Source organism: Symphalangus syndactylus, chromosome 14 (genome assembly GCF_028878055.3).
Source record: "Symphalangus syndactylus isolate Jambi chromosome 14, NHGRI_mSymSyn1-v2.1_pri, whole genome shotgun sequence".
Classification (NCBI taxonomy): Eukaryota; Metazoa; Chordata; class Mammalia; order Primates; family Hylobatidae; genus Symphalangus; species Symphalangus syndactylus.
Genome location: NC_072436.2, coordinates 71,604,068 through 71,748,246, shown reverse-complemented (window position 1 = coordinate 71,748,246; position 144,179 = coordinate 71,604,068). Strand labels below are relative to the sequence as shown.

At 42.6% G+C, this 144,179-nt stretch overlaps 1 protein-coding gene across 5 annotated transcripts; it reads left to right on the top strand.

Moving 5' to 3' along the window:
- The first annotated feature begins 38,570 nt into the window (after nt 1-38,570).
- ARHGAP25 (Rho GTPase activating protein 25) lies at nt 38,571-129,912 on the top strand. 5 transcript variants are annotated; one of them, XM_055241205.2, is made up of 12 exons: nt 38,622-39,069; nt 77,983-78,182; nt 84,994-85,081; nt 90,631-90,747; nt 104,435-104,437; nt 110,038-110,242; nt 116,065-116,197; nt 119,062-119,135; nt 120,634-120,755; nt 122,188-122,384; nt 125,397-125,932; nt 129,071-129,912. In XM_055241205.2, the coding sequence occupies exons 1-12, from the start codon at nt 39,009-39,011 to the stop codon at nt 129,276-129,278; spliced, it is 1,944 nt and encodes a 647-aa protein (XP_055097180.1). In that variant the 5' UTR covers nt 38,622-39,008; the 3' UTR covers nt 129,279-129,912. The 5 variants fall into 5 exon arrangements, with proteins under 5 accessions (XP_055097179.1, XP_055097182.1, XP_055097180.1 ...); XM_055241204.2 differs by lacking the exon at nt 104,435-104,437 and having other exon boundaries at nt 38,571-39,069; XM_055241208.2 differs by lacking the exon at nt 90,631-90,747.
- Nucleotides 129,913-144,179: the final 14,267 nt, after the last annotated feature.

Below are 144,179 nucleotides of genomic sequence, written 5' to 3'. Positions count from 1 at the left end.
TTCAGACATATTTGGTTAATTGGTGAACAGATTTGACAGATGGCTATTTGCATTGGGAACAAAGGAGTCTTCTAATTTGTGCTGTGTGTCCCTGTGTGGTATTCAAGCTGTGCACACTGCTGGAGTACAGACATAACTTGATATTTCTGGTGGGCTGATGGGATGGCCTGCTTCACTCTGCTGTGTGAAGTCGTAGCCTGAGGCAAGAAGGAGCCAAGCATGAAGAGTTTGAACCAGTGAAAAGATGTATTTCCCAGGGGGATTAGGGATTCAGAGAACATAATGACTATTCCTTAAATCTTCCCTTAGCTTAGATCCCCACATGTCCATGGGGGGATAAGATTGAAGGGAAAACTGGAAGTTCTGTAATGCACCAGGATCCAGCAATCCTGCTTTGGGATTCCTCATTCAGCACATAACACAAAATGGAGTGAATCATTCTCAGTCATTCCTCTTCAGAACATTGCACAGATGGGTGCTCTGTGGCTCGCTCACTGTTTGCAGCAGGATAGCCCAGGGCAGCAGAGATGGTCAACCCGGATGAGCTGTGCCGGAGCAGAGGCAGGATCTTCTTGGCAGTGTGATGGTGACCACAAGTCAGGAAACTGCTGTTGAAATTGCCTTTGCAAACATTGTATCAGTGAGAAAACTATGACAGTGAAATAGATCTGATCTAACCAACCCCCATCTTGCCCTTAACTTCCAAATTTCCCTTGGTAATTCCTGGCCTTGGGCTAACTTTGGGAGAAATTTAGTTTATAGTTCAAATGATAATAGCCCTTCCCCAAAACTAAACCACCATAGCAAAACTAATTAAAGACCACCAGGTTAGGAGGATGAGATGAGGCTGAATTCTGCTAAGATGTAGGCATAAATGATTACCAGCCATTATTCCACAAGTCACAAGATTTGCAGCATCCCTAATTACTCCTGCAGATAACGTCATTGTTATAGAACCTACTGGCTTTTGAGACGTCTCTTCAAGGTTTTGCATTTCTGATGACCAGATGGCCCCATCCAAACCAGATACTCTCGACTCAACTGGCCCTGTGGCCCCACCCAGCACCTCACTCAGTGCACAGGGACTGTTTTCCACACCCCTAGGATTGCATCCTCAACCAATCAGCAGCACCCATTTCCCTGCCCACCAAACTATCCTTGAGAAACCCTAGCCTCAGAATTTTCAGAGACACTGATTTGAGTAACAAAACTCCAGTCTCCTGTTCAGAAATTAAACTCTTTCTCTTCTGCAATTCCCTCCCCCATCTTGATAACTTGGCTGCATTTGGACAGCGGGCAATGAGAACCCACTGGGCAGTTACACTGTGTGCAGTGGAGATTTGAAGGAAGACACAGCCAATGGCAGTGTCTATGGAACTATGCAGATACCATGAGAGTGAACCTTCCCTATATACACAGCCCATGAATACTACCTGCTCTTACCTGCTCACACTGTTACTCCAGAAATACCTAGACTAGAGTAACAGTGTAGGCAGGTAAGAGCCAGGTTATTTGTTTTTTATATACAATTTAACTGAAATTAATATTAGGATAGCTTAAAGTTAAAATGTGAAGATAGAGGATATTAGAAGTATGAATAAATTTAGAATATGGGTTACTGAGTTTTATTTTTAGGTAGCAGGTCAGCATTCCCCCTTGGGGAATTCAGAATCCAATAACAGTAAAACATCAACGTAAAAGTTTTGCTTCTGTTTAGAATATAGAAAACAGAAAGGGAATGTCACTCTACTAACAGGAGAAAAAGCCAGATGATCTATGGAATTCTTGAGTCCATCAAGAGCTAAGGTTGTAAAATGATTAGGTGACATAAATTTGAAAGGGTTACAGGCCCCATTGAGGAGAGACAAGACATACAAATTGGGCTTTAGCATGGGGAGAACGTGGAAGGAAGTGGTAGGAACCTTGAAGGCAAATAAAAAGAAAACTAAAATTTTAAGGAATTCTTAAAGGCCAAAGGGTTCCTACCACTTCCTTCCACCCAGCATGAATGAATACATACTCTTTTGTGCCTGGGCTCCCAGAATACTAAACTGTCATGCTGGGAGTCATGCAGCTAGAGGCCACAAGATTCTGAACCTCCCCAGTTGCTCCTAAGGATAATATAACTATTGTAAAACCTAACATTGGTGTTTGAGATATTTTTCAGACCCCTCATTCTGATGCAATAGCTGATTCCACCCAGACTGGTTATCTGGCTCAGTCAGTTCTGTGATACTACTTAGGAACAGAAGACAGGCAGAAGAACCCACTTTGACCCCCTACAATTTAATCTTTGAGCTGGCTAATCAGCTCTCTCCATTCCCTGGTCCCCTAAACACCAAATTATTATTACAAAAATTCCAGTCACCAAGTTTTTGAGGAGACTGATTTGAGTAACAAAACTCTGGTCTCTCATTCTGCTGGCTCTGCATGAATTAAACTCTTTTGCTATTGCAATTCTCCTGTCTTGTTAAGTTGGCTGTATCTGGGCAGTAGGCAAGGAGAACCATTTTGAGGCTACAGAAAGAATGGGGGCTTAGATTCTGCTAAAACAGGTTATGAGAGTGGGGAAGAGGCTTGGCTATCAAAGGTGGCCTTGTTATGTAGATGAAGGCTGTCTCAGAGAGAATAGCTGGTAAATGGTGTCAGACTCTCAATCTCTGCTGGATATGGGGAAAGAAATAGAAAGGGGAGGGGCGTGGCTGCATTAACAGAGATTCTTTACAGATGTAAAACTTCCCCACTTGAGACAGCTTTGCAAGGCCACTTCTGTCAGGATGGCCAAGTGGCAGCCATTTCAAAATAAGTCAAAGAAATATATTTTGGGGTAAAATATTTAATTTCCTTCAATATACATGCACATATAGAGACAATTCTCATTATTCTTAGTAATTATGCTCTATAAAGTCACTCTAAACACTGAATTAGTGAATTAAAGAACCATTGGTCCTAGAGAAAATATAGAGTTAGGTTCCTATGAGTCTTTGGCTATAACACATTTGTCAACTGATCAATATATAACCTTATTTTATATATATTTCTATTTAAAGACATCTTATTTAATATATATTGTTGATTTTAACATTAAATTCATGGTCAACAGCACTGTAACTCATGCTCAAACAAAGCTTATTTAACATATATTTTCTCCACAAGGCACATTACCATAACCACCCAGTGGGTCCTTGCCTGCTGCCTAGACAGAGCTGATTTATCAATATAGGTGAATTGCAATAGAGAAAGCACTTAATTCACACAGAGTCGGCTGTACGGAAAACTGGAGTTTTTTTTTTTTTTTTTTTTTTTTTTTTTTTTTTTTTTTGAGACGGAGTCTTGCTCTGTCGCCCAGGCTGGAGTGCAGTGGCCCAATCTCGGCTCACTGCAAGCTCCGCCTCCCGGGTTCACGCCATTCTCCTGCCTCAGCCTCTCCGAGTGCTGGGACTACAGGCGCCTGCCACCATGCCCGGCTAATTTTTTTTTTTTGTATTTTTAGTAGAGACGGGGTTTCACCGTGGTCTCGATCTCCTGACCTCGTGATCCGCCCGCCTCGGCCTCCCAAAGTGCTGGGATTACAAGCGTGAGCCACCGCGCCCGGCCTTGGAGTTTTATTATTACTCAAACAAGTCTCCCTGAAAACTTGGGAATAGGGGTTTTTAAGAATAATTTGGTGGGTAGGGGGTCAGAAAGGGGAGAGTGCTGATTGGTTGGGTCAGAGATGAAACCATATAGAGTTGAAGCTGTCCTCTTGCACTGAATCAGTTCCCGGGTGGGGCAACAAGACCAGGTGAACCAGCTTATGGATCTGGGTGGTGCTAAGCTGAACCATGGAGTATGACTCCATAAAATCTCTCAAGCACTGATCTTAGGTTTAACAATAGTGACGTTTTCCCCAGGAGCAATATGGGGAGATTCAGGATCTTGGAGCCACCTGCTGTATGACTACTAAACCATAATTTCTAATCTTGTGGCTAATTTGTCAGTCCCCACAAAGGCAGTCTGGTCCCCTAGCAAGAAAGGGGTTTGTTTTGGGAAAGGGCTATTATCATCTTTGATTCAAAGTTAAACTATAAACTAAGTTTCTCCTAAATTAGTTCAGCATATGCTCAGGAATGAACAAGGACATCTGGGAGGTTCAAAGCAAGATGGAATCAGATATGTCAGAGCTCTTTCACTGTCAAAATTTTCTGTTATAATTTTTGCCAAGGTGGTTTCATTACTGTGAGAAACACGCTCACCTGTCCAAACTCAAAGAATGGACCCAGAGGCATGAAGAACAGCAAAAGTGAGCCTTTTAATGGTGGTCTTGCAAGATGGGATGTCTGGTAGGCAGACACACTGGGGGCAGCTACAGCAGGTAGTTTATCTCCTAGCACACAAGTCCCTCCCCCAGTTCCTCACTGTTTGAGTATTATGGGGTTACAAACTTCCTGGATGCCGCCTAAGTTTTATGATTCCCCTTATAAGATTATACCCCAGTCCCCTTCCCCACTTGAGTTTCAACTTCCCAATAATGAACCTTTCTTCCCTTTTATGGGCTGACCCCTCCTCTACATTCTGTTCGCTTATTTTGACTTTCTAGGAGCATGAGCCATGCCGTTTGTTACATCCACAGGCTGGCTGCCAGTCCTTAGATTTATCATGCCTTGAAAATGGACCATTCAAAATATTTTCTCACAATTACAGCCTTCTTGTGCTTAGGAACGACAGGTAGCATTTCAGAACTACACTTGGGGATCATTTAAAAAATGATACCACCAATAAAAATGCAAAAACATAGCATTAAACAGATCGTGGAAAGGACATGAGAGCTGAGAAAAGAAGGCAGAGCATTGCTTTATTTAACCTTAGTGAGACAGCCTATTTTAATGGTGCAGGTGTGGAGAGTTTGCCAAGGCTTGAGGGTAAGGCAAGAGTACCTAGTAAAAAGGTTATTTAATCTCTTAGCTCTGTATGAATACAAGGTAGTAATTATCTGCCACTCAGAGAGTCAAGATAACCTGTATGCTTTCACAATAAGAAACAAAACCCATCTGCTTCTGGGAATAGGGAGGGAAATAAAACTGCCTACATCCTGGACTTCACTTTATTTTATGTGAGGTGAAGTCATCTGCTGCCAGAGTTGCATCTCCCCCATCCCTATTACTCCCACCTACTTTCCTCTTCCCACATTCCCTGGCTTCCCTGGCTGGCTATCTCATCCCAGGCCTAAGTTGGCTGTTGCTGAAGAGGGTAAAAAAAACTCCTGCTCTTCCACCTTGCCTGGACACTAGGAAAAAAATCTTTTCTCCTCCTGGGGAAGGAACAGAAAATTTGCTTGGAGTGACATCATTCACTGATACAAAAACTGAAGTATGCTGCCACTGAAGGAGAGGCAAGAAACTGGTTTGCCCAACACCTCCCTGCCAATACAAGCCAGAGTTTTGTTGCTATAAGGAGGAGTAGCAGGAAACCTACCTGTGTGTTAGGCCCTGCACTTCATAGAAGACAAAGGTTATCTGGCACTAGAGGAGGACAGAAACAACGAGAAAGCTATATTCTGTGATTCAGGAAGGCAGAGACTGCCTAAAACTGCGGCTGAAATAGAGCAGAGAAACATCCCCTGCGGCCGCCATGAGCCTCAACTGAAGAACCAGCAACTACCACTGAGTGAAAGTGAGTACAGAGACCACCTCTGCGACACAAGAGGCCAGACCTAGCTGGAAACTGAAGGCGGGGTGGCATTATTAACAAAAGCAATCTGGAACTCAAGACTGCTTACCACAAGGTGGCAACGATCTACCACTGAAGGAATAGGAAGCCAGTGCAGTGGTACCCTAAAATTATGGCACCCAAAAGAAAAAGAGAATCCAAACTAAGCTCAATTATTGGCTAGATCAACTCACTCCTTTACACACACATCTACATGCACACAAACACACACTTGGTCTGAAAAAATAAGTGTGTCAATTTTCCAACATAAACATTAATTTACTCTCTACTGTTCTTTTACATTCATTGTTTGGCATTCAATTAAATATTGTAAGACAGAGAAAAAAAAAGAAAAAACATATTATCAAGAGATAAAGAGAATAGAACAAGACTCACAAATGGCCAAGATGTTGAAGCTATCAGCCAAAGGATTTAAAATAACTATGATTAATATAATACAGAATACAGTAAAAAAAGGTGGTCAGCTTGTATAAGCAGATGAGAAATTTCAGCAGAAAAAAATGAAACTGTAAAAAAGTGTCAGCTGGATACAGTGGCTCATGCCTGTAATTCCAGCACTCTGGGAGGATGAGGCAGGAGGATCACTTGAGCCTTGGAGTTTGAGAGAAGCCTGAGTGACATGGCAAAACCCCATTTTTACAAAAATATTTTTTAAAAAATTAGCCGGGCATAGTGGTTGTGCCTATAGTCCCAGCTAATCAGGAAGCTGAGGCAGGAGGACTGATTGAGCCCATGAGATTGAGGCTGCAGTGAGCTGTGCTCACACCACTGCACTCCAGCCTGGGTGACAGAGCAAGACCCTGTCTCAAAAAAAAGGTGTCACATCAAATGTTATAGATTTTAAAATCCATGATGCTAAAGAAATATAATTCTTTTGGTTAGACTATCATAGATAAGCAGGAGAGAAAATAACCAGTAAATTTGAAGATATGTCATTAGAAATTACTCAAACTAAAACACAAAGAAAATAAAGCAAAGGAAAATAAACAATTAAAGAACTCAAGATTTCTGAACAATATCAAACATCTAACAAAGGCAGTCTGCTAAGGAGAAGAGAAAGACAATATAGCAGAAAAACTATTGGAAGAGATAGTGGTCAAAATTTTTTCAAAATTAATAAAATGTAACAAACCACAGATCCAAATAGCTCAAAGAACAATACAATGAAAAAAGCCAAACTGTTGAAAACTAAATATAAAGAGAAAGTCTTGAAGAGAAGATAGAAGGAGGGGGAAAACCCATCATATACAGAAAAACAAATACAAGAATAACAGCCAACTCCTCATTGGGATTGATGCAAGCCAGAAGACAATGGACACTGTCTTAAAGATAAAAAAAAAAACCTGTCTTCCTAGAATTGTATACCTAGTGAAAATATATTTCAACAATAAAGGTGAAATGAATATTTTTTAGGTGAACAAATCCTGAGAAAACTCATTGCCAACACATCAGCACTATGAGAGAGGTTAAAAAAAAATTTTGGGGGGTAGCAGAATATAATACTAGATGGAAATAAAATTTAGATATACACAGAGGATTGAAGGGTGATAGAAATGGCAAAAATGGTAGGAAATTTTAAATGACTTTTATTCTTCTAAATTTCTTGAAAAGATAATAGACTGCTTAAAGCAAAAATTAAACTTTTTGTTGTGTTTATAATATATATAAATTAAAATGTATGTATGACAGTGATAGCACAGTGACAGAGCAAGGGAAAATAAGAATATACTGTTGAAAGGAGTTTATGCTACATGTAAAGCGGCATAATATTACTTGAAGGTAGACAGTGATAAGTTTAAGAACAAGTACTGTAGTACTATAACAACTACTAACCAATACATAAATAAATAAACAAAAGAGTTATAGCTAATAATCCAATAAATAAAATAAAATAGATTTATAAAAATAGCAACTTAATTTAAAAAATGCAGGAAAAAAAGAAACAAAGACCCTAATAACAGAATTTCAAAATATAATTTTTAAAAACCCAACCTGATAAAACAGAAAACAGACAAAGGCAAATTCAAAATTACAGCTAAAGGTTTTAATACTTTACCCTTAGAAATAAATAAAATGAGTAGAGTAAAAGTAAGTAAGGATATGGAAATCTGAACAAAGCCATCAACCAGTTTTATCTAATTTACAATTATAGAAAAAACTTACAACAGTAGAATACATATTCTTTTCCAGTGCACACATATCATTTATCAAGATAGGCAATATTTACAATAATTTTTAAATGATTCAAATTATATAACGTATACTCCTTGAACATACGCATCCATTAAAGTTTTAATATCCAGAATTTATAAGGAACTTAAACAATTAAACAAGTAAAAGACAACCCTATTTAAAAATGGGCAACAGATATAAACAGACATTTCTCCAAAGAAGACAGACAAGCAGCCAATAAACATGACAAAATGCTCAACATCACTAATCATCAAAGAAATGCAAACCAAAACCACAGTGAGATACCATCTCACACAAATCACAATGGCTATTATTTAAAAGTCAAAAAACAATAGATGCTGGTGAGGCTGCGGAGAAAACGGAACATTTATACACTGTTTGTGGAAATGTAAATTTAGCTCAGCCACTATGGAAAGCAGTTTGGAGATTTCTCAAATAACTTAAAACAGAACTATCATTCAACCCAGCAATCCCATTACTGAGTATATATCCAAAAGAAAATAAATTGTTGTACCAAAAAGACACACATACTTCTATGTTCATTGCAGCACTATTCACAATGGCAAAGATATGGAATCAACCTAGCTATCCATCAATAGTGAATTGGATAAAGCAAATGTGGTACATATATACCATAGAATACTGCCCAGCTGTGAAAAAGAATGAAATCATGTCTTCTGCAGCAGTATGGATGCAGCTGGAGGCCATGATCCTAAATGAATTAACGCAGGAACAGAAAATCAAATACTGCATGTTTGTACTTATAAGTGGGAGCTAAACATTGAGTATTCATGGGCATTAAGATGGCAGCAACAGACCCTGGGGACTACTAGAAGGGGCAGGGAGGCGGTGGGGCAAGGGGTGAAAAACTAAGTGTTGGATACTATGCTTACTATCTGGATGAAGGGATTATTCGTATCCCAAACCTCAGCATCATGCACTATACTCATGTAACAAGTGTGCACATGTATCCACTAAATCTACAAGTTGAAATGTCTTAGCCTGGTTTCCCTAAAGGGGAGCCTTTGGCAAAGGCTTGTGTGTCAATATTTCACTAGGGATTCCAGTTCCAGGGAATACGAGTGAAGTTAGTGAGACAGGAAAGGAGAGTCAAAATGAGGGTGCATTACCTGGGTAGCCATTACTTGCAGTCAAGCTGACTGATCGCTTGATAACATGAAACTCTCTTTGAAGAAGCCATATACATGACTATTTCTCAGAACTTTCCAATTGAGGTAGAAAGGGAGAATTTGTTAGCTGATTTCTGTCTCCCTCCACTCAAATTTCTGCCCCACAGGGTATTAATTCACCCATCTGTCTGAGTTGCACACGCATAAATACGAGAGCAGTCACACTGTCTCGCTTGACTTATTGCCAACAGGCAAGCTCTGGGACACCTGAAGAAATCTGTGGTCATGAGGCAAGATGGTTTTGAGTTGTGCCTCCATGGAGTTGTTTTGGCTCCACGCTGAGTTGGCCGACCATCTTTTCACTCTGCTTTCCTCGTTCTCATTGTGTCAGATTTTATCTCAGACCAGACCCTTCATGCTTGCAAGAGGCTGCAGCAGTTCCAAGGATTGTATCTAGAAGGTTTCTTTCTGCATTGTCTTCCTTATTGAGGAAATGCTTTCAAAATATTTTCAGAAGGCTTCTAATTGGGTACCCTTGGCCAGAATTGAGTCCCATGCCCATCTCTAAACCAACAACAAGTAAGAGAAATGAGATTACTGTAACTGAATGACTAGAACCAGGGCATATTCCCTGAGGCTTGTGGTAGGAGCAGTTTTCCCTGAAATGCATGATAGATTGTAGAAGGGATGGTAAACTGCATATAATTAGGGTTCTGTTAGGAAGGAAGAAAGGAGGATTAAGAGGTTAGATAGACAACACACAGCATCTGCCACAGATTTAAAGGCAAAGATTGAAGATCACATGGATTATGCCTGTATTCTATTTTCAATAGAAAACCAGGAACATTTTTCTTCTTAAAAAGTCTTCCTGACTTCAATATAAACCATCCATCCATCCATCCATCCATCCATCCATCCATCCATCCATCCATTTATTCATCCACCTATTTATCCATTTTTTCCACTTGTATTATTGTTTACACATATTAATTGCCTTGATGCTGTGAATAGGCACATAATCACCTAGACTCTGATTTATGTGTATCTATTGTAAGTAGACTTTCATAGACGTTTCATTTTGTTACTAATCTTCTTTCAGATTCTGTGCCTAAGGAATCTCTCACACCAAGTGCAACTAATTTAGTTGTTAGAAGGCTATTCCTTTTCTCTGTGTGCCAATCAGTTTAGTATCAGCATCCCTGCATGATACTGGCCAAGCAAAGTCAGACACTGGCGAAGCTTGGCCTCTTTATCAACCTGAAGGATAGTCCTGAATGCTCATGTTAAGTAGGTCGCTTTAGAAGTTACCAAACATCCAAACTTAACGACTTCCTTTTAAAGAAATGACATGTAAAATTTGCTCATTTGATATTCCATCAATGACCTTATGGACTTTTCAAACTGAAAAGTTTCAAACTGAAAAGTCCAGGATGCAACTCTGGACCTCCACCCCTTCCCCACAAATGTGTTCCTCTTCCCAGTCTTCATCCTCTCAGTCAATGGCATTAAACACTTATTGCCCACTGTAAGAAAGGGGCAAGCATCTTATTCTCCTTCTTCCTCATCTTTCTCTTTTAGTCCAACAGCAAGACCTAGGACTCCTATTTCCAAAAATAGATCTGGAATCTGTCCCTCCATTCCTATTGTGGCCACTGTGGTCCTCCTCCAGGATCTCTCCCCTGAGCTACTGCAGTAGCTTCCTCAGTGGACTTTTTATACCCCTTCTTCTCTTCTTCCAGTGTATTCCCTTCACAGCAATCAGGGTAATCTTTTGAACATACAAATCAGGTAATGCTACTCTCTGCTTAAATCCCCTCATGGCTATACAATACACTTTAAATAAACTTCAAACTCCTAATTACATAGGAAGCCCTAAATGATCTGACATTTGCCTATCCCTACAAATCCATCTCAACCTGTATTCCCTCTAGCCACTGGAGTCTAGCATTGCTTGCCTTCTGTATTAGTCCATTTTCACACTGCTATAAGTGTACATAATTTATTAAAGAAAAGAGGTTTAATTGACTCACAGTTCTGCATGGCTGGGGAGGCCTCAGGAAACTTACAATCATAGTGGATGGCAAAGGAGAAGCAAGCACCTTCTTCACAAGGTGGCAGGAGAGACAGAGAGAGTGAAGAAAGCCAAAAGCTTTTAAACCATCAGATCTTGAGAAAACTCACTCACTCTCATGAGAACAGCAAGGGGGAAATCCAGTCCCATGATCCAATCGGCTCCCACCACGTCCCTACCCTGACACATGGGGATTACAATTCGACATGAGATTTGGGTGGGGACACTGAGTCAAACCATATCACCTTCTTCCCTCTTCCTGGAGCACATCAACTGATCTTCCAAGGACTCTGAGAACACCCTTCTCTTTGCCATTTTAATGAAGTCAGCTCCATTCCCACCCTCAGATCTCTCCGTTGGACTCTTCCCCCCAGAGTTTATAAGTGCATGACAGTGGGAGTTCATGCCCATGTTGTCTACCATTATATATCTAGTTCTAATACAATGCCTGAAACCTAGAAGGCATTCAATAATGACCTCAAGGCCTTCATATCTGTGTTTTCTGTTCTGAAGTACCCTTCCTCCACATCTTCACACCACTTGCTCCTTCATATCAGTTCCCTGAGCTCCTCTCCCCTGTCACCTCTTCCAAGAGACCTTCCCATCACACTCACCCATAGCTCTCTTTACCTTTAGGTAAGCCTTCATTATGTGACCTATTTTATATATTCCCTTAAGGAACATGAGCTCCATGAAGGCAGTGGCTTTGTTCATTGCTTTATGTCCAACACTGAAAGTAGCACTTAGAACATAGTGATACTTCATAGACATTTGTTGAATGAATGAATGTAGAAAGCCGGGGAAGGTAACATTAAAATCCAAAGTGAAATTGCGGTGAAGAAGACTAGAAAATAAGTTTGCATTAACTGCCAATTATTAGCAGGGTGAGAACAAACTAATACAGATGCAAATTCATTTTTCAAAAAGCTCCCTGATTTAAAAATTACAGGTATATGTATAAATATATGTGTATGTGTCCATATGTAGACACAGACACATAGTAACAAATTATAACAAACCAGTGTAACAAAACAGTATGGTTTTGTAGTGTGACAGTTGATTGTAAAACAGTATTAACATGCTTTGTAAAGAACGAAGGGTTGTAGGAAGGTATTATATTATGTGTTTATAATATTTTCCTAGGTAGAAAAAACTATATAAATCTTTTGTTCCCTTGTCCTATGTGTGCTTTGACTGACCCATGACTACTTGGACAAATTTTGGACTGCTTCCCTTGGTAGAAAATAACCAAGACCATATATTTGTAAGGCAACTATCTGGCCAAGGTCATGGACTTAGCCTAGAGCCTTGAAATCATTTTTCTTGGGGAGCTCTAACTAGGGTAAATGGAATTTGGGTGTAAATAGTTCTCTGGCCAATGACAACCAACATTTTAGTTTCTGAATCGACATGACAAAATCTCTTCTTTTGCCAGGGGTAGATTTGATCCATAGACCTTAGGACTATGGGCTCAGTGTGCTCTGTGTGTCATTCAGCACTGTGCCCTGGCTTCCCTGCCATCATGCACAATGAATGGCTGTGAACAGGTTGGGAGTTGTTAGGACAGGTTGGGAGTTATTGGGAAAGGCTAAGACCTGTCTTCCCAGTTGATGTGGACCAGACTTTCCTACCAGCTCACATTTGGCAAGAAGATGGCCCTCGATGTGTACAAAGCTCAGATGCAATTTTATCACAGGGTGGTTGGGTAGCTGGCTGCTCACTAGCTTCAGAAAGAATGCAGTGGAACTAGGAAAATCTTTAGGGACAAAAAATAAGAAAGCTCAAGATGAGAAAGCAGCAAGGTCTTTGGAAATTTGGGTATATTGCTGAAAATCTCTCAGAATTGCTGTTATTGGTTGCTGAAAATCTTTCAGGAGAATAGGAACCATGAAGAAAAGATAACATAATTAATAACATTTTTGTTGTTGTTTGAGGAAGCAAAGCTATAGGTCCCATTTAAATAACCAAGCATATTGAGTCAGGTGGATCAACTGCTCTCCATTTCTTTCCCTACTAAGCCTGAATAAGTGATATAGGTTTAAACTGTGGCAGTCAGAGTTTGCATTAAACGTAACACATAGCTTCGGGACCAGAGTAAACATGCCTCAGTCTTATTTCTTTGTGGGGTGGGCTGGAGAATCTGTGTTTGAATTTGGACTTGCCACGGGGAGGCCCCTCTTCCGTTCTCATCTTTTGGATCACCAGGTTCCTTGAGAAGCCAAGACCTGTTCCTAGATGATGTGGACCGGACTTTCCTACCAGCTCACATTTGGCAGGAAGCTGGCCCTCCATGTGTACAAAGCTCAGGATGGGATCCTGAGGGGACAGGTGGTTTTCTGAAAGGCCAGCAGAGGGAGCTAAGAAACAAGAGTTTTTTCCTTTTGTCAACTATTCCCAGTGGTTACCGACGTGGAAAAACAGACTTTTCTCTACCAGGTTATGATCTGGAACATATTAAACCAAGATCCAAACACCCCGTAATTTGGCAAGTGAGTGTGCCTTGTGTATCAGTCACTCTGTGCCTCCCTGAGCCAGCCATGTGGTCTTTGTCTCTGAGTGCTAGGAGGACAAATGCAACACAGGCCAGCCTATGTGGATGTCTGCACTGCTTTATGATCCTCTTGGGGTGGAGGCAAAGAGAGCAGAGCCCAGTCGCATTTTGGATTATGAGACTGTTTTGCCAATACATTTCTCCTCAATTCTTTTATTCTAATAAATTAAAGAATGGCTTTCCTTAAGGTAATAGTGTTAACCCTTCTGAGGTGCTTTATAAAAGAGTCTGATGACAAGCTCTTCATAAAGGAAGCAGCCAATTACCCAGGGCAGATAGCGTGGGGTTGATTTTATATTAGGTCAGTCAGCAAATGGACCAATTAGGTAATTTACAAATTAAAAAGAATAGCCATAAGAAGGAAGGAAAAAAATAATAATTCAACCCAGAATTTCAATTGTAAAGAGAAAAAGAAATGCTTTTTAAAAGGTAAATAAATTTGAATTCTCAAAGAAATTCATCTATGAACAGAATCCATTAAATCTCCAAGCAAATGGACTAACAATAATTTTGCACTAACGGAAGACCTCCAGATTATTTCCTGGGCATTAGTGGGGAATGATGACTAGAACCAAATGGAACATAAGTATTATTTGAATCAGTCTTTATTCTTCAGATGTGAATGAAATAATGATTATGGACTGAATCGGGCTAACAATAACTACAGAGCTTTTATTTATTTACTTACAGAGTCTCCTGCAATGATTCAGACTTGGCTTTTCTGGCTTCTTCCATAGATAAGTACCAGCCTAGGAGCTCTCAAAGTTGTTCCAGCTAAAGGACACACTCAGCTTTTGGTCTACAATGACTTCCAGCCTAAGTGGCTCTGGACACTACTGGAACCCCCCCGCTCCATCTCCCTCCATAAATATGTCTCTGCAGCAGGTGAGTGACAGCTCCTTCTCAGAAGGTCAGAGTCCTCAGTTATCTGGTGATTTCACAAGGCTCAAATATTTGATCCCTGACATAAACTTGGTGGCTTTTTCTAGTTCTTATATAACTGAGAGTTAGCTAGAGGGCTGCCTGCCACTTGAGATGGAGGTAAAATTGGCTTCAACTCTCTAATAAATGGGGCTATGGAAAGTGAAAACCAAGATCTCTGCTACATCTCTCTACTGTGGACTCACCTTATATGGTTCTCAGAGTCTTTTCTGCCTCCTTGGACTTCCACTTCCTCCCTGGTTGTCTAGGTCATCCTATGTCAAACTTGAACTTGGCCTTTTTAGTTTTCACCACAACAAAATCATTCATATGGAATGCAGCCCCCTCCTTCTCAATGGCACCCATTTAACTTGCCTTCTTTTCTCTGCTGGATTTGCCGAGGAAATCCAATGTCTTCTCCTTTTATGTGTAGTGCATTCAGTTCCTTTCTCTTCAGCCTTGGTGCTGACCTTCATGAACATCCATGGTGCTGGTTGTGGTGGATGGGGGAGGAATGGAGGTGAACTTTCCCCTAAGTCCTTCTCAAAGTATTTCCAAAGGGGAAGAGTGACTTTGCTAAGATAAATTTTGGTGCAAGCCACAGGTTGATATTTTGCCAACCTCATTATGATGATTTTAACTCAATTATTAGTATTTGTTTTCATTTTGAGATGGAGTCTTGCTCTGTCACCCAGGCTGGAGTTCAATAATGTGAATTATTAGTATTCTTGAAAGAATAGCTACTCCCACCTCCATTAAGCTCCATTCACAACCTCCATCTTTTTTTTTGTTTTTTTTTTTAATATACTTTAAGTTCTGGGATACATATGCAGAACATGTAGGTTTGTTACATAGGTATACACGTGCCATGGTGGTTTGCTGCACCCTTCAACCTGTCATCTACATTAGGTATTTCTCCTAATGCTATCCCTCCCCCAGCCACCCACACCCGACAGGCCCCAGTGTGTGATGTTCCCCTCCCTGTGTCCATATGTTCTCATTGTTCAACTCCCACTTATGAGCAAGAACATGTGGTGTTTGGTTTTCTGTTACTGTGTTAGTTTGCTTAGAATGATGGTTTCCAGCTTTATCCATGTCCCTGCAAAGGACATGAACTCATCCTTTTTTACAGATGAATGGTTTTCCATGGTATATATGTGCCACATTTCTTTATCCAGTCTATCACTGTGCATTTGGGTTGGTTCCAAGTCTTTGGTATTGTGAATAGTGCTGCAATAAACATACATTAGTATGTGTCTTTATAGTAGAATGATTTATAATCCTTTGGTTATATACCCAGTAATGGGATTGCTGGGTCAAATGGTATTTCTGGTTCTAGATCCTTGAGGAATCTCCACATTGTCTTCCACAATGGTTGAACTAATTTACACTCCCACCGACAGTGTAAAAGCATTCTTATTTCTCCACATCCTCTCCAGCATCTGTTGTTTCCTGACTTTTTAATAATCGCCATTCTAACTGGCGTGAGATGGTATCTCATTGTGGTTTTGATTTGCATTTCTCTAACAGCCAGTGATGATGAGCTTCTTTTCATATGTTTCTTGGCTGCATAAATGTCTTCTTTTGATAAGTGTCTGTTCATATCCTTCACCCACTTTTTGACGGGTTTCTTTCCTTGTAAATTTGTTTAAGTTTCTTGTAGATTTTGGATATTAGCCCTTTGTCAGATGGATAGATTGCAAAAATTTTCTCCCATTTTGTAGGTTGCCTGTTCACTCTGATGATAGTTTCTTTTTCTGTACAGAAGCTCTTTAGTTTTATTAGATCCCATCTGTCTATTTTGGCTTTTGTTGCCATTGCTTTTTGTATTTTAGTCATGAAGTTTTTGCCCATGCCTATGTCCTGAATGGTATTGCCTAGGTTTTCTTCTAGGGTTTTTATGGTTTTAGGTCTTATGCTTAAGTTTTTAATCCATCTTGAGTTAATTTTTGTATAAAGTGTAAGGAAGGGGTCCAGTTTCAGGTTTCTGCATATAGCTAGCCAGTTTTCCCAGCACCATTTATTAAATAGGGAATTCTTTCCCCATTGCTCATTTTTGTCAGGTTTGTCAAAGATCAGATAGTTGTAGATGTGTGGCATTGTTCCTGAGGCCTCTATTCTGTTCCATTGGTCTATATCTCTGTTTTGGTACCAGTACCATGTTGTTTTGGTTCCTGTAGCCTTGTAGTATAGGTTGAAGTCAGGTAGCATGATGTCTCCAGCTTTGTTCTTTTGGCTTAGGATTGTCTGGGCTATACAGGCTCTTTTTTGGTTCCATATGAAATTTAAAGTAGTTTTTTCTAATTCTGTGAAGAAAGGCAATGGTAGCTTGATGGGGATGGCATTGAATCTATAAATTACTTTGGGCAGTATGGTCGTTTTCACAATATTGATTCTTCCTATCCACGAGCACAGAATGTTCTTCCATTTGTTTGTGTCCTCTTTTATTTCCTTGAGCAGTGGTTTGTAGTTCTCCTTGAAGAGGTCCTTCGCATCCCTTGTAAGTTGTATTCCTAGGTGTTTTATTCTCTGCGGTAATTGTGAATGGGAGTTAACTCATGATTTTGTCCTCTGTTATTGGTGTATAGGAATGCTTGTGATTTTTGCACATTGATTTTATATCCTGAGACTTTGCTGAAGTTGTTTATCAGCTTAAGGAGATTTGGGGCTGAGACGATGGGGTTTTCTAAATATACAATCATGTCATTTGCAAACAGAGACAATTTGACTTCCTCTCTTCCTATTTGAATATTTCTTTCTCTTGCCTGATTGCCCTGGCCAGAACTTCCAATACTATGTTGAATCAGAGTGGTGAGAGAGGATGTCCTTGTTTTGTGCTGGTTTTCAAAGGGAATGCTTCTAGCTTTTGCCCATTCAGTAAGATATTGCCTGTGGATTTGTCATAAATAGCTCTTATTATTTTGAGATACATTCCATCAGTGCTTAGTTTATTGAGAGTTTTTAGCATGAAATGCTGTTGAATTTTATCGAAGGCCTTTTCTGCATCTATTGAGATAATCATGTGGTTTCTGTCATTGGTTCTGTTCAAGTGATGGATCACATTTATTGATTTGTTTATGTTGAACCAGCCTTGCATCCCAGGGATGAAGCCAACTTGATCGTGGTAGATAAGTTTTTTGATGTGCTGCTGGATTCAGTTTGCTAGTATTTTATTGAGGATTTTTGCATTGATGTTCATCAGGGATATTGGCCTGAAATTTTCTTTTTTTGTTGTGTCTCTGCCAGGTTTTGGTATGAGGATGATGCTAGTCTCATCAAATGAGTTAGGGAGGATTCCCTCTTTTTGTACTGTTTGAAATAGTTTCAGAAGGAATGGGACCAGCTCTTCTTTGTACCTCTGGTAGAGTTAGGCTGTGAATCCGTCTGGTCCTTGGCTTTTTTTTGATAGGTAGGCTATTAATTACTGCCTCAGTTTCAGAACTTACTGGTCTATTCAGGGATTTGACTTCTGCCTGGTTTAGTCTTGGGAGGGTGTATGTGTCCAGGAATTTATCCATTTCTTCTAGATTTTCTAGTTTATTTGCGTAGAGGTGTTTATAGTATTCTCTGATGGTAGTTTGTATTTCTGTGGGATCGGTGGTGATATCCCCTTTATCATTTTTTATTGCATCTATTTGATTCTTCTCTCTTTTCTTCTTTATTAGTCTGGTTAGTGGTCTATCTATTTTGTTAATCTTTTCAAAAAAACAGCTCCTGGGTTCACCGATTCATTGAAGGGTTTTTCGTGTATCTATCTCTTTCTTCTGCTCTGATCTTAGTTATTTCTTGTCTTCTGCTAGCTTTTGAATGCGTTTGCTCTTGCTTCTCTAGTTCTTTTAATTGTGATGTTTAGGGTGTCAATTTTAGATCTTTCCTGCTTTCTCCTTTGGGCATTTAGTGCTATACATTTCCCTCTAAACACTACTTTATCCATGTCCCAGAGATTCTGGTATGTTGTGTCTTTGTTCTCTTTGGTTTCAAATAACTTATTTATTTCTGCCTTAATTTCGTTATTTACCCAGTAGTCATTCAGGAGCAGGCACAACCTTCATCCTGATACACAGAAATACCTGGTTGGAGAAGGGCAAAAAGTTGAAAATATTCTTTAGTAGAAAAAAAGTGCACTAAAAAGTATTTTTTATTAAAATACAGAAAAAAAAATACAGTGGGTTCAAATGGGCATATGACAATAATAAAATGTCTCACTTCCCTTCCTCTCCTTCTTCTCTCCCAGCACTCCCCTGAGGTTGCCACTTTTGGACATTTCTGCTTTTAGCTTTTCTGGTGGTTAGAATCATGACTTCCCTGACTGAGAGGCATGACTAGCCCTGAGCATGAGGGTGGGGCTTGTGCCCTGGAAGGCTTAACTTGAACCTTGTGAGCAGGAAGTCAGGCTAGAACCACTCCTAAAGTGCCTGGGGAGGATGGGACTTTTCACTGTTGGTTGCTTCCTCAAATCCAGTGGTTCTCGAAATGGAACCCTCAGCACTGCCTGAAAAGTTAGTTGGTAGAAATGCAAATTCTTGGGCCCTACCCTAGACTTATGGAATCAGAACCTTTGGAGGTGGCGCCCGGCAACCCATGTGCTATTTTAACAAATTCTCCAGGCCATTCTGATGCCTGCTCAAGTTTGAGAAGCTCCGTTCTAAGACAGCCAATCAAATAACCAAACACCACCACCACCAACAACAAAGAGACAAAACTCATTTCTTTTTCCAGTGATTGGTTTGGAGTGGGCACATGACCCTGCTCTGGCTAATGCAGTGTAATGGGAGGCTTGTTTAGGGCCTTCCAGGAGGAGGTCGTGCTCTTGAAAAAGGTGCTTGGGAAGAATAAGAAGCATTGCACCGGGTGCTTTCCCGTGGAGGTGAGAGGCATGGGGCTGCTACTGCCATGTTGTGGACACACTGAGTGGAGGAGGTGAACCGAGGGAAGAACCTGGATGCCTGATGAATGAATGCCAGAGCCCCAAGGGTAACCATCTGGGAACCATCCTACTGTGGACTTCTTGTATGATATGTATTATTTTTTAAAGTTAAGAACATGTTGAGTTTGGTTTAGCAGTGAGGCACCCGGACACAGTTCCATTCTGGAACTGTATCTCCTCCCAGACATATAGATAAGTGGCTGCCAAGAACAGCTCTCTGGGTAGGCTGGGCCATAAAAGCCACTATTACATGAACAGGTGAGGGGGGATGGGAGGAGAAATGAACCTACTTCACTCTTTATTCCATAGGTATTTTCAGTCGTTTTCACACCTCCCATTTCTGAGTCCGGGGCCCTTCTGGCGCCCTGCCCTCTTTCATCCTTCTCTGGGCCACGTTCTGAGCTGTTGTTCCTTCTGCTAATGTTACTTCCTGAGTGTAATTCCATCCACTGACAGGCTTCCAGAAGTTAATGAAAATCCTTGGCCTGCCCATCCTTTCCTGTGCCTGCCATTCTTCCTATCTTCCTTACTGCCATCTAGGTGGGATTTGGGGAGAACAGAGAGATAAAGGAGTGTTTGGCTTGCCAACTTGAATGGGAAGGCCCAGATTGTTTCATTGTTTGCTTTTACTGAGACTTAGTTATCATTGTCCCTTTTCAAAACAAGAAAGAAAGATGAAATAGTGGAGGAGGAGAGCTGCCCAGCAAGGTTCCCTCTGGGATATCCATGTAACCCTCTTGGAACATACGCTAATGCTATAGAAATGATTCTTAACTCTTCATTTTGTGGCTCCTTCCAAAATGCAGACCATTCAAGGTAGATGGGGACACTGCAGTGAGTCAACTTGATGGAGAGGGGCTCTCAGAGCTCCTGAGTTTGCCCTAGATTACGTCTATCCTTCCCCGGAGCTTGAGTGGACATCTTTCTCTCTTAAGAAGCTGAAGAATATGGGTCCCTTTGCCTTCATAAGTTTGTGAAACTGAAATTTCAGTTGTCCAGCACAAGCAGATTGAGAATGTATATACATAGTTTTATTCAAACCTTCAACCACATGATGTTATCTTGAGGTAGCACTTACACTGGTGAGAAACCACCGTGGGATCTTAGGGTCATCTCAGATAGGCGTCCTTATTCTACCGTATAAGTTTTCTGAACCAAACTTCCTTCATTGTGACATGGTTTTGCCACAGCTGGTCTTTCTCTTTACTCTTTGATCCTGGTTGAACGATTCATGTAGATTCTATCTCTCTTTAAATGTTAGAATGTGACATTCACTACTTTTGGCAGTATTTGTTTTATGCGTATTCCTTAATGTTTCTGTTTTAGTTAAATACAGTCACACATCATTTAACAATGGAGATATGTTCTGAGAAATAGGTTGTTAGGTGATTTCAGGTGATTTCATCGTTGTGCAAATGTCATAGAATATACTTACACAAAACTAAGTGGTACACACCTAGGCCATATGGTACAGGCTATTGCTCCTAGACTACAAATCTGTATAGCGTGTTACTGTACTGTAGGCAATTGTAACACAATGGTAAGTATTTGTGCATCTAAGCATAGAAAAGGCACAGTAAAATACAATATTATTATCTTATGAAACCACTATTGTATATGGGATCTGTCATCAACAGAAATGTCATTATGTGGCACATGACTGAATACATCAAACCTTAGGTTCATTGCTGTGTGAACCTCTATATTAAAAGGCACAGTATGGCAGAAGCATTGTGATCTGGCCCAGGATCAGGATGTTGAGGCTTTTACTGACTCTAGAACTGAGTCAATTCAATGTTTTCTTTTTAAGCTTTAGACACTTCCTCTGCAAAAGACGATAACTTAATCACAGCCTCTGACAGATTCGTGGAGTTGAGGCTTGACAAGGGTGTTAGGTAAAAACTGCAGTCTTGCATATGTGAAGCCAAAGGTCTGAGCTGTGAGCAAATCTATCATCACTGCTATTGAGTGACAGCAGTCACTCGGCCTTTCACATTCCAACTTAAAAAGTAGATGCATATTCCTATGGCTTTTCTTTGTATAAACACTATCCATAAAGCAGTGGCAGAAAAGTTCTAGTTTCTTTAAAGTGGGAGTGAAAACTAAGACATATTTTAAGGTGTTCCAAGTGTAGAGGTTTTTATGAGTCCCCCTTCCACTTACCACATGTGAATTGACATATTTTTGCCAATATAAATTTATTCTTCCTTTCCAAAGCCATTAACTTAATATTCATAAAAAGAGCTCTGTTTTTTCTTTTGCACTCATATTTCATTGGTTTAAGTAACCCACTTTATCATATAATTAGAATAGTAAGTACAGTTTATATCATCTTGGAATGCATTAGCTGGGCAACAGATAATTCACTTGGTGGGAGTAGAAGTAAATGGTGTACTACCAGCTGTGAATACTCAGCAGCTAATATGCACTCATCAAAGAGTGTTATGAAGGGTTACAGAGAATTGGAAACTTAGTTAAGGGCAGATTTGTTATAAAAAAAAAAAGTATCTTCTTTGCCAATCAAATGTGTCCCCTTAAAGTGGACCTCTAGAGCCTGGCTACTCGAAGTCTGATCCAGAGACCAGCAGCATCACAACACATTTCCTTTTTCTGGAGGATCTAAGGGGCGAATCATTTTCTCACCTTTCCCAGCTTCTAGAGGCTTCCAGCATTGTCTGATGGCCCCTTTCTTCCATCTTTCTGACCCTTGTTTTGTACTCACATTTTCTACTTCTACAGTCAAATCTCTTCTTACCTCCTTCTTAAAAGGGCGCACTTGGATAATCCAGCATGGCATCCCCATCTCAATATCCTTGACTTAATCGCATCTGCAAAGTACTTTTACCATGTTGTGAAATAATAATATATAAGTGTGTGTGTGTGTGTATGTATAGATAGATAGATAAACAGATAGATACCTAGACAGATAGATAGGTACATAGATACATAGATAGAGATATTTGTCTCTGACCCTGGTTCCTGACATAGAGCTCCTAAACTTTTCCAGTTCCCTAAGTGGTACGGGTACTAGCAGCATCATTTGTTCTAACATTTGGTCTTTGAGTCCAGTTCCTGACACAGAGCTCCTAAATTTCTTGGTATTTTCTGGGTGATAAGAGTGTCTTTTATTCAAATGAAACAACTCTTGATGAGGCCTTGGATAGCTTTAGGATAGGGCCTTGTCATCAGAAAGACAAAGCCATGATTAGAAGCTTAGCACTTTTAATTCCCAATCTTCATTCTCTGGGGAGGGCAGAGGAGCTAGAGATTGAGTTAGTAATAGATCAAGCCTACATGATGAAGCCTCCAAGAAAAAAAATTCCCTGAAGTGTGGGATTTGGAGAGCTCTGGGGTTGGTAAACACATCCATGTACCAGAAGTGTGGTGCACCCCAGCTCCACAGGGATAGAAGCTCCCGCACTCAGAGCCCTTCCAGACCTCATCCTATATACCTCTTTATGTCCTTTATTATAAAAGAAAATGGCAAACACAATAAGTGTCTCCCTGAGTTTTTTAAACTATTCTAGAAAATTATCAACCCCAAGGAGAGGGTCATGGGAGTCCCAGTTTATGGCCAGTCTGTTAGAAGCACAAGTGACAACCCTGGACTTTTGACTGGTGTCTGAAGTGGGGGCAGTTTTGAAAGACTGAGCCCTTCGCCTGTGGGACCGGATGCTAACTCCAGGTAGATAGTGTCAGAACCGAATTGAATTGTAGGACACCCAGCCGGTATCAGGGAACTAGTCGATATGGCAAAAAAAAAAAACCCACAAAACAAACAAACAAATAAGAACAACGCCCACATTTTGGTGACCAGATGCAAAGTGTTGAAAATGTAGAGGAAAAAAATAGCTTTTTTTTTTTTTCTATATACATGTAAAGGAACACATTCTTATGTTCTAGGGATTAGGATGTGGATATCCTCGGGGGCCGTTATTCAGCCTACCACAACTTTGCCGCCAGATACCGTTTTAAGGTAACCTAATGATTATTAACACTACTGTTTAACAAGTGCCTGCTATGTCCCAGGCACTTTACGTATACATGAAACCTACTTCTTATAAGAATACCCCACAGTAGATATTATCACCCTATCCATGTAGATGAGAAGTCTGGGGTTCAGAAATCCCAGTGAGTAATGATAGAGCAGGGGTTGGCACCCAGACCCCCATGGGTCCCAGCCTCTGACCTTCTCTTGGTACCTGGCTCATGCCACCATCAAAATCACCTGCTTTATTCCCAAACTCAGAATAAGGTAGGTCTATGTCCAGGTTTGTCCAGTGACCTGTCGTGTTCACTGATCTAAAGTCTATGCTTAAAGATTTCCTTTTGAAAAGGAATCTTTAATGTTACATAAAGACCAAATTGATAGTTTCGGTAAAAAGCCAGAGCAACTTCCTGTGCACTATCAGCTGACTGATCAGGGTTCTTTTCTAGAAATCACACACCCAGTCAGGGAAGGTCTCCATCTTTAAAATTACAGGAGTTAGACAGAAATGCTGTCCCTTGGCAGGAAGTGGCTTGAGAGATGCCACTCTAATGGGCTTCCATGATAAACTGTGCCTTAAGGGTTTAGTGGAGCCAAGGGATGAAACTGGGAAAAAGCAGGAATCGCAGACATAGAAACATTTCAGTCAAAAAAAAGAAAAAGAAAAAAAGCTCCTATACTTGCTCTGGAAACTTTACTCTGTACAAAGATTAACTTCCTCTTAATTATGTAGCCATTATGTAGCCATAATCACTTTGTTGTTGGTATCATCCAAAAGGACAAGTTCTGGATGCATAATGGCCACAGTCTGTTTTTTTGCCTTGTCTTCACCTTCCTGATTCCCAAAGTCCTACAGCAAGGTGGGCAAAAATCTATGTAGTTTTAAAATTTGTAGTCTATTTTCTAATAGACTTTCTCTACCCTAGATGTTTTGGGGCATTTGAAGGTGATCCCAGTAGATTCCACTGCTTGACCAAAATTCTCTTTCAAAACTGAAATAGATATTTATCTGGATATCAGGATTATAACTCTCCCCTTTCCTACCTACCCCTTCCCACGACATAACTTCCTTTCACCTGGTGTGTCTAAGCTGATCAAACTGGGTGTGCCATTGTTTGCACACGTACTGGGCCACTGGGCAGGCAAGGAGGGGCTCCTTAAACCACATCAGAGGTTTTTGGTCCGGAACTGGTCACCACTCTCAGCATGTCACCATGCAGTGCTTTGTGGACTGAAATCCATCTGTACTCACAGATGTGGCCGAACGCAGAAACACTCAAGGCACCCCCAGACTCCAAAGCCTTACTGTGGCATGATATCCTCATTGCTTTTTCCCTCCTTATGTCCCTGGAGCTACACATGAAACTTCTTGGGGGCAACTTCAACTAATGCCAACTTGATTAACACTGGAAATAGTTATGTTTCAAATAAAAATGTACACAAGTTTTTAATTGCACAGGCTACTTCAAATTTTCTAAACAAAGCTTTTTTGCCTAAGAGATAAAGGTTGGTGATGCCTTTTATGAAATTGGTCCAAACTCATCAGAACTAGCAATCAAAAATTAATTCCTTGTTTTATTTTTAATTTTATACTTTATTGTGATGATCGTATTGTATATTTCTGAGCATTAAGGTTTGCAACAACTCATGGATAAAGTATGGATTTCTGACCTGACCTCTAAGCAAATTACTCCTCCATTCCACACCTCTTTTCTGTAAAACGAGATGACTTAATCTCTGCCCTATTTACATACAAAGTCATGATGACAGTCATGAGAAGGAAGTGGATTTGAAATGGCAATGAAAGTCAAAATGTTATCTTTGCCAGTGTGTGGACTCAGTTTACATTAAAGTTACAGATTCCCACCAGCTCCTCCTCTCCCCAGAAGGTCTGGGTGTTCTATGTGTAATCACTCAAGGTGAACCATGACTTTCATATCAGCAGTGAAATCAGCTGCTTTAGTCATTTCCTGTTCTGGCAGCACCCTGCTGAGCATCTCGTGATTTCAGGAGAGTAGAAGCTGGGTGGTGGAGCAGTCCAGGTTTGGCTTAAAAATACAGTTCTCCAGCTGGCGTATCGGATTTCCTCTCATTGAAACCTAAGGTCGATAGAGGATTACAAATTTGCCTTTCCATAACTTGGATCCCCTGCTCTTCTCTAGGTGTAGGGATTATAACTCTCTCCTTTCCTACCTACCCCTTCCCACGACACCACTTCCTCTCACCCAGTGTGTCCAAGCTGATCAAACTGGGTGTGTCATTGTTCGCACACTTGCTGGGCCATGGGGCAGGCAAGGAAAGGCTCCTTAAACCACACGAAAGGTTTGTGGTCCAGAATTGGTCACCACCCTCAGCATCTCAGCATGCAGTGCTTTGTGGACAGACAGTGTCCTTTCCCACTCCTTTGAGTGACCCTCCCCAGCTGGCTCAAGTTGGCCTTGCAGCCTGACAGGCCTTTTAAACAAGGAAGGGAAGGTCTCTCAGCACACTTTAACTTATTAGTTATTCAGCTTATTTTCTTAATAAGTCACATGGAATCGAGCGCTAAGGGCTCTTCAGAACTCCTAACTTCAAAAATGGAAATTATTTTCTTCTCTTTGTTAAGAATTTGCAGCCAGGCGCGGTGGCTCACGACTGTAATCCCAGCACTTTGGGAGGCCAAGGCGGGTGGATCACTTGAGGTCAGGGGCTCAAGACCAGCCTGGCCAACATGTTAAAACCCTGACTCTACTAAAAATGCAAAAATTAGCCAGGTGTGGTGGCACATACCTGTAATCTCAGCTATTCGGGAGGCTGAGGCAGGAGAATCGCTTGAACCAGGGAGGTGGAGGCTGCAGTGAGCAGAGATTGCACCACTGCACTCCAGCTTGGATGACAGAGTGAGACCCTGTCTGAAAAAAAAAAAAAAAGAATTTGCTACATGCCAGGCACTATATTGAGTACTTTTTATATACAAGAAGTAAAGCTTAAAGAAGTTAAGCAACATGCCCAGGGTCACCAAGGCAGTGAGCTGAGGAGGTAGGATTTGAACCCAGTCTGGCTCTAGGGCGCACGTCTCACCCTAGCTCAGGCTCCTGAACCTCCCAATCTTTCCCCATCAAGCATGGGCACGTGAGCCCTCAAGGACAGCTTTGCAAAGCACCGTGCAAAGTGCTTGAGGCAAATACGAGTGTCACTTGGTGCAGACAGCCTCAGGCCAAGGTCAACAGCCACATAGGCTCCCCACTCTCCAAATAGGGGAGAGGCGCTCTAGGTCTGGAGTTCAGCTGGAAACACATGGGTCTGTGCTCCAGCAGAGGGCTCCCACCACCTCTCTGCTCTCTTTTTTTACGAGGCAAGGGTGACTGCGCCTCTGTTTTACTTCTTGAACCGGCCATTCCAGTGCTCATTTAGATGCACCGGTGATGGTTCATAGGAGTGTGGAATATCCAGCAAATTCCATGATGCCAGGCGTGGTCATGGGAGGCAGTGGTCATAAATGAAGTTCTTGCTGTGGGATTTTCAGGGAATCCAGCATGACAAATGGAGTCATCCATGATCATAGTAGTCTGTGATCATTCCCTTGGAAGAGACAGACAACTTCATGCCCTGAGAACGTGTTCAAGAAAGTGAAGTCCCCTAATCGGGGGCAGGGAGCCTGTAAAGTTAGCCTTCTAGTTGTGGGCCATGCTACATCCTGGTGGGATGGAGCCCAGCTCATTCAAACCACACGCTGCTTAGCTGGTAAGCAGTCCATCTCTGTGTCACATAGATTCCCTGTTGGGCTTCCCAGTCCTTGGTGGCTGTTTCATGACTGTGCTGAGTCCTGCAGGCCTCTGTGGTCTGTTGTAGGTATAATATTATGGCTCCTGCATCCAGAGGCTTCTTGGGCTTCTTCATTCCAAATGCTTTTCTCAGAAGCGGTTTTTTCTGTGCAGCACAGTCCCACACTGCTAGCTGAGAGGATGGGGACTGCGGGCACCTGCTAACTCTTCTATCCCTGGTCCCAGCCTGTGGAAGTGATGGCCCTGGTGCTTTCTGTGGCAGAGTATACCAACGTGGAATGAATGATGCCTGACTAGGCCTGCAGAAGGGCTCAACCAGGCCCTTCAGGATGGTTTATTTCATTTTGGAATGAGGAAGAGAGACCTTAATTGTTCAGGTGTAGACACATCTGATACTGGGAAATGCGTGGTGTGGGAGTAAATCTCTCTCTCTCGGTGGGGCAGGCTCTCACTCGGTTGCCTTGCTGGGGTGCAGTGGCACCATCTCAGCTCACTGCAGCCTGGACCTTCAGGCTTAAGTGATCCTCCCACCTCAGCTACCTGAGTAGCTGGGACTACAGGTGTGCCACGACGCCCAGCTAATTTTTGTCGAATCGCTCTCTTCTTTGAGGTCTGAGTATGACAGGGCAATGACCTCCATTGATGAGCCACTGGGGCCAGAGAGCAGAACCATGCAGCTGAGAAGGACCGTCAGATGAGTGACCTCTGGAGCTCTCTGGACAGCCTGGAAGGGTGGCTTCTTTCTTCCAGAGAGAAAGCCTCAGTCTCTCCTGGACTGGGCCCCAAACTCTCCGCACTTCACACTGGACTGGGCCCGAACTCTCCAGGTGTTAGGGAGCTGACATTTTCCCCCAACTCTCTAAACATCTGGTCTCTAAGCTTAGACTACCTGACACCTAAATCTATAATGTGTATTTCTCCTGAGCAAAACCTCTGTCCTACTAGCCCCTCTGCAACAGCAGGCAGCTGCCTCACTGGGGAAGCTCCACAGTGCATGACTTCTGTGGGATGCTAAGAGGATGGAACTACAGCCACCTGCTGACCCTCAGGCCATTACCAATTGCATTTGCTGATGTTCTTCCTGAGCCACTCTGAGTGACAAAAAATATTTAAGGTCGAGGAAAGAAGCGTTTGACATTATTTAACTATGCTCCAATGGGCCTCTGCCCTAAACACCAGACTCAGACCCAGCTGCCTACTGGGTGGCAGTAGGATCTCCATTTGGAGATGTTTACTGGGCATCTTTGGCCTAATGTGGGCCTATCTCCAGCCTCTGTCCAGCCTGCTCCTTCCCTGTCTTTCCCGTCTCACCAAACGGGACCTTCTCCCTTCCATTTTCTCAGGCCATGCTCGACCTTGTCGTTTTCCTTGACTTCTCTCATTCTGTCACGCCTGTCATCCAACCCTTTGGGAGAGCAGATAAGGTCGATCCAGGATATATATGAAGTATTGGCCACTTCTCACCACCTCCCTGGCTACCAGCAGAGCCTTTGCTGGTCTATATTGTGTTGCTTTTGTACAATTTAGAAAAACATCACCCTCATGACTGAATGGGTGGCAGAGCCTTTGAGTAGAGAACGATACTCCTTCCTTGGATGGCTGAAGCTCCACAGTTAGACTCTGGGCTGATGCTCAGTGCCCTGACTAGACTCCAGGCCCACCTACCCACGAGGCTGGTGCCCTGCTCCCTGCATCACCTGCACAACCACGTTCAGTGAGCTGAGCAGGCCACGCTGGTGCAGACCTGCTGTCTCACTCACCTAGACCATTGCAGTCAGCTCTAAGGTCTCTGCTTTTACCCTTGCCCTACCACCTTTCAGTCTATTCTCAATGCAGAGGCCACAGTGATCTTTTATTATTTTATAATAATAAGAACAATTATTATTATTGAAACAGAGTCTCTCTCTGAAACCCAGGCGGGAGTGCAGTGGTGTGATTGTGGCTCACTGTAGCCTCAAATTCTTGGGCTCACACATTCCTCCCACCTCAGCCTCCTGAGTAGCTGCGATTACAGGTGTGTGCCATCCTATCTGGCCAATTTTTTTTCTTTTCTTTTCTTTTAGAGATGGGGCCTCAACTGTGTTGACCAAGCTGTTTAGAATTCCTGGGCTCAAGTCATCCTCCTGCCTCAGCCTCCCAAAGTGCTGGGATTACAGGCATGAGCCACCATGCCCAGCCTGATTATTTAAAAGTATACATCAAGTCAAGGCACTCCTCTGCTATAAACCTCACGCTAAGCAAAAGCCAAAGTCCCAGCAAAGTCCTATGAAGCCCCATACAATTCATCCCCTATTACCCTGTTGACCTGTCTCTTGTTTTCTTCCCCTTCCTCCCTTTGCTATGAACACAAGACCTCCCTGGGATCTCTTGAAGTCCTAGGTTTGCTCTCACCTCTGGCAGAGCTCTTGCACTCACACCTCCCTCCCCTGGAAGGTTCTCTCACATAGGTTTACCTGGCTCATTCTCAACCTGGCTCAGGTCTTTACTCAAATGTCACCTATTCTGTGAAATGTTACCTTCGCTGTCCAACTATTTAAAAATGCAATCTCCCTCCCCTCTGCCCTCAATCTGACATTTCTTTAACCCTTTCCCATAGCACTTTTTCTTTTTCTCCACAGGACTTACCACCATCTAACACATTACATTTATTTCACTTATTTATTTTCTTGTCTCTTTCCTCATTAGAACAAGCTCCACAAAAGCAGGCATTTTCATCTGTCTTGTTGTTGGCTGTGTTCTCAGCACCTAGAACACTGCCTGATCCCTACTAGGTGAACGGTTCCTTTTATATTTGTGAATGAATGAGTGGCAGGAGGCAGAGTGGGCATATTATGTGGAAATATATGAAATTGTTCTTGCCAGTCAAAAGCTGTCAAATATTGGCAGCTTCACGTGGTTCAAACTAATGTAACGTAATACAGAACAATGGCCAAAAGGAGGTGTTACGTGAGGGATACTTGCTTCTGATTTGCTCAGTGTGCTCCTTTCTATTGGAAAACATGAGGTTCTTTTATAATCCCTTGGGAACGAATTTCCCATATAAATAGACATTTCCTTTCCTGACCCCATCATTCACAGAGCAGCCTTCTTTCAGGTAGAGCCCCAGCAGTAATAATGCCAGTCTTGGCCTTCAGTCCTCCAGATATAAATTCTTTGGCTCTGAGACAATTTTTTTTGGCTATGGGACACTTAGAACAAATAAAGATCAATAGACTATCAAACTGTGGCCAGACATCAGATCCAATGCCAGGGGCCTTGGCAAAGGTGACATCAGTAACGAGGGGAGGTGCCTCCAACTCACTGCTCAGGGCTGGGGGGAACAAGGCTCTGTGGTCTGAGCCCAGGAGCCTGCACCCCATCCACTGGGCTCACACAGAGTGTTCAGAGCACAGAAATCTCTTCCTCTGCCGGGTCTGCCTCTGCTGAGCTTGCGACAAGGCATACTCCTATCGCACAAATCTTTTTTTTTCTTTTTCTTTCTGTTTTTTTCCATATGCCCAAGGGAATAGGAATAAAACCTTGATTTTGTGCCTTGTAAATTCAGCTTTTAAAAAGATATAGACTATTAAAATCCAAATGAAAAAGATCTTTACATTTGGTGTCTCCAAATGCTACATTCCAGGACGTACATGCTGAGGCATCCGTCAGTCAAGACCACAAGATGCAGCCATCTGGCCTATGCACTTAGTATTTGCTAAAAGCGTGGTTACTGGTTGAGCGTGTCTGCAACACGGGGGCCCACATTCAAATGCCTGCACGAGCCAGGTGGGAAATACAAGCGAGTGAAACTGGCTGACTCACGGCCACAAAGAAATGTGTTTCCTCCCAATCTGCTTGACCTCAGGCCATCTTTTTTTCCCCTGACTTTTGGATAAGATGTGGGTACAAAAAGTATTATGCTTTTCTTCTTAAATCTATTAGAAGGAAAATATCAATACAAGTGTGACTACAATAGCACCTGGCACAGTCTCCCAGGAATGTAAAGGTTTGTGCCAATTTCGGGCACTTGATCTGCCTCAGAGGGTCTGCCTCTGCGGAGCTTCCATCTGCTGATTAACAGCGCATCGCCCTACTTCACAAAGGCCTGTGTTCAGAAAAACCTCCCCCAGCTTTGTGTCATGGCCAGGGACCTCCTGACAAAGGTGGACCCTCACATTCTGACTCTCCTGGAGTCTGTTCTTCACTCTGACCCAAACTGTGTCAAGTTCAGAAAACTGATCTCTGCTTCTCCCTCCATCCATTTCTCTGATGCTCATCTGTGAGGCAGCTGGAATAGGATTGCTCTATCGCCTGCCCAGGCATCGTTTTAAACCCCTGCAGAAAACAACAGCTACAACCATCATGGTGATGAGGGATGACGGTGACAACCACAGCCTGGAGAGCTCGCTGGAGAAGGAGACGGAGAGATCTGGTGACAAGTGACTCTCTTCAGCAGATCTAATCACTCCCAGAAAGATGTGACTGCCTTTTCCTGCACAGCATCACTTAAAAGTTCTGGAGAACTGGGCAAGGGGTAGGGGAAATGCAGCTGAAGTACATAGAAAAAAGTCTGCTGGAAATTTGAAATGATACTGAGTACAGTGTACATCAGAAGGATTAGATGGAAATAAGGCAAAAGTAGGAAAGTTTCAGTCGAAGTTGAAGGCTTGAGTTTTAGGTGGATGTGGCCTTGAGGAAATGCAGGTTCAGTGGGACTACATCATCGGATGTTTCACGAAGCAGGAATTCTGCTTTGGAAAATCAAACCGGCCAATAAGCAAATGAAAAGATGCTTAACATCATTAGTCATCAGGGAAATGCAAATCAAAACCCCAGTGAGATAATAACATTTCATCCTAACCATCCACTAGAGTGGCTAAAATAAAAAAAGACTGATGATAACAAGTGTTGGGGAATACGTGGAAAAAAATGAAACCCTCATACATTTCTGGTGGAAATGTAAACTGGCGCAGCTACTTTGTAAAACATTTTGGCAGTTCCTCAAAAGTTTAAACATAAAGTCACCATATAACCCAGAAATTCCACTGCTATGTCCATACCCAAGAGAGATGATGTTTTAATAAAAAAAAATTTGCTTATTCAATTGAAAATAATTTTTAATAAAAGCCATGATAATGCCATTTTGTCAGGGGAAGATAATAGTTTATAAAACTTGTGCACAAGGCCCGGCATGGTGGCTCACACCTGTAATTCCAGCACTTTGAGAGGCTGAGGCAGGAGAATCACTTGAGCCCTGAAGTTTGAGATCAGCCTGGGCAACATAGCGAGACCCCAATCTTTATAAACATGTAAATAAATAAATAAATAAATAAAATTTAAAAAAACGTGTGCACAAATGTTCATAGCATCATTTTTCATAATAGCCAAATGGTGGAAACAATCCAAATGTCCATCAGCTAAATGAACAGATAAACAAAATTTGATCTATCCACACAATGGAATATTATTTGGCCATGAAAAGAAATAAAGTTCTGATACATGCTGCAATATGAATGAAACTTCAAAACATGCAAAGGGAAAGAAGCCCGTCACAAAAGACCACATATTACAGTATATGACTTCATTATGTGAAATGTCCAGAACAGACACCTTTGTCTATACACAAATCTATAAAGACATAAAGTGGTTGCCTAGCGCTGGGGAAAATCAGGAGGGTCTGCTAATGGGTATGGAGTTTCTTTTGTGGAAGATGAAAGTGTTCTACAGTTGATTGTGGCAATGGTTGCACAACTCTGAATATACTAAATCACTTAATTGTACACTTCGATGGGTGAATTGCATGATATGTGAATTATGTATCAATACAGCTCATAAAAAACAAGCAGTCAGGTGAAGAACAAACATGAGAAACTATCTTCAAATGCAGATAACAGTAACAGAGATGACAAAATGAAAGACAAGGAATTGACAGAGTGGAGAGCTAACATGCAGATAACTGACACTCCTGAAGAAGATCCTAGAGCCAGTGGGCTGAAAATCAGAAATAAAGATATAAGAAACTGCCCCTGCACTGATTCCTTGCAAAATCACTCAGACACATCGACACCTAGACACATCCAACCCTTACAAATGCCCAATAAGCACATTAAAAAATAATTTTAGTTTCACTATTTAATAAAAAAATATTTGCTTATTCAACTGAAAATGATTTATAATAAAAGCAATGATAAAGACAACTGTTAGTGAGGCTCTGAGGGAACTGGGCTCTACATGTACTGTTAATGGAAACATAAATCGTAGAACTTTCTCATGTTTGTTCTTCACCTGACTGTTTTTTCACGAGCTTTATTGATACATAATTCACATACCATGCAATTCACCCATGGAAGTGTACAATTCAGTGATTTAGCAATTTGAGAGCACATAGCAAACCTTAGTATATTCTTATTCCCAGCATTTGTATCTCTAAGAATTCCCCCTGAGGGGGGAAAAGGACTAGATTTATTCAGATATTTAGATATAAGAATATTATGAAAATTTATACATATCTCCAATGCTGAATGACACAGGGATTTGTTAAATGAATTTTGCTCTCATCATATAAGTAAAAATCATGAGGCCACTGATGATGTTTTGGAAAAATGCTTAATGACAGATACTTTTTCATGATTTTTTTTGTCAAAGGAAGATAACAGTTTATAAGACAGCATATGCACCATTTAAAAAATTTACAATACATGCATACATACATTACACGTACACATGAGTAGAAAGTGAGGGAGAAGTCGGAAACCAAGAATGGGAGAAGTTCTTATTACACATTAAGTGGTAACAATGATTTTTATTTTCTTTTTGCTTTTAAAACACTTGTATGGTGATTATGCATGGACTTCTGTAATGGTAAAAATAATAATGAAAGATGTTTTAAGAGTTCTCCAGGCTGGACACAGTGGCTCATGTCTGTAGTCTCAGCACTTTGGAGGCCAAGGCAGAAGGATCACTTGAACCCAGGAGCTTGAGACCAGCCTGGGCAACACAGTGAGAGCCCCATCTCTACAAAACGAGTTTTTAAAAAATTAGCCAGGCATAGTAGTGCGCGCTTGCAGTCCCACCTGCTCCATAGGCCAAGGCGGGAGGATTGCTTAAGCCCAGGAGGTTGAGGCTACAGTGAGCCATGATTGTGTCACTGCACTCCAGCCTGGTTGACAGAGTGAGACCCTGTCTCAGAAAAAATAAAAATAAAAAAAAGAGTCCTCCTCAGGCTAGAGTCCAACCCTTCGGCAAGTGCATCAGACCCTGGCCCCAGCAGCCCCTGCAACTTCTACTAGTGGGTATGGGGCATCTTTGGGGTCCATACATCATTTCTGATACTTCCCTAAATGGGGGCCGTATTTGTGTTTTCACAGCGATCTGCCGTTTCATTTGCCTGGAGCGTTCTCCTCTCACTCCTCGACCTAGCTTCCTGACTATTCTGTCATGGGTCCCCTTTCCTGGGATGCCGCCCGAGCAGAGGGAACCATTTCCTGCTCCCACTTTACCCTGTGCATGCACTATTTTTGTATCTTGCACGGCATTGCTATTATGTTTACACTTCTCTCTTATGACTCATTTGAGGATTAGGCCGGGTTCTTGATCATCCTTCTTGTTTAATCAGCATCCAACGCAGGCCTGTACAAATGTTTATGGAGTAAATGAGTGAATGAATGAATGAGTCTGTTTGAGCTCTAGGCTCACTTGAGCCTTGAGCGCAGAAGATCTGCACTCAGGTGCCCCTTGGGTCCCTAAATCAACACGCCCCAAACTAAGCCCACCATTTTCTCCTTGTTCCTCATTACCAATCCTCACTGTTTTTGTGCGTGCCCCTTCTCTGTGATTGGAACTACACCCTTCCAGTGACGAGCCGGGATCTTGGGTGTCTCTTTTTTCTGCTGTAATAATTCTCCTGGGGCTGTCAATTCTGTCACTCACACGACTCCTGTGTTGTTTTCCCTTCTTTCCATGCCCATGCTGCCGATTTCTCTCCCTCACTCTTCCTCTGTCTTAGATATCTGCCACAGCCTCCTCACTCCCATCCTGTTGAAAACTCCCCAGTGACCTCCATTTTCCCCAGGAAAAAGTCAGAACTCTTTGTCAAGGTTTACCTGCCCTGTGTGATCCAGTCCTGCTCAGCCCTGACTATCTCTCCAGCTTCATTTCTCCTCAACCCCACCCCTTTCATCCTTCTTAGGAGCGACCTGAAGAGCTTTCTTCTCTCTGTGCCTCATTCATATTGTTAGTTTTGTCTGGAATCCTTTTTCCAACCCTCTTGCCTCCCTAACTCATTTGTCAAGCCTTACTTTAAAAGACATTTCTTCCAGGAACCCTTCCTTCACTCCCCAAGTCCAGTTAGGCCCCTCGCATATACACCCCCCTAGCTCCCTACACTTTCCCCAACATAGCTCTCTCACACTGTATTTAATTGTTCACTTAATTGTTCTTCTCCCCCAACAGACTGTAAAAGACAACAGCCAGTGTCAGGGTGGTGAGGTGGGGAAGCAGAAACCAGGTCTGCTTGTTCACGAACCTTCCTCCAATGTCCAGCAAAAATTTGGTCCTTAATAAATCCGCTCATCATTCAACAAGCCAATAGATGGAAGAATGTTTGCTTGCGCTACTGCAGATGCTAATTCAAATTTTGGGACCAGGCAAAGCATTTGGCTCTTCATTTTATGAAGATCAGAGAGAGGGAGCGCAGTACCCAGCTGACTGACCGGAGAGAGCTCTGTGATGGGGGAAGGCTGCTGTGATGGGGGAAGGCTGCTGTGTTGGGCCCTTGCGGGGAGTGTGCTTTTCATCTGATTGCCTTTCCGCATATGCACAACTAACTTCCCCCATGGGTCACGAGTTTTTCCAAGACTGACAGGAACCTACCCTGAAAAGTAAAGGAAGTTCCCTGCGTGTTTCTTAATGCCACCTTCAAAATATTTTCAACATTCCTGAGTTTAAAGGTCCCAGGACTGAAATTTTAGATGGTGTCTAATTCCCCCGTGGAGATGCTGCTGGGCCGGGCAAGATATCTACCCCTCCCACACCAGCTTCATGAAGTCGGGATACGAAAAAGATCAGTGGTGTTTGGGTCAGGCAGGCAGTAGTGCAATGTCTCCAAGTGGGCTGAGTCAAGTTCAGCGGAATCCAGCTCCCCGGGGAGGCTGGAGGGTAGCTGGATAGACTGGGTGAGTGTGGTGGATTGGAGTCTTGATCAGCAAGTGCTTCGGCCCTTCTTCCACCCCTCAGGCCCTTCTCCGTCCCCACTGCTGCTGAGGACTGGGTGTACTTCCGGCCTCACTGACTTCGAGCTTGGCCATGTGACCTGTGTTGGCCAATGGAATGCGAGCAGACAGGGTGTGTGTAGAGGCGTTAAATGCGCTTGCAAGGTTCTTCTCTCTTATGCGCCTTTCATTCCTGAAGAGAGGAGTATACACCAGGTCACCACTTTTCCTTCAGCCTCGTTCTCTGGATATACAGTTTGGACACATTTAGTTTGAGATGGCTACTATAGATCTAAGCAGAGATCCATGTGATTTGGAGTTCAGGGGGTCTGGGCTGGAAATACACATTGGAATCATCTGCAAATATGTGACATTTAAAGCCTTGAGACAGATGAGCTCACCAAGGTGTGAGTGTGGATGGAAAAGGAGTCCAGTCGAGTCTTCGTTTCCTTCAATATTTAGAGGTCAGAGAGATGAGAACCAATCAGCAGGAAAACAGACACGGAAAAGCCAGACAGGCAGGCAGACAGCCAGGCCAACCATAGGCCGTGGGAGCCCCATGGAGAGAGGGCTCAGAGTTGGAGAGAGCTATCAAATGTGTCCGACACTGCTGATGGGCCCGTGAGATGAAGATGAAGCAGTGACCTGTGAGTTTAGTGACAGGGAAGTCGTAGGTATCCTTGATGAGAATATATTTTGTGGAGTCATAGGGGCAAAAACATCAACTAAGGGATTCGGGAGAGAATAAGAGGAGAGAAATTTGCAAGTTAGACAATTCTTACTAAAGCTTGGTTCAGAAATGAAGGAGAGAAATGGGACTCTAGCCCAAGGGGGTGGTGGCATCCAGAGAGATTTTTTATGGGATAAAAAATAGTAAGTTTGAACGCTGACAGGAAGGATCAAAGAGAAAGAAGAAATTGATGATGCAATAGGGATGGGAGAGTGGTAACAGCCAGTTCACCCATTGTACCAAGAATAAGGTCAGGGGTACAGCTTGCGTGCAGGTAGGTGAGCAGATAGAGTGAGGGAAGCTTGTGGACATTCTCTTGCAGTTACATTGACTTTCTCAATGAAATGGGAACCCAGGTCGTCTGTAAGAGTAAGCAAGTGGCAGGTGAAGAAGAAAGTATGACACAGTCATCTAGGAGAGTTGGAGAATGAATGGAGCAAGGTGTGCAGCTTAGATGCTGGCCAGAAGTGACTGTTCTGAGCACTTTGTACTGGCTTTTCTACTAAAGCCTCACAACAGCCTATGAAGTAAGCCCTATTATTTGCCCCATCTAGGATAAGAATTGAAGCACAAAGTGGTCAAGAAACTTGTCCTCAGTCCCACAGCAAGAAAGCCAGGATTTGACTACCATTGATCTGTTTCCAGGGCCCAAATGCTTAATCACTAGGTTAGGCTGACCCAGTTAAACATGAAAGATTGTCACGGAACTGAACTAAATAGAATAGAGTAAAGGTTGAATTAATGTTTGTGGTGCAACCACTCTGTGTCAAACTCTGCACTAGATTCCTTTGCAAAAACCCCTTGAGTTGTGGTTATTATCAACCCCATTTTACTGATGAGGACATTAAGGTCTGGAAAGATTCAGTTGCTTGTTAAAAAGTTGAAGAGCTAGCAAATGGAAGCCCACACCATGTATGACAGCCCACATACCCCGATTCTAAAGCCCACACCCTGTGTACAATGCGAAAGAACCCTTAGGATATGTGAGTGGGTCGACCTAGCTTAAGTTGATTCATTAAGCCAAATACATCAAAACCCTCCCTACATCAGGCTGAGATCACTTGCAAATTTTATCCTGAGCAGCTGGAGAGCTTGCGACATGGTCCTTACAGCAGGAAGAATTTAAAAGAAGATAACTTTGGGGGAATGATTGTTGTTTCTCTGACCATTTTTGGATGCTTGATCCGTTAGGTGAGGAAGAGGAGAGCTTAGAGTTGAAGTAGTTGATGGGAGTTTGGACATTTTCTTTTAATTAAAACTGTAGCCTTTTATAACAGAAGCAACCATTCTGGTTTTTCAAGCATTTCCAAAAACCATTTTCTCAAGAAAGAGTGCTCATAATGTATCATCTTCACTGAACAGCCACCCACTTCCTCAAATGCAAGGAAGCAGACAGTTAAAACACACACACACACACACACACACACACACACAACCGAGAGACAGCAGTTGTTTATCACGACCTCAACTCAGTGAGGCCTGAGATTCTTTCGAAAAGGAGCTTTGCTTCCCATGACGCAGAGGGAAGTGTCAACTGGGATATTTCTGGTAAAACTGAAAGCAAGAAAAGCAGGGTGCTAGCCCCTGTGGGACTGAGGGTGGAGGCTGGGGGAGTTTGGGTGCCATCCTCCAGTGACAGATGGATGGACCTTTCATCTAAGAGAAAGGAGGAGACACGTTGGCAAATCAACCTCAAGCCTAAGATTGCCTGTGAAGCAATCATCAGGAGGAACAAAAAGAGACACAAAAACAGAGAGAAAGAGCCAAAGGACAAGAAGGGCGCAAACTGTGACAGACTCACCGCTTCACTAACTACTCACTTAAACTGGAAGCAAAATGTCCCTAAAATTGCCAAGGAACTGGGATTTCAACCTGAAAGTGGAGGCTGCGAAAATAGGTATGGTTGGTGTCTTTTCGTTGCCTCTGTGATTCCTACGTATACTCGAGCACCATTTGCATGTTGGTCTGCAGGGAGCATAGTCTACTTAAAAATGGATCTCACAGCAAATCCGAGTTTGAGGGACCATTTGCATTTAAATTGGCATTCCAGGTCCAAATTCTAAAATGCTGGGAGGGGGTTCTCTTTCATTTGGACAAAACAGTGGGATGGAACTCCTTGGTGTGCAGGATCTGGGGTACTTCGGATGATTTAAGGCTACAGATTACACAGAAAACTGTGAGTTTTTAGCATATTCCATTTCCTTCCTGTTTGGAAACTCATCCATATTTTGAATGGTTCTGAACAGGAGCACAAAGACTAGAGTCTTTTGAGGTGCTCAATCTGTAAGTAAATTCAATGGGTGTTCTGTTTTGTGAGCCCAGGAGTCAAGGTGTATTAAAAGGTAGTAGCAAAAGGTAGACAACAAAAACAAGACAGGAACATAAAAAAGTACTAAAGTATAATAAAGACCTTACATAATAAAGATATAATTAAAGGAACAGAATGGGAGGGAATTCTTAGATGAGTTGGAAAAGAGCTGTATTTTTTATTATTTTAAGGGAGACTGGCATATTTTCTGAGATAGTCTGGCCTTTAACCCATACTCTGTCCTTCTAATGATGATAGTGATACATTAAGTTTAATCTATATATTCATTAGGAAGTTCTTTATATAGATTTCTTCTATTGCTAAATTGGTCACAGTAATTCACGTCAGAGCAATCGGGCTGAAAACTATTGCCTACATTTATGTATCTCGCCCATACATGAGATAACTTCCTTGATATTAGATATAGATAAGTATTAAGGTGTTTCTAACAGCTTGGAGGAATTTTGCTTAGAACAAGGTTTAGATTTGAACCTCTAATGGGGTTAAGTGTGCTACTAAAATAAGTGCTCCATTGAAAAGTCACAAGCGGAGCATTAATGATGTAGGTCTGAGAAAGGATTTGAAAGAAAACAGAGTAATCAGAGAAGCCATTTATCTTGATAACCAGCAGAGATTAGCGTTCCCTAATCAAGCTATGAATGATTGTATGCTGAGGTCAGTTCAGAGAAAAGATAGTGTTCATACCTCTTACATAAGCAAGAGATTTTCCTCCTAATTATCATTGATACAAATGTACTTGGCTAATGCTCAATCTATGTCATACAAATTGTATGGTTCTGTTCCTTTGAAAGTGTCCTGCTTCTACATAAATAAGGTCATTCTGCCTTCTCTCCACCTATGTTTGAACACAGGTTATTAGGGTCTTACTCTCTTTTGGTTTAAAAAACAAGAAAGTTGAGACAATTAATAGTTAAATGATTTTTTTCACAGATATAGGAAATTACCACACTAGAGCTCAAGACTGCATATACTCAGGTCTGGGATTTGATTGAGTGAATTTCATGATTTTTACCAATGTTTCTTAAAGCCTGGTCCCATAGATAACCTATATCAGACTCACATCAAGTGCTGGCTAAAAATGCAGATTTCTGGGCACCATCCTTACAAAATCAGAATCTCTGGAGGAAGGCCCAGGATCCTGCATTTCAACAAGCACCCCGCACTTTCATCCTCACCCGAGGAAGAACTCCTGCTGTAGGTACTGTGGTCTATGTTCACTAGCCCCAGCAGACAGTTATCACCCATTTAGTATAGAGCACAGTGCTTGTTCTTAACTGGGCACACAATAAATATTTGTTGGCTGAATGAATGCTTCAGCCAACAAAAACAAGCAGATGATGTTATTTAGTATTACTTAATGAAAAAATAATAATAAGGACATAATGAAATACAGAGGAGCCCTTGTCATTATCCATGCTATCTACAAGTTTGTCACCCTGAAGGACTGGACGACAGTAGGATGCATTTATAAGTGTCACATGAACTAGAATTCAGATCATAAGCTGAGTCCTCTGATGGGGGAGAGCCCTTGACTCAGTCACAGGACTTCCAGTCCCCTCTCCAGCATCCTGTGTCCAGGTGTAACTGTAGGAACTGGCTTACTAATATATTAAAGAAATTTACCTCTATTAGGAAGACCTGTGGAACTGGGAGTTATGTCAGGAAAGCTGACAATCTGTGGTTTTAACGTTTTCTCAACTTAGATACCATTGACATTTTGGGTTGGATAGTTTTTTGTTGTGGGGCCTGTCCTGCGGATTATAGGATGTTTAGCAGAATCCTTGGCCTCTACCGACTAGGTGATGGTAACACCCCCCAACCACTACCAGTTGTGACAAATAAAACTGTCTTTACATATAGCCAAGTGTTCCTTGGGGATGGGGGTGAGGATAATATCTTCTCTAATTGAGAACTCCTGGAGTAGATGATCCCCAAAAGGGTGGAATATAAGGTCACTTGGGACTAGAACGCAAATATTAACTCACTATTCACTCTGTAGCTCAATTTTTTGGAGGCTGTTATTGAGATCTGTCCTCAGGGAGCCAGGCCATAGGTTAGGAAGGACACTAGAATGGGCACTTGGTGAAATAGCAAGACACTGACCCAGAATGTGACCCAGGAAAGTGGCCCTAGCTTTTTTTAACAAGCTATGGTTCCAGTTTCCCCAGAATCTTGTGAGCTGGAGTGAAAGTGAAAGTCTCTGAGAGCGAGGGGAGGGACTCTCCACTGTACTTCCATCTCAGAGCTGAAGAGGGTCTTGCTGGATGGCAGACTCACCTGAGTCCACTACCATGAGTCTGACAGATTTTCATGAAGTGATGAAAAAAGTCACAGACCTTCCTGCATCTGACCTATTGATCCTGGTGGGAATAGGGGTTGGAAGAAAAAGGAAAATGCAGAGCAAACAGTCTTGACTTCAGGTGGAGCCAAGAGCACACACTTCTTCCTTTGATCCTTTATCATTTTCAATTTTAGAATCATGACAGCCTTTCACTGCCTTCACGCAGTTACTCAAATATTTTGCTTGTTAATTTATGTGCCTTTTTAACTGAATTGTCATCACTGGAGGACAGGTCCAGACTTTTTGGACCTCTAGTCCCAGGTTACAGGGCTTTCTTGAAAGAGTTACATGGCTTCCCCATGACCAGGCCATTCTACTTGAGCACATTTTGTGCCTTATTTGAACACTGAAATGCTGGTTCCCCAGGTTGGAGAATCCTGAAACTATATAGCCCATGGTGAACTGATTTGTGTTTGTTTGATGTTCAGCTTTCTGAACATCAGAAAGTGGTGAGAGCTTTCTTTACAATTCATTACCAAACTTACTATATGCTAACCAGACCAGCTTGGGTTATGGACTGAATGTGGCCTGTTTGCTGTGCCCGAAGTCTTTGCTTTCCATGAGTAGCCCCCGGTCCCTGGTAGATAAAGGTCCCCACATGCAAGTAGAGTCACTGCTAAAAACACAAAAAATTAGCTGGGCATGGTGGTGGGCACCTGTAATCCCAGCTACTTGGGAGGCTGAGGCAGAAGAATTGCTTGAATCCGGGAGGCGGAGGTTGTAGTGAGCCACGATCATGCCACTGTACTTCAGCTTGGGTGACAGAGCAAGACTCAAGAAAAAAAAAAAAAAAAAAAGCATATGAACATGGCCTTCCTTAGACAGTGAACAGCTACACAAGGGAGCTGTTCCTTCTAGGGCCCACTCTATTTTTATGCAGAGGTTACATTGCTATTGGTTGTTTAAGTAAAAATGTCTGTCCATATGTTGCTGTTGACTTAACATTTAGGCATAAATTAAATCCTCTCCACGAAGTGCATGCTTCCTGCTGCCCAGGCCAACAGCCTTCTGGCCATTTGAGGAAAAAGGACTGATGTCACCTCTGGGCCTTCTGCAGCAACAGCAGAGTGGGGACCAATCTTAGTGGTGATGGGAAAACAGGACCTGGTTTTATATCCACTCATGCACAAAATTCCCCCTGTACGTGCCAGATGAGGTCAACTTAGATTCTGTACTTTGTCTGAGACTGTGCTCTTGGATGGGCAGAGGCTAGCTCGATGGTTCTTGGTGCCTATGTGTCTGAAACTAGGCCAGGGTTAAGATGCCCAATGGCCCTGCCATGGGTATACATCACTATAAGTCACTTCATTAATGGTAGTGCTGCCATCTCCCTGTCTCACACCTCACAGTTATGAAGTATCTTCATGTAGCATCCAATGGGAGAACTCTATGGAGACTCCACCAGCTGGAATGTGGTCCTTTTGAGTAAGGCCCACTATGGGGGTGTTGGAAAGATGCTGGGACCAATTGAGAGAAGTAAGTTGATGAAAACGGTCCTATCACACACAAGGCAGCTTGAGGAAAGAATCCTGCATGAAGGTGCACCCCAGTCGAGTGGTCTGAACTTGTGTTAAGATACAAGAGACGGGAGGGAGTAAAGAGCAGACGCAAAGTCCCACTGGTGGCCACAGCAATTGAGACCAACTAGTACCTGGAAGAGCATGACAGAGAGCCACAGCAAGGCACAGGCAGATTGTGGGGATTCTGTCACAGAGGATGGCATGGAAATTTTGTAGAGTCCCCAGACAGGAACTGAGATACAAAAGTTACAAAGAGAGAAATAATTGACATTTCTTGTGTTATGCTTTACTCATCATCCTTTTTCTCTTTGAAAGCTTGTTTAAAAACGAAAAGTCACTTTGCAAAGAAAAAAAATGATACCTATAGGTCTGGCAGACCTAGAATATAACTTTGTCTTCTTTGAGGGACTGCAGTGCTTCCTCATTTCTAGTAAGACAGGAATGCAACTTACTGTGTTCTCTTTGTCTTGGCTGCCAGGAAGCTGAGCTAAATATGCAATATGAAGACAGTCCTGTAGGGCATACAGTTCAGTGGGGGCGGAGACAAGGAAACAACTGCAAAGCGGTAAGAGAGGTACTGTGATGAGAACAGCTATGGGAATCCCAGATGGTGCCTAATAGGAATTCTGGACCCACCACCCCTGTTCCCATCACTGCCATTCACCTTCTTTAAGATCTAGGTGCAGATGTTCTTGAGGGGCCCCCGACTCGCTGTCTTTCTCACAGTGATTTTACTTCACATTGTGTCTACTTTTTTGGAGAAGCAGAAGGCTTTATACTATGTATAGACCCTCTGCATGAAGGAATTAAATGGAAAGTCTTTATGATCTGGCCCTGCGTACCTGCCCACCTCTCTCTTGCCACCTTCCCTTCTGCTGCACACTGGAGACTTCAGCCACATCCTCCCTTCTGTAGCTTCCAGCTCTTTCTCATCTGCCTGGAGCCCTCTCTCCATCTGGGTCTCCCTTACCACCACCCAGTTCCTACCCATGCTTTGGTCACAGTGTAAACATCTTGTCCACGGGGAGTCTCTAGGTCTTCTGCTCACTGGAGAGAGAGTATAATAATCCTTTCCCAGGCCATTTAAACAGAGAAGTTTACAGCTCTCAATACTACGGACTTCCTTTTAGATAAGAGCCATGAACATTCCTGAACATGCAGATATGAGTCAACCCCACAACTAACTGATCCTTTGGCTTTTTAACAAAATGAGTTGTTCTTAATATGGTACATAACACCAGCACTCTAGGCCCTCACTGGGGAGAATAACCTCAAATTGCCCAAAGAAAGGGGCTAAATTGTCCATTGACTCTTCTTGATAAAAATTGTGAAAGAAAGGAGGACGTGTGGTATAGGAAAGTGTGCATGAGCTTGGGACTCTGCTTTAAACAGCAGTGAATCTGGGGCAAGTTGCTTAGCTTCTACAAATGAGACTAGTAACACATATGCTGAAAGGAAGGAAATATTTCATGCATATGACATATGTTAGGTGCTCAGCAAACATCTGTTTCCTTTCTTTATAGACAGTCTCATTTCCAACCTCAGATCAGACTAGAAGCTGTACTTGGATTACATTATCTTGCTACCCTCACAGAATAGGGCTCACTGAGTTGTCTTTTAATGTTATATCTTCAGTTTATAGCTTTCCTGCAAGTAACGATTTCCCGAAATCTGCTCCTAATTGTACTGGAAAAATGAGAATGAAGAATGGAGAACGCCAGCGACTTCTATGTATAACTCTATGTGAGAAAGTTGCTTGGGAATTCAGTGCTCAGAAAATAACTGTGTCTTCTTTGAGGGACTGCAGTGCTTCCTCCTTTCTAGTAAGACAGGAGTGCAACTTACTGTGTTCTCCTCTTTGTCTTGGCTGCCAGGAAGCAGAGCTAAATTTGAAGCTGAGTCACAACTTCAATCAATCAAATCTAATGCCCATTTGATTAGCATACTTTTAGTCTTTGTCTTTGATCAGAGTTTATGTGTTCATTGCAAATAATTTCCATACTTTAAAAAATGTTATTATTTAAAAATACAGATGAGGGAGTCTCACTATGTTGCCCAGGCTGGTCTCGAACTCCTGGGCCCAAGCAGTCCTCCTGCCTCAGTCTCCCAAAGTGCTGGGATTACATGCATGAGCCACCACACTCAGCTTCAGATTTCCTACTTTTTAGTAGTGACTAATCATTGCAATTTATCTAAGAAGGGTCCAAGGAATATTAAAATGTTGAAAGTTATTTCTTTTAGTTCATAAAGTAAAACACATTTCCATGACCACTCATATTCTTTACCTAGAGTTACATAAAATTATGCAATCTTCAGTACATTCAGACCAGTCATTTCATTTCATTGACTCATTGAGTCACTCATCATAGCCTGTAGTCCCAGCTACTCGGAGAGGCTGAGGCAGGAGAATGGCGTGAACCCGGGAGGCCGAGCTTGCAGTGAGCCGAGAGGGCGCCACTGCACTCCAGCCTGGGCGACAGAGCGAGACTCCGTCTCAAAAAAAAAAAAAAAAAAAAAAAAAAAAAAAATGTATTTGCTCACTTGTATGTGATAGGAACTTAAGCAGCATTGCTCTGCTGTGCCTCTCACACTGCAAGCACCCCTCACCACCCCTCCACCTTTCTAAAAGTGATGCTTAACTTTGCTACCACCATTTATTCTCCTTAAGCTGTGACTGACTAAGGTGACAGCTGCTGCACTCTCTCCTTTCCACACCATACTACCCATCCACCCCCAAAACATGCACACAAGGATCTCAGCTCTGGATGGGGCTGCGATAGCCCACTGCTGGAATTTTGGCCAATGGTGGCTGAACCATTTGCTTCCTTGTTGGTTTGGAGTTTCAAAGTGAAAGAGGAAGCATTAAGATATAGAGTTCCTGAGTCTGATGTGAATACTTTTTAATATTTTAAAATAATTTTATAAAGTTTACAAAAATAATTTTCTGACAAAGTGTAAACTAACCATAATGGAATGAGCCAGCTATCATACAGTGGTTAAAAACTGGCTTTGGGGCCAGATTGCCTGAATTTGAATCCCAGTGTCATTGATCGGTCACTGTGTGACGTTGGTCCTCAGGTTTTCCAACTGTAAAATGAGTGCAATCGTAGTGCTAACTCATGCAGTTATTGTGAGGATAAGAGAAGATGATCTATGTCAAACTTTAGCATAAGAGCTGGTATCTAGTAAGTGCTTCATAAACACTAGTAATTATCATTATCGTCATGGACATTAGCTATAATGGAGATCTGATATCAATTCCTTTGAATCAAGTCATTGGTGAAAACCACAGCCAGCAGTGCCAGGGTTTTGTTTGTCTTGATTAAGTTTAGTTCTTCATTCTTTTCTTTAGACATATAGTCTTTACAACATCTGCAGATATATCCTTTCCTGCCCAGTGTCTGTTCCTGGCTCACAGCACACATGCTGATCTGCAGTTGACTGGTCATGTTCTGTTTCTTACTCTTTATGCTTCCAAATGCCATATATTCACTTCCTTCTCAATTTGCATGAATTGTGTCCATTCTGTCTGCATGGCTATTCTTGTTTTCTTACTTTTTGCTTTGTTTTGTTTGTCTGTTTTTGCCAGTTATTTTCCAAATCAGTAAAATGCCTGAGTTGTGACTTTCTAATAAGGATAATGATAGCTTCTGATAAGTTTCCTGCAGAATGCCTGCTATAGAAATGTCATTGTCTCTGTGCTATGACAGGAGCAGTTCTTCAAACTTTTCTTGCTTTGGGTAGGCAAAGAGTGACTCTGGGTTGTTTGCTCTGTGGGAGACCCTCCTCCATGACTTAGTGCTTCCTTCTCCAGAGCTGCCGACCATCTCCTACTGTCATGCGTACCTCTGGCCACTGAAGTGAGGTTGGAAGTTGACAGTTTGGGCTTCAGGGGCTCAGTGTTTAACTGCTTGTGATCACTTACATGTGGGTTACAGCAGTGGCTGAGCAGTTTTTCCTATTAGCTGTAAGAGTCCTGTACCTGGCCTACCATTCTCTTTCGGATCATTGTTTGTAGATATAATTGTGGGGGAAGAGCAAGACTTTCAAAATGAGGCTCCCGCCTTTCTTGTCCTCAATTCTGCTGTTGCTACGCAAAGATTCTTGTGCATGCATTCTTCCCCTTTGACTGTCATTCTGCATTTGATTCCATGCACCTGGTCATTCAGAAGCCAGAAATCCACTTTACCAGTGGGTGAGGAATCTCCTTATGCAGACGTCTCAGAGTAAAGATGATAGCAGATGTAGAGTTGTCACCTCCAGTCCATTCTCAGCTCAGCCCTTGTGCTCTGTCCTGAGACCAACCTGTTTGATCTTGATTTTGGCACTGATCTTCTTCCCCTGAGCGTTCCTCATTCTCCTTCCCAGGTAGAGTGACAGCTGGCCTGATTTGTCTGGGACTCAGGGGGTTTGTGGGACATGGAACTCAGTGTGAAAACCAGGAAAGTAACCCTCAAATCAGATCTCTAGGCCCAGGGAAACAAAGCTGTAATTGTGATAGGTGCTCTGTATGTTTCTTGAATTGAATTTCCTGAGAAGCCACACAATTTATGGCAAAAATTGATTTAGGAGAAAATATCTTTAAACCCGGAGTCATTATTCTTTCTTTTTAGTACTCATGGTTAGAAATCTTTCCAAATTCATTTTTCAGCCTCCTTGAAACTGTCATGCTAGCTTCCTCCATCTGTTTTTATGAAATCTTTTAGTCTTGCTCACATTTTCTCCAGAAAGATCGGGAGCCACATCTGTCAGTGTATTGCAAGGTACTTCTTTCTAAAATCACACAAAAATTCCTACCCTTGTGGGTCCTATATCTGGCCCCTAAGTTTGCTATCCTGCTTTCTGGATATATATATTTTTTTCCAACTCTACCTCTCCCTCCCCATTACCATGGCCACCACCCAGCTTGTCCTGGGAAGGCTTCCTGAATTACCCAGGTACAAGTAGTCCCTCTCCCTTCCGCGAGATTGTACCGTTTTTCTCATTTTTCTTCTATTCTGATTGACACATATTTATTGGACACCTACTATGTGCTGGACACTTTATTAGGCTCAGAATGTAAGAAGATGAAAAAGATTAAGATTCTGACAGTCTCATTAGAGACACGCTGAGGAAGCGGGGCTGTCTCACTAGAGGGAATTAGACATATGCAGCGTGACTGTGACTGTGACTTAAAAAGCTGACACAGGGTTTGTTCTGTAACAAAAACTTTTCTTGCCCCACTGGAGCCATAGCCCCTAGATATCTACAAGGGCCAAGTTTTTACATGTTCATTCAAGTCTATATGCTCCTTCCAAAAAGCCACAAATCAAGCTTCTAATCCCACATTGTTATTCTGATTTAGAGCCAGTAGAGAGTGCCCGCAGACAATGCAGTTGCATTTCCACCAATAAATGTGGTCTATTTTCATTATTTCTCCCCAGAAAACCCTGGATTTAACCAGTTTTCTGGCCAGCACAAAATTATTCCAATCTCATTCTTCTGTGGCCTGAAATGCCCAGCCTGGTAATGAAAGTGATTGATAATGTAGTCAACTTTGTGTCTTCACAGATAAAAAGTAAGATTCCAGATAAAAATCATTTCCTGAAAGAAAAACAAAAAAGGACACTTGACTTAACTATGAAGCCATACCTGAATGTAGTAGGCAGTCTTTGACAACGAGACGCCTAAAGGCAGATGGGCCTCGGTTTGATTTCCAGCTCAACCTTTTCTCACTTCTTTGACTTTGGGCAAGTCACTTTAATGTCTCTGTGTCTCAGTTTTCTCATCTGAAAAATGGGGCCGGTAGTTCCACCTCCTTTGCAGAGCTGTTAGATAATACTTCCTCCAACCAGCTTAGCCACTCATAGTCATAAATAAACCATGTCACCCCCTATAATTGTACCACCTCTGAAATCTCACTTTCACACTTCCCACCCTGTGCCCACCACATCCTAGGTGCCCAGCTCACCCACTCCAGCAATTCTCTGACGCTACCTCAGTGAGCCACCATTCCATTGGTCCCACCATTTTTTCACTATCAGTCACCCCATTAAGTCCTCCTTACCTCAGATTCATAACTAGCATTAAATCTACTACTGAACATGCACCCTTAAATTCTCTGGCCATTTTTCCTCATCATAACCCCTAACCCTGTTTAAACCCAATAATCCACCTTCTTAGTGCCTGTAACTGGACAGCTGAACGTCGCTGGAGAAAATCACCCCTGAGCTGCCTGGATTCACTTTGAGTTTATGACCGGTCATTTGAGGTGGGCACTCAACAGAGCCAGACAAACTTACTACGCCTACTGTCTTAATCCACTAGTGCTGCTATAACTAAATACCTGAGACTGGATAATTTATACAGAACAGACATTTATTTATTACAGTTCTGGAGGCTGGCAAGTCCAAGACCAAGGTGCTTTCAGGATCCGTGTCTGGTGAAGGCTCATTCCTTGTAGACGATGCTGTCTCAGTGGTGTCACGTGGCAGAAAGGAATGGGAGGGCAAAAGGGAGGAGTGCCGTGACCTCACATGATGGAAGAGCAGAAGAGGGTGAACCCACTCCTTCAAGCATTTTTATGAGGATCCTAACACCGTCCATCAGAGCAGAGCTGTCATGACCTAATCACCTCCCAAGGGCCATACCTCTTAATACTGTTGCATTGGAGATGAAGTTTCAGCATGAATTTTGGAGGGGACACCGTCATTTAAACTATAGCACATACCTGGTAAATTCACTTTCATTTTCCCCAAAACTTTTACGCCTACTTTTTAATTTTCTCCTCGAGGCCTTAACACTTCCTTCTGCCGTCACTCTCACTGATAACATTCATAGAGAAAAATATGTACAACTAAGTGAGAATTACTCAATTTTCCTACCACCAAAAGTTTTCATCTGCCCACATCTTTATCTCCAGTGCTGCCCATAGGCCTGGACAACAGGGGCATCCATTGGAGACATGTATTTTAGAGGGTCCTGCTCTTTTCTTGCTCCATCTGTACTCCTTCCTCCTCACAGGGCAAGGAGTCTGGTCAAGGGGACATGCCCACCTAGACCCTGTGCCCTGCCTGCCTTCTAGACCATCTAAGATTGTGAAATTCCCTAAGCAGATGGCCAGGAGCTGCAAGAATGTTTTCCTAGGTCCTCCCAGTGGTTTTTCTGCAGATGGTTGATTGCAGAGAGGCCCAGAACAAAGTTCGGATGTCTGGGCTGGGGTGTCCACATTCATGTGTGTGAGGCCTCTGACTGTGAAAAATGGAACTGGAGATGGAGGGAGAAGGGGCATGGGTTTAAAGACAGGGACCGCCCCCCCTCAGGGCCAGGCGCGGTGGCTCACGCTTGTAATCCCAGCACTTTGGGAGGCCAAGGCAGGCGGATCATCTGAGGTTGGGAATTCGAGACCAGACTGACCAACATGGAGAAACCCCGTCTCTACTAAAAATACAAAAAATTAGCTGGGTGTAGTGACGCATGCCTGTAATCCCACCTACTCGGGAGGCTGAGGCAGGAGAATCGCTTGAACCCGGGAGGCAGAGGTTGTGGTGAGCCGAGATTGGGCCACTGTACTCCAGCCCAGGCAAGAAGAGCAAAACTCCATCTCAAAAAAAAAAAAAAAAAAAAAAAAAAAGACAGGTACCCCCATGTATCTTCTTGACACAGGCTTTCAAATGTAAGTGATTCCTGATTCCTTCTCACTCATCAGTCAGCCCAATTAAGCATCTGTCCTCATCTTACTCAAGTGTCCTGCAGCATTTGACACAATCAGGCATTTTCTCCTTGAAAAAAATTTTTTAGACTTCCTTCACACCATGCCCCTGGCTTTCCCTCACCTCATTGGTTACTCTTTCTGAGTCTGCTTTCATGAAGTCTCCTTCTCTACCAGATCTCTTAACAATGAAGTGTCCCAAGCAGGACTGGCCACATCATCCGTGGAGCCTAGTACAAAATGAAAATGTGGGGTCCTTTGATCAAAAATTATTAAGAATTTCAACATAGTGACAGCAAAGCATTAAACCAAGTGTAGGGACCATCTAAGCATGGAGCCCTGTATGACTGTACAGGTTTTCTGTGAAGCTGGCCCCGGTCCCAGGGCTCAGTCCCCCTGTCCTCTTCTGTTTATCCAACCTTAAAACCTTTAAAGCCCTTTCCATGGCTTTAAGTCCTACCCTAACTTTCATACATTAGCTCCAACTTCTCTTCTGGGTTCTGGATGGCCCCACATCTCCACCTGAATATCTCACAGGCTTCCCTCCCCCAGTGTGTCCAACACAGAATTCTGAATCATCCCTCTTCCCACCCTCCCACACCCAGTTCACCTGCCCTTTGCAAAAGGCTCTACTATTCACCGAGTTGCTCAGGCTAAAAACCTAGAGTCATCTTCTATTCATGTTTTCCCCTTCCACTCCAGATCTAATCCACCAGAAAAGACTTTTGGATTCACCACCAATTTATGCCCTTAATCTGACTATTTCCATTATCTCCAATGCTGTAACACCACCATTTCTTGCCTAGTCTAGGAAATAGTTAGCTGACTTGGCTTCCTGCCTCCACTCTTGTCCTGGACCATATATTTTCTGCATGGTGGCCAGACTCGACATCTTTTAAAAGTGGAAATCAAATATGTCAGTTCCTCATTAAAATTTTAAGTATACTTAGGATTAAATTCAAACTCATGATCCCTGCCCATGGCATCAGGCCCCTGCCCTTCTCTCTTCACCCACTTGTAGTCCTCTGCTCCTCCCACACTGTGTCCCAGCCGCACTCTCCTTCTATAACAGTTTTCTGAACATCCAGTGCTCATAGCCACCACCTCAAGGCCTGTCTGCTGTTCTCCCTGAAATGTGCTTCCCAGGTCTTATCATGGCCTTTCCTCCACTCCATCCAGTTTTAGTTCAAATATTATCTCTTCAAAGAGATCTTTCCTGACTCTAGCACCTAGTATAATTAGCTATAATTAGCCCCTGCAACTCTAATCTGTCTTTATCCCATTATCTTACATTTTTTCTTTATACTGTTATTTGTGCCTGAAACGATCTCATTCCTTTGCATGTTTGCACTAGATCATAAGCTTCTGAAGGCAGGGCTTTGCCTGTTTCGTGCACTTTTAGATAGTCACTGCCAAGAACAGTTTCCGGCACATTACAGGTACCAAAGAGATTTTTGTGGAATAGCCTGTGGCCTGTTAACTTTTCTCCAGCCCAGTGAAATTGAGTAAGTTAAAATGAATCCGAAGCATTTTTTTCCCTGTCTTTATTAGTGATTGAACAACGGTTTGGTCCAGAGAGAGATATTTCTGACTTTCTTATGGAGAGGGAAGTGGGGCTTTCGGTTTCTGAAGCTAATTTGGAACAGCATATGGGTGACTGAGCATTTAGCTATCCCCGAGGGCAGTCAGGGCTTATGTCATTAAGGCTTAGACTGCTGAACAGAGCTACAAGGGGTATGTCTTGCTCCTGTAATCAAAGTCTTCTTGATGACTGAAAGTCAAGTGTGGGCAAAGAAATCCTTCAGACTCAGGGGACCCGGGAAAAGCAGCCTTACTCAGGAATCCAAACATGAAAGTTAAACCTCAGTTTTGTAGTATGGGCAGTTAGGTTAAGTGGGTAACTGTGATTAGAGGTGAGGACGGGCAAGGGAGTGGAAGAAAGAAAGACAGACAAGCTTAGAGAGAGAGGGAGAGAGACACCAGCATACAAGTGTGAGGGAGAGGCAGATGGAAGGAAGAAGGAGGAGGGACGAGTGGAGGATGGACGTGGGTGGAAGAGAGGACCAATTGCATTGGGCCCTATGCTTAGAAGGGCTCCACGCTGAATTTGATGTTTTGTTGTGACCAGCCTAAAATTATTAATGATTTTTGAACAAGGGGCTCTACATTGTCATTTTGCACTGGGATCTGCAAATTGTGTAGCTGACTGACATTCTGCCACCTTGTATCCCAGGAGCTAGGTCATCTTTGAGTCATCTCTTGGCTTCATGACCTCCCCCTACCCCAACTGACTGCACCATCAGGCCTGTCCATCTCCTACCTGGATCTCACATTCATCCACTTCTCTTATCTCCCTTTCAAGCCTAGATTCCACTATAAGCCTCTTAACCATTTCCCATCTTGCAGTTTTCATGTCCTTTAATTTATTCTCTGTGAAGACCCCAGTGCTTGCAAGTGTCAATAGTTTCGTTGATCAGAGCAGTCACCCTGGGGCTAAAGGGAATCAGGCAAAGGCAGCCTCAGCGCTTGAGCTGAACATTCTCAACTGCTCCACTGAGGTAGTGGTTACCAGACGTGGCTGTACCGGGGAGGTTTAAACAAATTCACCTGCCCAGGTTCCACTCCAGAGACACTGATTTAAGTAACAAGGGCTGTTGTCTAGGTATTCGAACTTTTCTAAGCTCCCAAGTGACTGGATATGCAGCGAAGTTTGTGATCTGCCACCATAAGTGTTGCTAAGACCCAGAGCCACAGCACAATGGCAACACATTCCCAAAATGTTTGCAATTGTGTTACTTTATCGTAGTGGTTTTGAGTTTTGCAAAATTTTCTTCTCTGAAAATATACATTAAAACATTATTTAATATTCCATAGTACAGCTTTGAGTAATCTGGCCCTTTTTTAAGTTTTATTTTTTAAAGAGACAGGGTCTTGTTCTGTCACCCAGGCTGGAGTACAGCTGTGTGATCACAGCTCACTGCAGCCTCAACATCCTGGGCTCAAGTGATCCTCCCACCCCAGCCTCCCAAGTAGCTGGGACCACAGGCGTGCACCGCCATGCCCGGCTGATTTTATTATTTATTTATTTATTTATTTATTTATTTATTTATTTATTTATTTTGTAGAGGTGAGGTCTTGCTCTGTTGCCCAGCTGGTCTTGGACTCCTGGCCCCAAGTGATTCTCCCACCTTGGCCTCCCCAAGACATGAGCCACTGCACACAGCCCCATGAAGCCACTTTTTTTTTTTTTTTTTTTTTTTTGAGATGGAGTTTCGCTCTTATCACCCAGACTGGAGTGCAATGACGTGATCTCAGCTCACTGCAACCTCTGCCTCCCTGGTTCAAGCGATTCTTCTGCTTCAGCCTCCTGAGTAGCTGGGACTACAGGCACCTGTCACCAAGCTCAGCTAATTTTTGTATTTTTAGTAGATACCAGGTTTTGCTATGTCGGCCAGGCTGCTCTCAAACTCCTGACCTCAGGTGATCCTCCTGCCTCGGCCTCCCAAAGTGCTGGGATTGCAGGCATGAGCCACCGCACCCGGCCGAGCAGTTTTTAATTTTTGGAAAATGTGTACTTCCACTGTGAGAGGCGTCTGTGTGTGTGTGTTGTGGTTTGAGTGCCCTGAATTAGTTAAAGGCATTCCTTCTTCTCTGCAGTTCCCTGCAGACCTGACTGTCTGTGATTCTGCAGATGTCAGGGCTGTACAGAAGAGGGTGGAGGCCGGGCCGGCCCCAGCTCCTGCTCACAAAGGGAATTAGTGTCAGAAGTGATGTGTTGAGGGGTTACTGAAACCAAAGGTGAAAGCTTTTTGCTTATAATGTGAGTAGTGAGAAGGAGGCACTAATAATAGTTATTAATGCCACTTGTCAACAGGCCCCTGGAAAATAGGACAATACATCCTTTCTCTCCCAGCAAGTCCAGCTGACATTTATTTCACCTGCTTTAAGCACGAATTACCTGTGAAGTAACCTAGGACTTGTTTTTGGAATAACATTGCAGACTCCAAAAACTGTATACTGCTTCTGACTCTTTCAATGTCTTTCACTTGTACACAGTGTCTCATTCCATCCTAAGAGGGGTTAAAGGATGCTCATCCTCACGCTGAGCCCAGGGAGGGTGCAGGACTTGCTCAATCACCCAGCCAATGTGGGGTGCTGGCCTAATCCCAGGCAGTATTCCCACTCCCAACCCAAACCTATTGTTGGTCCTCTAGCGACTTTGGATAGAAACCAGAGGAGAATAAGAAAGGCCAGGAAAAACTCAGGCATGTAAAACAAGGAACCAATTTTAAGGTGGAAAGCTAAGGTGGAGATACACAGCATGTATAAATACAACTAAAGATCCATGGGCATTTGGCACATTTTAGAGGACATTAAGATTCTTACTATCCTCCAGTTAACAGTAGATTTCCTCCTATTCTCACACCTGCCCTTGCCATTTTCCCTTTCTGTTCCAAACGACTTCAGAATGGCTGAAAATTACACCCAGCTAACATCTGTATCAGGTTTATATTCAGTGTCTTTCCCTTTTTGTCCATGGATTAGCTTCAGTAAGCCCAAAACCCTCTAGAAATTGTATGAAAAATTATATGCATATAGGCAGATTCTCAAAGGGGCCTGTAATCTCACAAAGGTTAAAACCATTGCTTTATGTTTCCAAGTACAGAAAAGTTCCTCATTAAGTAATCCTGTAATAATCAGTCTTCCTGGTCTGGACCAATCCAAGAGCGACAACTAACCGGGAAAATCCTAGACTGGCCTGCTGAAGGCTGGTCCTGGCCAGCCACAGGCCCGCATCCTGTTCATTGAGAGATGTAAACTGACGCTGGGAGTGGCCACTAGATGGCGGCAAACTCAGCCAAGTTTGGCATGGGCTTCGGTTGGCGCTACCCACTGGCAAGCTGTGCAGGTTCCTGGCAGCCATTTCATTAGCTTCAAAATAACGCGACCATGAATGGTTGATTGAATTTTAGACCCCACGTAAAATCCTTCTGGACCCCACTTATTGTGTTGGGGCAGGGATTTACTGTTCTTTCAATTCACTTGGTCTTTAAAGCATAGGGGGCAGCAAAATTACCCTCCACGTCCTGACATCTCTAAGGGAATAAAGCTTGGGACTGCTGTAAATAAGCAAAACTTGTTAAAGTTCATGAAATCAGCTATGGAAATTGTGGAACAGAAGTCACGGTTCCATTTGTTTTATAGAAGTGTAAAAAATGAAATCTGTTCTTCAAGGTAGAAAAAAAAAGAGAAATACTATGAATTCCATTTAAAGGAGACACCTGCCATTTCTGTTTCCAAGTTCCCCTGGGGCCTACAGCCTTTTATTTGATAGTAGGTTTCTAGAGGAGCGGTGGCATTATTGGTACCTTACAGATAAATGTAATGGGCTACTTTAGGGCTGTCTTCCCAACTCCACCTCTCTAAGGGCTCCTGACCCAGTCTCCAAGGATGGCCACTGGCTTGAACTTTGGCTTGAACATTCCCCCTTGGACATAGCCAACTAGAGCAGAATGAACAGCTGACTCAAGCTGTGTCTATCTCATTTCCCCTCAGTGTGAGGTTCACAGAGAATGGGCATTTGTGAGTGAGTACTGGAAATCAGAGGGCACTAAGTGGAAGGCCTTTGAACTCTGTTGAGAACTCAAAACCTGCAAAATCTGCCTTGATTTCTATTCTTCCTGAGCCATGATTTCCAACCCCCTCAAATTTCCCTAGATTTTGTGAAATAATATACTATGCTTTAAAAATTACACACACATAAATATTATATACATAATATATATACAAAGAGATAGATAGATACATAGATAGATAGATATCAGGGTTTCCCAACCTCATCACTATTTTTATCCAAATAATTCAGATAATTCTTTATTGTTGGGGGCCATCCTATGCATTGTAGGGTAGTCCCTGGACTTTACCCAGCTGATGACAGCATCAATCCTCCCAGTTATGACAATCAAAAATACCTCCAGACATAGCCAAATGTCCACTTGGGGTGGATGGGTGGGTGATAAAACCACCCCCTAGTTGAGAACTACTAGCTATCTATCCTTCTATTTATCTGTATCTAGATTAACCCGTCTTGATTTGGTATCTGTTTTTTGCAACCAAGATATTAACTAAGACAATGGGAAAATAAACACGTAGAGAAATTATGTGAAATGCTCATATAGTAACACAGCAAGTTACTGTATGGCAGAATCAGGACTAGATCCCAGACCTCCTGAACATTAGTGGGCTTTCTGCTACTTTCCACAAGAGAACTCCTGTGCAGGGCCTTTAACCACACCAACTTGCCCAGCATCTTGCTCTCCTTTATATTAAAACTCAGTACTACTTGAATTATGGAAGGAAACACTACTGGCTACATTTTCTTATTTGTTCGGGTCACCAAAATAAATAATGTGGGTGGGGATCATGGTAGGGCTTTCTTCACAGGAAGTTGAAGCAGTGTGGGCTTGTTGCCAGGCATGGCATCGCATGGCTTTCCCTAGCACCTGTGAAAAGAGCAAGCTAAATGAAGGGGTGCTATCAGTCCAGTCTGAAATGTTACTCCCAGATCACTGGGGTAGATTTAGCTTGATGTTGCTCTTGAATGTCGTCTTTCCCACGTTCCCATGTTTTTTCAGGTTACTTACCTCAACAAGTCGCTGTAGAATAGTAAATACCACTTTATTTTTTTCATTCAGAACTTGCATTATCTGTGGAAACATTTGAAGGTCAGGAGGAGGTGAGAATGTCAGCTCTGTGTAACAAATGTGCAATAAATATGAGCAAATGAAAACAATGTTTTTAAATGGTCATTCAGTAAGACTTTTTTTTTTTTTTTTTTTGAGATGGAGTCTTGCTCTGTCACCCAGGCTGGAGTGCAGTGGCGCAATCTCGGCTCACTGCAAGCCCCGCCTCCCAGGTTCACCCCATTCTCCTGCCTCAGCCTCCCAAGTAGCTGGGACTACAGGCGCCCGCCGCCTTGACTGGCTAATTTTTTTTGTATTTTTAGTAGAGACGGGGTTTCACCGTGTTAGCCAGGATGGTCTCGATCTCCTGACCATTTTAAACTGCAATTAGATGGGTTTCGTTAAATACATACAGCCACATAACAACCACCACAATCGAGTTCCATCACTGTAAAAAATATCCTACTCTCATCTATTTCTAGTCAGCCCCTCTCACCCAGCCCAAACCTTGGACAACCGCTCATCTGTTATCTGTTTCTATGCTTTTGCTTTTTTCGAAATGTCATATAAATGAAACTATAATGTGTGTTTTTTGAAGCCTGGGTGCTTTTATTCAGCACAATGCATTTGAGATTCATCCACGTTATTACTTGCATAGATAGTTTTGTCCTTTTTATTGTTGAGTGGTATTCTATTGTATGAATGTATCTATTCATCACTTGAAAGATATTGGGATTGTCTCTAACTTTTAGATATTATGAATAAACTGCTGTAAATATTTGCTTATAAGTTTGTGTGAGCATAATGTTTTATCTCTTTTGGGTAAATATTGAGGAGTGCTACTGCTGGATCATATGATAGGTATATATTTAACTTTATCAGAAGCTACGAAATTGTTTCCCAAAGGGGCTGTATCATTTATATTCCTACTGGCCATGTATAGAAATTCTGGCTGTTTCTAATTCTCACTGATCCTTGATATTGTTAGTTTTTTAAAAATTTATGTTAGTTATTCTAATATATTTGTAGTAGTATCTCATCTTGATTTTAATTTACATTTTCCTAATGACTAAGGCTGTTTGGCATCATTTCATTTGGTAAAGTCTCAGATAAAATATTTTGCTCATTAAAAAATTTTCTTGTTTTCTTATTGTTTTGTCCTTTTTCAGACATATGATCTGCAAATATTTTCTCCCAACCTGTGGCTTGCTTTTCACTCTCTTAGTGCTTGCTTTTCATTCTGTTAGTTTTAATTTGATGAAGTCAAATATCACGTTTTTCTTTTATGGATTGTGCTTTTGGTGTCAAGAGTTGTTTTTGATAACCTCAATCCAGTATATTCTGTAAATATTGAATACATTTCATAAATATTATAGACTCTTTGAGTCTTTTGTTCAACTCCTGCCTGCAATGGTTTGCAAACATTTTCTTTTATTTTTTCTCTCCAGCACTGCCCACATGAACACACCCACACACTTAAGCATTATAAACACAGATTTCCTGTGTTACTCTGAACTCTCAACCCTCCTTTTCCAGGCCTCCTCCCAGAGATCATAAAAGCCACATTTTCCAAAATATCTTTTATCACTCAGAGAAAAGTGCTGGAAGATTGTAATGACCAGTGCTATTTTTATGGCAGAATACTCCAAAATAAAAAAATATATATATCATACCGGATTCTCCTTTTCAAAATTATGCAAGTTAATTCAAAATGGCATTCTGAAAACTCACCCCCCGCCAATCCATCAATCCTGGGTATAACATAATACATGCTATGTATTAATTGAATTTAATGTTAAAGTCAATTAATTAGCTACATTTATCTATTTGTATTTTGAAACCTCTTCCCATATATTAAAAGGAACAGAAATTTTTGCATGCTTTTTCTTGAGTCTGAGTACAACTTCTACCTACTGCTCTTGGGTCTGATTTCAAGTTGGCTTGTTTCACAGTTGATACAATAAGAAAATGCCAAGAAAGAAGAGTGGGGGTAATGGTTGAGTTAAAAAGTTGAAAGTGGAAAAAATTGACTCGTTCTTGATCATACGGAGCAAATCTCTCTCATTTCTACAATTTTACATTAAGATATTTACTATTTCTTTTCTAAATGTACCGTAAACCAGCTTATTATAAAACCTGTTATTTTATGTTTGATGAATCTCTATTTGGTACATGCATTAAATTTAATGAAATTATACCCTTAAAACATAGCCCATAGAGGATCATGTGAAGATGGTAGAATCTATCTCCCCACCTAGACAACAATTATGCTTTCCAAACCTGTCTGATGTATCTATTTTGGAACCCTGGTGTCTAATCAAAACTGGCAACTTCCAGAAGGAGGCTTGGACAGTGACTTGTACTTAATTTCAGTAAGTTTCAGCTCTCAACACAATAGTGATGACACATCCTTTACCCCTAGCCCTGTGGCAGGCTTTCCAGATGTGCATACATTCCAGTAGCAGCTTGTGCTCAACGTGCAGGAGCCAGAATGGGAAAAATGAACCCTCTACTACAAATAACAGGGATCTATGTTGTGATCACTGATTCCCGCCTCTGATCACTGAGGTACAGACAAAGAAATGGAAACACATGGTGACTTCCAGGAGATTTAAAGAGCTTGTGCCTTTTTCTATGTCTCCTTCATTTTTCTCCTTTTCCCATTTTGGGAGCCACACATTCAAGACTAAGACATTCAAAAGCAACCACATATATGGGGTAAGTCGGAAAGATATTGAACTTGCCCAGGGGAAGGTGCAGCCTCAGAAAAGACTTAAGAAGACTCTAAGTTTGCAGCTCAGGCTGATCCTTGGCAACCTACAACAATTACAACAAACAAACAAAATCCAGCAAATCTTTGAGGAAGGGATACAATCTGATTTCCAGAGTTACCATATCATTACATTCAGATATCCAGTTTTTAGCAAAAAATTATGAGGCATAAAAAGAAACAAAAAAGTATGGCCCGCTCAAAGGGGAAAACAAAGACCAACAGAAACTGTTCCTGACAAAGACCTGATGGCACATCCACTAGACAAAAACTTTTTAAAAAATCTTAAAGATGCATAAAAAACTAAAGGAAAATGTGGAGAAAGTCAAGAAAATTATGTATGCATTAAATGAAAATATCAAACAAGAGATAGAAAACATAAGAAAGAAACCAAAAAGAAATGCTGGAGCTGAAAAGTACAATAACTGAAATGAAAATTTTATTAGAGCGATTCAAAGGCAGATTTGAGCAGGCAGAAGAAAGAATCAACAAACTTGTAAATAGGACAGTGAAAATTATCAAGTATGAGAAATAGAAAGAAAAAAGATGTAAGAAAAATGATCAGAGCCTAAGAGACATCTGGGGTACCATTAAGTGGACCAGCTTACTCATTGTGGGAGTCCTAAAAGGAAAAGAGAGAAGAGTGTAGAGATAATATTTGAAGAAATAATGATGGAAAACCTCCCAAATTTGATGAAAGACATGAATATAAACATCCAAGAAGTTCAGTGGCAGGTGATGAACTCAAAGAGACCCACATCGAGACACATTATAATCAAACTATCAAAAGTCAAAGACAAAGAGAGAATTTTGAAAGCAGTGAGGGAAAACTGATTTGTCTCATACAAGGGATTTTCAGTAAGATTATGAGCAAATTTATCATCAGAAACTTTGAAGGCCAAAGGGTAGTGGTCTGATATATTTAAAGTGCTATTTTTTTGGCTGTCAATTAGAAATTTTATACCCAGAAAAAAATATTCTCCAAAAGCAAGGGAGAAATTAAGACATTCTCAGATAAACAGAAGCTGAAGGAGTTTTTTACCTGTCTTTGCAGTAAATGCTAAAGGGAGTCCTTCCTGCAGGTTAATATACAAGGACACTAAACAGTAACTTGATGCCATATGAAGAAAAAAAGATCTCAGCAAAGGTAAATACATCTACAATTATAAAAGTCAGAATTACTATAATGATGGTATGTAACTCCACCTTTTGTTTTCTGCATGATTTAAGGGACAAATAATTTTAAAAACAATTATTAGTCTAGAAGCTAGTGTTATTATCAGTCTGGCTTGTAATTTCACATTTTGTTTTCTACACAATTGTGGAGACATGAAAAATTATTAGTATATAAAGGTATAATTTTGAGAGATTTACAACTTAAAGGGGTGCGGCGCAGAGCTGTTAAAGCAGCAGAGTATTGTATGTTATTAAAGTTAAGTTCATATAAATTTAAACTAGAATATCATCACTTTAGGATATTAAATGTAATCCCAATTGTAACCAAAAGAAAATAACTAAATAGTTTATATGTACACATACATGAAGGAAGAAAGTTAAATCTTTCACTACAAAAAAATCAGCTAACACAAAAGAGGATAGTAATGCAGGGAATGGAGGACAAAAAAAGCTGTAAGGTATGTAGAAAATAAATAGCAAATTACAGAAGTAGGTTGCTCCTTGTCAGTAATTACATTAAATGTAAATTAGACTTAGCTCACCATTAAAAAGACAAAGATGGGCAGAATGAATAAGAAAACAGCCCAACTATATGCTGTCTACAAGAGACTCACTTTAGATCCCAAGATACAAATAGATTGAAAGTGAAGATAGAAAAGGATATTTCACGCAAATAGTAACCAAAAGAGAATGAGTGACTATACTAATATCAAACAAAATGAACTTTAAATTTAAAAAATGCTATAAGAAACAAAGAAAAACATTATACATTAATAGATTGCTCAGTATGGTGAGAAGATATAACAATAATAAACATTTACACGTCTGATAACAGACCATAAAAATATATAAAGCAAGCATTGATAAAATTGAAGGGAGAAATAGACAGTTCTATAATAATGTTGGAGACTTCAATACTCCACTCCAGTAATGAATATAACAACCAGACAGAAGATAAGCGAAGAAATAGAAGACTTGAACAACACAATAAACCAACTAGATCTAAGAGACATAAACAGAACACTCTATCCAACAACAAAATACACATTCTTGTCAAGTGCACATAGATATTTTCTAGGATAGACCATATATTAGGACACAGTTTAAGTCTCAATAGATTTTAAAAGGTAGGTATCATACAAAGTATCTTCTCCAGCCACAATGGGATAAAGTTAGAAACTAATAAGAGAAGGAGAACTAGAAAATTCTCAAAATTGTAGAAATTAAACAATACACTGTTAAACAAACAATAGATCAAGGAAGAAATCACAAGGATGGTTAGAAAATACTTAGAGGTGAATGAAAACAAAAACACTACATGTCAAAACTATGGAAAACAGAGAAAGCAGGAGTAAGAGGGAAATTGATAGATTTACATACTTACATTAAAAAGAAGAAAGATCCCAAATCAACAACTGAACTTTATAATTTAAGAAACTAGAAAAAGAAAGGAAAAACTAAACCCAAAGCTAGCAGAAGGAAGGAAATAATAAAGATCAGAACAGAGATAAATGAAATATAGAATATAAAAATAATAGAGAAAGTTAACAAAACCAAAACTTGGCTCTTCAAAAAGGTTGATAAAATTTACAAACCTTTAGGTAGATAGATAATGAAAAAAACAAAGAAGATTCAAATTACTAAATTCAGAAATGAAAGTGAGGGTATTACCACCTATTCTACAGAAATAAAAAGAATTATAAAAGTACTATAAGCAATTGTACACGAACAAATTTGATAACCTAGATTCAACGGAAAAATTCTTAGAGACGCAAAACCTATCAAGCCTAAACTAAAAGAATAGTTTTAGTTTAGAAAAGAATAAAATCTGAGTATACCTCTAACCACAGCAATTCAGTCAATAATCAAAAATCTCCTAACGAAGTAAAGACCTGATGTCTTCACCAGTGTGTTCTACCAAACATCTAAAGAAGAACTAATACCAATCTCTTTGAAACTTCTCAAAAGAAAAACAAGGGAAACTTCCTAACTCATTCTACATTACCTTGATATTAAAGCCAGACAACATTACAAGAAAACTGCAGACCAATATCCCTTATAACATTGATGTAAAAATCCTCAACAAAATGCTACAATAGAAAACTGACTGCAACTGCACATTAAAAAATTATACATCCAGACCAAATGGGATTTATTCTTGGAATGCAAGGCTGATTCAACCTAGAAAAATCAATCAATTTCATTAATGCATCTCATTAACAGAATGAAGAGGAAAAACATATGATCATCTCAAATGATTGTCATGTGTTTGACAAGATTCAACATTCTTTCATGATAAAAACACTCAATAAACCAGAAATAGAAGGAATCTATCTCAATGCAATAAAAGTCATATGTAAATAACCCACAGTGAACATCATACTCAACGTTGAAAAACTCTAAGCTTTTGCTCTGAGATCAGGAACAAGGCAAGAATGCCCACTTTTGCAACTTCTATGCAATGTAATACTTGAAACCCTAGACAGAGCAACTAGGTAAGGGAGAGAAATAAAAAGTATCCGCATTAGAAAGGAAAAAGTACACTTATCTCTGTTTAGAGATGATATAATCTTATATGCAGAAAATCCTAAGGATTCGACCAGAAAGCTGTTAGAACTATATGCAAATCACATATCTAATAAGGGATTAATATCCAGAATATATAAAGAGCTCCTAAACTCTACAAAAAAAAAACCCCACAAACAGTTCAAAATGGGCAAAGGACTCCAAAGAAGATATGCAAATGGACAATAAATGAAATGATGCCACCAATATTAGTAATCATTAGGGAAATGCAACCTGAACTACAGTGAGATAGCACCTCACACCCATTATGATGGCTGCCATTAAAAAACAGGAAGATAACAAATGTTGGTGAGGATGTGGAGATATTGAAACCCTTTTGCACTGTTGGTGGAAATGTTAAATGTTACAGCTACTATGGAAAACAGTATAGCAGTTCCTCAAAAAATTAAAAATAGAATTACTATCTGATCCCACAATTCCACATCTAAATATATACTCAAAGAATTGAAAACAGAGTCTTGAAGAGATATTTGTACATCACGTTCATAGCAGCATCATTTGTAATAACTAAAACATGGAGGCAACCCAGGTGTTCATTGACAAATGAACTGACAAACAAAATGTGGTATATACATTCAGTAGAATATTATTCAGCCTTAAAAATGAAGGACATTCTGCAATATGGTATAACATGGATGAATCTTGAGGACATTATGCCAAGTGAAATGAGCTGCTTCAGAAAAGACAAATACTGTATAATTCCACTTATATGAGGTGCTTAGAGTAGACAAATTCATGGAGACAGAAAGTAGAATGCTGGTTACCAGGGGATAGGGGAAGAAGGAAAAGGGAGTTAACTCTTTAATGGGTACAGAATTTCGTTTTTCAAGATGAAAAGAATTCTGAAAATGGATGGTGATGGTTGCACAATAATGTGAATCTACTTAATACTATTGAACTGTACATTCAAAAAGAGTTAAGATAGTAAATTTTATGTGTGTTTTACTGCAATAAAAATAATTGAGAAAAAATCACACAAGTTGTAATTGGAGAAAAATAGCCCAAGTCAAATATTACAACTCATTTTTCACCTTCAAAAGATCTCGTATGCTATTAGATGTGCTAAGCCAGAGGGATTTGGAATTAGGACTGCATCCTGGGGTCCTGGTGTTAGCCTGTTGAGTCACTCCCTCATGATTCTCCTTCTTTTACCTCCTGTTTGTGCATCTCTGGTTCCTGCTTCTTCAGCCTTTGCACAAAAGCTTAGTTGGTCCTTCGGTGACTATTGGCTAAAAACAAATAGAAAAAGAAAAAAGAAACAAAGATGGTGTTCTTCTAGTTCTTCCATAAGAACTGTGAAGGAGTGGCCAGCCAAAAAGAAATGTCAAGCAGAGGCTAGTGTGTGGGCCAAGGAAGTCCAGGTCAGACAGAAACGCTACAGTTGCTCACAGATACATACAAAATAAGTCCTGACATTTTTGTGAGGACCTTGGGTGATAAAAGGGAAACCCCCTAACACATTTTTCAGGCAGCTGATAATGTTTGACAGCTTTGAAGAAGAAACAGAACTACCAGATGTCAGTGGCTGAATCATGGGGAAAATACTGCATTCTGCAAAGCCTTACTCAAGTACCATGAAGTGTAGCCCAAAGTTGATAGAAATGCTGGTAAATAATACAATTTTATGAAAAAGTAAAATCTCGACACTTTTTCACAAGTCACTAGCTGTAACCAAGACAATGATGTTGGTTTTTTTGTATTTGATCATCTTTTATGAATTTTAGAATACTTTGTTTATCAAACTCTAAAAAATCTTTAACAAAATTGCAAAGTGTCACAGCAGTGAAAATTTTCATAAACTTCACAGCTCTCAATTATATGACACAGTAGAAGTATCAGAAATTTTCTGCTGTGTCATTTTCTGTTTCTTTGAAGACACTCCACTGTACTTCATCATTTTTCCATATACAGTTAAAACACCAAGCAAATATTTGGCCTGAATCCTAAAAATGTTTAATTCTTCCAATTTTCTGTAGTTGAATTCTCAGCGATATAGAGCATTCCTTCAATTCTCCCCTCCCCTTTTTTCGGTTTGAGATACTCTTTAACACCTAAGAATGTGATCTTCTGTTCTTTATAACTAACATTTAATATAAACTAATGTTGAATTTATCAAAAGCAAGTTCATAATCTTTGAAAACATATGACTTTTTAAATTATTGATGGGCTAAACCATTTACTAGTTTTTTAAATATTGAAGTATTCTTGCATTCCTGGAATATTCCAGACATTTGAGTGACAAAACAGGCAAAAGTCTCTAACTGTGTAGAGTTTCTGGCATGTTTCACTGCATTAAAAGTGTAGAAAATTATTCTCATTTTTTCTATGCAGAGACTGTTCTACTCTTCACTGTTTCCATGGTGGGTTTTTTATGTGTGTGGCAGTTATATATATTATTTAGTTTCTAATCTTTCTTTTAAAAATTTTATTGAGGTATAATTTATATGCCATAAAATTCCTTTATTGTAAGTGTACAATTCAATGATTTTTAGTAAATTTATAGAGTTGTGTGATGATTACCACAGTCCAGTTTTAGGACATTTTTATTACCCCAAAAAGTTCTCTCCAGCCGTTTTGCAATCAATCCCTGCTCTCACCCTCAGTCCTGGCAACCACTGTCTCTATAGAATTGCCTTTTCTGGATATTTCTTATGCATGGACTCATAGAATTTGTTGTCTTTTGTATTCAGGTTCTTTCACTTAGCTGAATGTTTTTGAGGTTCATTGTGTGGCATGAATCAGTCCTTTGCTCCTTGGTGTTGCCGAGTAGTATTGCGTTGTTTGGCTTTCCCACATTTTGTTTATCCAGTTACCTGTTGATGGCTTCTGGATTGTTTTCAGTCTTGACCATCATCTATAATACTGCTAGAAACATTCACATACAAAAACTGTTATGGACATGTGCCTTCACATCCCCTGAATAGATTCCCAGGAGTGGAATTGCTGGGTGCTATGGCAAGCTTATGTGTAACTTTTTAAGACACACCCAGTTAAGGGGTTAAGGGAGGGTAGCTCCCCTCTCTGTTGAAGGAAAATTCGTTTTCTTCTTGTTTTCTTCTTGTGTAGCTCCAGGTTAGGTGGAAAGGCACCCTCTGTTCTCACTGGTATCGTGATCCGGTTGAGGAGCCAGCAGGACAGAGCTGTTACTTTTTGTCTGGCCCGACTTTGGGCACCCAGGGTAAACTGGAAATAACACGCCCCAGCCAGGCCTCTGTGTGCACTTTCAGGTCTCCATCTGTTCCCTGTCTCCACGCTGCTGCTGTTCCTCTGTAGGCGTTGTTAGTGCAGGATTTTCTTGGGCCCTTTCCACTCCCTCCGGGGCAGGCTGTTCCATATGCATTGAGTTGTGGGACCAACAGCTTTCTTCAGTTTAGCCTTGCCCATCCTACATCTTGCAGAAGTCCCTCTTCCCCCCAAATGGCATGCAGATAGCATCCTTCTTTACTTTTACTTTCATTTTAGATCTCCCCTTGTTATTACTGAGCTAGTCCCTCTGTTATTTTAAACTAAATTTGGAAATGGAAGCTCTTGCCATGAGGTCACCTAGAATTCTAGGTGGTCATTCCTTCCTGAGCTCCCTCACAGACCACCCTTGGGCTCCCCCCGGTTTCTGCTGCCCTTTCTCTCTCTCTGCCAGTAAGTGTTGGGGTAAAACTGACTTTACAGGAAATACTATCCATACTGGCAGCCTCAGTAAGTCCCTCGGTTCTTCCCATTCATCAGCTGATAAAGTGACAGCACAAGGGTATGGAGGCGGATCTGTCTGGGAGGGAATGTGTACGTGAGTGTTATAACATCTGTGCAGTGTCATTCCGCTGTGCTCTGAGGAGTAACAGGTCTGAAATGCAGACCTTGGAAAACAGACAAGTTGAAGTTTAGAGCAATAGTTGACATGTAAAAAAAAAAAAACCCAACAAGCCTATTGAATTTATTTTTAAGCCTAATAAAATATTTAAAAAGATCATTTATTATATCAACATTGCAAACATCAACAGAGAAAATATGATGAACCCCCATGTAGACCCACTACTGAAATTCAACAAAATATTTTGTCACATTGTTTTATCTATCCCTTTCTTTTTCTTTTATTCCCTTTTATGCTAAGATATTTTAAAACAAATCCCAGACACATTTTCCCCATGCTTAAGTATGCATCCTTAAAAATATGCAAATTTTTTTTTCTAGCCACATTGTCCTGATCACGCCTAACAAAACTAATCAATAATTCATTGGTATCATCTATCCTCTATCCATGATCAAATTGTCTGTTTTTAATGGAATCTTTTTATCAGGTTGTAGAATAGGAGAAACATATTATGACTTGTTTCCTGGGCCCACCCCACTGCTAGCATTATTCATTGGTCACTTTAACTCTCAGTAGAGTTAAAGTTTAAAATCACTGTTCCCTAAGACCTGTAGATGCCCCAGAAACTGACTGGAGTGATGTCTGTTAGGCCGTAATGGCTTGTAGCCTCCTCAAGGGCCAGTGCTTGATGGTAGTTGCCAGTACTTGAGCATGGCCCTGGAAGGGTCCTTCCTGTGAATTACTCAGGCCATATAATTCATCCGTGCTTATGCAATACAAATATTTCAAGCATCCTAATGCACTTATTTATTTATGAATGCTAGTGACCAGTGAACCAAAACCTCTTACCTAAAATAAATGACTAGCTTTGACAATGGAGGGGTCAGTACTTCGATTGCTCTTCCTAATTTAACACACCACCAGGGTGCTGGGCAGAGCTTACTGCACTAATTATCCTGCAGTCCTACCTGATGAGAATTGTTCTTCCTCACACTCACGCCTGGGAAAGCAGGTAGCTTGCATATGCAGTTAATCAGCTACAGTGTCAAAGAATTTTCTACAGAGAAAATTTGCCCTCTGATTGCCAAATCTCTACTTTGCCTTGTGCTGAGGAAGAGGCAGCTCTGGGGCAGTGTTCAATAGGAAACGTTCATAATTCCGCAAGCCTCTTGTTATTACACGTGGCTTCCTGTTATGCAGAGATAGGCAGAGAGGGCCGGGTAAGGTGTTGCAACTGATGGAGACACACAGACCCACAAGAGGCAACTGCACTCTAAATTCCTAAGAAACACGAAAGCCACAAAACATGAACACTGAAGGGGTGGCCCTGGAGAGGCACCCTAGGTGAAACAAATTTGCTGGAGTGCAAAAAAACCTTGCAACATTTGTTGCTGGCTCAGGTTTCCAGAGCTGCTGATGAGAAAGAAGAAACAAAGCCAGTACTCCTCTCTCTCTCCCCTTCTCTCTCTCTGTCTTGTTCTCACTCTCTGTCACTCTCCCTCTCTCTTTCTCTCTTTCTCACATACACACAGATAATTTCTCTCCCTCTGTCTTATATTGCTACCAAGACAGCATTATTTACCTCTTCCTGCAGAAGACATAGCTATTGGTGCCAAGCCGCTTTTCAAAGCAGATTTTTTTCCTTTAGGTTGACATAGTCACTTGTCAAACAGTAAAGGGCATTTCTAGAATCCATGTAACACGGGAAAATTAAATCTGCCCAATTCTGGCGTATTGAGGCAGGCTTTAGGGAACGACTTTTAGATATTTCTATGAATTAGGTTATACAAATTTGTCTCAAGGGTGAGTGCCCTGGGAAGACCCGTGTGGTTTAATTTCAGGGTACAGAGAGAAGGCTCCTTTGCTGTCATCAGTCTCACAGTAAAGATGCTTTTTGAAGGAGCAATGCTTTTCATACTAAAGTTAAAAATGAAACTCAAAAGAATAATGGGTGCTTTTCAATGGGGGGGGGGCGTTTGCTTTGAAGACAGAAAAGGGATACACAAAGTGAGCCTGAAGTTTCTGAAGTCAAACGTCCTAATTTCCTTCTGGGTGGAAACTAAGGGCCATCATCCCGCAGTCTGATAACAGGATAGGTGGGTGGTCTGCATGTATGTGTGTGTGAATGTGGCAGGGGCGTTGCATGTGTGTATGTGGGCAGGGTGTGGGAAGGGATGTATGAATCTGTTTATCATTTTCAGGTGGTAGCGATGCCAGGTCTGCCATTTCAGAGAGCTCCCCAGTAGGCTCCCTCCTTAGCTGTGGTGTGGGCCTGACTGCCGGCCCACGGTAGCTTAGCTCAGTCTCTCTCCTTCCCATGCCTCGGCCACGTGGGGCTTTGCTCAGAATCCCTAGGTCTCTCCACAGGAGCTTGGGTAGCAGCTGGTAAGACGTGGCAGGATTACCTAATATGTCCGTTTTCCTGTTGGGGTGTCAGCACAGCCTCAGTGGTGGGCTTGAGGTTTCAGTACCATTTCTCTGTCACTGTGTTTTCAAGGCCTGATGAGCCTAGCAGAGCATACACTGGCGGAAATAGCACAAAACTGTGCACAATCTAGAGGCAAAATGGGTGGGGCTGAGGCAGCTGCTTCACATGATAGGTTAGGAGTAGTGGCTTTGTTCCCAGCTCAGTGAAGGGTGGCATGGTCTCTCCTGTCCACTTCACTCTGGGTTCTTTAACCCTCTGAATTACTAGACATGAATTCCATCTCCAATGTGGATGCCTCTCTTCACCACAAGAATACATGCTCCTTTCTGGGCTGTGGCTTAGGTATGGATATTGGGCTTTGAAATCAGATTTCTAGTTGTTAACTGGAGCATTTCACCTCGGCGAGCTTTGGTTCCTTGTCTGAAAAATGAGGGTGACAATATGGTGCTTACCATAAAGAGCATGAGCATTAAATGACACAGCTGTATAAAGTGCTTGCACTGTGGCTGGCTCACGGCAAGTACTCGATACATAAGTAACTATTGATATTCATTATTGTTAGATCAGGGATGATCTCTTCCATTGGCCACTCTGCTCAAGTGGATACAGTGAACATATCCAGAAATCCTGCCAATAGGTAAATTGGCCAATATTTCTTGCAAATACAAAATGCCTGCATGGTGGCTCGCATTTCGTTCTAAAACATTTATTTTATTAACTCAGCAAATATTTATCAAGATGCTTCAGTTGCCAGATGCTTTTCTAGGAAGTGTGGAGCTTTACCAAAAATCCCAAGGAAAACAGCACCCTTTTCTGTCTTGCATCTCGGTTTATCCCCATAGCCTCAAGTTAGAAATGCTTCCCTCTGTGCTGGTTTCCTCTATGCCATCTTTTCTTTGGTTTCTGAACATCTATGCAAATAACTTTTCTGGTGTGAGATTTTCATGTCACTCAAATCTTCTGGCTTTCACTTGCACCTCCTTTCTCCCCCTAATCTCTTTCTTAATTCATAAGCCTTACTTATCAAAACCAAAACTCTTGGGAAGCTTGAAGCTCTCAGTCCACACTCACACTTCATCATGTCCAGACCTGGACTCACCTGCCTGTTCAAACTGGCCTTGTTCTGATTTCCTTCCTTGCTTCCATGAATGGGTCTCCCGGATCCATCAGGGCTGTGTCTGGCTGATCTCATATCCTCGAGACCCGAAATGGTTCTGGTGCATGTCAAGTCCTCAATCTTGAATGAATGAATGAATGAATGGGGAAGACTACCTTACCTGAACCACTCAAACCCCAAACCTCACAAAAATCCTCGTCTCCTGCTCCTCCTTGTTCAGCAGGTGGCTGAGTCCTCTCGGTATTAGCCTCTTATATTGCGTCCTCTTCCATCCTAATCCAGGCTTCTGGCTTTGCACCTGGGATATTGTGCAATGTCCAGCTAATCTCCCTCTATTCCATCTCTCTCCCTCTTTTCGTCCCTCCCCTCCGTAATATTCTCTTTCTTTTCTCTCATTTAGAATAAAATTGAGTCCATACTATAATAATAATGTTAATAATAATAGCTTTCATTTAATGTCTATGTTTTAAGAAGCAGGCACTGGCTGGGGCCTGTCCACTTATCCTTACTAATCCTTATGGATTTATTACCCCATAAGATACATGTTATTATCACAGCTTTACAGAAGAGGAAACTGGCCCTCAGAGATAGAATACGGCTTACCCAAGGCTGCGTACGTAGAAGCCTGTGCACTTCTGCTACTTTCTCCTTCTTTCTCTCTGTTAGGCACTGTGTTAGGTGCAGGATACAAGGATGAGTAAGGCCAAACATCAAGGCAGTACCCCTGTCTTCTTAGAGTGCAAGTGGAGAGGGAAGACAGGAAAAGAAAAAAGAACCAAGCAAGGTGATGAAGGCTACGATACACATGTGTCTCCACTGACAAGGGTCCAGAGCCAGGGAGCAGCTAAGTCTGGCAGGGCCGGGAAGGCTTCTCACAGGAAGTGGGGCCTGAAGGGATTCTTGAAGGATAAGTACGAGTTTTCCAAGAGGTCAAATTGGATGTAGGTGGGGGTGGGTGGGGAGGACATTCCAGCAGAGAGGACAGCATACTGTCCTGGATAAAGTGCAGGATGGGTATGGAGAAAGAGCAGGAAATGCAGCAGAAAAAGCCACAAAGGACTCCAACTCCATGGTAGTTTAGCCTTCATCTTTTAGGAGGGAGGTGTCGGGGGTCATCAGAGGATTTTAGGCAGGAAAGTAACATGATCAGAATTCTGTTCTAGAAGGCTCACATCATAAGCAATGCTGTCAGTGCTGAATATAAGGAACAGGCAACCTTCTGTGTTGATTGGTTGGCTGGGAGAATGTCACTCAAGTACATCAGAAAGACCAGTGGAGGTAAAGCAGGTTTGGGTGTGTGTGCCAGTGTTAGCCAGAAGAATGGTAGAGGTGAGAAGGGGAAAGGTGGTAAGTTTGATGAGGTGGTAAGCATGATGAGCTTGACATTCTCACGGAGGCACGTTAGGAAGCTGGATGGATGGGTCTATAGCTCAGAAGAGAGGGCTGGGGGAAGCCATGCAAATTCTACTCCCTTTTCAAATCCATTTAAACATGGTTCCCAAACTAATGCACGGCTCATATCAACATACTGGGAAAATAACTGAAATTGTTTCCCCAGCTCTGAAAGAACTATTCACACCTCACCCACACATTTACAGCCATCCAAAGTAGAATCTAGACTGAGTCAGAATTGAGAGCAGATTATTTTGGGGGTTCAGCGGCAGAAGATGAAGAAAGGAAGTGATAACGTTTCTCAGCTGACTTCTCTGTTCATACTTCCTTCTTTAATTTTCCTTTGCCCCATCTTGCGGCAAAAAGCAGCTAACTTCTACTGCAGAAACAACATCCCTAGGCATGTGGCACTTCTTCTATTTCTCTTCTTTCCTTTCCAGTACCCTCTCATACCTGCAGACTAAAATTCAGCACCAGCAGTCCTGTCATCCAACTATATTTTATCATGGGCCTCCCTTGCTCAGGAATATGAAATAGCTCCCTACTACCTCCCTAATCAAGTTGAACGCCTCACTCTGTCACCTAAAGCATCTTCGTCTCTGGGCCCTCCAGCTTGATTTCTCTATTTGATAAAATGCTGCCTCACCTTTATGGTCCATTTCCACCCCACGCTTTGTAATGATAGCACTCAAGCTCTGGGAAGTGCTGACCAGCAGAACTTTCTGTGATCATAGAAACGTTCTCTATTTGTGTTGTCCAGTACTGTAGCCACGAAACACACAGGCTTACTGAGTACTTAAAACATGGCTAGTATGATGGAGGAACTCAATTTTAACTTAATGCAACCTATTTAATTCATTTAAATGTACACAGCCACTTATGGTTAGTGGCTACTGTACTAGACAATGCAGTGCTAGGGGCTTGCTCATTCTCTCTCTACTAGAATAAGATGAAGTTTCTAACCTCATTGAGGCCCTCATTTCTCACTTGCCCCAGGGTGTTCTGTAAACACTGAGCAACTGCCTTCCCACCTTTCCCCGCCCTGGTCTGCCTGCAGCGTCCTCTCCAACCCTCGGCCTGGTTCAGACCTCCTTCCCGAAGGGCTGGGAAAGTGCACTCAGGGTACAATGACTGGCTCACAAGTGAAGCTTATCATGGTTATTATTTTCATTATGAGAAAGAGCTCCATTAATAGTAACAGATCTCTTTGTTTACTTTATCCGGAACAAGTCACACCCACAAAGAAGAGAGACTGTTCAAAGAACCTAACAAGGAAAGTTAATCAAAACCAAGACAAACTCAAGGCCCCCAGACTTTCTTCTCTGCTATTTTAATCATCTCATGCTAGGCCTGGCTGGTGAGCAACACTGTGGGCTAAGGAGGGAGATGGCTCTGCACTTGGGATGGAAAGTGCCCCTGCTTAATCCCTAGCTCATCTGAGACCCCAGCTGTCTCCCTACCCCCAGGGTTTGGGCCTAATTCCAGCAGTGTGGAACTTTGTACTGAGCTATCCCCACTCTCTAACTTGTAATGGGTGGCCCAGTGCCCATAGTTACACCAACTATGGTGGGATGTTAACAGGCACTAAAGAAACACTGGTTGGATGTAGAGTGAGTGGTATCATTTATGGATATAAAACATGGCCAGGCAGAGCCTTGTTCAGATGTAAGCAGACAAGCTGGTTGCCTTTCTGGTACAAGGGCATCAAAGCTCCTCTTGGCCAGGTCTGGGAACATAAGATCCTCGCACTTACTCCTGCCTTTGCCAGGTCATTCTGCAATGCACATGTGCTCCTAGGAGGGTTTTTTGTTTGTTTGTTTTTCTTATAGTTGTTTTTGCCACAACAAAGCATGCAAAATTTCACAGAACTGTGAACAAAATACCAGCAACTAATTTCTTCTATGCTGAGTGATTTCTCTCCAATCTGTGGTATCTTTTTCTCTTCTGCTAACCCCTTCCCACTTCTTCAATACTGTTGGAGACTTTCAGTTTCCCCTAACCCCCACTGTGGTCCTAATGATGTCTGTGGGCCTCCGGGCGTAGCCCAAGGGGCCTGAGTCCTTCTAGCCACCATGTGGCACTTCCCCCCACTCCTGAGTTGGCTCCATTTGATGGCGTCACCCCAGAAGCCAAGTAAAGGTTTCTTATATGCCACTGCTAGAAGGGGGTCCTCCCTATCATGTATGATGTTGCTACAGTTGAATGGTCACAAAAGCCACACCGGGATGGACTTCACTGAGGCTACTGAGGTAGGGGAGAATGCCTCTGCATCTGCTGGAATGCCTCACTCTTCGATTTTCTCCAAAAATTTTGTGTGTAAACTATCTTTTTCATTTTTGGCTACTCTCTGCCCTCTTTCTAGGACAGATAAGAGTCATTGCAAGGTACAGTCTCTGACTTAGAGAGACACAGAACTGTATACAGTCCTTCAAATTCCCTCCTCCCCATTGTTTTCTGCCAAAATCTTTCTGTAGTTCCTTCGGGATCATTTCCACAGCCTTAGAGCAAGTGATCAGCCCACAGTGGCTGCTCTTTAATTACAGAGAGAAGGCCTTGAAGATAGCAAGTAACTGAGGAGCAAGATCTCAGATAAAGTTCTTAACTGGGCTGCTAAGACACACTGATATAAAGCAAATCCTTTGTAAGCAAACTACCAAATTATCATCAAAATATCAAATTACCTTTTCTACATCTGAGTATAAGCACTCTTATGATGATGTCTGTCCAATGGGAAGCTGAATCAAATATGTCTTGCAACCTGGGATACAACCTAGTACGACCTCACCAGGTCCCTGGTGGGAGGTAAGAAGTGACTGCCAGATGGAACCAGGTAAAAAGGTATATTATGGGAACTCAGACCCCTTGTGAGGGTCAAGGGAGCCCAGTTACAGTGGAGTCCTCTTCAGACAGCAATATTGGACCGAAGGGTGAAATGTGGAAGTAGGGTGATAACTCCAGATACAATTGGAGATAGCTACAGAAAGACTCTGTAATGCCATATAAAACTCTGGTGTTTGAAAGTATGCCATGACTATAAATAAAGATTGAGAATCACAGGCATAAAACGAGATAGAAATAAGAGAATCAGAAAGAATGAAATTATGTCCTTTGCAGCAACTTGGATGGAGCTGGAGGCTATTTATCTTAACTAACTCAGAAACAGAAAATCAAATATCCCATGTTCTTATTCATAAGTGGGAGCTAAACAATAGGTGTACATGGACATAAACATAGGAATAATAGGCACTGAGGACTCCAAAAGTGGGGAAGGCAAGAGGGAGGTGAGGATTGAAAAATTACCTGTTGGTTACAATGTTCAATATTTGGGTGATGGGTACACTAGAAACCCAATCCCCACCATTATGCCATGGACTCATGTAACAAACCAGCACATGTACCCCCTGAATATATTTTTCAAAATCAATGAGATGTTGGCAATTTAATGCATTAAAGATAGGAAAGAAGAAAGAGAGGAAGCTTGATGATGGAATGACATTTTGAAGTGAAGAGGGAAGTTGAAGAAGCACTCAGTGATGACCCCCATCTTTTTAGTAGGAAGTAAAGTCATCTGTTGATAAAAATAGTAAGAGTAACATATACTTACCTTTGACCAGGGACTGTGCTAAGTGGTTTGCCTATGTTTGTTTAATCTCTACAACAATTCCATAAACAAGGAAGTATTATTATCCTAATTTAGCAAGTCAGGAAGCCGAGGCTCAGAGAAGCATAATTTATCCACCGTCAAAAAGTGAGGAAAGGTAGAACTAGTCTCCAATCAGGTGAAATGAAATGGGGTGAGAGTAGAGTTGACAGCTTAGTTTAGCTGTGTCGTGAGTGGTCCAGGGATGGGCAAAAGCTGAAAAAGGCGGTTGGAAGATGGAGCCTTCCTCCAGCAACACTTGGCAGAAGGAGAGGGGTGCAGACACTGGGTATTTGCAAGTGTGGAGGGCAGTACAGGCCAAGGAGACAAGGGCATCGTTGAACTGGCTGGGAAATCAGGAAGATGGGGCTCAGAAGGAAGTGTTGAATGGGGACCAGGGTGATCGATGGAGTGCTGCGGAGGGAAGGAAAGGAGAGAGTGGTCCCGGGTGGGGGTTACCATGGAGACAAGATGTGGAGGTACAGGCTAGACTTAATGGAATGACAGGCAGAACTGTGTGAAAACAAAAGCCAATTATATCACGCAGCAGGTTCAAGGGGCTCTGGCTTCAAATCCTGCTTCTGACTTCTATTGGCAGTGACAACCTAACTGTAAAGGTCATAGGAAGGCAGCAGCAGTGAGCTCCTTGTACAGCATAAAAGGCTGGGATACTCTCCGTGGGCAGGGGACAGAATGGCACTGGGCAGGAGAATTCAGAAGGTGCCAACTCCCTGCAGGCTGGCCCTGTGGCCGGGGGCTGGGTTTTGAGTGGGGTCCGCTGGAGGGGGCCTGCATTCCACAGCGAGGTTGGAGCTAACACAGCTTGCGTCGTGCGGCCACTCCTCTAACCGGCCGCTGTGGAAGAGTGCCCAGGCAGCTTCCGGCGGCCTCTGCAGCTGCGTGGGACTCACCCCGAGCCTTCAGAGTGAGGCATTATTTTCTCCTCTCTCTTGTCAGATACTGACTCCCACGCAGGAAAAAGGAAGCACCTTTTGTCAGATGCTGTGGCCACTTCCTCTTCAGAAGGCTCCAGCCAACCTTTCGCTTTGCAGAATGACGGGGCCCGCCGCGGTGCCGGACTGCCTGTGCACGGGGCCACCGGCCGCAGCCTGGGTTTTATTCTTGGCCTGGCCCTGACTGGGAGCTGGCCCCTCGGCTGCTTCTCTGGCTCGGGGGGGACTTGCTCTGGCTCAGATCCGGACCTCTGAACTGGACCTGGCTGTCGTCCCCCCCGCTTCTCAGCCCCCTCTGGGGTTCCTCTCTCCTCTCCGCCCACTCTTTGCTCACTGCCCCATGTCCCTCAGTCAGTCGGCCTGTCTGTTCCTCTCTATAGCTCGGTCAAGGAGTGTGATGACCGGCGAGCAGATGGCTGCCTTCCATCCATCGTCCACCCCCAACCCGCTGGAGAGGCCCATCAAGATGGGCTGGCTGAAGAAGCAGAGGTCCATCGTGAAGAACTGGCAGCAGAGGTACTTTGTGCTGAGGGCGCAGCATCTCTACTACTACAAGGACGAAGAGGACACGAAGCCCCAGGTACCAGCCAGGCTGTTTGTCCCGTTCATAAGGCACGGAGGAGGCGGGCCTGGAGCCCGCTGAGATTGCACTTAAACTCACAGGGGCCCTCTCTATAGGACCAGACACACCCATTGGAAAGGAAATTGCTTTTCCCTTTACACTATTTTCTAGATACATAAACTGAGTTGCAAAGATGACAGAGTGGTCCTCCAGGAAGCACCAGGCTGGGCACTGTGGAGTTTCCTACACATGGCTCTAAGTCAAGACTGGCAACAGGGCAGTGATGGTGGTGACACTCAGTCAAGGGCTCAGAGAGAGTGGGTTTGGGTTCAGGAAAACCGACTTTGGGACTCACTGATTTGTTTGTTCAATAAGTATTTATTGAGCATTTATTATGTGCCAGACACTGTTCTAGGTACTTGAAATAAACTATGAGCAAAACAGATAAAAATCTCTACCACATGCAGCTTAGAATATGGAGGAAAAGACACATAAACATAACAAATAAGAAAAGTATGTAGTTTGTTAGAGAAAAGATTAGTTCTATGAAGAAAAAAATAGGATGAGCTAGCAGGTGTCAAGAGTTAAGGGAAGATGTAATTTTAAAAAGGATGGTCAAATGACCTCATGAAGAGGGTGACACTGGGGCCAAGACTAAAGAGGACAGGGAATAAGCTGGGTAGATCTCTGGGGAAAGAATGTTCCAGGCACAGAGAACGGCCGGTGCTAAGGCACCAAAGGGAGCATGTCTGGCCTGGCTGCGGAATAGCAAGGAGGGCACTGTGGTGGGAGCAGAACTAGCAGGTAGGAATCAGAGGGGGTGAGGTCTGAGAAGCAAGAGCGTAGTCAGGGGTCAGGGGCACAGACTGCTGGGGCACTGCAGGCCACTGTAAGGACCTGAGCATTCACCCTGAGGGCCACAGGGAGGCATTGCAGGGCTCTGAGCAGAGAGTGACAGTTTTCGGTTTAAATTGTAAAAAGACAGTTCTGGCTACTGTGCTCAAAAATGGAACAGGGGGAAGATGCAAGTAATCTAGGTAAGGGGTTAATGATGTTTAGGGGCTCAGTAGGAGTTATGGGCTGGAGGAAAATGGTCAGCTTCTGGATATACTTTGAAAGTAAAGCAAACAGGATTTCCTGATACAGTGGATAAGGCTGTGAGAATGGGCTTTAATCCTAAATCTTGGGTCTAGGTCTCTTCGGCCATCCTCATTGCTTTTTTGGCCATTGTGGTGTGCGAGAATAAAAGAAGATGCTCTGAACAATTACCCCAGGACCCCAGGTGCAAACTGGATGTCTCAGGGCATCCAGTACAGCTGGTCACCCACCTAGAACTCATGTGTGTGGAGATGGAATTATGGGCTTGGCCAGAAGGAGCTTATTTGGGATGACAGACTCTAGAACCTTCCAGAGTCAGAACAAAATCCCGACAGGCGAGGACAAGAAGTGTGTAGATACTGGGGGTGGATGGGACTAAAGTGAAAAGGTCATTTTGGAAGAGGACTGTTTTCTTTAAGGGCAGGCTTGAGGATTCATTACACATCAGCAGGACTTGGTTAACCAGTTCCTCCACTTAAGGGCTCTGACCTCTGAGTGTCTGTCACTGCAGAGGCCAGGGAAGGATCACAGGGACCCCACCACAGACGGGGCTCTTGCCTGGTGTTCTGTGCATGGTAACCAGTCTTCTTTCTCTTTATAAACACCCCAGACCTTATTAAAGCCAAGCAATTCCAGGCTAAGATGCTGGTTGATATGTTAAGACGATGGAGGAAGTCTTCCTATCTGCAGAGTATAAGGGAGATGGCAATAAGGCCTTGGCCACCCCAAATCAATGAAAGGGGAAGCTGAGTGTGTTTCCACGAACTGTAGAGGGTGAGAGGTACTTTATATAAAAGGATGTGTTCTTTCTTGGCTCCACCACTGTTTGGCCCTGTAATTATTTAATTGTTCTGGACCCCTCTATATTCTTTTATAAAATCAGACAATACTACCTGGCCTGCATTTGTCACAGGATCAAATGACATAAAGCAGGTGTAAAAAACTGTTTTGTAAAAACATAAACTAATGTCAAAGGGTAAAATAAATATCTGAAGGTTCTTGCTTCTCCTCTTTACTTCTGGGAAGAAGAAACCCAAAGACTTCTCAGGACTAAATTAGCCTGAGATAATTAGTTAACACTTCTAAGATGACAAGGATAATTTATTTTGAGGAAATCTATTGATATAATACATCAGATCAATAGGTCAGGTTAGCAAAACCACACAACCCTTCAATAGATGGCTGAAAAATGCATTGATAAAATCCAACACTCATTTTAGGTGTGAAAAATAGAAAACTAAAATGTTTAGGAATAAAATAATAATTTCTTAGAAAGAATAGTGTATTTTGCTGCATGCTGATATGTATTGTTTGATTATAAAACTTTAAAAATTATTCACAATCCCATCAGTAAGAAATAGCCAGCTATATCCCCTCCACTTTCAGCCTTCCCTATACGTATTTAGGAACTCATCTACTGTAAATGCAAAATTAGTATAATAAATATTATTTAATGAAAAAATTAACAATATGTCATGAATTTTGCCCCCAACATTAAATATGATTCTACAATGTAACTCTTCATTATGTCAAAACAATCTATTACATGAATGTTCTATAATTTAATTAATTTTCCACTGTTAGGAATTTGGGCTGATGTTTATACTATTATCACAAACAATAATTAAGTAGATTCCCCACTGCATTGTTTTTATTAATGATATGACAACAATGCCGGGTGGTAGGGGCTAACTTATAATAGGCTACATTTATATGTCTATACAATAAAATACAATTCAGACATCGATGCTCCTAATTAATACTTTTTGAAATGGAAAGATGTCCGTAACATTATTGTCTTTAAAAAGCAGTGTATATCAGAAGATGATGTATATACTAATCCCATTCTTGAAAAAAAAATCATGAATCTGTATTTATAGAAAAAGGCCTAGAAAGACATACAAGGAAGTATTAACCGTGGTTATCTCTGAATACTGGGGTTACACATACAATTTTTAATGTTTCTTTAAAAATGTTTTTATAATTAAAGTGTAACAGTTGTAAATTTAAAAAGAATGCACACAAACATCCTATCCCCCAAGATACCAAAAAAACAGAAACATCACAATAATCTTAGAGCCATCAGGCGTAAGGGCCCTCACATACACTGATGATGTGTGTGTCAGTTGATACAACCTTTCTAGAAAGTTATTTGGCCAGATTTACTAAACACCAAAAAATTGTCATACCCTTAGACACAGTGATTCTTGGTCTACGAAGTTCCAAAAGAAATAATAAGAATATCCAATGCTATTTATAATGAGAAACATTGGACCTAGCATCCGACCAAGGAGAATGTAAATAAATTATGGAACCGTGTATGATAGACTTTCCTGTATGTGCTTTTGGGGAATCTTCTGGCCCTATAGAAGGCAGTCTGTGCATTTTTTCTTTGAGTTCTCAGAAAGATCCCGTCCAGTTCTAACAGTATAAGGCTGTGTAAGTCCATGAACTAGCTTTATATAAACCATTCTAGAAAGTTGTTTGTCAGGGAAATTGTTTCAAACAGAATCTCAGCTTATTGCCCTCAAGTTTCTGTTACAATGATGGTCTCAGATAATCCTAGTAGTAGGGTAGACCCGTGGTCCCATTGTCTCATCTGCCTGTTTTCTGAGGCATCGACACAAGTGGTTATCTACCAGCGGTGTGCTGGTAAATAGTTAACAACTGGCCCTCTAAAGGGAGAGCTGATTGAAATGCAACATTTGCTAATTTCTGTGCGGCAGATACTCCCATCATGACTGATGCGAGCTACCAACATGATACCACTGAACTCAGAGTTGAGAAGAGACATGCAACAGCACCACATTATATAGGATTTCCACCACACAGATAGAATAGATGGAAGTAACCACAACAGCAGAAATGATAGCAAAATAGAGTAAAGCATCAGAAAGTTGTAAAATTAAGTATCTTCACCTTTTTAATAGAAAATATTTCATTGTAAGCTTGTAATGAAACTGGCTTAAAGTTTAACAGTTAAGTTCTCATGAGCCAATATAAGCATTTTGAAAAATGCTTTAACAAGGAGTTGGGCTAAAATGTAGTTCTAGATGAACTTTTAATTGGATTTAAAAGTTATAGCTAGAGAATTCTAGATATTCTGGCACCTCACTGCCACAGCTGTTTCCATTGCTTTACTGCTGAAGGTCTTGTGGCCTCCTGCATAAACCTTTCCGTCCTTCCATCTTTATACAGAGTCCACCTCAGTCAACTTGCTAAGTACTTGAAAATCGCTCTGGGCAACTTGGGCCCTTCCCTTCCTGGAACAATTCTTCCTTCCCCATCAGTGTCCCCACCCTCACCCCTACTGGTGTCTCTTCCTCTTACCTGCTTTCCTCTTGCCATTTATGAAGTTCAAGGCTCTCATGCTGAGCTCGAGGAAAGGGCCTGCAATTAGTCATTTACACCTTGGTGTGAACATGTTTAACTCTGATTGTTACTTCTCTCAGCAAGTGGGACTTGCAAGTAAAGCCTTATTTGTAATTCTGGAATCATACTGACTGAGGCTGGAATCATAGATTTCTTACTATCTAGCTTTTGTGATCCTGGGTCAGCTAATTAACTTCCTTGAGCTTTACTTCTTCCTTTCTCCAATGGAGGAGAATAACAGTCCTTCCATCCTAGACTTCTTATGAAGATTAGATGTGCTGATATATTCAGGGCAATTAGCATAGAGTCAGACACCTAGGGACTGCTCAATACATGGCATGTATATTTTTAGTATTTTATTGTTACTATTTCTGATGAAATGATTTTGGGTATCAAATGACAGTTTAGAGAGGTACTTAGGGGAGGCAGGAACCTCTGCGATTGCCCTTTCCTTCTCTTCTTACCAGACAGTGCTCCCTCCTGTCTAAAAGCAACACGGCCTTTTACTCTGGTGCCGTAACTCATCAAAAGTAGCTCAGCAGCACAACCTCAGGGTCATTTTTTCTGAAGGCATGGATGTGATTTATTAAAGATGGTGAGGACTGTGTAGGTGGAGGTTATTTTTAAATAATAAAATTAGAGGAATGTAGAGGAATTGCAGAATTTCATTTTCTAGACCGATTTTCTTTTTCTTCTCCTTCCCCTTCCCCTTCTCCCCTTCCTTGTCTTTCATCCTCATTCTCCTCCTCCATTTTTTCTTTCTTCTCTTCCTTCTCCTGCCTTTTCTGTTCCTTCCCCTCCTCCTCCTCTTCCTTCTTGTCTTGTTCTCTCTCAGTCTTCAGCATTTTTATTTCTAGATCCTCAAGAAACATTTATTCTCTTAGGCTCCTGAGTGGATCTTACTTCTGAGATTTCCTTAAGACTCTTTTGCCTTTATAGTGTTATCTGCCACCAGTCGTCTCCATCCGTACTTTGTTTTGAAATAAAGATACATGTGTTTACTCAACTCAGAATCAGGTCTGCTACCTTCAACAGCCAGCGAGGTGTAGATTATGAAAAACTATGAGTAACTATATCCAGTGCACATTAACTATGTCGCTTTGTGCAGTCACTTAGACATTCAAAGTGTCAGTTTCGTCATCTGCAAAGTGGCAGTGATAAATCTTGCTGTGCTCTGGATATGGAGCTGTTACGGGGGTCTAATGAATTATCTCAAGTGGGCCAGGCACGGTGGCTCACGCCTGTAATCCCAGCACTTTGGGAGGCTGAGGTGGGTGGATCATGAGGTCAGGAGATCGAGACCATCCTGGCTAACACTGTGAAACCCCGTCTCCCCTAAAAAAAATACAAAAAATTAGCCGACGCAGTGTCGGGTGCCTGTAGTGCCAGATACTCAAGAGGCTGAGACAGGAGAATCGCTTGAACCCAGGAGGTGGAGACTGCAGTGAGCTGAGATCATGCCACTGCACTCCTGCCTAGGCAACAGACCGAGAGTCCCTCTCAAAAAAAAAAAGAAGAAGAAGAAGAAGAAGAATTATCCCAAGTGGAATGCACTGTGATAAAGCACCATGCACACACATGGTGGAAGTGGCTTGTTTTTCTGATAATATATGTGTATATAAGAGGTCACAAATCCTACTAAACCCTCAGTCCCCCTTCATAGATCTGGGCTTGGTGGTGGGACCATTTCCCTCCACCTCAGCTTTGATGGTGAAGAGCACTGGCTTTGGACTGACTTCTGAGATGAACTACTATTCTGGCACTTACTAGCTCTATGACTTTGGGTAGATTACAGAAGCTTTCTGATCTCTTTTCCTCACCTATAAAATGTGCATAATGGTACTTTGCTTGGAGGACTGCTGGAAGGACTAAATGAATAATACATTCAAGGTGGCCAGTGAAGGTGCAGGCACCTTCTACTCAATACCCCATCCCTCCAATGGTGACCTGAGTGGTTCAGTCCTCCCTGAACCCCTCTGGCAGCTTGGCAGGTAGCATGGTCTCCCCAGCCTCAGCATTGCCTTCACAAAGACCAAGTGTCTCATTTGGCCATCAAGTTGGATCCTTGGAAAAGTGAGAAGAGGCAAGTATTAGTGATGGCACCCTCTTAGCTCATTCTTATATCAGAACCTTGTCTTTCTCTGGGCACCTGGTTTGCCCTGGAATAGCTGCCCTTTAATTTGCCCGAGGCCTGAGTAGCAAAAGGGGCCCCATTAAAACTGGGAGGCTAGCTTCCCATGTCCCTATCCTCCTGCCCTCCTCCCCATCCCATCATTATCCTATCTGTTCTCCAACTCAATTTTAGTTTATAGGTGTTAAATTGCTGCTTATCCTTAAGGCCTGACTTTTCATCTTTCAGGGCTGCATGCCTTTACCAGGAAGTACAATAAAGGAGATCGCCACAAACCCGGAAGAAGCTGGGAAGTTTGTCTTTGAAATCATTCCAGGTAGGCCACAACAGGTAGGACAGAGGTGCAGTGCAGAAGTAAAATGGGAATTTTACTTCTGGATCTTTACTTCTTCCCATTTTACTTCTGGATCCTAGAAGTCAAAGCTATATTCGGAGAGTCATTCAGCTAACTAACCAACCAGCCTATTGAGAGCCCACAGTGGTTCTGTATACAGTTAATGAAGCTATTGTAGTTTATTAACTAGTATCAAGTGCTTGAATAATGCCCATGAAATAAGTAGGTGAGCATTTTGTTCAGCTCTGTAAGCATTTCATGAGTGTGTGCTAGGAGCCAGGTACTGTACAAGGCACTGAGCCACTGACATGAAAATTGTACCTTCTCTACTCACTAAAATGAACTCAGTCTAGAAGGTAGTAGGTCATCAAATTTAACAGTTAAAATATAAATGGAAGCATGTGAAATTGCTGTTTCGATGGGTCAAAAATTATAAAAATTCAGCAGCCTCAGATGGTTCCACCCATTGCATCTCACCCATTGCACGTGATTGGCACATTGGAGGGTGCCTCTTTCAAATCAAGAGTTTCCTTCCTTGAATGCATTTGGAACAAGGGGAGTTTGGGTCATGCTCCTGGATCTGCCACACTGAGATGCTTCTACTCTTCTCCCTGTCTCTTGCTCCTATGCTAGGCCTAGCCCTGCCAGGGGATCCAGGACTAGAGGCTAGTCTGGCTGTGTAGTGTACTGACCACAGCAGGGGAGGCCACGTGGCCCCTGAGTGCCTCTTTTCTTCACCCCCTCCTTCCCACTCACACAAGGTCACTGTGTGCATAAGAAAGTTGATGGAGAAGGCAGCATAGCATAGAGGTTAGAAGTGTCCAGTCTGGAGCTAGCCTGCCCTGACCCTGGCACTTACTATTTGTGTAAGAAGTTACTTAATTTCTCCCTGCCTTTTGATTTTTTGTCTATAAAATGGGGACTATAATGATAATAGTGAAGATTAAATAAGGAAATCAATATGAAGCATTTGATACAGTGCATGTCATATCAGTGTTTGATATTTGGGAATAATCTAGAGATAATTATAATGCAGAAAAAAATCCTAAACTTGGCTATGACTGCTTATAGAATACAAATAAAAAAATTTTAAGTTCCTAGATGCTTGCTTGTTTTTTTTTTTTTTTTTTTTTGAGTTGGGACAGAGTCTTGCTCCATTGCCCAGGCTGGAGTGCAGTGGCGTGATCTGGGCTCACTGCAGCCTCTGCTTCCCCAATTCAAGCAATTCTCCTGCCTCAGCCTCCTGAGTAGCTGGAACTAGAGGTGTGTGCCACCATGCCCAGTTAAGTTTTGTATTTTTAGTAGAGACAGGGTTTCCCATGTTGGCCAAGCTGCTCTCGAACTTCTGACCTCAGGCGATCCACCTGCCTCAACCTCCTGAAGTGCTGGGATTACAGATCTGAGCCACCATTCCCAGCCTCCCTTGCTTTTTAATCTGAAGGTGTAACTTCCTCTCTTTCTCTTCAGAGGAAAAGCAGGAAAGCCTGCTTTTTCAGTCTCTCCTCACTAGAAATATCTCTCTCCCTTTCCACAAAGGTTATTCTGTTCTTAGGATGCCTCTCCCAGTGCAATTCATGGGACACAACCATCCATGGTAACACGTGTGTCCGAAAGCCTGGGTTTTCAATCTAGAGTAACCCTGCTGAGAGATCCAGCTGAACATTCACTGTGGGCTTTGCACCAAAAATACCTACTCTTCAACATTGCTATACCAGTGCAGGAGGAAGCTTTGTTCTCTCATTATCACTTATGCTTGCAACAGTCTCCTGGCCTGCTAGAGGAATTCACAAACAGATCCTTTCTCTCTCTCTCTGTCTTTCTCTCTCTCTCTCTGTCTCTCTCTCTCTCTCTCTTTCTCTCTCTCTCCCTGTCTCTCTCTCTCTCTCACACACACACACACACACCACATCTCATAAGGACAAATAATACTAAAGTAATAATAAGATAGGAAAGCATTTTCATAAAGATACCATCATCTTCCAAGGTTCCACCCAACCCTAAAGTGAGGCATCCTTCATGTTATAACATAGAGAATTTTTAGTTCCTCTTTTTATCATCCTCTTTTGCAAGATGATTCTCCGGAGCTAATGCTGGTGTAAGAAATGGGCTTCCTAGATAGGATCCTCTCTCTGTGATCACCAGTTTTAGTTGCACAAACACCACATAGAAACTTTTAATTGTAGTCATGCTAGTTTTTTTTTTTTAATTGGGGGCAGGCAACAATTTCGGGTAGGCTTCCCTCTCCCTACTGATCTCTCATAGAATAACTATCTATTCTCCTCCTACCCCAGGGAATCACCAGGAATAAGGGATTGTTCCTTCTGTTGCATATGTTATCTCATTTAGTTCTCATACCACTTTATGATCTGTTGTCACTCATTTATACAACAAATTCATTAAGTACCTCCTATGAGCCAAGTACTATTGCAGGACTGGGAATGTGGCAAAGAACAAAGCAGCCTGCATGCACATTACTTGGGAAGAGACTAGCAGCAAACCAAATATATGGGGAAATTATGTAGTTTTTCTGATAGCATAACAATTACGGGGAAAATTAAACCAAAGAGAGAGAGGGTGCTGGCTGAGGTGATTGATTGGTTATTGTGAACAGAGCTGGCAGAGTTTGTGTCATTGAGAAGGTGACCTTTGGGCACAGATCTGAAGGCAATGAGGGAGTCAGCTAAGAGCACAGCTGGAGGAAGAGCATTCCAGGAAGTGGAAATTGCCAGTGCAAAGTCTCTGAGCCTATTTCATATGTTCAAGGAAGGTCAAGGAGGCCAGTGTGGTTAGAATGAAATGATGGCAGGAGACAAGAATAGGACATTTTCTCAGGGGTGGGCACAGATTTCATAGCCACTTGCAGGCAATGTGAGAACTTTAGCTTTTCTGCTAGAAGGATGGGAAGCCACTGGAAAGTTTTGCGCAGAGGTGTGACATGACATAACTCATGTTTTAAAATTCTTTTGAATTGAAAACAAAAGTAAGTAGTGGGGGCAAGGGCAGAACAAGGAGATCAGTGAGGAGGCTTTTGCAGGAATCCAAGTCAGAGATAGCAATGATGAAGGGGCTGTGAAGTAAGCAATTTCTGATCACATTTTGAAGGTAGGGAGGGCTTCATTTGCTAATGAATTGGATGTGGGAAAAAGAAATCAACGTTGACTCCAAAGTTTTGGCCTAAACAATGGGAAAGATGGATTTGCTGAGATTTGTGAATGTAGCAAGTTTTTTTCGGGGGTTTGGGGGTAAGGGCATCAGTTTTGGACATATTAAATAATATCTCCATTGTACTGGTAAGGAAACTATTGCTCAAGATAATTTAGCTACTGCAGTGATAGAGGTAAGAACAAGATATTAAGGGATTATAGAATAAGGACTCCCCACTCAACTTGGAATAGGGGGAAGAAAGGTCCCTAGAAAAGGTAACATTTGAGTTGGGTTTTAAAGAATGGATAGGAGTTCTTTAGGCAGATTAAGAAAAGAAGAGAGGTCTGTTTCCAACAAGAGAAACAGCCCAAAGGGTAACACATGTTGAACAGGCTGTGTTTAAGTCAGATAAATTATGTGCCTTAGGTCAGAGGTGCTGTTTGTGAGCTTTGTATTAATGTCAGGCAATTCCTGTTAATGAAAGTCTGTTCTAGCACCTCAATTATGCCCAAATATTTACTTTTTTGTAGGACAACAGAAACCTTTCAAATCCCGTTTGGTTCTTGTCTCTTGGACCTATCTTAATGTCATCAAGCTTCACATTATTTCACCCTTTGGGACAACCTGGTTTTCAATCATCCTGTCATCAGGTCATCAGCTCTTCTAACCAGAAGAGTTTGTCCATGGAAGTCCTCTTCATTCAGGAACATCTTGAGACCTGGATGTTTCCCAGTGGGGTTGCTCATGACAGAACAGAAAGACCTCCCAGGAATCAGGGTAAAGTTAGAAGGCATGTTTTAACAACATAGTAGACTGGAGTTAGGTGGAGACGGAGGCGGGGAAAGACACCAGATAAATTTTGTTCAAGGTCAAATTTAGAAGCAATATGGGCCAATGGAATCTTTCATGGGAGTAAGGAGACTGATGGACTTGCCCTGCATTTGGCAGCAACTCACTGGATACTGATGAACTGGTGCTTTTGCATCCCTGGGATTCAGTTCTATTATCTATAAAATGGAAATAATACTAACTCCTTATACTATTTCAAAGGGACATTGCAATTCCTAGAGGGTCTTTTTGTTTTTCCCTGAGTATTTTTAACTTACCATTTTACTTCTGAAAACATCCAGTTCTCAGGATACTCTCAATGCCCAGGGCTTTAATGGTTAGAAAAGCTGATGATCTAATGACAAGATGGATTCAGAATCAGGTTGTCCCAAAGGGTGAAAGAAGGTGAGGCTCGGTGATATTAAGATAGGTCCAAGAGACCAGAACCAGAGGGGATTTGAAAGTCTTTTCCTGCCCTGTAGGGAGATACAGGTTTAGGCACAACTACTTAGCTAGAACAAGCTCTCTGAGGGAGATGGTCTGCCATTGTGAGAAGAATGGATTGCTGCTTACTAAGGCACTTTGAAATTTAACATCCCATAATTGAAAGGGATCACTATTGTTTTCTTGTCCCCGCTGAGACCTTTTTATTTTAACCAACTAAAGAAAATACCAACTTTGAGGATTTCCATTTGCAAGCCAGTCCACAGATGAAGTTAGAGTTCAAGTCTCAGATCTGGTACTAACTAACTGCATGGTCTGATACCTGTGTTTGATACTCTCCTTTTCCCTCTCTTGCTTCTTTCTCCCTATTTTTCACTTTCCTACATTCTTTCTCTTCGTCTCCTTCTCCCTGCTCTCTGTTCCCTTCAATTTCTCCCTCCTTTTTTGTCCATTTGAGAACACCAACTGAGGAAGCACTACACCTATCTATAGTCTTAGGTTTGAAGTGAAAATGGTAAAGAAAGTTCTAACAAGTTTCATGTATCCATTAACTGAGTATTGAGAACCTACATTTGAAAGGTATTGTGTGGTCAGGAGAGCAGAAATATGATCACCAAGCACCAATTTTGTGAAAAAAGCACACATGTACTCACTGTCACTCCCACCTGAGATTGTCATCTCCTACCCTACCCCCACAACTGAGCTCAGGGCTAGCTTAGGAAAGTATCCATGATTGACGTGATGATCTAAAGTCTTCTAACTTTTATGGGCTGACCCTGTCTCATCTATGCTGAAACTGCACCATGAACTTCCTTTTCCTTTTGGTAGGAAATTACTTCTGTCCTGTTAAATGAAAGCAGCTCTCAGCCCAAGCTATGCCAATTGCAAACCATTGCGTTCAATGATTTGTCTGTAGAGTTAGAGCTTCAGCAAAAATAGTAAGAGTGCCCGGATATCCAGTTTCACTGAGGATAATTAGACAATGCATTTGTGTTGTTTGGCTGGCAGTGCTTCATTGAGCCAAGAAATCAATTTAGGTCTGGTTCCCTTCCCTTCCCCTTGCTCTCATGCTCTTATCACTCTAAGACCTTCACAAGTGCTACTTCTTCCTCCAGCCTCATGGGACCAGAATCGCGTGGGACAGGACTCCTATGTCCTCATGGCCAGCACCCAGGGAGAGATGGAGGAGTGGGTTAAATTCCTCCGGAGAGTTGCTGGCACACCCTGTGGAGGTAAGGACCCCTGCAGGCTTTCCTGGGCAGGTGCCTGTGACATCTCAGGCAGTAGGAAGTAGCTCCAATGTGATAGCTCCTCGAGCAGTGCTCAAGGGAGACAACCAGAAAGCAGTTCTCTGCATGCCCATGGCCAAGTCCTCTGTCAAATGTGGAGGAAAAGTGGGCTCAGAGCTTCTAGCTTCCCACCCCCTGCGGCACCTGGGTCATCTCAAAGAGCCATCTCCAAATTAACTGGAGGGAAGGCAAGTCTTTTGCAGTGAGTAAATATGTATGATTTCTGGAAGTAGTCCTTTCTCCTCTCTGGGCCAAAGTACTCTCATCTGTAAAATGAATGGGTTGGATAAGCTGACCCTGGGTACCCAGCAGCACTGGCTCACACAACACCACGCGTCTGCCTGGTTCTGGGAACTGATGGCAAGAGCTATGCTGAAAGCATAAGTTAGGCTGCATAAGTCGGCACAGGAAAATAAATCTGCTGTCCAAAAGAGGGATCATCAGACTGGGGAAAGGTTCAGGAATTGTGTCTGGAGTCTTGCAGGTGTACGGTGAATTCAGCATTCAACACTTTTCTGGGTTGCACAACTCAAGAATTTGAGCTCTCTGGGAATCCTAGTGATGTTTCCATATTTGAGGAGGGTCCTGACTAAAGAAAACAGATGCAAAAACCATCTGAAATTAACAAACACGTGAATCTAGTATGTTTCCCTCCTTTTATAAAAATATGAAAAAACTGGCAGGTATGAGTTCTCAAGTTAACATTTTCCTTCAACTTTTTAGGAGCACGCCTACTTGTGTCAACTCCAGATAACCTTAAATATGTAATTATGTATTGACTGTGTGGCCTGTTATTTTGGAAATCATTTAGGGATGCTTTCGTAGTTTGAATATTAAATATTTATTTCACTGGCCAACAGCTTCTTTCAGAAATTTCAAGAATATCACAATAATTTTGTGGAAAGTAAAGAAAAAATACTCCACTAGAGGCATTTTATATTTTTCTTTCATCTACTGTTTACATCTACACACTTTTTTCAGAACGGCTTAAGCATTTTCCCCAAGTTGCTATGGAATCTTTTTCTTTTTTTTTTTTCCGAGATGGAGTCTTGGTCTGTCGCCCAGGGTGGAGTGCAGTGGCATGATCTCGGCTCACTGCAAGCTCCGCCTCCCGGGTTCACACCATTCTCCTGCCTCAGCCTCCTGAGTAGCTGGGACTACTGGTGCCCGCCACCACGCCTGGCTAATTCTTTTTTTGTATTTTTTAAGTAGAGACAGGGTTTCACCATGTTGGCCAGGATGGTCTCGGTATCCTGGCCTCGTGATCCACCCACCTCGGCCTCCCAAAGTGCTGGGATTACAGGCGTGAGCCACCATGCCCGGCCTGGAATCTTAATTGATACATTTCAGCGTTTATTTGGTTACAAATAGAAATCGTATCTAATGATGTTAAAAAACCAAGAAAGATTTGCTGGTTAGATACATTAGCTTCTCAAAGAAACCAAGAGTAGGAACTGCCAAGAGGTTTTATAAGAGTCTGGGACCAAGAAAGGGGACATTAGCATTGATTTTACCCTGTCTGTTTCTCTGGGAGCACATGAGCTGCAGGTACATAATTAGGCAACATGCTGGAAAATCTTAGCTGTGACCATCCTTATTGGGCTGGATTATGAGACTGTGAGCCACCCTTTTCTGTTTTCTCCAGTCCAGTACTTTAAGCTATCTGCAGAGACAAGGGTAGTGGATGTTGCCTAATCATGCACCTGCTCTCTGAGTCAAAATGGTATCCGTGTACTTTCACTAGGTTCTGTGGCTACTGTGATGCTTGGCTGAGCCTTGAGATAGTGAACTGCTGTACTCTGTCATGATACACATGGGGATTTCACCGTCACTGCACCCCAAGACCACCACCCTGAGAAGAAAGTCAAGCATAAGTCCTGTAGGCGGTGGAAAGTCCAGCAAAGGGGAAATCAGAGTGCAACACCACTTACTTATTCAAAGAACAGTGTTGCCTCTGATACAGCATCTCAGATTATTATTATTATTATTAATTATTTTGAGATGGAGTCTCACTCTGTCTCCCAGACTGGTGTGCACTGGCACAATCTCGGCTCACTGAAACCTCCGCCTCCAGGGTTTGAGCGATTCTCCTACCTCAGCCTTCTGAACAGCTGGGATTACAGACACGTGCCACCACACCCAGCTAATTTTTGTATATTTAGTAAAGACAGGGTTTCACCTTGTTTTGGCCAGGCTGGTCTCGAACTCCTGACCTTAGGTGATCCACTGCCTCGGCTTCCCAAAGTGCTGGGATTACAGGCATGAGCCACCATGCCCAGCCATGTTTAAAGTTACTAACCAAAATCATAGATCCCAGAATGTGAGGGCATTTTTAAGACAGTATAGAGTCTCATTTGAGGCCACTGGACAAATCAGAAATTTGTTCTTACTATTTGTAAGTTAGGGAATGTTGGCCTTAAAGGGACAAATGACGTGTCCCATGGGCCCCGCAGGTGAGGGGTAGGGCCAGGGCTCTTTTGCCACAGCACCTTACCACTTGGAAAGAACCTCTAACGTGGGTTGACTAGATGGGAAAGACACGCCTCCCAAATATTGTGAAGTCACTGAGACATGTTGCTGCCACCTCTTTCTAGCCCTTTGTGAAACTTTCTTTTTCCACCCAGAGCCTGCCCCCTTCCCACCACCTTCACTACTACCACCCCAAAGGAGATGGAATCCTCTCTTGTCAAATTACAGCACTAACCTTGAAACTCATCTCCACACGTTCACCCCTGCCTTCTTACAGTCTGTTTTCAACAGAGCGGCCAGAGTGAGCCTGTTAAACCTGTCATATCAAGATTCTTCTCAGCTCAACATTCTCCGATAGCTTCCTTTCTCACGCGGAGTAAAAGCCAAGGCTTTATAGTGATCTTATAGTGCACAGTTCGCCCGCCGCCTCCCCTCCCGCATTTTCCCTCTGACCTTGTTTTCTAGAAGGCTCTCCTGTGCTCATTTCACTCTAGCTACGCCAGACCAGCCTCCTCAAACATCCTACCTGTGTTCCTGCCTTCAGGCCCTTGCACTTGCTGTTTCCTTCGCTGCGAATCCTCTTTCCCCAGGTAGCTACATGGCTTGGTCCCTTACCGTCTTCAGGTCTTTGATCAAACATCACCTCAGTAAGCCTTCCTCTATCATTCTGTTTAGCGTTGAACCCCTTCCTTACCCCTCAGTTCTGCCTCGCTTTGCTCCTTGGCACATAACCTCTTCTAACATGCTAAATATTTTACTCATTTGTTTTGTTTCTAGCTAGACTCCCCTCACTGGAATGAAAGCTTCAATCTACTTGGCAGGAATTGCTTTTCTTTTTTGTACAGTACCTTATCCTAGAATGTAAACAGTGCTCAATAAAGATTTATTAATCGAATGGGTGAAAGAATCACGTCATTTTCCCATAGCAGCACTACATTCTGCTCCCTCAGTAGGCTCTCCTCTGTTAGATGATGATCAGCTTATCTGAGAGATTATTAAGTAAATGGGTTGTGTCCTCTATAATTATAATATCTTCCTCCAACCATGTCAGTGGTGAGTCTCAGTGGAGCTCTTTATGGTGCAAAGGCCCCCCTTGGAGAATCTGATGAAAGCTATAGAAACTCTCCCCAGAAAAACACCTAGACACAAACAATTTTGCTTTCGACAGCAAAATATTTTCAGACACCTGTAGCCCGTCTATACACCCTAGGGAATGAATCCCAATTTTAAATTTTAGAAGTTACTCTGGTAACAATTGTGCAGAGCTGATGCCTCTTCTGGCTTGCCATCCCCTTTTGGGCTCCTTTTCTCCCTTGACTGGAGAGATGGCCCACATAGTCTTCACGGCATTCCCAACTTTTTCCTCAGGGCTCCTCCTGCCTGTAGCTGGCTCTGAGTGTTCCTCTCACTTTAGAGGGCAGCACATTGGTGTTTCAGCCTTTTTCTTATCAGTGGGCTAATTTCTTGCCACCCTTTCCTAAGGGCTTGTGACTTCTGACAACTCATTCTCAGCTTACTCCTGCCCATTTCCTCTAAACTACTCCTTCCTTTTAGTAAGGCAGGCATGCCTTCTCTGGATCTCCACACTGAAACCTGGTCCCTGTCCCATCTCCAGGGAGCAAGCAGTCCAAATTGCAAATCATCACACTCTGTCCGGACCTGCTTTTGTCCTCTTCCTCCGGAGATGAGCCATCTGAGGTTTTGCTCAGGCTATTGCTGAGTGAGGAAACAATGCATTACATTGTTCTCCTTTACTCAACCCAATTTTAAAGTCCTGAAACAGGTCCTATGTTTTTGAAATCATTATTATTAGTATAAATTTATGGAGTACAGGTGCAATTTTGTTACATGCATAGATTGTGTAGTAGTGGCCAGGTCTTTTAGGGTACCCATCATCCAGATAACACATATTGTACCTATTAAGTGATTTCTCATCATACACCCCCTTCCATCTCCTCATCCTTCTGAGTTTCTGTTGTCCATAATTCCATACTCTATGTCTGTGTGTACACGTTACTTAGCTCCCACTTATAAGTCAGAACATGTGATATCTTTCTGTGTCTGCCTCGTTCTCCCTTAAAAATGGCTTCTAGTTCCATTGATGTTGCTGCAAAAGACATGATTTCATTCTTTGAGATGTCATATTTACTATTCTTTGGCTGAACAGTAAGTATACCATTGTGTATTTATACCATGTTTTCTTCATCCGATCATCTGTTGATGGACAGTTAGGTTGATTCCATATCTTTGCCATTGTAATAATCATGTGATAAACATACAAGTGAAGGTATCTTTTTGTTATAATAATTGCCTTTCCTTTGGGTATATATCCAGTAGTGGGATTGCTGGATCAAATTATAGTTTTATTTTTAGTTTTCTGAGAAATCTCCATACTGTTTTCCATAGAGGTTGAACAAATTTACATTCCCACCAACAGTGTATGTGTTCCCTTTTCTCTGCATCTTGACTGACATCTGTTATTTTTTTACTTTTTGGTAATTGCCATTCAGACTGGTGTAAGGTGTGATCTCATTGTGGGTTTTATTTGCATTTCTCTGATGATTATTAATGTTGAGGATTTTTTTCATATGCATGTTTGCCATTTGTATGTTTTCTTTTGCAAATTGTCTGCTCATGTCCTTTACCCACTTTTTAATGGGGTTATTTGGTTTTATTGTTGTTGAGTTATTTGAGCTCCTTGTAGATTCTGGATGTTAGTCCTTTATCATATGCATAGTTTGCAGCTATTTTCTCCCATTTAGTAGGTTGTCTGTTCACTCTGTTGATTCTTTTGCTGTACAGAATCTTTTTAGCTTAATTAAGTCCTATTTGTCTATTTTTATTTTTGTGGCCTGTGCTTTTGAGGCCTTATTCATGAATTCTTTGCCTAGACCAATGTCCAGAAGAGTTTTCCCTTGGTTTTATTCTAGCTTTATTCTAGGTTTTATAGTTTCAGATCTTACATTTAAGTTTTTAATCATCTTGATTTTTGTATATGGTGAGAGATAGGGCTCCAGTTTCATTCTTCAGCATTTGGCAATCAGATTTTCCCAGAACCACTTATTGAAAATGGTGTATTTTCTCCAGGGTATGTTCTTATAGACTTTGTCAAAGATCAGCTGACTATAAATATGTGGCTTTATTGCTGGGTTCTCTATTCTGTTCCATTGATCTATGTGTCTGTTTTTATACCAGTGACATGCTGTTTTGGTTACCATAGCCTTGTAGTATAATTTGAAGTCAAGTAATATGATGCCTCCAGCCTTGTTCTTTGTGCTTAGGGTTTGTTTGGCTATTTGAGCCCTTTTTTTGGTTAAATATAAATTTTAGGAATTTTTTTTCTAGTTCTGTGAAGAAATGACATTGGTATTTTGATAGAAATTGCATTGAATCTGTAGATTGCTTTGGGTAGTACAATTATTTTAATGATATTGATTTTTCCAATGCATGAACATGGGATTTTTTTATTTGTTTGTGTCATTTACCATTTCTTTTGTCAGTGATTTTGTAGTTTTCCTTGTAGAGATCTTTCATCTCCTTGGTTAAGTATATTCCTAGGTATTTTATTTTCTATAGTTATTGTAAATCAGAATGCCTTCTTGATTTTGTTTTCAGCTAGATTGTTACTGGTGTATAGAAATGCTACTGATTTTTGTATGTTGATTTTGTATCCTGAAACTTTACTGAATGCATTTATCAGATCTAAGAGTTTTTTTGTGGAGTCTTTAGGTTTTTCTAGATATAAGATCACATCATCAGCGAATAGGGATAATTTGACCTCCTCTTTTCCAATTCGGATATCACTTATTCCTTTCTCTTGCCTGATTACTCTGGGTAGGACTTCCAGTATTCTATTGAGTAGGAATGGTGAAAGTTGGCATCCCTGTTTTGTTCCAGTTCTTAGAGGGAATGCTTTCGACTTTCTCCCATTCAGTATGATGTTGGCTGTGCATTTGTTGCATGTGACCTATATTATTTTGAGGCACATTCCTCCTATGCCTAGTTTGTTGAGAATTTTTATTACGAACAGATGCTGAATTTTATCATATGCTTTTTCTGTGTCTGTCGAGATGACCATATGGCTTTTGCCTTAATTCTGTTTGTGTGATGTATCACATTTATTGATTTGTGTGTATTGAATCATCCTTACATTCATGATATAAAACTTATTTGATCATGTTGTATTATCTCTTTGATGTGCTGTTGGATTTGGTTTGTTAGTATTTTGTTGAGGATTTTTGAGTCTATATTCATTAGGGATATTGGTCTGTAGTTTTCTTTTTTGTTGTTGTTATGTCCTTGTCTGGTTTTGGTATCACAGTGATACTGACCCTGTAGAGTGAGTTAGGGAGAATTCTCTCCTTCTCAGTTTTTTGGAACAGTTTCAGGAGAGTTGGTATTAGAACTTCTTTGTATGTTTGGTAGAATTCAACTGTAAATCCATCTGGTCCTGGGTTTTTCTTTTTTGGAAGTTTTATTATTACTGATTCAATCTCACTACTCATTGTTGGTCTCTTCAGACTTTCTATTTCTTCCTGCTTCAATCTTGGGAGGTATATGTTTCTAGGAATTTATCCATTTCCTCTAGGTTTTCTAGTTTGTGGGCATCTAGTTGTTAATAATAATTTCTGATGATCTTTTGTATTTCGATGGTATTAGTTATAATGTCTCCTTTTTCATTTCTGATTTGTTTGTTTGAATCTCTTTTCTTCTTGGTTAGTCTAGCTAGAAGTCTAACAATTTTGTTTATCTTTTTGAAAAGCCAACTTTTCATTTTGTTGATCCCTTGTATTGTTTCTTTGGTTTCTATTTCATTTAGTTCTGCTCTAGCCTTTGTTATTTCTTTTCTTCTGCTTATTTTGAGTTTGGTCTGTTCTTGCTTTTCTAGTTTCTTGAGGTTTGAAGTTAGGTTGTTAATTTGTACTCTTTCTACTTTTTGATGTAGGCATTTAATGCTATTAACGTCCCTCTTTGCACTGCTTTTGCTGTAGCCTACAGGTTTTGGTATGTTTTTGTATTTTCATTTGTTTAAAAAATTTTTAGATTTCTATCTTAATTTCTTTATTGACCCAATGATCATTCGGTAGCATGTTGTTTAGTTTCCATGTATTTGTATAGTTTTTGAAGTTCCTCTTGGTATTGATTTCTAGTTTTATTCCACTGTGGTCTGAGAAGATACTTGATATGATCTCAGTTTTTAAAAATTATTTGAGACTTGCTTTGTGGCCTGACATATGGCCTGTCTTGGAGAATGTTCCCTGTGTTGTTGAGAAGAATGTATATTTTGCAATTGTTATATAGAATGTTCTGTAAAAGTCTATTCATCCCACTTGGTGTAAAGTCTAATTTAAGACTTTTTAATTGATTTTCTGTCTAGATGATCTGGGTAATGCTGAGAATGGGGTGTTGAGTTCCCATTATTACTGTGTTGCTGTCAATCTCTTTTTTAGTTTTAGGTCCGTAATATTTGTTTCGTGAATCTGGATGCTCCGTGTTGAGTGCATATGTATTTAGAACTGTTATACCAGTTCGTTAATGTAGTTCCAAATGACTCAATTTGTTCATTCCTTTTTATTCTTTTTTCTTTATTTTTGCCTAGCTGGATTATTTCAAAATACTTGTATTCAGGTTCTGAAATTCTGCCTTTTGCTTGCTCTAGTCTACTGTTGCAGCTTTTGAATGTTTTCTGTAATTCCTCCAATAAATTTATTTTGTTCCAGAATTCCTGTTTGGATTTTTAAAAAGTTATCTATCTTCTTCGTAAATTTATCATCCATATCTTGAATTGATTTTCTGATTTATTTGTATTGATTTTAGATTTCTCTTGCATCTAATTAGGCTTCCTTAAAATCAATATTTTGAATTCTTTATCTGGGATTTTGAGGAGTTTTTTTGGTTAGGAGCTATTGCTAGAGAATTATTGTTTTCCTTTGAGGGTGTCATATTACATTGCTTTTTCGTGCTTCCTGTATTGTTACATTGATTTCTGCACATCTGAAGCAATAGTCACTTCCTCTTATTTTTGAATTTACATTCATTATGGGGTGGGGACATTTTTTCTTGAAGATATGACTATGATGTTGGTTGGGTAGGGCCATTTGGCTTTGCTTCTTAGTGTGTGCAGTGGGGAAGATGCTGTATGATTTCCTTGGTATAAATAGCCTTAGTGGTATCTATGGATTCCTTAGTGTGTTAGGCAGTTATTGGTTACTTTTTCAGGTTTCAGTGGTAGCAGTGGTGGGCCAAGTGTGTTTCTCCTTGTGACCTCAGGCAGCATATGCTGGCACGTATATTGGCAGTTCCAGGGGGGCCGATTCTTGGACCTGTGGGGGGCTTTTTTGGATGCTGATTGTAGTAGTGGTGTACTGGGCAGGTGAGTGGGCTTTTGATCTTTTGGGCAGCAAGGATGGTGGGGGCAGTGGGTGTACAGTTGGTCATGAAATGTTTTTCTAGTTCTCAAGCACAGTGCTTTTGTGTTAGCAGTTGTTTCAAGTTTCAATGGGCTTTGTGGGCCAGACTCCAGGCTAGTAGATGGTGCTTGCAGGTAAGAACGAGCGGTGGGGGTAGCATGGAGATTTATGCCTGACCTCTGTTCCCCAGAAGAGGTATTTGGGTAACCCAGGTGGTAGTTGGCTTGTGGAACACCCAGGAGCCTGGATCCCACACTCTGTCTTGGAGTAGGGGGCAAAGTTGGGCAGAGCTGGACCAAGCAAGCTTGTACTCAGGCCCTCCAATGGCATATGCATGCACCAGCCTTGATTAGGGAGTAGAGGAAGTCCTTAGGCTGCTTATGAAATGCTTGGTGACGGGCAACCTTTGCTGTCCTGAAGTCTTAGGATAGGGAGGATAGGGCTGTCCCAGTGGCCACTGCTTTGGCCCACAGGAATGAGCCTTGCTTTCATCTCACACCCCAGTCCCAGCAAAGTTCCCTCCTCCATCCTGGCTATGGCAGCCAACTTGGCCACCCAGTCAGTCCTAGCAGGCTGCATCTAGTCCACAACTCAGTCCTAGGCCATAGGAGATGCCATTCAGCTTCAGACCAAGCCTCCACAACAACTCTCCTCTTGCTTAGGACCTGGGATGGTGGTGTGCCTGGTTGCAATGCCAGTGGCTGGAGCCCACTCCACACTTGCTTCTCAGAGCGGGCTGCAGGGGTTCATCCCCCACTCAAGCCCCAGTCCTGCAAGCACCACCCAAGTTCCCCCATGCACAGTCTGTAAGAGCTCTGATCCAGAATGTTGTCCCACAGCAGCCAGCCAGGTTCCAAAAAGGGTGTAGGACATTCCCTGGAGCAGTTCCATATCATAGTCTTCTTGCCACTCCCCAAGTTAGATTCGTGGTGTGGGAGGGTCAAGGTGCTCTCCTACGGCCTGGATTGTATAATTCCCCAGTGGGGAAGTGGACAGCAGAAAGGCACTCACTCACCCTCTGCCATTTGGGGGATTCGCTCCCCTTTCCCAGCTGGCCTCAGCCATACAGCATTCCTGCTTTCTTTCTTCCTGGATTTCAAAGCTTCCTCTCACTTTTTTGTTGAACTCCCAAGTTCTTTCTTGAACACTGCATTTAAAGTGCGGTTGTCTGCACACTAGCTTGGTTCCCCTAAGTGGATGAGATTACTGGAAATGCTTGTAGTCAGCCATCTTGAAAAAGAAGATCTTGTGTTTTAAGCATCATTGTGTGTTTGCCAACAGGAGGCATACAGTATGTAAATATTGAATTGTGATATACCTTGGATTTCTTTCCTCCTTTCATTCTTTTAAGTTCTCTGCACCCTTCCGAGCATGATTTCGTAATCCACAGCACAATTTAGCCTGGAGGGGTGTGCAGTCATTGTTATTCCATGTGTTCTGGTCTTTCTCACCAGCTACATTCGATATTAAAATAGATGATTTTTACTTATTTCCATGAATTCCCTCATCTCTCCTGCCCTCAGCTCCTAACAACAGACAGATACTTATTTATCCATTTGGTCAACAGCTCTGTCTTTAATATGTGCCATGTGCCCAGTTCTATTCTAACACTGGGGCACAACAATGAGAAAGAGAGAGAGAGAGAGGAGAGAAAAAAAAAGCCAAAGTCTTTTCTCTCAAAGAGCTCACAAGCTAGGAGAAGACACAGCAATTACTTTTAAAGAGCCAAGGGAAAACATAGTTACAATTGTGAAAAGAGCCATGTGGGAAAAACACATGACGCCATATGGGGAAAAAATATCTTTGTCAAGTAGGTCAAGGAAGGCTTCCTTGAAATCGTGACGATTAAGCTTAACTCTGAAAGGCCAGCAGAAGCTAACTAGACAGAAAAGGGGGAAGCAGAATGGTGTCTTAGTCACAGGGAATAGCATGTGCAAAGGTCCTGTGACAGAAAGGACAGGCTCTGGAGTGAGGGGAGGGTAATAAAAGGGGAGATAGCTTTGTTAAGGATGTTGGTCTTCATCCTAACAGCTATAGGTAGTCATTGGGGATTTCAAGGAAGAAGGTGAAAAAAATCAGATTCTATTTAAAAGATCATTCTAGTTGCTGTATGGAAAATGGATTGGGCTGGAGGTGGTAGATCAGAATGAAAGCAGGAGACCAGATACGAAACTCAAGCCATTGTCCAGGCAGAAAGGACAGATGGTGGGTTGGACACGGGTGGTGGCAGTGGAGATGCAGAAAAGCAAACAGGTTTGCACAATGTTTTGGAGGTAACATTGCCGGGGGTGGGAGTCAATTTGATATGCAGAGAGAATGTGGAGTCAGATGAGTCCCTGATTCCTGGCCTATTAATGAATGGAGAATAAACACTGGGTTGGCAGCATGAGATAGCCCTGGGGCCCTTCCTGACAACCTTGCCTGTCTCTCTGTAATGCTGAGAGCCTGTTTGCCGTCTCCTGGGCATGTCTGATAGGGTTGCTGCACTATTTACAGTATCTGCTCATCAGGAGGACAAAATCATCTCAGTCTACCCAACAACCTACCTTCAAGATCATTATCTCTGAAGGCCTCCACCGAGCCATGTGCAACTCTGAAAGCATTTCCAGGGAATGGTGAGCTGGCTTCATAAACACTAAGTGAAATTCTCTGTTTCTGCCAGACACTTTGATATATAGAACGATGCTGGTAAGGGTTCCCACGTGGGATTTTTTTTAACCCACCTGGGAGGTATCCCCTGAATGGCAGTTGACAATTAGCTGCTAAGTAAAAGGAGGCACTTATTTTTATTGCGGGCCTTGACAGCTTTATGTTCACTGTTTAAAAGCCAGAGAGTCCTGTGTGTAAAGGTGAGTGGGGAGGGGAAGTGCTGGGGGAAGGAGGGCCCGGAGGGCTGGGGCAAGTGCGGACAGATCCCATGATTTCCTTTTTGGAGTCAGAACCTGAGCAGTATTTGCAAGCATGTGCTGATCTGGAAGTGAGAGAAGAGAGGTCTTCCAGTCTGGGGAGGAGGGAAGGCCTGAGGCTGGCTCATCGGAGGCGTGAGTCTTCGGCCCCGCCATGCCTCACATCCCCAGGATGCCGCGGTGGGAACTGGGCTGTGGCTTTCCTGCCCTGGCACTGCTTGTTTGCTGGGATTTCAGGAGGAAAACCCCCAAGCTCCGAAAGAAAGGTATTTCTTTTTTATTTTGTGGTTCACTTTTTCCACTAAAAGACTCATTTCTCAGAGCCTCTTACCTCTCCTGTCAGGGGTGGGGAGCACTTCTGGAACTGATACCCTAGGAAGGAGGTATCAGTGCTGAGCTGGCAGGTACAGTGTGTATGGGGGTGGGGAGCTCTCCCTGAGGCCTGGGCTGGGCTAGAGGCAGGGTGGGGAGGGGCTCTTGTCCTGATCTTAGGAGTGTTTGAGTGATGACAAAGGAGGACCAAGGTGGGGAGGGAGGTGACAGTTGCTCTTTCTATTTCCACTTCCCCAAACCAACCCAGTTTCCTGGAGTTTTCCAGCAAATCTAAGGAAGGGGTTGAGGGGTAAGGGGTGGAGATGGATTGTGGGAAGAGCTAGGGCAGTTACTAGTGTGGTAGTGAGACCTCACCCTTCTGTGGTTGTTCAGGATGGGGTCCAAAATTTTAGGTCTGAGGACTGGGGATGAGGTGAACATGGTATAGGGGAGGTGGGGCTGGCATGGGCTGGCATGGTCTGGCATTAGAGGACCCCCCCCTTGAGACCTTATGATCTCTGAACTTTTATTCCATTAGCTTTAAACTCTAAAAGGAAATAAAGCACTGAATATAGAATCACAGGGTAAATGTGACCTCGGAAAAATTCCTGATTCAAGTCTAAGTTTTCTCATCTGTAAAATGGAATAATAATATTTACTTTGTAGAGTTCTCATGAGGACTAAATGAGATAGCACATGTGAAAGTATCGGGGGCAGTTCGCAGCATAAAATTAATGTCATTAATTACATTGGTTAATAGTTATAATTATCATATTACATACATTATAATTACATTATGGTAATTATATTACTTACAATTATTATAATAAATTCATGAAAATTTACACCTATTAAGATGGAAATGCTCTGCTAATGGCCAAAGGGGTGACAATTAGGACCCAGAGGTCAGACATTGGTAGAACTCAGGACCAGGTCTTTGGAGTTCCAGGGATGTTTCTGATTCCAAACTCCTCATGTGATCTGAGATTAAGAGTGACAAAACCTGACCTGGCCAAGCTAAAAAAAAAACAAAGATGATTTTTCTCTCATGTAAGAAGTGACACTGTTGGTCCTGATGTCTCCAGAGCATCCAGTGGTTGGTTCTTGTTGAGAGAATAGCTTTGACAGATTTCTAGGCTGCAGATGTCGAGTTCAAAGTCTTCATCATATGGGTGATATTTAAAGTGGTGAGACTATAAGAAACTGTGCAGATGAGGAAGGGAGGCCCTGGGACCCTCCAACGTTTAGAGGACAGCAAGAAAAGGAAGAATCCTCAGAGGAGGCTAAAAGCATCTGATGAGACACATGGAGAACCAGGAGGGACTGGTGTACCAAAAGCCACATGAGAGAGTGTCCCAAGAAGGAGGGGGTGGCTTGCTGTACCGCATGCTGCTGATAGAGTAGTTAAGATGAAGACAGAGAATTTCACCTTAGGTTTTAAAATGTAAAGGCCATTGGTCTCCTTGACAAGAGTAGGTTTGGGGAAGTACTGAGCAGAGAAAAGGGGCAGAGAATGGGAGGAATGGGAGGCAGCAGGTAGTGACAGCTCTCTGAGGTCCATCACATACCAGGTTCTGAACATAGATGCTGAGCCAGATGGACTGTCTGCCTTTGAGGGGTCCATAGTCCAGTGGAAGAGAGGGATGTTTAAATGAATCATCATAAAATTACATGAGAGTGATAACATCGAGGAACACACAGGAAACTCTATGAGTAGAGGAAAGAGTGACCAGTTTTCTCCGAGAAGACATCCAAATTCAGAAGACTGGGTTTCCAGGTGGAGAGTAGGAGGAAGCGCATTCTCCTGAGAATTTTTTAAAAGCAAAGACCATTTTTCCTTCATCCTATCATACTCTCTAGCTATCAAAGAGCCTGGCCCACAGCAAATGCTCAGCCTACATTTGTTGAATGACTTTGTGAATTCTGGTGGAAGGAATTTGCAAGAAACGGAGTTGCAAAAGAAACTATTATAATGATATAGGCAAAGCAGTGAGAATAGGGAGCTTGTTTAAAGCATATTTGGAATGTACCAACCTAGGCCAGGCGCGGTGGCTCATGCCTGTAATCCAGCACTTTGGGAGGCCAAGGCGGGCAGATCACGAGGTCAGGAGATCGATCGAGACCTTCCTGGCTAACACGGTAAAACCCAGTCTCTACTGAAAATACAAAATATCAGCCAGGTGTGGTGGCACGCGCCTGTAGTCCCAGCTACTCAGGAAGCTTAGGCAGGAGCATCTCTTGAACCCGGGAGAAGGAGGTTTCAGTGAGCCGAGATTGCGCCACTGCACCCTAGCCTGGATGACAAAGCAAGACTCCATCTCAAAAAAAAAAAAAAAAAAAAAAAGAATGTACCAACCTATTTGGAGAGAGTGAAGAGTGTTGTGGATGATTCTAATGCTCACAATTTTGCTAGTTGGGTTAGTTAAGTGCAGGTACCTTGTATTAATGGCTTTGTATTTTCAGTGCCTAGGAGAGTACCTGGCGCTTGATGATGGAATGAAGCTATTGCCTTTGAGGAAGGCTACAGGAGAAGCAGTGATTTAGGGATGGGATGATAGTGAGATTAGAGAAGATACTGGGAGAATTGCCATTAGACATTGAACTTATGGGAATAGAGGAGAAAGAGAGAGAGAGAGAGAGAAAAGATGGAAATAGATATGATATAACTACGTATATAATGATCAAATAAAACACTTTTTTAATGAGCATAATAGTAAAGAGAGGAAAGCAAATGTTGGTCATTTGCATGAGAGCTGAGGTGGGGGATTATTCTTTCATAAATTATATCTATCAATCCATATGTACACACACATGTATTCATATATACACATATATCAATATATACACATATATACACACATATATGTGTATACACACATTTATATGTACACACATATATACACACATATACATACATATATATATAGAGAGAGAGAGATCTAGACCAGATATGCAGATTAATAAGTTATAAGTTTATAGGTGATATCTAAATGTGTGGAATCATATGCACTTTCCTAAGGAGAATACTAGAGTGAGAAGAAAAGAAGCCTGAGTTGGAATCCCAGGAAATGATGCACCAAAGGAGCAGGTGGAAGATGGAGCACAGTCAAAGACACTTGAAAGGAGTCATCAGTGACATGAGCATAGAACAGGAATGGTTGGATTTATTGCAATGTAGGGAGAAAGTATTGAAGAGGAAGGAGAATTAACAACATCAGTCTTCAGAGAAGATCAGTAAGTAGGGTGTTTAATGAACATTAGGAGAGCACTAGAAATCTTAGTGAGCAGATTTAGTGAAGAAGTGCAGGCTAATGAAACCAGATTGTGATGGGTTGAGAGGCTGAGTAGTGAGTGATAAGTGAGGAAGTGGGGCATACATCTCTCTAGAAGTAGACATTTTTATTACAAGTATATGGTAAAGAGAAGGAAGGCAAATGTTGGTCATTTGTGTGATAACTGAGGTGGGAGATTATTCTTTCATAAATGGCAAAGACCTAGACCCACGTGGGATCTTTCAATTGAAAGAGAAAATTTTAAGATACAAAGAGAAACAGTAAGTACTGGAAGAGATAGAAGGAATGGAACTCACAGTTCAAGAAGGCATCATCCTAGATGAAAGGTAGGGCCCTTTTCTTCCTCTGGGAGAAGACAGGAACACAGAGGAGAAAGGATGGGAAAGGCAGGGACTGGAGATGAGGGAGTTCACTCATAACCCTCCATTTGGTAATGGAAGGAAAGAGGAGCCAAGATCACCTGTTGAGACAGAGAAGGGAGGGAATGGGTGGGGAGCTCAACAGGAGTGGTGAAAATTTGGAACCAATGTCTTGCAGAGATTGGAAGGAAAAATTTCCACAATATGGTTGTGCATGGTCTTTTGTAGTTCTCAATGGCCTGATGAAGACATGCAGAGGGTAGTAGGAAGCAGCAGGGTGGGGATGTTGAAGAAAAAAGTATGGGTCAGATTAATATAAAAAAGGCTGCATTTGAGGCATGAGAAAAATAGAGGATGAAGGCAGAACAAGGCTGATAGACTGAGATGAGGAGAAAAGCTAGAGAACTAGACACATATTAAGGTGTAAGAAGGAGCTTGGCCCCAAATCACCTGCAAGGTGGAGCATCTGCTATAAGACCTCAGAAATGGAGCTTGAATTTGAAAGCTTTGACTTCTCTGTGCACATCCTTACATTGTGTTTGTGCTATCTTTCCCCACCAAGTCCAGTGGACCTCTGGAGCCTGAGTTTCAACTGCTCCAAGAGACATCTGCCTCTCTCATTGAAGAGCCCCTCTCTGGACCTCTCAAAAGAGAATTTTCCAGATGCTATCTGGTCTGTTTTAAGTCAGTCCTATCAATTTGGTGAAAAGATCTGTCCAGCTCCTTTTACAGACAAATAGAAACCTAATTCCATATGGTTATTGAAATTGTCTAATTGTTTCTCACCATGTTTTGTGTGACCCCTCAAAGGCAGACAGTCCATCTGTTATGTTATTTTCATAACTTGTTGGCAAACTCATTAAAAACAGGAACAAGGTCTTCTGTGCCCGTTGTCTGTACAACCCATTCCATGGAACCTGGTGCTGGCACATGACAGGACACTCAATGCATGCTAGTGGGAAGCTGAATTCATATACCAAGGAGATTCCTATTAGTGTTTAAACTAAAGAAATGCCGAATAACCATTAGTCATGGAAAATACTTGCTTAAAGACAAATTGATTCATTAAATCCTTCAGCAAGATTTGTTGACGGTCTACCTTTTGCCAGGGGTTACACTAGACATTGGGGATGAAAACAGCCCTTCCTCCTATTCCCAGTAGCAGGGGGCTTACAATCATGCAGATGACACAGGTACATACAAATCGTGATCACAGAGTGTGGGAAGGATTGGGATACTCAAGAAACAATACGGTGCACAGAGTAGGATGTAGTGTCTCCATCTGGGTGTCAGGAAGGCATGGCAGCAGATATGATGATATTTGAGAAGGGCCAAGGGGGACAAAGAGAATTGGTGCAGCCAGGGAAAGGGGAGAGCAGACTGGATAGGGAGGAGACTGTTTAAGGACATGGAGACGGCAGAGCATTATGTTCTGGAAACGTCAGGGTGAGATGTCTCTCGGGGCATGGCAGGACATCAGGCCAGGAAAGCAGGTGGATACCAAGCCTTGAGGAATGTCAGCCTTGATTCTCAAACTTTAGCCACAGAAGTATTTAATCACAGTCTCACTGCAATGCAATAAGTGAAACGAACAACAGCCAAGCAGATTTGGTGGTAGTGGGGAATACAGAGGCCCCCTATTCAGCTCCTTCTAGATTCCACACTCTCATCTCCCAACACTGGATGTGAAGAAAGAGGAGGCCCTGACGAACTGCCAGGGCTTTAAATGTCTATTTGAAAACCATCACTGTAGCAACTGGGGGAGAAGCAGATGACTACTGAAAACCAAGAGAAAGGCACTCAAGCAGAGCGGTGCTTTAGAAAGGCAAGCAGCAGGAGGGTTTCGAACATGATAGAGAGAAGAGACTGCAGCGGTTACAGGTGAGAGAGGAGGCTGGCCTAGCCTGGGTAGTGGGTGGGAGCAGAAAAGCACATGAGGATCAAGAGCCTGGTACAGCTCTATACACAGGAACTCGAGATGGGATGGAGGGTACCAACCCGAGAGAGAGAATCATGGGGAGAGTCAAGTGACTTTGCAAATGGATGTCCTAGGGATTGAAGTGCTGGGTGCAGCAAAGCCCTGATTATGGCAGAGGGGAAGTCAGGCAGGACAGGACAGAAGCCACAGCCTGTCTTCTGAACCTCCAGAGTATGGAAGCCTGGTGGGAGAATGGGTAGGCAGTGGTTGTCCTGATTTGTAAACTTGTCTTCTCACACTGCCGGTGCGGGGAAACTGTGGAGCAGTTTCTCCAGGACAGAGCTGGCGTGGAGCTGGCCCACACTTGCTTTGCTGGAGGCAGGGTAATTTGGGAAAATATTTTTAGAAAGCAATTTGCATACCATCAAGTTATAAAAATGTTCAAACCTCTTGACCCAGTAATTCTACACTTGGGAAGTTGTCCTAAGGAAATACTTCAAAAGAATGAAATGCTTTTGTTCATGCATCCAAATGTTAATTAATTAGAAATTATGCATTGTACTGCATACATTCCAGGATCTCTGCCAGGTGAATGAACATGTTTGCTGTGGCAATGTTTATAATTAGGACATAGTAAACAACCTAAATTATTTTAAATGCCACAGTGGTTTAGTGCTATGAAACATCTATGTGATAGACTACAGTAGTCCCTCTTTATCCTTGGGGGAATACGTTTCAAGACTGCAGTGGATGCCTGAGATCTCAGATAGTACCAAACCCTATACACATTATGTCTTTTCAGTCTTATAACTGAGACAACTGCTAAGTATAACTGAGACAACTACTATGCGACTCCTGGGCAAGTAGTGTATACAATGTGGATACACTGGACAAAGGGATGATTCACATCTCAGGCTGGACCGAGCGGGACCGCAAGAGATTTCATCATGCTACTCAGAATGGCACGCAATTTAAAACTTATGAATTGTTTGTTTCTGGAATTTTGCATTTAATATTTTCAGACTGCAGTTGACCGTGGATAAGGGGGGATGCCATACCGTGTTATGCTTTACTACTCTGTGACATGAGTGGAACTCAAAACGGCCTGCTTGCTGCCGTGGATAAGGCATATTGTTGGGAGTTCACTGTCTAGGCCTGAATCCCAACTGTGCCATGCTCTGAGCTGCCTGACCTTGGCAAGTGTCTAAGGCTCAGTGTCTTTAACAGTAAGGTGCGGGTGACATTAATACCCCTCATGGGGTTTGTGTCAAGATCAAAGATAAAAAGTGTGCAATTCCTAGCAAAAAGTATTCAGTAAAAGCCAACCGTTATTTTAAATATGTAAGAAATGTGGGTCAATATAAAAAGACTGACAAAGACTGCCTCAAATTTACAGGCCCCTATTTATAGCTTCAGGAAATATTATGAGTGATTTGTCTCCTATATTTTGTCTAGTATCGTTGCAATAAAACCTGTGAAGTCACAGGTGACACAGAGAGTCAAGAAATAGTTCATCCAAGGAAACACAGAATGACGGGCAGGTTCTGTTTGCTCTCTCCTCAACAGTGTTTGGCCAGCGCTTGGATGAGACTGTGGCCTATGAACAGAAATTCGGCCCCCATCTGGTGCCCATCCTGGTGGAAAAATGTGCAGAGTTCATCCTGGAGCACGGCCGGAATGAAGAGGGCATCTTCCGTCTGCCTGGGCAGGACAATCTGGTGAAGCAGTTGAGAGATGCTTTTGACGCTGGGGAGCGGCCCTCCTTTGACAGGTACATTGCCCCGCTGCAGTGTCCTACCTCTGCCCTCACCTCTGCTTGGCTTGGCTGGGAGGGCCTCTCCATTCCAGTTGAGCTATGGGACTTGCATAGACACTTCTAAGAGCCCTGGCTTGCAACAGAAAGAGCCTCTGTTTCGCGCGTGATTGGGAATTTGGGAGACTGGAGCACAGTTAGGAGAGTGTGCAGATAGTTTATGTGGCAGATGATGTGAACCAGAACTGGAACCCTGCTGGGCAGATTCAGGTGATGTTTAAGGCACAGGAGAAGGTGACGTGCAGAGGAGGGAAGAATGATGGGACCTAGCCTGAGGCTCACCCTTCAGGACGGATGAGGAACATGGAAGAGCTGAGCTGTACAAACACTCAGAGTGGTGGAGAATGCACCAGATCTATATCCAAGGGCACAAATGGCTTTCGTTAGCATTCCAGAAGTGGCTAGAACCAGGACTTCTTGTTAGTTTCCTAGATCACAGTACTACGTGATTCTGACTCAGTTCTGAGCCCTTTTGCAGGAACACATCCTGATATCTTGGCAGCCTGGCGTTCCTAAGTCTTCTGTGTGGAGGTCTCCCAGCCCTGTTTGGGGCATATCAGGCATAGCGACCTTTCCTCCCACCACCCCCTTCCTCCCCACCTTCTCCAGCCACTCAGCTGAGGTTTCCTTCTCTGCCACACTCAGCTAGCACAATCCCCACCAGATGTTGTGCATTCTCCACTCCAGTTGCCTGCGTGAACTTGTCCTGCTGGCATAAGATTGACTGCTCTTTCCAAATTAGCAGCCCATAAACCAAGGTTTAACAAGATGGGCCTGAACTCTATCCAGTTTCCAAAAATGAAAGTTGCTAAGCTTATTTTGGACAATGGGGTTGGGTTGATTCTGAGAAAATGGTGAAGACCTAAGTGTCATCTTGTGTAGAAGCTCCCTCACCCCTCACTCTAATCACCAATGCTGCCCATTTTTCCTCCAAAGCTTCTCTGAGATCTATATGTTTCTCTCCATGCTTATGGCCACAGTTGTAGTTTGGACAACCATAGGGGTGTCTTTCCTGCCCGTAATAAGTTAATTTCCCATGGGTGCTATATTTCAGCACCCTAGGAAGCAAGAGATGGGGTTCTTATTGGAACAATAGCCCGTTATGGGCATCAAACACAGGGACCTTTCAGCAGCACCATAAACTGCATCTTGTTATCAGGCACTTGTTCCATTATGCCCACCACCTTTATATTCAGTTTCTTTTTATGTTTTTAGTTAGCCTTGGCCTGATGAAAGATACAGGTGGGTTGTTGCTAGAGCAATGCCATACAGTGTGCCAAAAGGAATAGAGGTGATTGCTGATATTTGCCAAATAACTGCCTTAGGCTCTAGCCTATGCACTATAGAGTCAGCATGGGTGGTGGTGTGGGAATCTTTGATTATTTTGAAATATTTGGGGCTGGAAGGAAGAAAATTACCTTACCTTAGACATCTCCACCTCTGGAAGTGAGGGGTAGAGTTTTTACACATCCAGAAATAGGAAGGGTCATCGGGGGCTTTTCAGGGGCTTTGCAGGGGCAATTCTTAGGTCCACATAACCTTTGAGAGGACAAGTCTGATTTGGGAGGTGTGACTGGATCTTATTTGATTCTTATTATTTAGTTACATTTGAGCATATTTAGGAGAAACCAGGTCTTCTCTCTCCTATTCCACTCATGATTCTGAAAACCCTCTTTTTCCCCTTTTTCTGCCCTCTCTCCATCCCCTTTTATACTCCCCCACTTCTCATTCCATGGTGTGTTTTGGTGTTGAGGGCTGTGCCTCGCAATGGACAGAGCATCGAATGCCAGATGCACAGGGTAGGGAAAGGAGGGGAGGGGCTTACAGGGATCAGCCTGACTTTGGGATCATAGAATTGACAAAACCAATAACTCAAGAGAGATTGACAAAACCAATAACTCAAGAGAGATCAACAAAACTGGCAAATTAACTGTGAAGTGAAGGTGACCAGTGTTAGATGATTTCCTGAGAGTGAATCTGGCCTGAGAGTGGGAGAGGAAGAGACCAGCCTTGAGACAGTGTTAACCTGAATTGTGTGTGGGAGTTCCAAAGAGGGGCAGTGTGAAAGGGGGTGGAAAGAGGGCAGGAAAGGGGGAAAGGGAGGATTTTCAGAGTCATGAGCAGACCAGGAGAGAGAAGCTATGGTTGTAGCTTTTTCTGCCTCGTATAAAAGGAATTCTAGGAGTCAGTGGGTGGAAGAAGGAGTTTTTGGGAGAGCAAGGAGCCCCCTCTTGCTGTCCCCAACTTCACGGCTGTGGGAACTCACCCAGATCCTCTGCATTGGTTATGTGCTGGGTTCCACCCCAAGATGCCTCCATTACCTCACTAGAATGAAGGTGAGCAAAGGAGCTGTTTGGTGAGACTAGTGCAGGTCTTTCTGGTCTCCTTAGACACAAAAATGTGAACTTTAAAATCTGCTTGCCAATTTCTACCAGGATGGACACTGCCTGGCTACAAAGCTGACACACTCCTCACCCCTATGTGTCTGTGAGAAATGCACTTACAGACATGCCACATTACAAGCATCAATGCCCCCAGGGAAGGGCTGGCAGAACCATCTGAGTCTTGGGTAATCCCTAGTGCATCAGCCGTTGAACCCAGAAGCCACCTGGCTCCTGACTTACTCTTAGCCCTTGATTAAAAAAAAAAAAAAAGAATCATTTAAGAGTGCTCTATTGGGTTAGAGGAACAGCAAACTCAGAAAAAATAATGCTACAAATTTAGACCATAAAATAGACATCTGAGTTAGCCCTAGTACAATGGGGTGCTCACATTAAAATAAAAATTTATAGAAATAATTGTTTAAGTTCCATGGTGTTAAGTGCTAAAAAGGAAACTCAACACTATGAAAACTTAGAACAGGGGCTTTTCACATGGTCTGGTGTATTTAGGGAGGTCCCCAAGAAAATGACATTTAAGCTGAGACCCAATAAACAAGAATGAGGAGTTAGCTAGGCCCAGCAGTGGGCATGGCTTGTCAGGATTATTTTTGGTGAAATGAACTGAGAAGCTTTCTATAAGTTTCAGTGTTGTAAAATGGTTTATATAGCTAATTGTGTTCTTTTATTATAACTTTGAAGTATCCATGTTGTAGCTGTATTTATAACCCCTTTCTCTTTTCTAATGATGGATGCTTTTTCTGTCTAAATTTCTCCTGATTAAACTGTCTAGGTGTCTTTTTTATTGTTGTTGTTTCTCTTCAAAAGTTCAAAAGATCCAATTTCTTTTCTTTTCTTTTTTTTTTTTTTTTTTTTTTGAGACCAAGTCTCACTCTGTCACCCAGGCTAGAGTGCAGTGCTGTGATCTTGGCTAACTGCAACCTCTGCCTCCTGGGTTCAAGTTATTCTCCTGCCTCAGCCGCCTGAGTAGCTGGGATTAAAGGCACTTGCCACCACGCCCAGCCAATTTTTGTATTTTTAGTAGATATGGGGTTTTGCCCTGTTGGCCAGGCTGGTCTCGAACTCCTGACCTCAAGTTCTCCACCCGCCTTGGCCTCCCGAAGTGCTGAGACTACAGACGTAAGCCACTGTTCCAGCCAGGATCCAGCTTCTTGAATTATCCTTTACGCTGTTTTTTCCATTTCAAACTCTGTTTTCTTCACTCATTCCACTGGTGTGCTTTTGGTGTTGAGGACTGTGCCCTAGAGTGGGCAGAGCATAGAATGCTGGAGGCATAGGGTAATGAAAGGAGGGAAGAGGCTTACAAGGATCAGGGTGACTTTAGGATAATAGAATTGAAGGGATTTGGAAGACTGATTGGATGGGGGTGTAGGAGAGGTCCCAATCAAAAGGGAGTCCCAGGATGCTGATAGAGACAAATGGGTGGACTGCAGTGTAGGGACTTTAGGAAGATGCAACTTTTGGACTTTGGGAGAATTCTGCTCCTGCAAATTGTCAGCTGACTGTCTTTCTGCCACTTACTCGGGAACTTCTCATAACATATTTTTACAAAAAGTACTTTTCCTAGCCTGGCTTTGCCTTGGGTATTTTTGGGCAGTGACTCAGCAGGGAAGGATTTTCCAGAATCCCCATGTTAAATGAATGGTTCCTACCCCAGATTTCCTGAGGGCGGCCATGGAGCATAGAGCAGGCTCTGTGCCAGCCCATGTTCTCCTGTTGAGGTAGAGTTCACAGGCTGCAAAGGGGAAGACTTTTCAGAAGACAGCTACAACAACTCGCTGTCAAAACCAAAATAAAATGCACACAAAGCACCAAGACAGAGCTTTACAATCAAGCCCAAGTATTCTTGCTTCTGTTGCCTCAGATGCCTCCCTTCTCCTCCTCTTGTCCAGATCCATCCCTCCCTTTTCTTCTAGGACCAGGAGACACGTCCTCCAGCCTATTCTATATTTCTCATCACTGAAATCAAGGAGATTCCAAAGTTATTCTGGACCTCTTGCCACATCACAGCTTTTCATGATGCTACCAGGGCTGCTACCTAAGAATGCCAGGTTTCATCAATATGAAACAAACATTTCTTCAATAATCAGCTTCAGGAATATGGTAGTGAATCTTACTTCTCTTGTAGCATTGCAGAATCAATGCAATCGCCTTGTAAACCAGCGGTCAACAAAATTTTCTTAATGGGCCACATATTAAATATTTAGGCTTTGCAGGCCGGATGGTCTTTACTGCAACTGTAATACTCCACTCAGCACATAAATGAACAAGTGTGGTGGTGTTCTGTAATTTTACTTACGGATGCTGACATCTGAATTTCCTATAATTTTTACATCATGACACACTCTTCTTCTTGTGAGTGTTTTTTTCCCCCAGCTATTTAAAAATGTAAAAATAATTCTTAGCTCCCAGGCTGTACAAATAGAGGCAATGGGACAGATTTGGCTTCTGGCCCGTGGCTTGCCAAGCCCTCCTGTAAATGGAGAAGCTGAACTGAACAGCCGTGCCTCTTTCAGTCAATCAGGCCCACAGGGAGGCATCCTCTCCTCATGCTCCAGGCTGACACACATGCTGCCTGCCTCATGCCCTAACTCGTCACTGCCTTTCAGAGCTCATCTGAGGTACTCTTTCATCTGAGAAGTCACCTATGTGTTCCCATCTCTGCCCTGGGTGTTCTTTTTCCATACTTCCATAGGATCCTGAGTCCTGGGCTTCCCATATCATGGCATTAGCCACACAGTATTGTAAGGACCTTATAATGCTTGAGTCCCCACAGCTCTGTGGCTTGATGGGGACAGGGCTCCATCCCTGGATTGGATGGCTACTGATGTCCCTTGGGTTGGCTACTGAAATCCCAGTGCTTGACAAGTATCTTGCAGTATCTTGCACCTAATAGGTTTTCTCAATGATTATTGATTGAGTGAATTATTGAGTAAATATGTGAGTGAACCCCAGAACTATTTTAAGCACTCTGGAAGATTAAAGAGATGAATGGACCAAGGATATAAAGGAGTTAACACAAGCTATGTTAGAGACTAATTAGACAATGCTAATTGTGAGGCACTAAATGACTTGAAGAAGGAAGAAAGCAATAAAGACGAAAATCATTAAGGAAGGTTTAGTAAAAATGTAGACCTTGAACTTACCTTTGAGGTAGTTGGGTGGAAGAGACAGAGGAACATTTACTCAAGATTGTTGTTCCAGAAGGGCAAATTAGCAAAAATGTTTTGGTCTGATTCTTCTTTATCAGACTCCACTCCTCTGCAAAATTTCTGTTTGTAATTTATGGTTCTATTCACTGAATCATCAGGATGGAAGTGAGGAACATCCTAAAGTTTTTCTTTCAAAGAGTTTCAAAGAGTGTTGCTTATTTTCTTCCAGAGACACAGATGTGCACACTGTGGCTTCCCTGTTAAAGCTCTACCTTCGAGACCTCCCAGAGCCCGTGGTTCCCTGGAGCCAGTACGAAGGGTTCCTGCTCTGTGGGCAGCTCACGAATGCGGACGAGGCAAAGGTTTGCATCTTAGAGTTAGTTGTCTTGGTTTAGAAGAAAGTGATTGGTTTTCTGGACACTATTCCAACAGGCAACAGTGGGTCAAGGGGCCTATACTTTTTGGTAAGATAGTCAAATGCAACTTCCTCAGCAACAAAAGGCATATGAACTCAATCATAATGACTGGCAAACCACAGCCTTCATGAGATGCAATAATCCAATAAAGAATTGGACCATAATCAAATACTGCTGGGTCATATTAAATGTAGTGAGAAAAGGAGGATACATCGGAGGAGGGTTTCAAGCATGATGGTGTTGCTGAGACTTGCTGGGACACGAGGACAGGCTAGAAGGCAGGTGTGAGGTCACATAGTTCAAGCTCTACAGCAGCTGTGAGTGTCAGGCGTGGTCATCCAAGGAATGCATGTGCCAGGGAGAAGAAGGACAGGGAAGGTTTTCTGATTGTTGTTCTTTTCAGCCACAGCTGCCTGTAGGGTCTGTAACCCCCATCTTCAATATGCTTGTGGAAGTGCACAAGTTCACTAGCAAGATTTTTTATCCTGTATAAATTTATTCCTAGAGAGGCCTTATAGTCAACAATGATCACACTGTAGTCATGTTATTATAATCAACCAACCAACCAACCAACCAACCAACCAACCAAAGAAACTGATGAAGCCCCACCAACAACAATAAACTCTGATGATTTTTAAACAAGATTTTCAAATCCAAGTGATCCATGAAGAAGTTTATGTTTATATCAATGACTATGTTAAAAGCCCTCTCTGGCAAAGTGGTGCACAGAAAAATCTATAATGAAGACCTAGATTTAACTTTGATTTTGCCATTAGTCAAATTATGCATATTTTATAAGACTCAGTTTATTTACTTAGACCAATAGAACTTTCGATGGTAATGGAACTTTTATATATCTGCACCATTCAACATGGTAACCACCAGCCACACATGGCTATTGGGCATCTAAAATGTGGCTAGTGCACCTGGGAAGCCAAATTCCTAATTTTATTTAATTTTGATTTAGTTAAATTTAAGTAGTTACATGTGGCAAGTAACTGCTATATTAGACACCACAAACTTAGATAATTTTCATAATAATATCAGCCATGCCTAGGATTGTTTTGAGGACCCAGGGATATGATACTGGGGGTGACTTAAAAATTTTTTTCAATATAAGGGAAGGTTTATCTTCCACACTTCAGAATTTATTAGATAGTCTGCTTCATAGAATATATTTATTTCAAACGAATGAAGAAATAGCACCCTAGCCCTGTAAGAAAACAGCTGTGAGAACTTCCATCCCTGACTGAGGGTGGGGAGAGCATCATGATTTGAATAGATCCTGACATAAGAGAAAAGCTGACTTTATATTTCAAAATTGAGAAAGGAAGAGAACATGATACAGGTTTTGCAGCTCCTTTCCAAACAAAAATTAAATTGCATGGATCTGAGGTACGATATTTTGTGCGTAACTTAAGAATTTTATTGGGGGAGGGAGAAGGGGATATGAAAAGTCTTAACTTATATTGGTATATCTGCTCACCATTGTGAAAGTAATAAAATTTTATGGAACAAGGTTTAAAAGGCAGCTAAAAAGATAAATGTTTCAGATCGCATCACACCCCTGGGTTCTGGGGAAAGTAAAAGAAGCACCTAGATGCTGTTCTGACATAAGTTTCCCACCCCTGCACTCACTATAGACTTGCTTCTCCCAGCTTTCTCAATCTCAGCATCTTTGAGAGTTTCCACATCTGTGGCAGTGCATGTCTACACACAGGGACCAAGGTCCTTCTCACTGGTGAAAACATGGCAGAGGTGGCAGCTAGGAAGGGTGAGTCTGTAGCAAGCTTTGCAATGAATTTACTTGACTCAACTGAAGAAGGGATCTCAGCATGAAGCTGATGCTACACTAAGAAGGTCTATATCTACGGAAGCTGCTGCGTGTAGGCTGACAAGGCTGGAGGGTGCGTTTTCTGCAGGAGAGCTGCTCAGGTTTGAGGAGTGCCTGCATACCGCCTGTGAGTTGTGTACTCTCTTTATTTTATTTTTTTTTTTTTGAGACGGAGTTTCGCTCTTTCACCCAGGCTGGAGTGCAGTGGCGCAATCTCAGCTCACTGCAATCTCCGCCTTCCAGTTTCAAGCGATTCTCCTGCCTCAGCCTCCCGAGTAGCCACCCACCACCACGCCCGGCTAGTGAATTGTGTACTCTCACAAGCACCATGTTGCAGATAGTGATTACAGACCCTACAGGCAGCTGTGGTTGAAAAGAACACGGAAAAGCTCGCTGTCCCTCTTCTCTCTGGCACATGCATTCCTAGTAGACCTTGCCTGACATCCACGGCCATCCACTGCAGAGCTTGAACAGTCTGACCTTGCACCATCCTCCAGCATGGTCTGCCTATCTCTGTGTCCCAGCAGGTCTCAGCTAGGCCATTGTGCTTGAAATCCTTCTCAGAAGAATCCTCCTTTTCTCACCAGTCTTAAGGTGATTCTGAGATATCTTATTGTGGTTTTATTCTTTATTGGATTGTTACATCTCAAGCATTCATTAGGCAAACAATTAATGTATGAGTTGTTAAACAGTCCTTTCTTAGAGTAGCTCAGGGTCAAGGGTGGGGTGCAGTGGCGTAATTACAGATAAATAAAAGGTATACATAACAAAAACTATGACCCTTTTTAAAAAAATTCTATGAGAATTTAGAGTTATTTCCAATTTTTTTTTTTTAAACCCACAAAACTACAGGGACAGGAATGACTGCCAAAGTGTTTCTGCACAGGTACACCAATTCTGTTCCAGGGTCTCCTTGCTGGCACATGGGCAGGCTCATTTACTGGTAAATGATTTACTGGTGTAAATCTCTTCCCAGGCTCAGCAGGAGTTGATGAAGCAGCTCTCCATCCTTCCTCGTGACAACTATAGTCTCCTGAGCTACATCTGCAGGTGAGAGGCCCCTGGTATCAACTCTACAGTTTTCAACCCCATCAGAAAGAAGCTCCTAGTTAGAAGAGGAGGGACCACCTCTGTGAACAGAGAGATTCTGGTCTAGCACTTTGGAAGATCAGCTGTATTCACATAGCACTGAAGTAGCTTCCGGTATAATTTCAAGGATTCTGAAAACCTGGTTGACCCAAAAAATGAATGTGCACCCCCCTTTAGGCCTGCCTCAGCACTGCCCAGAGTCCTGGTACATGCAAGAGAACCCAGAATTCTTATAATGTTTCTAGAATGATCTCCCATCTTTGTGACTCTGAGCCGTAGCTTAGCTCTGGGGAGACATTCATTCTGGGCCACCCTGGTTATTTTCCTTCAGCCCTTTCTGGGGACCTGCTGTGCACCACCCCTGTGGCAACTCTAGCTGTGGATTGACCCAGATCTGGCTGGGCTGGGAACTGGGATCTTCATCCCAGACTGACCTGAATTTTGTCTTTTATTTTTTAAAAGTAATTTGTTGTAGTTCCTAGATTATAAAAGTCATGCTTGCTTGACTTGGAAACCAGGAAGATATAGCAAACAGTAAATGAGAAATAAAAAGGACCCACAATCCCTTCACCAGCAATAAGCACTATTAACACTTAAGCATTTTTCCTTCTGGGTGTTGTCTCTCCATGATAGATCTTTTCATACCTTAATATAAATACAGGGGAATAACATTTTATACTAAATCAAAATTATATAGAGGATTGTATCCTGCTTTTTTGGTTTAATGTTTTATTATGAGTATTTCCCTATGCCATAAAATTGGATTATAAATAACTCCATAATATTTCGTAATGTTTCATCATTTGGACACATCACCATTTATTTAATAATTGCTCTGTATTTGAAATTGTGTTGCTTCATTCTATCCACTTTTAAATGGTTCTTAGAGAGAGTATTTAGAAATTCCCTGTTTTTACAGTGAATCTGAGAGCTTTGTGCCTCAAAGGGGTAGAATTTTAGCAAAAATTCAGTATTAGTTATGGAGCACCTGCTGAGAATTAGCAATGCTTGTGCTCTAATCAGAGGATGAGAGCAAGGAGGCACCATGGATTCCCCAGCCCTGAGATCTCCTTGCCAATAAAGTTTTCATCTCTGGAGGCTTGGATGGGATGGGAGATAAGCCTATCAAGGCAAGACATGGGTATGGGCAGATACCCATTTTACCTTTTCTAGTCCACTCTGAGCTCCTGGAAGCGGATCTTGCCTCCTGCTTATGTGATTCCACTCACCTCCCCCAACCCCCACCCCAGCAGCTGGGCAGGACCCTCCCGATTTATCTTCCTTCCTTGGTCTTGGGTCTTTCAGGATGAGGCTAAATTCTTGTGGGCAGAGCAGGCTGGTCTCATTCCTGAGACTGGGAGGAAAGCATTGGATCCATCCCTGAGTTCTCGTTGGAACTCTCGTGCTTCCTCCTGGCTACTTCCTGCTTTCTACCATGGGATTTCTTGGCTGCCTGTAGGTTCCTACATGAAATACAGCTGAACTGTGCTGTTAACAAGATGAGCGTGGACAACCTGGCTACTGTGATTGGTGTGAATCTCATCAGGTCGAAGGTCGAAGACCCTGCCGTCATCATGAGAGGTATGGCTGGTCATGTGGTGAAAGCAGGTACACAGGAAATAACAATTACAACATTCCCCCTGATACTTGTGCACTGCTCTGTAGTTTGCCAAGCATTTTCAGCAGGTTATCAATCTCATCTGAGTCATGCAATACCCTTGTGAGGTAGGCAGGGCAGGAATTATGTCCATTTTTCAGATCACAACAAAGGACAGAGGTCAAGGGTTTGCCCAATGGTCCCACAGTGCAGTAGACTAGCACAATAATAGCTAGCTAGTGTTTGCTAGTCTTTTATTACTTTTTTTTTTTTTTTTTTTTGAGACGGAGTCTCGCTCTGTCACCCAGGCTGGAGTGCAGTGGCGCAATCTCGGCTCACTGCAAGCTCCGCCTCCCGGGTTCACGCCATTCTCCTGCCTCAGCCTCTGCGAGTAGCTGGGACTACAGGCGCCCGCCACCACGACCAGCCAATTTTTGGTATTTTTCAGTAGAGACGGGGTTTCACCGTGGTCTCGATCTCCTGACCTCGTGATCCGCCCGCCTCGGCCTCCCAAAGTGCTGGGATTACAAGCGTGAGCCACCGCGCCCGGCCCGTCTTTTATTACTTTTAAATACCCTTAGCCAGATTGAGCAAGCAGGTTTCTTTTTATTTTATTTTATTTTTATTTATGTATTTATTGAGTTGGAGCCTCACTCTGTTGCCTAGGCTGGAGTGCAGTGGTGCAACCTTAGCTCACTGTAACCTCCGCCTCCCGGGTTCAAGTGATTCTCCTGCCTCAGCCTCCTGAGTAGCTGGGACTACAGGCATAAACCCCCACACCCAGATAATTTTTGTAATTTTAGTACAGACAGGGTTTCACCATTTTGGCCAGACTGGTCTCGAACTCCTGACCTCAAGTGATCTTCCTGCCTCGGCCTCCCAAAGTGCTGGGATTACAGGCATGAGTCACCGTGCCCAGCCAGCTTTCATTTTATAAGCCAGCCCACAAAAAGTTTGCTTAAAAAGCTGTGCTGTGCAGGCTTCTGAGGCTGTGTCCTGACACAGAGTACTAATATCTGCCATGGGCATGGGGGCAGAAAGCCTGTCACATATTTGCTGTGTGTCTGATAAGAAACCAGATATCATATTGAGGACCACATCAGGGGAGAAAGATGTCTTCATTTTCTCTGCTGTTTTGTTGCCTACTTTCCTGATCAAAAACTAATCCAGTGGACTATTGGCTCCCCCTGAAACAGCTCCCTCTTTCATTCTACTCCCATGTCCTTCTGTTCCATCCCTTTCAACATCATCTCCAACTCCAAGCAATTAAAAAGGGTCTTTTGAGAAGCAGAATGAGGCCCTTCTGGGCCCTGTAGTTTTAGAACCGAGTTTGGAGACATCCATGGGTGGGGATCCTTGAGGACTGACTACCTGCCTCCTACACTACACTACAGGTCTTTTTCTTCTTTCTTTCAGGGACTCCTCAGATCCAAAGAGTGATGACTATGATGATCAGAGACCATGAAGTCCTCTTCCCCAAGTCCAAGGATATACCCCTGTCACCCCCTGCCCAGAAAAACGACCCCAAGAAAGCTCCAGTGGCCCGAAGCTCTGTGGGCTGGGATGCCACTGAAGACCTCCGAATTTCTAGGACAGACAGCTTCAGTAGCATGGTAAGGTGCAGAGAACCTTCCTGCTTCCATTGGGTTCTTCCTTTAGTCCAGGCCATCCCACATAAGGCCCGCTCTGGGGTGGCAATTTGGGGAGTTTTAGGTGATGCAGTGGCAGTGGGCACAGCTGCTACAGACTCATCTGAACACACCTTGAAAGCCTGCTCTCTTTCCAAATCTAGTTTCTATTGGCATCTTTGAGGGGGGTGAGTGACAAGTGTGCCAATCACCCAGTGACTGAGCAATGAGGGTCTTCACTGAAGCCCATTCTAAAAAAGAGACTCAAATACAGTCCAGAGAAGTTCAATGGGAAAGATGTATACCACATTGTAAATGTTTTGGTCAGAATTATTGAAAATTCTGGGTGAACGTCCAGAGAAAACTGGTTTCCTGCTAACTCATGAAACGTGATTCCTTTCTCAGAGTATGTGATGTGTTTGTGTAATATTTCTCATTCCTTGATAAGCAGTCTCAGCCATGTCAGCCCCCACGTTTGTGCTGAAGGGTTGAAACTCACGTTCCCAATGTCCAAAAGCTCTGCTGACTCTGAAATGTAGACCTCGTGAGGGCAATAATTTACAAAGGTCAAATATTTTTATATATTTATAGGAACAAATATTTTTACAAAGAACATGTGAACTTTATATAGTAGCTTGATCTTTATGTGTGGCCAAAAATGGATTTCAAATTTCTAGTTGACCAGATGATTCAAGTTACCTACAGTACTGTTTGCCCTGAAGATTGTTTTTAAAAGGCAGGTAATGGGTAGTGGTTGTGGTTTTTCTTAGGATAAGTCTTTCTGGATGCAATGCATTCTACTAACACTCTAAAACTAAAATAAAATTTAAAAATGCTCATACTTCATGTAACAAGATCATCCCACAGTCCTTGAGAATAGCTATTATTGTACTCATTTAATAGGTTTCTGCCATTTATTGATTTCTGTGGGCAGGCACTATGCTGGGAAATTTACACTGATCACCTCTAGAGTCCTCATATTACATAACATTGTAGGGCAGAATTTATCATTCGTATTGTGTTATTGAGGAGCAGAAACTCAGAGAGGTTGAGCAGCTGGCCCAATGTAGCAGCACTAGCTTGTTATAGAGGAGGACTCAGATCCAGTCCTCCCTTCAGAACCCAGGTACCTCTAACTCCAGGTGGGGTTTCTGAAGCAAGCGATTGGCTACAAAGATTAAAGGGAGGGCTTGAACCCGATTGTCTGACGTTATGTTTAGGTCTCACTTGATCTTAGCCAAAAGGCCAAGAAGTGATTGATTTTATGTTTAGGTCTCATATTCTGTCTCCTTTTTCTTTATAATTTCATTTAAAAATATATAATATATGTACATGGTTCAAGTAATCGAAAACATAGAAAAAGGTATACATTGAGAAGTTCTGCTCCCTCCCGTACTCCCACCCACCCCATCCCTCGCTGCCTTAGTTTCTTATTTATCCTTCCAATGTTCCTTTATGAAAATATAAGAAGACATGAGTGCAAATTATTTACCTCCTTTTTTACACAAAATGTAGTATAATTCTGTCTCTCTCTACAGTCACACACATACACATATAGTCACATACAAACTCCCACACAAAACTCTGTATCTTGCATTTTTGTACTTAGCAGTATATTCTGGAGCCTTTTTCATGTCAATACATAAACAGCTACCTCATATGACCTCATGTTTTCAAGAGGTGTATAGTGTCCCATTCTGTAGATATACCAGTCCCTATAGATGAACACACTGCCTTCAGTTCTTTTCTTTTTCTTTTCTTTTCTTTTTTTTTTTTTTTTGTGTGACAGGGTCTCACTTTATTGCCTAAGCTGGAGTGCAGTGGTGTGATTACAGCTTCCTGCAGCCTTGACCTCCTGCTGAGGCGATCCTTCGGCCTCGGCCTCCCAAGTAGCTGGGATTACAGGTGCATACTACCATGCTGGGCTAAATTTTTTTGCGTATTTTTTGTAGAGACGGGGTTTCACCATGTTGCCCAGACTGGCCTCGAACTCCTGAGCTCAAGTGATCCACCCTCCTCAGCCTCCCAAAGTGCTGGGATTACAGGCATCAGCCACTGCACCCAGCCTTTCAGTTCTTCGTACTACAAAAAAAGCTGCAATAAATAACTTTGGGACCTCCTTTTGTACTCAGGCAGATGTATTTCTCAAATGCATTTTCAGAAGTGGGCTTGATGGGTCAGAGGGTAAATAGATTTGATTGTATGATTTTGAAACAAATTATTGGAGTTTGTGTCATTTTACACTTCCAGAAGCAATGCATGAAAGAACTGTTTTCCTACAGTTTTGCCAACAGAGTGTGTTGTCAAATTTTGGGGGTTTGCTCATCTGATAAGTGAGACTGGCATTTCAGTAATTTTAATTTTAATTTGAGTTTCTTGTATTATGAGAGAGGCTGAACATCTTTTCTTATGTACAAGGACTAGTTTCATTTTTTCCTCTGTGAGCTGCCTGATCTTGTCCTTTGCCTGTAATTATACTGGTTGTTGATCTTTCTTCACAATTTTTATGAACTTTATCTATTAAGGAGAGTAACCAATTGTCTGATATGCGTTGCAAATACCTTTTGCTAGTTTTTTTTTTTTTTTGGTTTGGTATGTGGTGATTTGTTATTTTGTTTTTATTTTTGTTCTTTTTAATTTTTTAGGTCATGGAAATCAAAAGGTCAAATTTATCAAACTTTTATGGCTTCTGGGTTTTCAGTCGTAGTTACAAAGACCACCCATACTAAGATTACATAAGGATCCTACTTTAGGACTCTTTAACCACAAACAAACACTTGATTTTGGTGAGACTTCATCTCTAGAACATGGTTCCTTTAGTGAAATATCCTTTTGGAAAAAAATGCCAATGCAGATAATCAACTAATGTGATACATTAAGAATTTCATAGGTATGCTACCAGGAAACTTTTGTTTTGGGGTCTCTAATCCTTCCCTTGGGAGCATGCCACACAGAGGTGAAAACCCCATGTGACATCCATGGCCGTTTCTTTTCTAGACAAGGGACTCTGATACAACAACCAGCCCCACTGGACAGCAGCCGAGCGATGGGTTTCTGGAGGACAGCAGCAAAGTACCCAGGGAAAAGCCAGGAGATTGGAAAATGCAATCTCGTAAAAGGACTCAAACACTCCCTAACCGGAAATGTTTCTTGACACCAGCTTTTCAGGGTGCCAACAGCAGCAAAACGGAGATCTTTAAAAATGAATTCTGGTCGCCTTCCTCAGAGGCTAAGGCAGGGGAAGGGCACAGGAGAACGATGTCTCAAGACTTGCGCCAACTTTCTGACTCCCAACGGACTTCCACCTACGATAACGTCCCTTCCCTGCCAGGGTCCCCTGGGGAGGAAGCCAGTGCACTCTCTTCCCAAGCCTGTGACTCCAAGGGAGATACTCCTGCCAGTCCAAACTCTGAAACTGGACCTGAAAAAAAGAACTCTGGAGAAGAGGAACTTGATTCTTTGCAGAGGACGGTCCAAGAGCTACGAAAGGAAATAGAAACACAGAAGGAAATGTATGAGGAACAGATTAAAAAGTAAGTCAGACAGAGGGGCACTGAGAGGCACTTGGCTTGCATCTTTAGAGACAAGAGGGATTGTTCCCATCCACCACAGAAGTCACATCATAAAGCTTCAATTTGGAGAAGACAGTAATCTATAGCAGGCCTAGGAAGGAAAGAGTAAAGGGAACAATGAGATGACTAAATTGGTGAACACTCTAAACATTAAACTAGATTTAGGAAATGTAAATATCTAGCTTAAGTAGTTTAATCAATAATTTCCAAACAGTGGTTCTTTAAGAATCAACATGCTTTAATTAATTTAAAGGAAATTAATTTTTTTTATGTTAAGGTCATTCATTGATTCTGCAAATACTCCTCGAGCCCCTCCTCTGTGCCAGGCACATTCCAGTTGTTAGAGTATAGCACTGAACAAAAGAGACAAAAGTTCCTGCACTTACAGAACTTCTTCTAGTGGGGACAGATGGACAATACAAATATATAATAAAATATATGTTATGTCAGCTGATGGCAAGTGCTGTGGAGAAAAATAAAGTGGGTCAGGAGGTTGGAAAGTTCAAGGAACAGGTTCCAATGTAAAATAGGGGGGACAGGCAAGGCCTCCGTGAGAAGGCAGCAGGTAAGTAAAGGCCTGAAGGAGATTAGGAGCAAGTCAGCTGCGTAGATGGGAGATGACTACGGCCAGTGCAGAGCCGTGAGAAAAGAGCAGGCCCCCATGGTCCCACCCAGGGAGAGTGGTTAGAAGGAGATGAGGGTGGAGAAGTACAGGAGGCCAGGACGCAGTAGGGTTTTGTCAGCCACTGCAAGCCTGAGTAAGAAGCTTCGGGATGGTTTCAACCTGGTTTATGCTTCATTGGCTCACTGGCTTCCCATTGAGCACCGGCTGCACGGGGCAAACAGAAGTGGGAGACCAGTTAGGCAGCTATTGCCTCTGTCACATGCAAATTCCCAAGATCTGTACACACAGTTTGTCCTCTTGGGTAGGTAGAGTATTTTCTTGAAATATTTTTCACACTACTGATTGGCCGGCAAATTTGTTTTCAGGAGAGAAAACCTTGATCCAGCTGTTCCCATATCAGCACTAGTCATGAGGCAGTGAAATGTGGATTCGTGGGCTCTTAGATTTATGGCTACAACTTAGTCCACGCAGACTCAGGTATCCGAAGGGAAGACTACTGTGAACCCTCATTCATTGTTCCACACAGAGAGAGCTGCCATCCAGAAGCAAAACGTAGCTTGTTTGTCTAAGAAACTGAAACCAATCATTTGTAGAATTAAAGACTTCTGTGACATCTTGGCAGTGATCAAAGCAGTCCCATAGAAGGCACACACTGCCCTCAAATATGAGTATCTTCAACAGGGTAGAAAAAGAACTAGCTGCCACAGATGTGGCTGCTTCTCCTGAATGGAACAGAGTCCTCTGAATCCACCAGTCAGGGAAGCCTCCCATCCCAGGCTCCTGAGCCCACACAGATTCTACCTCCCACTGGAACCCATGGTCAGGATCTAGCACAGTGCCTCACTTGGAATTTCTTCCAGAATCAGAGGGGTACAGAGAACTTGGAGAAGAAAAGTAGATTTGTAATGAGAGGGTCAGAAGGAATGGCTGGGCGCGGTGGCCCATGCCTGTAATCCCAGCACTTTGGGAGGCCGAGGTGGGCAAATCACCAGGTCAGGAGATCGAGACCATCCTGGCTAACACAGTGAAACCCTGTCTCTACTAAAAATATAAAAAATTAGCCAGGCGTGATGGTGGGTGCCTGTAGTCCCAGCTACTCAGGAGGCTGAGGCAGGAGAATGGAGTGAACCTGGGAGGTGGAGCTTGCAGTGAGCTGAGATCACACCACTGCACTCCAGCCTGGGCAACAGAGTGAGACTCCATCTCAAAAAAAAAAAAAAAAAAAAAAGGAAGAAAAAAGGATAGAATGAGATCAATTTAGCTTTAAGAAGAGATAGGTGGGGGTAGGCAAAGTTCTGAAGATGGATTGTTACCCACAGAATAGGCCAAGGCCCTTGAAGCTAGAACCCAAGTTTTGGGCTCACATGGGAGCTCAAGTCTCCCCTGTACAAATGGGCAGGCCATCTGGGGAGAAGGGGGGCACACTCTACAGAATGAAATTCTGAAACAAATTTCCAGTCACACAGTCAGCATATATACACTCATTCCTAAGGGTTAATTCAGCACAGCCTGGCAGGGGGCCACCTGGCACTACATGAGGATTTTGGCCAGTAACGATTAAAATGTTAGCAATTCAGGAATCCCGCAGATTTTTCACCTGGCATGGGATTCAGAAGTGAGGATGAGACTGCCAGGACCACGGCTCCCCAAAGGGCAGTTTCCTCTGTTTCTCTAAATCTTGGTCCCCAGGAGATCCTTAATAAGAGAGGGTGCTAGTGTGTACTCTCCACTGACACAGGATGAGGAGGCACTCGTGAGCACAGAGGTGTGAGAAATTTGAAATATGGATGGGACTTTCAAGACTGATACAAGGTGCTGTGGGAGTGAATATATAGATCTATTAGAACCGGTCCCTTCTTTCAAAGACTTTATTATCCGGTTGAAGATACAAAACATAAAACGACATGAGAAAAAACACAATAGATGTCACAAGATGGTGTTAATGACAAATGAGGGGGCTGGGTGTGGTGGCTCACGCCTGTAATCCCAGCGCTTTGGGAGGCCAAGGCAGGCAGATCACGAGGTCAGGAGATCAAGACCATCCTGGCTAACATGGTGAAACCCAGTCTCTACTAAAAATACAAAAAAAGAAAAAAAAAAAAGAAAAAATTAGCTGGGTGTGGTGGCGGGCATCTGTAGTCCCAGCTACTTGGGAGGCTGAGGAAGGAGAATGGTGTGAACCTGGGAGACAGAGCTTGCAGTGAGCCGAGATCGTGTCACTGCATTCCATCCAGCCTGGGCAACAAAGCGAGACTCCATCAAAAAAAAAAAAATGACAAATGAGGGGCTCAGAAGTGCTGTGGGGATTCAGGTTTCCTGGGACATCTTCATGTGGGAAGAGGGACATAGCCGAGAGGTTGGATAAGGGTCTTGTGATTTGAAAAGGAAAATGAGCAGCAGGTTGTGAGCAAAGGGGAAGGAAGAGCCTAGAATGAATGCCATATTCTTTCATTCTTTTCTTTCCTTCCCTGTAGCCTTGAGAAGGAGAATTATGACGTTTGGGCTAAGGTGGTGAGGCTCAATGAAGAACTGGAGAAGGAAAAGAAGAAGTCTGCAGCCCTAGAGATCAGCCTCCGCAACATGGAGCGCTCCCGGGAGGATGTTGAGAAGAGGAACAAGGCCTTGGAAGAAGAAGTCAAAGAATTTGTCAAATCCATGAAGGAACCCAAGACCGAGGCTTAGGAGTCCCAGGAGTACTGCAGGGACAGCCCCAGAGAGGCCCAACTCTGACCCCTTTCTCAGTGCTACCTGATGACGGGGAAACAAAATTACTCTCTGAGAGGGAAAGGACATTTGAGGGGAACATCAAATGTCCCCATAAATAAATGAATGGAGTTTGCAGGAAGGTGAGGGTGAGCAGAGATGTGTGTGGACATCTCTGACCATCCATTGCTGTATTCAAATGGATTGTGTTATTCCACTCTGGTCTCAGGCATGACCACATCCAATGAAGACATTTGAGGCAGCACATCTCAGGACCCAGGCAATAGACTGGCCCCAACACAGGCTGGGCTGAGGTGTGATTCTTTGTTTTTTGTGTGGAACAGCTCACCTTGTCAGATAGCCTCAGGGCATCTCTGAGACACAGGGGCAGAAAATGACATTCATCTTTTGAGTCCTCATCCATGGAGTGCTGTGTTTGGGGGGCTACATCTGCTGAAGCGAGAACCCCATTCTGCCACCCCACCAGGATGCCCATTCTCCAGGACTTCTCCAACTTATTATTAGACTAAACCAGAACAAGCAACAAACTGTATTTATACAAGCAAAATTGATGAGAAAATTATATTCAAATAAAGCAAAAATTAAAAAGCAAGGCTATTGCTAATCCATACAGCACCTTTGTGAGAATTAGCAAAAGACACTCCTTCCTTGAGGCAGGTGGCTTGCTGAGCAGGGCATGGGCTGAATTTCAGTCCTGACTTGCCTTTCAGGGACAGGTGTTTCTATACTTGCGGAGCCCCCATTTCTTCTGTATTTCACACAATTGCTGTGGGGATTACATGAGAAGATGTAATCTAGTCCCTACTTGCTTTTTAATTGTGTATGGAGGGCCTGGAAACAAAGGCTTCCTACTATGATAGGATTTGTTGTGGGTTTAGACAGTAATTTTCATGATAATAGTTTCTTTTTTCCTGTTTCACCAAAATGCAAGTGATTTTACCCTTAAAGGGACAAGAGGCACTAGATGATAGGTGGGAGAGGGGCTTTCCCAATGGACAGCTGATTCTTCCCCTTCTATGTCAAGCCAGCCTGGCAGAGGCCCTGGTCAGGCGCCGGACCTCTAGATAGGTTGGTTGAGTCTTTTTTTGTTGTTACCATTCTAATTAGATGGTCTCCAAGCTCTTTTGACAGGGTACCTCATCAACAGAATATGTTTGAGCATACACCCCCCAATATATTTATTTATTTATAAATTATATATATGTACTACTATAGTACTCCATAATGTATGTTATAAAACACACAGAACAGTAATTGAATAATGATGAGATAACAACAAAGATCAATAGATGTTCCCAAGTGTGCTTTCAGCTCTGGAGACCCCTGACCCAGTTGCCCAGCAGGTATTACCTGTACCAAATTTATGTCTTTCACCACCTTGCTCCCATAAATGTGCTTGAACTCTTGAAGCCCCATGGCTTAACTAGTGGTTTGGAATCTATGGTTGCCACAGTGAGAGTTTAGCCTTCCCCAGCACATGGGCCTCCTCTGTCATTCCTTTTTCTTTCTGTCTTCTTCACTCTGATTAGTCCTCCCTTCCTATGGCCAGGACTTATTACCCACAGAGTGAAAGTACAGACAGGAGCATCAGTGTTTCTTGGTCCTGCTACTCAGGCCCTGCTCCACCAATGCCAGCCCCTTTGAGGACCAGATTGATGGAGAGGGAGGGTGACTCTTACAGCATTCCTATCTAGGCCTGCTTGCAGAAGACTGAGGGGAAATTCATCTGGAACATTCATAAGAAAAGCAATAAAATATTGGGATTCCTGAGTTTTAGGGTTTTTAAATTATAGAATAGCAAACATGGAAACACTTATTGACCACCTGACTTATGTTGGCGAGTGCCTGCATTTCTGCCAGGCACATACCCTTGTGTTCTCCCACGGATTCCTCACACTGACTCTTTGGGGGCTAAAACAGAGTTGAATATGGGAGTGGCTGCTGTCACAATTTCCAAAGGAAACATTTGTCTGAAGGTGCAAAGAAGAGGCTCTCAAGTCTGTTTTGAGGCCCATGTCATTGGATCTTACTAGGTCCGGGAGCCAGAGCTCGTGCTGAGTGGAAGTGCCACGTTTGAATCCCAACTACCTCCTGGTCTGGCAGTGTCTCTCATTCTATTTTTTCCACCAGTATTATGAGACAACAGAGCAGCTGTTGGCCTCAGGAGCTAGACAGCCTAGCCTGCAAGTGTCAATCCCTCTTCATGATCAAGAGAAGAGTTTGGCTCGCTTAAGTTGCTACTATTTGCTCCTGTGCCACCTTGCATACAAGGAGAAGACAAGAAATAGGGCTTTTTTTAGGACCCTGGGACCTTATGAGTACAAGGGTCACACAAACCCCTTCATCCTGCTGGAAAAGGCTGGGAGGAGGGAGCCCCTGAGGGCCAGAAAAGAAGATCTGGAGTCTGATGGCACTGTTTTAATGCCCTCAAAAGACATGCATGTGATTGCATGACAGGGTAGCAACAGGTCTCACCTGGACCAAAGGGCCAGGTTCTAGAAGGCAATACCTGGAGACTGACAGGTGTCAAGTGGTGCTGTTGGTCTCTGCAGCTCCTACCTGTACTTTCAGAACCCTTCCATGGAAAGGACTCCATCAACTTTGACTTTTTCCCAGCCACACCCTCACCTCTATGTTACCCGCTCTCCTCTTTGCTCATGAGCTGAGAACACAGAAAGGTCTTCAATGTGCATTTGAAAACCCCTTGCCCTCTTCCCTCCCAAACTCCTTTTCTTTCAGAGCCTCAAGCGTGTCCCTTATCAGGGTACTCTTATCTTAAGTTTGGGGCAGATATGATGCTTTTCCAGTAAGTCTGTACACTGGATAGGACAATTTGTACTAGGGTATTGGCTGGGATGATCCCCTTCCAGTCGATTCTGTTCAGAGCCTGCAGTCTGAAGAGACCACGTGTGGCACTCCTAGTGCAGAGACAGCTGCAAAGGATGTAAACTATAAACATTTTGTTGTTGTTGTTGTTTTGACCAACTTCCTAAAGCTCTGCTCAAAGGCCTGTCCCCTCAGAAAAGCACGAAGCCGGAGATTCCCAGGCTGCCCAAGGCCGCTGAGAGGGGGAGGCCAGAGAACACAGTGGCACAGCAACTGCTGGCTGGATTCCACGGGCTCTGGACCAGAAGATGCGTGTACACGAATGCCCTGTAAACTTCCACATTCCACCACTTCCTTTCCAGATAGCAGCAGTGGTCAGGTCACGTGCTTGCTGGAGAGCAGAGAAAACACTTGGAGGCTGCTTCTGCAATTAAAATGGGCTGCATTTACAAGAATTACACAAAACCTTTCATCCTGCCAGAGAAGGCTGGGAGGGAGGCCCTGAGGGTGGAGCTCCAGCTGCCACTCAGAAGCTCAGGGTGGCATCTGGCCAGCGGCAGTAGAGAGGCTGAAGCCAGGGGGCTTGTGGCTCAGATGATGTCCCAGGGCAACTGGGAATAAGCAGAGAATATCCACACAGCTGTGTAACTGTAGCTTCTATTTCTTCTGATGCTGGAAACTCAGAATCACAGGATAAAAACTGGGAAACACTCCGATTGTATTTAATTCAACCTGTTTATTTAATGGACAGGGGAACTGAGGCCCAGAAACATAAATTAAATGGCCAGTGCTCACACAGAAATTAGGAAGAGGATTGAAGGAGGTGATTTTGGAGGGCTCCTCTAACCCGTGATTCAGTGATTCTTGTGATTCTTGCTTTCTCTCCAAGGGTTCTTTCCCCCAAACTGCAACCATGGTGTGAACCCCATTGAACATCCGTTGCTGAGTGCTTCCAGAATATAGAGCTCTCCTCAGCTCGTGATCACAACCAAGACCCACCTAATATGATGCCAGTTTTTCACCTACTGTGTATTCCCAATACTATTTTAAAACACTGGTTCTCAGTCTTGGTGGCACAAAAGAATTACCTTAGGAACTTTAAACAAAAATTCTGATGCTCAGATCTTACTTCATATCAGTTGAATCAGAATCTTTGGGGATGGGGGCCTAAGAATTGGTAGTTAAAAGAAAAATTCCCAGTTGATTCCAGTATACAATCAGGATGGTTAAATAGTTTTAAAACTGCTAAGTTTGGCTTTAGTCATGACTAATGGTAATATTAATTCTACCTGCTCTCCTTTCCCATCTCCAGTTTACACAGCTACATTATCTGATTTACAGGCTAATTTTTCATGTGTTTATTAATCTAGGATAAGATATGATTAAGAGATACAGAATGGATTTATGTTATATACCCATTTTGCAGGTGGTGAAAAGTGAGCCCAAAAATTTTTTTAAAAATGAGTATAACAGTAGCTTAGTATGAACAAATCCAAGGATTTTGAGAATTCCTAAATATATGGGGATACTGTTTACTTGCTTTAAAGGTTGACGCTAAACATAGGCAAAGAAGATAAGCACTTGAAGACCTGATTTAAAGAGTCCTGAGAATAGCTCTGATGAAAATCATCTCTCTTTCAGACTCATGTTAGATTGAGAAATCCCTACCAGCAGCCTTTGGAATATTAACCACAAATGTGATATTTCTGGGAGACTCCATGAATCCTCCATTAATCGTTAGTATCATCTTTATATTAGTTATCTGATTCCCAGCAGAAAGCTGTGTAATGAAGGAACGAGAGCCTGGTCAGATAAGTTGTGCTGTGGGTGGAGGAACAGATCAAGAGCATGGATGTTGGCCAGGCACAGTGGCTCACGCCTGTAATCCCAGCACTTTGGGAGGCCAAGGCAGGCAGATCACGAGGTCAGGAGTTTGAGGCCAGTCTGGCCAATATAGTGAAACCCTGTCTCTACTAAAAATACAAAAAATTAGCCGGGTGTGGTGGTGTGCGCCTGTAATCCCAGCTACTCAGGAGGCTGACGCAGGAGAATCACGTGAACCTGAGAGGTGGAGGTTGCAGTGAGCCAAGATCTTGCCATTGCACTCCAGCCTGGGTGACAGTGTGAGATTCCATTTCAAAAAAAAAAAAGAGTATGGATGTCACCTAGGAGTATTGCAGTGTGGGGCCCTGGCCACCTGAGATGGGGTGAGGGTGCAAAAATCAGGCCTTAAAAAGGGAAAGGGGGACTCACCATCAGGGTGGACGGAGAAATGGTTTGCCCCCCCACACACCTGATACCTGCTCAAAGTTGGCACTTGTCCTCCTTCCTCCTCTGTGTTCTCCCTTACTGATGTCCTTTCAGTCCTGTTGAGGCCAGCCCATGCTAAACATTACCCTGGGTCTTGGGTCCTTGTTCAGTATCAGTAGCACTATCATGATAATAACTACCAACAATAAGCAACAAATACCATTTTAATACTTTCTGGTGAGCACTGTACCCATGTCATTTCCTTTAAATCTCAAATTAACTCTTTTCTGATTGCAATCAAACCTCTTTTACTGAGGTCTCAATGTGGCATAGCTAGGAACTGAAGCATATATACAGTCTACACAAGGCTATATTATCCTTGCCCTCACATAGGGAGGAAGTACAACATAGAAAATGACCCCTTGGCGGCTGGGCGCGGTGGCTCACGCCTGTAATCCCAGCACTTTGGGAGGCCGAGGCGGGTGGATCACGAGGTCAGGAGATGGAGACCATCCTGGCTAACATGGTGAAACCCCGTCTCTACCAAAAATACAAAAAATTAGCCAGGCGAGGTGGTGGGCGCCTGTAGTCCCAACTACGCGGGAGGCTGAGGCAGGAGAATGGCGTGAACCCCAGGGGGCGCAGCCTGCAGTGAGCTGAGATTGCGCCACTGCATTCCAGCCTGGGTGAAAGAGCGAGACTCCTTCTCAAAAAAAAAAAAAAAGAAAATGACCCCTTGGCAGAGATGGACTAAAGCAAAATTTGCAAAGACTTTTTCTTTAAAAAAGAGAAGGCTGGCAGGGGTTCTGGAAAGAACCACTAACTGCCTTGTCTGACTCAGCATCAAGATGGAAAAATATCTAGAGGATGTTGCCTTTCCCACAGCCCAAGTCAAATCCACCTGCTTGCTCTGAGGCTGTCTGGGAGGCCACAAATCACCATGCCCTTTCCGGGAATCAATTCTTGGTCCCAAGTCATTAGCTCTGCCCTTGAAAGAACTCTGGGAATGGGGTTGCCTTGGAGTCCCTGATTCCGTGTGGCTAAGGAGTGAGCCTCTAATATCGCCGTGCTGAATTTCCTCACTCATTCACAACTCTCCTTTCCATTTTAAGAAAACTTTTCTGTTCCCACAAGCCTGGGAGGGCCCTTGAGTGGGGCATATTGGGTAAGTCTGAAGGAGTATTGCCAGTGAGACCTTCAAGAAGCTCTGTGTGAATGGGCTGGTGTTGGTGGGAGGAAACAGGGTCATGCATTCTCCATTCCTTCCCCCTTGTAAGATGTGTCATCAGTTAAATATAGGCTCTGGCCCTGTGGATGTTTACAGGCTAAGACAGCCCGTCCTGACTGGGGGCTCACAGCTTCTGAGAGGAGGACACTGGGATGTCTTCAGCCCATTTCACGTGGTCTGACTGTTTCCAAAACCCTCCTGGTGGGTCATCAGTGAGCAGAGGAAGTGTTACCATGTGATCACTTTAGGAACAACACCCACCTAATGACGCACTAACACGGATTTGCCCTCTGTTCTTCACATTTGATCATTCCTGCCACTTTGGCGAGGATACAAAACTCTATTTCTCTTAGAAGTCACTCCTTCCCTGGATGTGAAACAGGGCAGTGGTTTCCCTGTCAGTCCCCTTTTAGGGAAAGATCTGGGTGAGCACATGACCCAGCTCAGCTGGTCTGGGGCTGGACACAGACACAATTGTGAGAACTTGAACTGACTCACCAGGAAGCAGGTGGTTGGGACTAGGTACTGTGACTATTTCAGTGCTAGATATTGCCTTTAATGAAAAACTAGCCCCAATCAGAAGAAAGCCAACACCACGCTCTGCAATACTAAGTTGACTCACCTGTTGAAATGCTTTTTATTAAGCAAAACCAATATCCTCAGAATTCCAGCTTTCACTTTCAAGTTTCTCATGTGGGATTTCATAGTATTGGGCCCAGCGATGTGCACATCAGTGGTTTGGCTTGCTGTTTATGCTACTTATTTACTCAAGCAGTCACTCTGGTGTGTTCCCATGGCTTTTCTGAAAGTATTAGAATACAGCCCCCAAAGAATGTGAGTGCTATTGGAGAAATAAAATACATGGAAATCATATGGCATCCAGCAATTGCTATGCCTATCTTGAGATAGTTGATCCCTAGATAATCTTGGTAGTTGTGTTGCCAATGATGTCTTTACTTAGTACACGTAGACTGCACTCAAGGAATAGCAAAATGTTACAATACTGATTCTTCCTCCTATAGTTAATGGCATTTTAAAAGAGTTATGCTTGACTAAAGACATAGTTTTTAGAAATGCAAATATTGAGTGCTTTCAATTCCCTAAGCATGGTGTTTTCTGCTTTACCTGCAATGTCTTAATTAATTTTCACAGAAAACTATGAGGTAGCAGCTACTATCATCCCCATTTTACAGATGAGAAAACCGAGACTTAGAAAGGTTAAGTGATCTGCTCAGGCTCACAGTTCATATTCCATTTCTAAAAGACATTTATTTTCATTCTAATACTTTTGAAATTCAGTATGTATTTTGTAGTTGATTGGTACATTTAAAATGGAACATCTTACAAACTGATGGCTACTTAGAGTTGAGAAAATATAACTGAAAGAAGCAAGCATCAAAACCACGTCTACCTGATTCTAGTACTGGATCTTCCAACCACAGTGGCTTGAGTGTCAAAGGAAACACTCAACCTGTGTCTAAGTAATGATCACAAAAATAATAACTAGTTCACATTCACATTGAGGATAATGGCTCATATTCTTCCTAACTATTTGATGCTATTTACTCTATTAGAAAAATCGTCTGGTTTGGTCGGTTCAATTAGATTGATCTATTTATTCTTTGTAGAGTATCATCAGTTAAACCTTCTAACCTCTGGGCCACCCCACCCAGTATGAGCCATAAGATATGGCTCATATTCTTCCTACCTATTTGATACTATTTACTCTGTTAGAACAATTGACTGGTTTGGTTGGTTCAATAGATTGATCTATTTATTCTTTGTAAAGTATCATCAGTTAAACCTTTTTTGCTGAGAAAGCTTCAGGCTTTTCATTTCTATAATGAGAGTTGTTTTCAAAACACATTTAAATAGTCAAGAGCCCAGGCATGGGTATGGTCACAAGCAGGAGGGTCTGAAGCTCCCTGAAGTTTGAGTGTAGAGTGTACAGCACCATGGCTCCTGCTGTCCTTCCAAGGAGACAGCAGTCACGTCAGTTGCCTTTGGTTCTTGTCTGACTGGGAGAGATGCTTTATACGTGGTTTTGGTAATGACAGCATGTCTCTAACTCGAGATTAAGTTTTTGTCCTCTGAAGATCTCAGTGTAATTCATGGCAGAAGTGCTTCCCAAAGCTTCTCCTTGGAAGGCTTTTCTTTACACGATACACTCTTTGAACAATGGATTCCACGCTCAAATAAGTTTATAAAACCCTCTTCCCCCTCAAAGATTCAGAAGTCAGGGCAACCACATCATATTGGGAGTCTAATTTGTAAGTCGATAAGATAAAAGCCCTTTGGTCAAAATTATCCAGAAATTGTATATGAGGTCTCCCAATTTATAGCTTTATGTGTACACCCTGGTCACTAAGGTATGAGTGTAGTTATAAAGTACTGTTAATGATGAGACTAAGAATACGGACCACTAGGATTGCTATTTTCTTTCCCTGGCATCCTCATTTATTTATTTTTATTTTTTATTATTATACTTTAGGTTTTAGGGTACATGTGCACAATGTGCAGGTTTGTTACATATGTATCCATGTGCCATGTTGTTTTGCTGCACCCATTAACTCGTCATTTAGCATTAGGTATATCTCCTAATGCTGTCCCTCCCCCCTCCCCCCACCCCATAACAGCCCCCGGAGTGTGATGTTCCCCTTCCTGTGTCCGTGAGTTCTCATTGTTCAATTCCCACCTATGAGTGAGAATATGCGGTGTTTGGTTTTTTGTCCTTGCAATAGTTTACTGAGAATGATGTTTTCCAGTTTCATCCATGTCCCTACAAAGGACATGAACTCATCATTTTTTATGGCTGCATAATGTTCCATGGTGTATATGTGCCACATTGTCTTAATCCAGTCTATCGTTGTTGGACATTTGGGTTGGTTCCACCTCTTTGCTATTGTGAATAGTGCCGCAATAAACATACGTGTGCATGTGTCTTTATAGCAGCATGATTTATCGTCCTTTGGGTATATACCCAGTAATGGGATGGCTGGATCAAATGGTATTTCTAGTTCTAGATCCCTGAGGAATTGCCACACTGACTTCCACAATGGTTGAACTAGTTTACAGTCTCACCAACAGTGTAAAAGTGTTCCTATTTCTCCACATCCTCTCCAGCACCTGTTGTTTCCTGACTTTTTAATGATGGCCATTCTAACCGGTGTGAGATGGTATCTAACTGGTGTGAGATGGTATCTCACTGTGGTTTTGATTTGCACTTCTCTGATGGCCAGTGATGATGAGCATTTTTTCTTGTGTTTTTTGTGGCATCCTCATTTAAATTGTTATTTTTATTTTTCATCTAGTGTATAGTTTGACTCATAGAATTTAAATGCATATATTAAACTAAAAGTAGTAATTATTATAGTACTAATAATAGTAATAATCATTGACATTTATTGGGGGCTAGCTATTGCCTGCCAGACTGTTCTAAGTGCTTTATTTGTATGAACTGAGTTAATCTGAACAAAAATTTCAGGGCTAGATACTATATTCCCTTTTTACAACAAAGTCATTTGCTTCTGCTTTTACTTGTGCCTTTGGCAACACAATGACTCTGCAAATTGTCCTGTGCCCAGAGGAAACATTTTTCTGAAAGCTTCTGTGCTGGGGCAGATTTAGGGCAAAGTTAACACTTCAAAAAAAATCTTCAGTAAATAAGTAAATTGCTCATCTGACAAATTGGCTTTTTGGCAAATTAGTCTGCTTGCACATATTAATAGCCAAGCTCGGCCAACTTGAAATATGGAGATTTACTGAAAATCACAGTGAAGTGAAGAGAGAGGCAAGAGCAGAATTGAAATTCCCACCTGGCAGCAAAAGAGAGTTATTCAGAGCATATCAGATAAGGCAGAGGCACTTCCTGGACCACTCAACTGAAGGGCACAGCCAGCAGTGAAGTAGGGTGGCCCAGAGGTTAGAAACCCCACAGAGAGAATCAGAGGGAAGCTGGAGGCAGAGGGAATGCACCATTTGGAATTCCACGGGATGAGGACCTCTAGGTCCCAGGTACAGTTGTAAGGCTGGGGGCAAAAAGCTGCTCCTGCGGGGCACTGTGGCTCATGCCTGTAATCCCAGCACTTTGGGAGGCCAAGGCGGGTGGATCACTTGAGGTCAGGAGTTTGAGACCAGCCTGGCCAACGTGGTGAAATCCCGTCTCTACTAAAAATACAAAAATTAGCTGGGCATGGTGGCACATGTCTGTAATCCCAACTATTCAGGAGGCTAAGGCAGGAGAATCACTTGAACCTGGGAAGCGAAGGTTGCAGTGAGCCAAGATTGTGCAGTGGCACAATCTTGGCTATGTGGACAGAGTGAGACTCTGTCAAAAAAAAAAAAAAAAAAGAAGAAGCAAAGCAGCTCCAGGCCAGCCTGCACTCTGTTCTTGGAGCCTTTGACCCTGATGGTTCAGCCAGGGAAAGGGTGACTTTTCTTCCCTGCCAAGGCACAATCAGCTTCCTAAGCCTGCAAGTCTGCATCAGTCCAGAGTAGGCACTATTTTCAGTCGCATCAAGGAGCCATAGAGACAGCTGAATGACTCTCCAATAAATGGTCTCAGTAGAGTAGAAATGGCAGTGTAGCACATTGACAATGAGGAAGTTAAGGTGTGCCACAGTTGCTAATGGGACCTAAGTAAAAACTCAGAGACAGAGGAGTTTTGGGGAGTCTTAGCTCCCCAGAGATTTCTAAGAAGCCCACCTAAAAAAAATCTCTTGATCAGTAAATGAAGCTATTATTATTGTTATTATTACTAATAGTAGATGAGAAGATATTTTTGTAGATAATGAAGTCAATATCAGAAAAATTTAGTAGTGGACAGATTCAGTAGGCTGCAAATTTATAAGGTCAGACTTCCAATTCTAAAATGACTTCCTTTGTCTAGTCTAGGTGGAGGGTGGTGCTGGTTAAGTTTAAACACAGTATTACCTTGTGAGAAGTGTTCCAAGTTTTTAATTGTCTACTTCCAGGTGTACTATACATCTAATAAGACTACCACACTACTCTCTGCCTTATAAACCTTTGCCTACCAACAATACAAGTTCAGATACCTTCCCTGAGTGTAGTGGGTACTTACAGAATGGTCCATCCAGGTTCCTTTAGTAGAACCTGCTACCACATGCACATCTACGTACACCTTTTGTCCTTGTGTTACTGTGGGAGCTGCTTTGTCAACTCAGCCTGTTCCTCAGCCGCAGATTTGTTTTCTTTCCTTGGGACCCCAGGACAAATGCCATGACGACACTGTTGCAGGAGCCAGCAGTCAGCTGCTTAAGGTTGTCTCTTCTGTCCACATCTTTGTCATTCTTTGGCTAGCAATGTAGGTGCCAGTCAGCGTCATCCTATGAAATATCACATTCCTTGCCTGTAAACTGTGGTAGTGGGGAGGCCTGGCCTGCTCACTGCACAAGACTGTCTTTAGGACAAAATAGGCTACTATGGATGAAAGGGCCACATCAGGGGTGTCCAGTCTTTTGGCTTCTCTGGGCCACACTGGAAAAGAAGAATTGTCTTGAGTCACAAATAAAATACACTAACACTAACGATAGCTGATGAGAAAAAAAAAAATCTCATAATGTTTTAAGAAAGTTTACAAATTTGCGTTGGGCCACAATCAAAGCCATCCTGGGCCATACACAGCCCGCGGGCTGCAGGTTAGACAAGCTTGGGCTACATGGTACCAGTATTAGCATGAGGATGAGGGTATATTGCACTTCATAAACCCCAGAATAAGGATTATCCTTAAAGCAGGCTTTCTGCCCTGTTTTCCTGGTGGCACTCTGCTCTCACAGTGAGACTTGCCACTAGGAAGGGTGGAAATTCTTCCCAGCTCCTCTGAGTAGTGGGGCTTGAGGATGAGGGTCCATGCCACAGTGAGAGCCTCTAGGCCTCTGACACAGACTGAGACAATGGGCTGTGACCACACAAAGCCACTACGGGAAGTCTCAAGTCCTTGACCCAATGTGCACATTCTGAGCTTCCGGTGCAGCAATGAGCTGACACAAACCATGGCGGCCTGAGGACCTGGACCTTCCATTTTGCCTTTCAGGACCTGTGTTCACACCCGCACTTAGTTTGGAGGAAGCACCTGGAGGAGATGCAGAGTCCAGATGTGCGCCCTCTGCCGGAAGCCTACTGCACCAGGACGTAGGCGTGGAGTGGCCCTTAACGCATCTGGAAATCAGTCTTCACTAAAAAAAACCTTCCTCCAAAATGTTCTTTAACAGCCCTTTAAAAGCCATTGTTTCAAAACAGTCCAAGGTGGTGAACAATTAATATTTTCGATTTACATGAAGACCCTGGAGTAGGAATTACCTGAGTTGGAAACCCAGTTCTACTCTATTGGTATCAGATTGCAGTCTGTATCAACATTAAAATTTTCAGAAAAACTCTCAACCTCGGTGCATTAGATTTCTAGGACTGTCATAATGAAGTATCACAGGTTCCATGGCTTGAGCAATAGAAATTTATTTCCTTGCGATTCTGAGGCTAGAAATCTGAGTGTTAGCAGGATTGGTTTCTTCTGAGGCCTCTCTCCTTGGCTTGCAGAAGAAGCATAGTTGACCTCTCCCTGTGTGTTCACATGGTCAAACCACTGTGTACATCTGAATCCCAATCTCTTCTTGTAAGGGCACCAGTCATATTGGATTGGAGCCTACTAATGAGATCATGACCACATCTTACCTTAATGATCTCTGAAGGCTCTATGTCTAAATACAGTCACATTCTGAGATACTGGGGGTTAGGACTTCAACATATGAATTTTTGGGTAACACAATTCAGCCCATAACAGTAACCCTTTTAAGACTGTCACTTATTTCTCTAGTGAAAAGGCAGAACTTTCAGAATCTTTTAGAATCTCCCCTGCAGCTGAGTAAACATCTTAGTGTCTTCATAACTAGAAACCACAGGTTGTTGTTTCATTTTGTTTTAAATTTTCTATCACTGAAGATAAATAAGATCAGAACTCGAAAGTCTTGCTAACCTATCGATGTCATGAGAAAGGCCCTGGATCAGGGTCGGAAAACCTGGCTTTTCTTTGTAATTGTTAATTATGAGATTATTTATTCAGCTATTATTATTAACAATAAGATTTTTATTAGTTGGGTGTGATGAGGCAGTATTTAACTTGACCCGGCAACCCTGAATGCCTGATTCTATACTATTACTATGATGGGTTTGCAGAGATATGCCAGACAAGCACATTCCTTATTACTGTAATGATTTTGCTCCCAATGACAGTTCAATTCTCCCAGGACCTGGACTGGACCTCGAGGGGTCTAGCACAGGGGCCCATTGCACCTGGGCTCCAGGTGGATCTGCAGCCTACACTCCAGGAAGGCTGAGCAGTCTCTCCTGCCCCTTCGTGCTGGGCTCCCCCAGTCTCACCATTCTGACACTAAGGAAGCATCACTGAGGAAAGGAAAAGAAGAGCGTGCTTTTCTTAATCCTTGCTGTAGAGCTTTTCTAAGCCACTCACTCCAGACCTTCCCAGTCTTCCTACCCAGCTTTAAACTTCCCTCCTGCTAATTGAGGCTTTGGGGGCCAACAATGAAAAGATGTTCCTAAGTCCTGGAGGCATCAATGGCTCCCTGCAAGTCTGTGGAAAATTTCCAGTGTATAGAGAAATGCCACTGCAATGTGGAGACAGCATTTTGGGATACTGCTGGTATACCATAAGCCTGGCTGTTGATCCTGTGTGTGGAAGGGAAGAAACAAATGAAAAGGCAGGAAATGTTGGTGGCCCACTCCCTGCCACTAGTGGGAGCTCTAGGTTCATGCCACTCCATCAACCCAAGGATGGGGTAGAATACCAGGTGAGGATGGAGCCTGGGACTAGGGGATGAGAGACTGAGGTCAAAACTCTCCCCTGCAATATTATCTTTCCAGAGTCCTGTTACTCCACACAACTAGTTTGGCAAGAGAGGCCTGGGGCCTTTCCCTACCTTTGAGTCCCAGTGTGAGTTTGAAAAACAGGGCTCTAGAGATGAAGATGGGGGCCCAGGGGACAGAGGCTCAAGAAGCCAGGCAACCTGCTTCCATGTTGCAAGCAGCCTGGGACCTGGACAAAGGGCATCCATCCAAAAAGCCCCAGGTGTTGGACTGGGCATGGGGGCTAACGCCTGTAATCCCAGCACATTCGGAGGCCGAGGCAGGTGGGTCACTTGAGGTCAGGAGTTTGAGACCGGCCTTGCCAACATGGTGAAACCCTGTCTCCACTAAAAATACGAAAATTAGCTGGACATGGTGGCATGAACTTGTAATCCCAGCTACTCGGAAGGCTGAGGCAGGAGAATCACTTGAACATGGGAGGTGGAGGATGTAGTGAGCGGAGATCATCTCATTAAGACAAACACTGTTGGCTGGGTGCGGTGGCTCACGCCTGTAATCCCAGCACTTTGGGAGGCCGATGTGGGTGGATGATGAGGTCAGGAGATCGAGACCATCCTGGCTAACATGGTGAAACCCCATCTCTAATAAAAATACAAAAAATTAGCTGGGCGTGGTGGCAGGCGCCTATATTCCCAGCCACTCGGGAGGCTGAGGCAGGA

Bases quoted from the DNA above. Each gene is read 5' to 3' on its own strand.
- ARHGAP25 (XM_055241205.2), top strand. From the start codon at position 39,009: ATGTCCCTAAAATTGCCAAGGAACTGGGATTTCAACCTGAAAGTGGAG. The intron at 116,198-119,061 runs GTTTGCATCTTA...ATCTCTTCCCAG, and splicing joins CGAATGCGGACGAGGCAAAG to GCTCAGCAGGAGTTGATGAA. The intron at 119,136-120,633 runs GTGAGAGGCCCC...GGCTGCCTGTAG, and splicing joins CTCCTGAGCTACATCTGCAG to GTTCCTACATGAAATACAGC.